Raw genomic sequence first — 140,172 nt, 5'->3', positions numbered from 1 at the left:
GTCAAAGAAGGGTTGCTCTCTCCACTTCATTGCACCGATACTCTGTATGTGATCAGACTTCATCGCAGGTCCAACGTTGTGACCGTGGCGTCTGTGATTATGATATGGCTTCCTTCCTGTCATAGCAAAGACAAAGGTGGAAGAAAGCACTTTTTAAATGCAACTCAATTGCACCATTCAATCACCAATACAGCCATTTAAACTGTACCGTATTTAACACTGAAATTCCTAGGGTTATGGTTCATATTTTTGAAGAGTATTCAAAAAGATAGTGAAACTCACAGCAAAGAGAGGAGGGTGTTTGGCGTGTGGATGGAAGCCCTTTTGTTTACAGGTAGATATCTCCTCCATTCCATGGTCTGTCAGCCTGAAGTATCCCGTCCTGCCAGAAAAGCAAGTCATGCAGTGTCAAGAGGAATACGTTGCTTTTACGTTGTGTGACATTTTTTTTATTAATTTACTTTTTAACCACAATGGCTTAGCTTGCTTTGAAGTGTTCTACTGTTCATCATGCCAAGGGACTGTGTTGTTGAGACTTACTCGTTGAACTTTGGGGAGCACACAATAGCGATGGCCTCTGGTAGCATGATTTGGTAGGAGCAGTGAGTGTGAAGATCGACGCTGGATAAGAATGCCGTCTGTGTAGGGTGCGTCTGCAACACATGAAATTCCAAAGTCATATTCAAAGCACCAATCAGGTTCTCTTCATTGATTTATTATAAGATACGTAAGCATCTAGATGGCACTAGGCGGTGTTGATTCTAGAACTTTAGAATGAAAGAAACTAAACTGCCTAAAAAAAAGAACATCTGTGTAATGCAACCCAAGCCACACCAGGCATTAAAATGAAGAGTCTGCTGCAACAATTAGGTTCCACATCCATGGAGCTGGCAACACCTGCCGTGATAACAGTGTACATTCAACAAATTTAAATCCGTCTCCTAAACCTATTTTTCCACTTCACAAACAGAAAATGTGCACTCCGGAAGTCCTTGGCCAAGAGTAAATTGGGTACCATTTTTGACTGTGCGTGCACTGCACATATCCACACACTCACATGAATCCAGCCCAGGGTGATGAGGTCATACTGGCCCTGGACCAGGAAGAGCTCCTCCTCATTCTCCGTGTCACAGTAGTCTGGGCCCCCACACTGCTTTGGCACTATCACATGGGTTATTGTGAAAGCGTTCCTGGTCTGGAGGGGGGGGGGGGGGGGAAACACAGTGTTGTATACATTTAAGTGTATTTTTAGGTCTTGATGAAGACGGTCACTGTGGAAGGACATACAACTGGAGACGAACTGGTAGAGTGACTGACAAAACCTAAGATGACAAATGCATGGTAAAAGCCAGAGGAGGCACATGACAGAAGGCAGAGAAGATTTCAGTGACTTACCAGTTTGCCACAGAGAATTCCACAGGTTTCCACCGATCTGATAGTGTTGGCATTGGCGGTTCTCAGGAACTGGCTACAAAGCTCTGCTGGCACAGTCAGTTGCCGTAGCCCATCGACCATCATATCTGTGCCACAGAAGAAATAACAGGATGGAAATTCACGGGCAAGAGATCAACAAAAATTCAGAACTTCATTGCTTCATAACTATTGCATATTGCATATCAATTCTAAACTCTTAAAGTAAGTTAGCAAGACAGTACTTCAGTGTAACATGGGTCTCAAGTATCCATGACTGGCATTCACTACTGACTTTACAAAGAAACCTAGGAAGCCACTTTAGAAAGAGATGTTTTACTGTTGCCAGATGAGATGAGAGATCCTGGCTTGAGAGACCGGTCAAAAGCAGGAGGCGATACAGGTGTCCGCGCAGGGTCACCGGAGTGGTTGGCGCTGGGGTACCCAGGACTCTGTGCCGGGGAGGGCGTGGACTGAACCGGGAGCGGAGGGCCCTGGATCCCAGGGAGGAGTGGGGTGTCAGTGGTGAGGGCGCCAGCGGTCGGTGCGTTGAACTCCTGGAGGACCCGCTTGCGCTCCTTCTCCAGCTCCTGGCGGTGGATCATCTCCTCGAAGGCACTGAACTGCTCCTGCTCGCGCTGCCTTCGCTGCATCTCCGCCACGCGCTGCCTCTCCGTGTCCAGCTCGCGCTGCCGCGACAGCTGCTGAGCCATGGCGGCCTCCTCCGCTTGCTGTGAAATGACCACACACACACCTCTATGTGTAAGCTTCAGAACAGACCACAGCAACAACACCCAACCATCACCACACCATCACACAGGGTATTTTTATTTGCTAGCATGAATGGTATGGCTAGCAACTTGTCATCCACTTTATTTCCTTTATTCACTTTATTTATTTATTATAACACCCACATCTAATAATAAGAGGAAATCAGAGAAAAAAATGAAGAATTGGTGTTAAACACATGGACTGGTATGAGAAATGTCTAGCTTGAAAGGAATAGCTAATATGGTGTTAGTTTTTTCTTCAAAGCACTCTCAACATGGGGAACACAAAGTGTTTAAAGCCAACTGCTGTTATGTTGTTTCGAGGACAGAGGCAGGAAAGGAGCTTACTTTTCTGACTATATAGTCAGCATACTCTCGCTCATATCTTCTGAGGATATGTTTCTTAAGCTCTTCTGCTTGAGGAAAGGCAATCTCCTTGAGTTTCTGTTTTGGTGGCAAAATGGATAAGAAAGCACACTGTTTTCATCAGACATGAAATATACATCAAACACACACATATATGATGAAAAATTGGTGTCATTACATTCAGGGTACATCTGTTGTGAGTGGTTGTGTGAATGAATAACATACACTCACCTTTAAAGTGTCTTTCTTCTCAGGAAAAACTGAATTCTTATACTCTGGATGTTTTGGCAGCCTTTCGATGAAAAGCCTGATGGAATAAAATTGACATTTCCATAAGTTCATATGCCACCTTTGACATGCATGTCGTGTAACTTGTGTCTCCCTCAAACACACCGACAGCCCCCAGCTCTTACGTGATGTATTTATTATAAAGGATGAAAGCGTGTTCTGTGTTCCCCTCCTCAGCGTAGGTGTGGGCCATCCGAATCATCTCCATGCCGGAGCGGAAGTATCGACGAGCGGGAACGTTCTCGTTGACGTCCACAGCGCTCCCCTTCTTGACTAAGGCACGCACCCGCTCCTCCGGCGGGAGACTTGGATCCGTGTGGTCCAACATGATCCTCTTCGATCAGAGGAGCTCTTACTTGGACACCTGAAATGCACAACTCCATCAATAGAGTGTCAGCCTCAATAAAGATCTAGGTACATTTTGTACACATTGGAATGAGTACATCAATAATTACTTGGTGTTGTGCAGATTGTAATCACTAAGGCAAACTGGCAAATAGGCACATGGCTGTAAGTCAGTGATTCACAAACTTTTTCTGTCATTCCCCACTTTGGAGGTGGGACATTTTCAGCTCCACTTGACCCCATCAACCCCGCAAAATGGTAACGTTCAAATCCTTTTTTTTTTTTTTTTTTTTTTGCATTTTGGATCAGTTACATTTCCCATCTCGGTCCTGCTCCTCGAGCCCCACCTGTCATGTCTCCATTCCCCTCTGGGGGCCGACCCACACTTGCTGTAAGTAACTCTCTTGATGTTCAAAGGTGACCTACACTTCGAAAACTGCTGTAAGACTTTCAAAGGTTAAGTATAAGCAGTTGTCCCCGTTTACTCCATATAGTATAGGTGTACATCACACTGTCATTGAACTGAAGTTTCTAGTTATTATCTGTCTAATCTGTAGTGCCAGTTGTGCAATAGGTTCAGTTGTAAACCCTTGTCAGGGAGCTCTTTTGGTCATAGAGGATTGCCTTTGATAAGTGATTAAATGCTGTTGCTCAATCCAACGAAAAAGGGGCATGTGTGTTCTCTGAGCATTCCACGACATGAACAGAAGGACAGGTAACACCAGCAGAGTCACACAGGATTCAAGGTAGCCTACTATCTATGTTAACAACACAACCAGTGTTGCACTGCATTCTCTCTTGTCATCTGGGAAATCCAGTTCCGTGCTTGAAACATGAAATAATTCAACGATATAAAGCCTGTTGTACACCACGGCCACTAACATCGGTCGATGAGCCAAAGGCTGAGTTTAACGTAACTCCATTTGTAGGCAAAATGTAAAGTTATTCTGTCAAATACAGCATGTCAACCAACTTAGCCAGCGCTACAACTATATATAGCTAACTTGTCACCAGGCTGGGTGACCAAATCTCAGCTCTCTCAACATACCTTATGCAAGTAAGACCTACAATTGAGATTCTAGGGTGATATCCCCCCCTGTCCTTAGTCATTTTAACTAACAATAACATTAAACGGTTTGATTTTAAACAATTTCCAAACAACCATGCTATCATGCTACTGATGTCGATTGCACAGAAATCACACTTACCTGGTTGTTGATAGATCACGATAGCCTACAGCGCACTAGATCTGGGAACGCTGAGTTCATTTCTCTGTGTAGGTAGAATTGTTTATCAATTAAAATAAATCCTGGTCATTTATTACTAAATCCCAAGAGATTGGTATAATATGCGTAGCGTTGTATGGACAGAGCAATGTTGAATGTGGTCGATTTTGGGCTGAACGCGGATGGACAACACCAGTTTACGCGGAAGAACGTCGAACCGGAAATACGCAATGCTCCCACGCTCGCCCATTCAAAATCTACAGCACCTCTCCAGTCCAGACTCCAACACTCCACTCACAATGAATCTAGTCCTCACAGTCGAACATCTTCAGCAATATTGCAAACAACTGTTCTCTGATATTAAGCATTTCTATAATAATCTATATTATCACAGAGTTAGACACGATTAGGCCTATGTGGAGGCACTCTGTAAAATAGGATAAACATTAGCTTCAGCCCTTATTAGACATTCTCTGGTTTCAGTGAGTTTCTATTTTACAGCATCATCAAGAATGGCTTGCCCCATCACTACAATCCAAATAATAACATATGAACAAAATTGTTTATTTTAAACCTGTACATCCGAGATTATTTCTAAAGCCTCCTTTAGATAGGATTTAGGCATATTCTACAGAAGGGTTAACTTTTTATGTTGGACAATAATTCATTTGCTCTGTAAGCAGCATTAGGCAATTAGGCACTCTTTTAATTTCACTGAGATACTCGTCTCAATGCGTTTATGTTTCCCTCAACCACCAGGATGGTGGGCCAATCAGTGACAAGAGTGTGGATTACATTAGCTGTGTAATGAAAAGTGTCTGTGGTGAAGCAACAGCAGCGCCTTAACACAAAAATGTAGGAGGATTGTGTAAATGTATATAGTAAAGGTAAATACACTGTTTCCTGACTGCCAATGTTATTTATTATCAATTTGTAGAGGTTAGGGGAAGTAGAAAGTAAAATACTGCTTGATTTTTTTTTTAAAGGTGTCTATAAAAATTCTTAATCATATTTTACAGTAAAAGCAACAAATACCTGAGCAAAGTGCATACATCTCTGATATGAGCCATAGGAGTGTAGAAATGTTTTCCCTTGAAAAACAATATCGCTGCTCTATCTCCCTGTTGCCGCACCACAGTCACATTGTCCTCCATCGCAGGACAGACACTTCAGGGCTGTGCTTCGGTAGGCTTTCCACACAGTGGGATCTTGGAGGCACACAGTTCCTCCACCTCTCTTCTCCTCTGCCTTATTGCGGTTGATGTCGCCCACACAGACCCAGCCACCTGCACTTCCAGACGCAGCCGTAGTGCTGACCGCCCACTTGGAGTGGTCGTCTGTAGCATCAAAGGTGAACCTCTGCCCAGGGGCAAGCTGCTGGACGTTCAGCACCTTCCAGCTACCGGAGCAGTTTGAGGGCTCAATCCCAGTGGAGCGCTGCCAGAACTGAACCAGCAGGTCGGACTGAAGAGTAGGCGCCACCCAAGAGTGATAGAGATCTTCATATGTGACAGGAAAACATGAATTAGACACATGCTCGACAGTATAGTATCAAAAAGTAGTGAATGTGTCAGTCCAACTGATCTTCAGCTAATTAATACGTTCACATAAGAGCTAAATGAAAATGTCTACATCTCTGGGGGTAGCCATTATGCATATATCTGTATTCAATACATGCCACCATCTATCTGTATATATGTTAAGCCTACATTGCAGTCACTGGTAATATTTACCGTTTGCAAAGGTTGCTCCTTTAGCAAAGTCGATGAATGTAGTCCCACCCAATGATGTGAGTGACACGCTGCGATTGGATACTTTGGGGACATCATGTGCAAGACTGGCATTCCATCTCTGTCCTTGGCTGAGCTTACACAGCTGGACCATGGATTGCACAGAAGAGGCGAGGGAATCGGGAATATGGCAGTCAAAGATGTGCGGATGATTAATCTGTAACTGTTCCCCTATAAGAAACAAAGCATACACTTTCATATTGACATGATTGGTGGGTCACAAACAGTTATGTGTATGCATAGACATCTTTTTCTAGATCTTCTAGATTCTCAGGGTTTGTATCTAAAAGTTTATTTTCTGTCAGTACACTGAACACATATGTGTTGACATAATGTTTTAGGCCAACTTTTCTCCAGAGGGCACGCACAATTACACTTTTATTGATACACATTATGCAGCTCACCTATTGTCTGGAAGCGATCCAGGGGGTAGGTGACACAGATGAAGTTCTGGCCATTCAAAACACCACTGTCTGGGTATGAAAACTGTCCGACTTTCTTGGGTGGGGGAAAACGTGGTGTGCTGTGGACCAACCAATAACCTTGCTTTTTGTCAAACAAGACAACACCTGAAAAAGGGAAATAAAGGAGAACTATTATAAAATATGGCAGTGAAACATAATGAGGTGTTGTGTGTGTGTGTGTGTGTGTGTGTGTGTGTGTGTGTGTGTGTATAATGAGGTATATTATAAAGTATAATGAGAGAACATGAAGCAGAACCATGACTCCACTTTGATCAACAAGAGCGATCCCCAGTTAACTAAACTAAACCACAGTGAGCTCAAACCATCATCTCTTGCTAGCTGATGTTTCTTAAGGCATCGGGAGCAAGGATTCAGGGAAAACTGATGCTGCGTCAACCAAAAGGAACTTCCTTTTTTTCTTACAAGGATATGAAAACAAGAACCAAAACCAAATACCAGTATTGCCAAAGAAAAACTGTCACATGATAAACTCAAATTCTTTAAACCTTTTGCTTTTTGGGGTAAGATTTCAACCTTACCTTTGGTATGACCTCCACCTCTACCAACATTTTCAGATGTTCCAATCCCAGGCTCTGGTGCAGGAGGCTGATCATTGTACAGTATGTAGCCCTGCTCAGTGCTCTATAAAAAAGGTGGTGTTATTATTGTTGCACTGAGCAAGAGTAGGAAACATTGAAAACACTGTTGTAGCCTATTAACTTCTTATTTTCTAATCATAAACTAGGATTGTCCATTGACTTATGTATTAATATGCAGTAGTGTATGTATTTGCTGACCGTGTATAGTTGTCCAAGAGTCCGTCCCAAGGCTCCTGCACTGTCATTCACCAGTCCTTGCCCATCAGCCCATCCCTCACTCCCTTGGCTCATGAAAAGATACTTCAGCCCCTCAAAACGGGTCTTATGGTGAGGGAGTTTGTAGAGATAAAACCTGCATTGGATATAGATATCATAATATGCTATTTGCATCATAAAACCCAGAATTATTTTCTTACCATTTGTTTTTATCATACTGACCAATCCACAGCTTTTCCCAAGTCATCGTAGCACGAAATAGGGTCTGCACTCCCCTCTAGCGTTTGGTAATGTAACAGCAACAGGGCGAGAGCAACAGAGAGCATGACCCACTAATAAGGAAGCAAAACATACGCAAGTAAAATAATTAATCTTCTGAAGAGTGCTAACATGACAGGGTACATTGCATTGTTACTGGGTGACAATTTATATATACTGTGTGAGTAATTCATTGTGGGTTGCACAAATTTCATCTGATCAAATCCAAAGCGACCGAAACAAATTGTGGTGTAGGCTAGTTTGCAGCTCGAGGAAATCACTGCCACACGAAGTTGTCCGATAATGTATGGCTCACCTTTTGAAGTTGAACCGGATCGGAAATTCGAAGAGTAAAAAGTCTTCAGAAGTTAGTTTGGAAGTCTGACCATATAACGCCCTGTTCATTTGTGCAGTCCATCCGACACATTGAAACTACTCACATCATTATTTTGAAGCTGTTTGACGTCATTCTTGGTCGAAGTCATGTGATCAGGTTGCTCACACGCATGTTGTTGCCCGGTTTTTAACATAAGGCCTATTCGGACGGGATTAGTTTTATGGGGTGACATCAGGTAAAGTAATAATTAGGGTGATATCAGCTAAATTGGGCCACTTTTTGGTAAATCGCTTGGGACAGTAATACAATGTTATCTATGCCTTTTCCAAGTGTTTTTATAATTAATAATGACTGTTTTTCATACTTTTGTGTTGAAAGTATGTAAAAAAATATAAGTATTTAGGCCCTACAGTTCTTGAAACATCAGCTGTGCCAACTTTTTTCGCATGAGCAGTTTCAGGTAAAATGGGCCAGCAGCTTCAGGTAAATTGGGCCAGTCTAATTTCAAAGGGAAATTATAGTTAATTATCCATTTTAATTTTTAAAATACAATTGCTAATACAGCCACATAACATTTAGACTGCATTAAACAAACATATTCATATGTGGCATTAATAAAAACACATCGTGGGTGCAAACCCATGAGCACTTAAAAAAGTCAATTTTGGAACCTGACTGATGCCAGTGGTGTGTGTGTGTGGGTGTGTGTGGGTGTGTGTGTGTTTAGAACAAATGTGTAAATTACAAAAATTCACATTCAAAATTGATAATCGATATATTCAAAATACTAATATTACTAACTAATATTACTAGTGCGTGTGTGTGTGTGATAAAAACATTTTTCCTTCTTGTTTGCCATACTGGTGGTGGGGGGAGGGGGGTCATGGTAAGTGTGTGTGTGTGTGTGTGTGTGTGTGTGTGTGAGAGAGAGACTGTGTGCGTGCACGTGTGTGTGTGTGTGTGTGTGTGTGTGTCAGTCGGTGTGTGGGTGCATGTGTGGGTGTGTGTGTGTACACACCTACATAGGCTACACACACACAGAGAGAGAGATACACCGTGACACACACACACACACACACACACACACACACACACTCTCACACACACACACACACACACACACACACACACACACACACACACACACACACACACACACACACACACACACACACACACACACACACACACACACACACACACACACACACACACACACACACACACTCACTCACTCACTCACACACATGTGTATGTGGCCCATTAGAATGGGCCCATAGGATGGCCCATTTTAGCTGAAACCATATGGCCCATTTTACCTGAATGGGTTAAGGTAAATTGGGCCGCCAAGAAAATCATGATTTTTCCAAAAAATATGTTCATATACCAAGCTAACAACATTACGTCTGATGGATGCCATCAAGACAGATATTTTGCATAGTTTTTTTATGGGCATGTTTGTTTTTTTATAGATTTATCATCCTTATAATAGTTTAGTCAGATTCGCTATGCCAGGCTACTTACCACGCAGTTTTCTGGTGCAGTCTTGATTAGCATTATTGCCCTGCCCACCATAGCAACCATAAACCAATCAAATCACTTGTTACTTGTCAAGCACAGTTATGACAACAGTTTAACATCCTTTGCAGTCATTGGCTCTAAATTCCAGAGGGGCTGGGACCCCCAAACCTTAAACGGCCCATTTTACCTGATGGCCCATTTTACCTGATATCACCCTACCAGGTAATGTAGTCCCGTCCGGACGCGCCATGTCAGTAAACATAACGGAGTATGTCGGTGACATTTACCGACACTTTTACCTTCCGTAAAACGGTCCGGAGAAACTAGGTGCGTTTGCGATGAACTGCGGCTGACTTAGGCTGACTTAGGCTGGCTTCATACGTCAACGAGAGCTGCAGAGTCTTAGCAGGAGGGGCGACTAGCACACGCAGCTCATCCCGGACAGTCTGACTGAGCTTACGTACCTGAAGTTACTCGCGAGAGACCTCGCTGGAGACATCGCGGTAGATATCGCGGTAGATATCGCGGGATTTTGTATTAAATACAGTAAAACTTTTATTCTTACTCATTAAAATGAGCATGGTGACTGATGAAATAAATTGATATGATGTGTTTAAATAAACCACTGTTGTCATACAGTTAAACAGGCCTGCATTGCAGCACATTAATTAAATATCAAGTGTTTTCCGTGTGTATATATTTAACCAACAGCATAAAATAGCAGAGTATCCTCACGTTTTCAGTAGGCTAGCCTACGGCTGTTCCAGAAATCATAAATAAGAAGGTATCCGTTCGATTTCTGTTCATTTTAGCAGATTCTAACGTAAGGAGCAAAGATTCTATAACAGAGCAAGATGGATCACAGGGATAAGCTCCAGCGTCATCCCAGACGTTGGTTTTAGTGCTGTTGAACTGATCCGTCTTGGTCCGCTCTAGTGTCTTGGGTAAGGAGGCAGAACGAGACACCTGTCATACTCGTCATGGGGAGATTCTTCCAAACGGCCCTATCACAACTTTGAACTGACGTCATTGGGGTGGGTTTTGGCCAGCGCAGTTGCTTAAAAACGAACTGCGCTGAACTGCGCTGGCTGAGCTAAGACGCAGTCTCCCGAGATCTTGTATGGACATGTGACATGATGTCACGGGGGTAACTCCCACCGCGACTGCAAGAAGTCGGACATGACTAGGTGCGTTTGCGATGAGCTGCGGCTGACTTAGGCTGACTTAGGCTGGCTTCATACGTCAACGAGAGCTGCAGAGTCTTAGCAGGAGGGGCGACTAGCACACGCAGCTCATCCCGGACAGTCTGACTGAGCTTACGTACCTGAAGTTACTCGCGAGAGACCTCGCTGGAGACTTCGCGGTAGATATCGCGGTAGATATCGCGGGATTTTGTATTAAATACAGTAAAACTTTTATTCTTACTCATTAAAATGAGCATGGTGACTGATGAAATAAATTGATATGATGTGTTTAAATAAACCACTGTTGTCATACAGTTAAACAGGCCTGCATTGCAGCACATTAATTAAATATCAAGTGTTTTCCGTGTGTATATATTTAACCAACAGCATAAAATAGCAGAGTATCCTCACGTTTTCAGTAGGCTAGCCTACCGCTGTTCCAGAAATCACAAATAAGAAGGTATCCGTTCGATTTCTGTTCATTTTAGCAGATTCTAACGTAAGGAGCAAAGATTCTACAACAGAGCAAGATGGATCACAGGGATAAGCTCCAGCGTCATCCCAGACGTTGGTTTTAGTGCAGTTGAACTGATCCGTCTTGGTCCGCTCTAGTGTCTTGGGTAAGGAGGCAGAACGAGACACCTGTCATACTCGTCATGGGGAGATTCTTCCAAACGGCCCTATCACAACTTTGAACTGACGTCATTGGGGTGGGTTTTGGCCAGCGCAGTAGGTGCACTCGACATGTAAAGTCGGCTGCAAACGCATGCAGTCGAAACGTAATTTGAGTCATATGCAGTGCATGCTGGTTAGACGTGTTGTTCGACTTGAAGAAAAGTTGTGATCATGTCACAAAAATGCGACCATGTCACGTCACTCAAAACTCGCGGGATGAAGACGTGAACAGTCACTTTGCGCAATAGACCTCTGAAGTTCGCCTACAAAAAAGCTACCATCTTTGCCCATATAAGGAGTTACGGTATCTGACGATTTTTCCTATGGGAAATTAACATGGGGATTTGGAATGATCACACCCGTTAAACTCTCGCGGGGATGACAAAATCCGAAATTCGGGTGTTTTCCTGAACACACTTTTGTCCTCTGCCTTCGAGAGGATACTGTGGTCTCCGGTGCGCGAAGGCGGCAGACTTTGATTTTTGCTACCCCAGAGCTAACTTGCTATGCAACTTGCCATTCAGTTAGTTAGCCAGTTAGCTCTGGGGTAGCAAAAATCAAAGTCTGCCGCCTTCGCGCACCGGAGATCACAGTATGCACAAGAAGGCAGAGGACAAAAGTGTGTTCAGGAAAACGTCTGCATTTAAGACTTTATCGTCCCCGCGAGAGTTTAACAGGTGCGATAATTCAAAATCCCCATGTTATTTTCCCATAGGAAAAATCGCCAGATACCGAATTTCAAAGATGGCAGCTTTTTTGTAGGCGAACTTCAGAGGTCTATTCTCCGCATCTAGTTTGAAACGCCTGCAACCGGCTGGATCCCACCCCATGACGTCAGTTCAAAGACGTGATAGGTCCGTTTGGAACAGGTTTGGAAGGAATCTCCCCATGACGATTATGACAGGGGTCTCGTTCTGCCTGCTTACCCAAGATTCTATAGCGGAGCAAGATGGATGCAGTTAACATTTTAGGACCAGCACAGCCAGCGTATGGGATGACACCTGAGCTTGTCAAAAGTGATCCATCTTGTTCTGTTGCAGAATCTTTGCCCCTTACGTTAGAATGTACTAAAATGAACAGATATGGAAGGGATACCTTCTTATTTGTGATTTCTGGAACAGCGGTAGGCTATCCTACTGAAAAGGTTTTGATATTTTGCTATTTTATGCTGTTGGTTACATGTAGGCCTACACTGAAAATCACACTTGATATTTAATTAATGTGCTACAATGCAGGCCTGTTAACTGTATGACAACAGTGGTTTATTTAAACTACTTCATATCAATTTATTTCGTCAGTCATCATGCTCATTTTAATGAGTAAGAATGAAAGTTAAATACTGTATTTAATGCACACAAATTCCGCGATATCTCCCGCGAGGTCTCACGCGAATCACGTCTGTCAAATTTGCAAAATCGTGTTCGGGACCATCTGCACCTAAAACTTTCGCCCCTCCCGGTGACACTCAAGCTCTCGTTGACGTATGCAGCCAGACGAAGTCAGCCGTTTCCGAACTCGAATGCACCTAGTTGCTTAAAAACGAACTGCGCTGAACTGCGCTGGCTGAGCTAAGACGCAGTCTCTCGAGATCTTGTATGGACATGTGACATGATGTCACGGGGGTAACTCCCACCGCGACTGCAAGAAGTCGGACATGATTTCTAACCAGTTTGCATTTCGTCTGTCCCAGTATGCACTCTGTTTAACCCAGCATGCATCACATCAAGTCAGATCTGCGCAGATTTTCGTCAAGTCAAACGCACCTATTTCTAACCAGTTTGCATTTCGTCTGTCCCAGTATGCACTCTGTTTAACCCAGCATGCATCACATCAAGTCAGATCTGCGCAGATTTTCGTCAAGTCAAACGCACCTATTACCTTAGGTAATAGGTGCGTTTGCGATGAGCTGCGGCTGACTTAGGCTGACTTAGGCTGGCTTCATACGTCAACGAGAGCTGCAGAGTCTTAGCAGGAGGGGCGACTAGCACACGCAGCTCATCCCGGACAGTCTGACTGAGCTTACGTACCTGAAGTTACTCGCGAGAGACCTCGCTGGAGACTTCGCGGTAGATATCGCGGTAGATATCGCGGGATTTTGTATTAAATACAGTAAAACTTTTATTCTTACTCATTAAAATGAGCATGGTGACTGACGAAATAAATTGATATGATGTGTTTAAATAAACCACTGTTGTCATACAGTTAAACAGGCCTGCATTGCAGCACATTAATTAAATATCAAGTGTTTTCCGTGTGTATATATTTAACCAACAGCATAAAATAGCAGAGTATCCTCACGTTTTCAGTAGGCTAGCCTACCGCTGTTCCAAAAATCACAAATAAGAAGGTATCCGTTCGATTTCTGTTCATTTTAGCAGATTCTAACGTAAGGAGCAAAGATTCTAGAACAGAGCAAGATGGATCACAGGGATAAGCTCCAGCGTCATCCCAGACGTTGGTTTTAGTGCAGTTGAACTGATCCGTCTTGGTCCGCTCTAGTGTCTTGGGTAAGGAGGCAGAACGAGACACCTGTCATACTCGTCATGGGGAGATTCTTCCAAACGGCCCTATCACAACTTTGAACTGACGTCATTGGGGAGGGTTTTGGCCAGCGCAGTTGCTTAAAAACGAACTGCGCTGAACTGCGCTGGCTGAGCTAAGACGCAGTCTCCCGAGATCTTGTAAGCACATGTGACATGATGTCACGGGGGTAACTCCCACCGCGACTGCAAGAAGTCGGACATGATTTCTAACCAGTTTGCATTTCGTCTGTCCCAGTATGCACTCTGTTTAACCCAGCATGCATCACATCAAGTCAGATCTGCGCAGATTTTCGTCAAGTCAAACGCACCTACTAGGTGCGTTTGCGATGAGCTGCGGCTGACTTAGGCTGACTTAGGCTGGCTTCATACGTCAACGAGAGCTGCAGAGTCTTAGCAGGAGGGGCGACTAGCACACGCAGCTCATCCCGGACAGTCTGACTGAGCTTACGTACCTGAAGTTACTCGCGAGAGACCTCGCTGGAGACTTCGCGGTAGATATCGCGGTAGATATCGCGGGATTTTGTATTAAATACAGTAAAACTTTTATTCTTAGGCTACTCATTAAAATGAGCATGGTGACTGACGAAATAAATTGATATGATGTGTTTAAATAAACCACTGTTGTCATACAGTTAAACAGGCCTGCATTGCAGCACATTAATTAAATATCAAGTGTTTTCCGTGTGTATATATTTAACCAACAGCATAAAATAGCAGAGTATCCTCACGTTTTCAGTAGGCTAGCCTACCGCTGTTCCAAAAATCACAAATAAGAAGGTATCCGTTCGATTTCTGTTCATTTTAGCAGATTCTAACGTAAGGAGCAAAGATTCTAGAACAGAGCAAGATGGATCACAGGGATAAGCTCCAGCGTCATCCCAGACGTTGGTTTTAGTGCAGTTGAACTGATCCGTCTTGGTCCGCTCTAGTGTCTTGGGTAAGGAGGCAGAACGAGACACCTGTCATACTCGTCATGGGGAGATTCTTCCAAACGGCCCTATCACAACTTTGAACTGACGTCATTGGGGAGGGTTTTGGCCAGCGCAGTTGCTTAAAAACGAACTGCGCTGAACTGCGCTGGCTGAGCTAAGACGCCTAATAGGTGCGTTTGACTTGACGAAAATCTGCGCAGATCTGACTTGATGTGATGCATGCTGGGTTAAACAGAGTGCATACTGGGACAGACGAAATGCAAACTGGTTAGAAATCATGTCCGACTTCTTGCAGTCGCGGTGGGAGTTACCCCCGTGACATCATGTCACATGTCCATACAAGATCTCGGGAGACTGCGTCTTAGCTCAGCCAGCGCAGTTCAGCGCAGTTCGTTTTTAAGCAACTGCGCTGGCCAAAACCCACCCAAATGACGTCAGTTCAAAGTTGTGATAGGGCCGTTTGGAAGAATCTCCCCATGACGAGTATGACAGGTGTCTCGTTCTGCCTCCTTACCCAAGACACTAGAGCGGACCAAGACGGATCAGTTCAACTGCACTAAAACCAACGTCTGGGATGACGCTGGAGCTTATCCCTGTGATCCATCTTGCTCTGTTCTAGAATCTTTGCTCCTTACGTTAGAATCTGCTAAAATGAACAGAAATCGAACGGATACCTTCTTATTTGTGATTTCTGGAACAGCGGTAGGCTAGCCTACTGAAAACGTGAGGATACTCTGCTATTTTATGCTGTTGGTTAAATATATACACACGGAAAACACTTGATATTTAATTAATGTGCTGCAATGCAGGCCTGTTAACTGTATGACAACAGTGGTTTATTTAAACACATCATATCAATTTATTTCGTCAGTCACCATGCTCATTTTAATGAGCAAGAATAAAAGTTTTACTGTATTTAATACGAAATCCCGCGATATCTACCGCGAGGTCTCCAGCCAGGTCTCTCGCGAGTAACTTCAGGTACGTAAGCTCAGTCAGACTGTCCGGGATGAGCTGCGTGTGCTAGTTGCCCCTCCTGCTAAGACTCTGCAGCTCTCGTTGACGTATGAAGCCAGCCTAAGCCAGCCTAAGTCAGCCGCAGTTCATCGCAAACGCACCTATTATTAATCCCGTGCGAACGCAACCCTCTGTAAAGATGTCTGTAATATTTCGTCACATCCTGATTTGAAAACAATTCCACCATAGTCTGAATGAAAACATAACATGCTGTGCAGCTCCTAATAGGATGTAGCTAGTTTGCCTAATAGCTTGATATTGTTAGCCATTTCAAACTACGTATGGCATAACATAAAGCTAATGTTTGCTAGTTTAACCAAGTTGTGTAGTCTTTCAAATCTGAAACTAGGTGCGTTTGCGATGAGCTGCGGCTGACTTTGGCTGACTTACGGGGCAGTCACACGCTTGCGTCCGCCAACGTATGCCTCATTTTGTCACATTTCCATAAACGCGAACTGATTGGTTTGTCAGTGTTCGAAAATGTGCATACACGGAATTTCATTGGCTGGCGCTTGCGCGATCCGTCAAAAGTTGAACATTTCTCAACTTTTTAGCGGAGGCAACGTATCTCAGGCAACGCATCGGACCCACAATTCAGTGCGGCATGAAATGAAGTCCAGCCAATAGGTGCGTTTGACTTGACGAAAATCTGCGCAGATCTGACTTGATGTGATGCATGCTGGGTTAAACAGAGTGCATACTGGGACAGACGAAATGCAAACTGGTTAGAAATCATGTCCGACTTCTTGCAGTCGCGGTGGGAGTTACCCCCGTGACATCATGTCACATGTCCTTACAAGATCTCGGGAGACTGCGTCTTAGCTCAGCCAGCGCAGTTCAGCGCAGTTCGTTTTTGAGCAACTGCGCTGGCAAAAACCCACCCCAATGACGTCAGTTCAAAGTTGTGATAGGGCCGTTTGGAAGAATCTCCCCATGACGAGTATGACAGGTGTCTCGTTCTGCCTCCTTACCCAAGACACTAGAGCGGACCAAGACGAATCAGTTCAACTGCACTAAAACCAACGTCTGGGATGACGCTAGAGCTTATCCCTGTGATCCATCTTGCTCTGTTCTAGAATCTTTGCTCCTTACGTTAGAATCTGCTAAAATGAACAGAAATCGAACGGATACCTTCTTATTTGTGATTTCTGGAACAGCGGTAGGCTAGCCTACTGAAAACGTGAGGATACTCTGCTATTTTATGCTGTTGGTTAAATATATACACACGGAAAACACTTGATATTTAATTAATGTGCTGCAATGCAGGCCTGTTAACTGTATGACAACAGTGGTTTATTTAAACACATCATATCAATTTATTTCGTCAGTCACCATGCTCATTTTAATGAGCAAGAATAAAAGTTTTACTGTATTTAATACAGAATCCCGCGATATCTACCGCGATATCTACCGCGAGGTCTCCAGCCAGGTCTCTCGCGAGTAACTTCAGGTACGTAAGCTCAGTCAGACTGTCCGGGATGAGCTGCGTGTGCTAGTCGCCCCTCCTGCTAAGACTCTGCAGCTCTCGTTGACGTATGAAGCCAGCCTAAGTCAGCCTAAGTCAGCCGCAGCTCATCGCAAACGCACCTAATAGGCGTGTTTCCACTATCGGAACTATCGGGCCGTTTTTCAGGGACTTCGCCGTGTGCGCGTGTCTCCACCGACCGGGCCGGTCCGAGAGGGCCGTCTTCAGGGCCATTTACAGGAACTAAAGGAGTACCTGATGGAGGGTATGTACTAAAAACGGCCCGGTAGAGTTGCTTTTAGGTCTATGGGCGGTACTAGTGGCTACCTCGCGCAGATTGGTTGTCGCAGTGACATCAGCAGATCACGACAAACAACCTCGAAATTTGAAGTGAGGATTTGCTAGAGGATTTTTTCACAACATGAGAAGCACAAGACGATCTACTTGACTCTACTCGTCAAAAGAACTCTTCTAGTCCTTCCAGTCTCCTAGTCAAAACAGAGCTTTTCGCTGTTGTCCTTGCTTGTGTGATGCCAATAAAACTCACTTTCCAACACGTAATACTTTTACACTTTGCCTAAACTGAGCTAGCTAGCACAGTACATATAGAAAGTTAATGGCAAGGGCTAGTGAGGTTTGCTAGCTAGGAAGCTAAGGACTGTGGTTAAACGTGTATGTTGTTACAAACTAACCTCATTGCTTGTGTGTGATACCAATAAGACACTTTCGGACACAATAAACCATTTAATTTAGCCTGTTAACCGACCTGGCAAGCTAACTTTTGCACCGTAGCCTAATGAGTGACGTTTGCTAGCTAGCTAGCTAGCTAGCGGTTTCGTACACGCAAGTTAAGCCTACAAGCTGGCTTTACATATTTTTGTAATAACAGAGCGATGTAAACCGCGTGGTAATAACCTTTATGTTGGGATAACTTGTGTTGTGCTCCTACTCACACAAGAGCTGGCAGTAAGTGTGATTGTCTACTAACTAACCAACTAGCTAACAGGCTAATAAACAAACCATGCTAGGCGAGTAACGTCGTGGAAGGGTGTCACGTCACTTGTAGTTGTAGTCCATTTATGAAATGAAACGAGCAATTACGTTTTTTTTTAATTAAGGGGAAATAGGGTCTGATATTTTCACAGTTGGTAGATTATTACAGTATGAAGACTGAAAAATATTTTTGGTGGATAAGATCACTGTTATTGCTTGTGTGTGATTGATACCAATAACACTTTCGGACACAATAAACCATTTAATTTAGCCTGTTAACGACCTGGCTAGGTAAGTTTTGCACCGTAGCCTAATGAGTGATGTTAGCTAGCGGTTTTGTACACGCAACCTAAGCCTACAAGCTGTTTACAGCTCCTCTAGTCATGGTAAAATTTCATGTTTGGTATATAGTTAATCTAGATACACTTATGATGTGGGTGCTTGCGTTTCTTTACGAATTTGCAGTCATAGTTGGTATAGAAATGACCTAAGTGACAGCTATATCAAACCGAGTAAACAGACGTGATTTGATGACGGTGTCGCGAGGTCCATAGCCTACAGGGCCATCACTGTAATGGAGACACAACGTCTGAGAGGACCAGGCCAGTCGCGGCCCGGTCAAAAGTACCTTCCCCCAAAAAAGTCCCAGAGCCAGGGTAAAGGAAACACGCCTAATGTAAAGTGAATGGGAAAACAACGGACGAACGTTGGCCGGCTGGCTTCATACGTCAACGAGAGCTGCAGAGTCTTAGCAGGAGGGGCAACTAGCACACGCAGCTCATCCCGGACAGTCTGACTGCTTACGTACCTGAAGTTACTCGCGAGAGACCTGGCTGGAGACCTCGCGGTAGATATCGCGGGATTTTGTATTAAATATAGTAAAACTTTTCTTCTTTCATTAAAATGAGCATGGTGACTGACGAAATAAATTGATATGATGTGTTTAAATAAACCACGTACTGTTGTCATACAGTTAACAGGCCTGCATTGCAGCACATTAATTAAATATCATGTGTTTTCCGTGTGTATATATTTAACCAACAGCATAAAATAGCAGAGTATCCTCACGTTTTCAGTAGGCTAGCCTACCGCTGTTCCAGAAATCACAAATAAGAAGGTATCCGTTCGATTTCTGTTCATTTTAGCAGATTCTAACGTAAGGAGCAAAGATTCTAGAACAGAGCAAGATGGATCACAGGGATAAGCTCCAGCGTCATCCCAGACGTTGGTTTTAGTGCAGTTGAACTGATCCGTCTTGGTCCGCTCTAGTGTCTTGGGTAAGGAGGCAGAACGAGACACCTGTCATACTCGTCATGGGGAGATTCTTCCAAACGGCCCTATCACAACTTTGAACTGACGTCATTGGGGTGGGTTTTGGCCAGCGCAGTTGCTCAAAAACGAACTGCGCTGAACTGCGCTGGCTGAGCTAAGACGCAGTCTCCCGAGATCTTGTATGGACATGTGACATGATGTCACGGGGGTAACTCCCACCGCGACTGCAAGAAGTCGGACATGATTTCTAACCAGTTTGCATTTCGTCTGTCCCAGTATGCACTCTGTTTAACCCAGCATGCATCACATCAAGTCAGATCTGCGCAGATTTTCGTCAAGTCAAACGCACCTACTGCTTCACGTACCTGACGCAAAGTATCACGTGCACGGCGACGAAGATGTGACGGCAGAACGTAAACGTAGTTACTCCTCCCATGTCAGGTAAAATGTCAGAGATGTCTAGTCCCGTCCGAATTGGACATTTTTATTACAGAGGTCATATGATAAACCTGCATTACTCTACGTCCCCCCATAAAACTAATCCCGTCCGAATAGGCCTATAGACAGGCTTTTACCAGCGTAAAGCCGAAACACACACACACCCCATAGAGAGTGATTCAACAATCTTCAATTATCTCTTGAAGATTGTTGAATCACTCTCTATGGGGGGTGTGTGTGTTTCGCAATTAATAGATAGATAGATAGATAGATAGATACTTTATATTGCATTGCATTGCATGGCTGTCATGACAATGTAATGAACAAAAACAACCTGTAGACAAATGTAATTAAAATACATTTTATTACTTTTTGAGTAGATCTCAGAAGTACATACAGTAGTATAGCTATAATATTTGGACTGTGAAAGTAATCCCCCTTATACAAAGATTTTTGTATTTATAGCATCAGAATGTTGAACACTGGCATATGATTTAGCAAACCACTAGTGAGGCTACAGTAAGAAGACGGCTTAATGAAACCCATACAAGGTGGTGGGTATCTGTGGTTATTTCAGGGACCAATCTGGATTCATCGCTGCTGGTAAACGATATGCGCACTGATGGTAAATATGCTCATTGCATAAATGTGATATTACGTTCCGAAAGAGAATGTCTTTATAAACCATGCATCGCACTTCAGTATTATTGCCTCTGGCTCAGTGAGACACTGATGATAAGCCGCCTGTTCATGGACATTGAACTTCTATTCTGAGCTAGCGTCTGGCACTATGCATATAATGCATACAGTCAATCTTATACAACTGCATTTCGAGTACATTTGTGCGTTGTGACGTGTGCCGTGCAAGGTGCACAGATTTTGTTACTCTCACTTCCAAGAGTCGTATTTAATTGTCACACAATAAATAATAAATAATTTGAAGCAAAGAGTAAGTAACACCATTTAGATCCTCTGTTGGGGGGAAAAAAACTTCAGAGTGGACTGCAGAAATGTAGCACTTGAAGACAATACATGTCTGCTACATCTCGAGGCCAGCCATGTCTTTCTAATCCGAGGCCTTACAAAATAACCCAGATGAAGACAATGACAAATACATTGGGTGCAGGTCACTGCTGTTGAAGAGACCAGCCTCTGAGGCCTTCATTGATCTATGTAGCAGGCCGAGACAGGGAGGAGGAAGGGGCGGAAAAACATGGCTGCTAAGGTGTGAGCGACAGGAATGTCTTTCATCATCATCGCCCGACAGAGTTCAGCCTTTGGCACCCTGCTCCACTTCTTCATCCTCGTCCTTCACCTGAGAGGAGAACAGAAAAAGACATTTTGGGTGAGGTAATTCAACCCGGTCATAAAGTGTATGGAAGAAGATTAAGACATCAGAGAAGCATTGATAACGATATGAACATTCTGTGATGCATTCAGCCCTCTTCACTCTCACATATGCATTTTCAAACTCTTCAAACTGCCAAAATGGCATATAACTGAATGAGTGATTTTACCACTCCTAGATTCACAAAGGAACCAGAATAAAACCGATTACAGCTCTAATCCGTATAGCACAAGGGTCATTGCAATAGTAACACAATATTCTACATCATCCAATGAATGGCCCAGCGTCAATTTCAAAACTTAAGATCAAAATCGTCACTGTAACAGATCAACTTTGGGATGAGAATGTGAACCAACATATGACAGAATGTACCTGCTCTACTCCCTCCACCTCTGGGACATAGAACTGAAGCATGTTCTGGATCCCACTCTTGAGGGTGACAATGGAACTGGGACAGCTGGTGCAGGATCCCTGTAGTTTGAGCTTCACAATGCCATCATCAAATCCTCTATACAACACATCACCACCATCCTCCTGCACTGTCGGCCTGTGGGATGAGAGACAGGAAGACTTAGTTTGGCCATCTTATCTAAACAAACACCGAGCATGGGTGGTTTAAAGCAGTTGCCTTGAGATGTTCAGATTCACACTCATGTCAGTGCATTGCGATGATAATATATTTTCAACTTACCTAATACGAGTGTCCAGAAGTTCTTTTATCATTGCAACTACCTCGTCGTCATCATCCGATGGAGCTGTTTGAGAGGGAACAGTGTAACTCCAACAGTGACATTTGTGCAAAATCTGTTTATTCAAGGTGTCCTTAGTCAATCCATTAGCTTTAATTATTTGGAATCTAACAAAGAAAAAAACAAAACAAACCTGTGTCTGCTTGTGGTGAGGCATCATCATTCAGCACTGGAAGTCCAGTGGTAAAGAAGTCCATGATTGTTGCAAAGACATCAGGCTTGATTACTTTCCACTCCATAGTCTCATCAGCCTAATGTATGGAAATGGTCAAATCGGTCATTCCAGTAGATCTAGGCCAAAGCTACTTATGCCAAAGTCTGTATTGCATTCAAGTATTTCACAGCATACAAGTTCATACCCTAGTAATTGTTATGAAATCTGGACCCAGGAAAACGCTTTTTACACCGTCAATTCTAAACAGATGCCTGTAAAATACAAATGTTATAGTTCATCACAATCAGTGATGAGTGCAATCACGCCTATAATGTATGTATGTATATAATATATGGCAATTCAATAGGCGACACAAACTAGACTGTAAAAAAATAATACAGAGGAGTTGAGCACCTGGCCAGGGGAGAGCAGTATGCATCACGAGGTCCAGCAAAATCAATCGTTCCCGACTCCAGCACCACGCGACCAGGTAGGAACTTCAGACTGTTTGGGTTTGGAGTGTCTTGGGTCTGTATGAACATGTTTCTCACTGGTTAAAAAGCAAACAAAGAAACGTTAAGTCTCAGTCGGGTGAGGCGTATTCATCTGATAGGACTGTGACAGAAAACAAGGAGAAAACTGCTCACCAAATACATGATTGGTGGGCCTAATTGATGCCAGTGGTAGTCCTCTCGTAATTGCCTTTTGACCTGAAGGTCTCTCCAGTATAGCGACATAATTACGAACGTGCCTGTAAAAATATTCATGATTCTGTTATGTTGAAACTTTCGCCTTGAGAGGGGAGATTAGAGTCAGCAACAACACAGCACCTGGCTCCAGCAACACAGAAAGAGACATTTAAACTAGCCAGTTAGCTAGCTAATCATAACATACAATCTTTACACAGCATGTATACAACGTATCGCATTTGCATATGACTAAACTGGCAATAGACTGTACTGAAAGTGCATTTCTAGTTATGGCACTAACATTAGCTGATTTTAAGAAAGTCAAAGTTGAGGACAAATCTGCGTCAGATCTTAGCTCACACCGAGGATTATGAAACGCGCAACCACGACCGAAGCAATAACGTATAACCATGAACAAACGGATTGCATGAATGACATTGCAAAGGCTTATTTTAAAAACAAGCCTCCGGACAATACTCCATTCAAATTCAACTCACGGTCTTGCTATTAACGCAGAAATATTCCACAACCTCCCGACACGACCGTAGGATGCCATGTTTACAAGGATTCTTCTTCGTCTAAATTGATCTCAATTTTAGTGAAGACTTATGTTGAGCCTGATCTGCACTGCCACCTTTCAGTCTGGATGTGAAAAACATGCTCTGTTTCATTTTTTGATAATTAAATTTACATTATATTATCATTCTTAACGAATATTCTTGTAACCTAACACATAAATAATCAAATAAGATGATACACTCAAAAATAATAATAAAATAAATGAAAATAAATAAATAAAAACTTCACAAGTCTGTAGACTTCTAGTAAACACTAGAGGCAGCAGTCTTCCGGGTGCGTGCGCTCTGCAGTAAACGGAGCACGAACCCAGGAAGAGAGAAAAAATGGTTGCTGATGTTGAGGAATGATGAAAAATCAGTCTCGAGGTCAAGATTAAAACTCATTGGAATGGACTCACGTTTTCTTACGTTAATGCTTTCCTGTGGTGCATTGCTGTAAGTAATAATCGGGCTAGAGACCTGAATCTTAATCTGTTTATTTGGTTTTGCTGTGAGATAACTAGCTAGCTAACGTTACAGCTGATTATAGAGTTCCTCTGTATAATTAGCATGCAAGAGTGTTCCTCCTTATAACATCACATGTCAATGGAAGCAGCATTGTTTCAAACCAAGTTGTTCTGCATGTTCATTTTGTCCATTGTTCCAGTGGGTAGTGAAGGTATGTTGTGCCATATGATTTCAGGCTACACTAGCTAACTGACAACTCATTCATATTCAGCCTGGTCAGGTCTGTCTGCTAATTAGTCAGGTGCTCTTGGACGTTATCTCAATAGCCTACTACACCAGAAAGGTAGTTTATTTTTTGTGCTTCTGTAGTTCTCTGTGAAAAATAGTATTGAAAACATTACACCGTTGTGAAGTGTTATTGAAAACATTGCACCGTTATTCATTGATTTGACTGGGCAATCTTTTGTGGTCTTCTTGCAGAGCATTGCCAATGAAAGCAGATACACAGACATGATTTGGAACGCAGAAAACAGTTTACTTCAAGTTCAATGATATGACCATCTACATGGCTTACATCCAAAACAAACATTACACTATGGAACACTACATTTTGTCACTCCCATTTTGCTGTGGGAAAATGTACTGACTCCAAATGTCTAACACAGTGACAGTCATTAGTTGAGAACCAGATCAAATCCATTTTCACAATACCAAAGTGTGGTTCAGTTAGTCCTCCATCAAAATGTTTTCTGCACTGAAGAAGTTGGTTGGCTCCGAGCCTGTGCCACCTAAAGACAAGAACATCCCTGCAGGTCTTCAGTCAATGAACCAAAGCTTACAAAGGCGCTTTGCAAAGGGTGTTCAATACAACAGTGAGTACCTCTGCTCTCCTGCTCCATTGTTGAAATGAGCATATGCATTTTGAATTTGTTAATCGTGCAGATTATCATGAATCTTCATAGTTAGCAGGAGGAAAAATCATATGGTAATTTCATGTATTTCATACCACCTTTTTGCTGTCCTCTCTTTCAAGTGAAAATTGTTATTCGTGGAGACCGAAACACAGGGAAGAGCACCTTGTGGCAACGACTTCAGGGACAGAAGTTTGTAGAGGAGTACATTCCTACTCAGGAGATCCAGGTCACTAGCATCCACTGGAGTTACAAAAGTAAGTGGGCCTGGTGGCTAGCACAGTCATGAAGTAGGCTGGTTAGGGTTTCATCCTGTTTGAATGCTGCTCTTTACATACGGGCTGATTAGACTTGGGTGTTTTATTGTAATTTTGTGTGTTTTCGTGTTACACATGTGAAAAAAATGGATGCATTTTGAATAGTAATTTCAGATATGCACAGGAGACATGTTTTATTCCATTTCCTATAAGTAGGGGATTTCTCAGTCACTTGGACTGACAAGCCTATAGAACATTACATAACTTGATGCAGGATATAATAACAATGCACAGTTGGCTGGCAGCAGTCTCAAAAAGTACCACATGTTGTACCCGGGATCCGTAAAGACCCTTCTTCACTGTACAACATGAGCTGGCAGTAGCCTGCATTCCCAACCAAAGTGTAGTTTGTCTGTGCTCTGTGTTTGTGGTATTTTTTTGTTGTTGTTGTCATCAGTTGTTTTGAAGTTGTTTAAATTTCCATTTTTATTTGAACCATGCCTTTCATTCATTTATCGAATTATATCCAATTTAGGTGCCAACCAAGGTAAAATAATTTCAACAAAACTATCACTAGTATGTTGGTGTCCTCTATAGAAATAGGACTGATTATAGATCTGTAATGGTACAAATGTAGGCTTTTGCTGAAAATATTGCTGACCTCTTATAGATATGACAAATATCTATAATGAATAAAAAAAAAAAAAAAGCTACACAAACCCTTCTTTCACAGTTCAGCAGTTTAGATCAAGTAGTCTAGTTGATTATCATTAGTATTTAATTTGGTTTAGTCAGTTGTGAATCCCTTTTCATTATAATTATACTGTTTCATTAGAAAAGCAAGTAGGCTGTTCTTTGTAGTTTTTTTCTGAGCTAATGTCATCCCCTAGTGCATGTGACTGTAGAATTAGTAGTCAAAAGAATCCATGGAATTCCAACTCCTTCGGGGGGAAACTAATACTGACAGATTCAATGCAGCACAATAACTTGTATAAAGATCATTTCATTTCTTTGATTGCCCCAATTTCCCCAATTCTCTGTTCCATAGCAACTGATGATGTGGTCAAGGTGGAAGTGTGGGATGTGGTGGATAAAGGTGAGTCAGTAATGCAATGTGTTGAGTGCCTCATGACTATGTTATTTACCTTTGACTCTTGATCTGAAGCTGTTGTGTAGATGTATAAGGATAATGTGTACTATTAACAATGGAGTTTTTCTCTTCCTTTGCCCAAACGCATAACTCATCAAGGCCAAAAATATCCTCTTCCTGAAGGTGTAGGTGAGAGTGATCGTAGCTTGTAGAGGTTTGAGTGTGAGCTAACTGTGTTCACTGCGGTGTGCCTTAATGCTAAGTGTTGCCTGTGCCGTCTCACTGCTACTATACCCTGGCCTGCTCACAGATGTGGCACAGCTAACGTTCAGACAGATTTTCTGTTTGAACTTTGTTTGAGCACAGTATAGTTTAGACAGCATCCACACAGTGCTCATCTGTTGGCTTTGACACTTGTCTTTGCTTTTCGCCTAATGTGTTGTCCTCAGATGGTCAAATTAGATTCACCATCTCTCTATTGAAATTCTTGTTGAATGTTTCATATTTTAGGAATTTTCACTGTGTCAGTGATATCCCTCATTGATGTTCCACTTCCAAAGCCACAGAGCATATGCTTTTCTAATACATATGAATGGCCGTGGTTATAATATCCAGTGTAATCCAATGCTGCATTGAAGCAGTAAACATGAATGGCTTAAGCACCTGTCTAATTGCACTTTATAATGCCACGAGTTTTACCAGTGCCAAATGAAAGGCATAACTATTTCGCTGTCCATTGTGTGAACAGAGAAATAGTTATATGTATTTTAATGTATAAGTGAAATTGCTCATCCATTGCAATTTGATGGCACTAACATGTTTTACGCCAATATACTTTATTCCTGTATTTCCTTAATACTCTTTAAACCTTAAGAAGTAATCAGTGAAATTAGTCTCTGACTGTTTCCCTGAAATGCAGGTTTGAAGTTCACATATTCTTGAAGTTATACTAAGGTTTCATAAAAGATTTGCCCCATATGTGTGTATTAACATACTAGAGATTTGGAATGACTTTTGCCATTTTGACCTGAGAACATATCTGTATTTTTATTTTGTTTTAAATATCACAGGAAAAGGAAAAAAGAAAGGTGATAACCTGAAATTAGAGAACGAACCTCAAGAGGCAAGTATTGGAAAATACTGAAGGATCACTTTCTTCGATATTCTTAACGCCATGTCAGTTGATGTCCTTTGATTGAGTTTAATTGTTCTGTCATCATTTCCATCACTGTAGCAATCGGACAAAGAAGTGGCTTTGGACGCAGAATTTCTGGATGTTTACAAGAACTGCAATGGTGTGATCATGATGTTTGACATCACCAAACAATGGTAATAACACCACACACACACACACACACACAGACACACTCTGTATTTGAACGCACACAAGTCCTGCCATTTGAACACACTGTGACAAGAATCACACCACATTGTGCCTTTATTCTCTGCAGGACGTACAACTACATTTTACGAGAGCTACCGAAGGTGCCTCACCACGTGCCGGTGTGCGTCCTCGGCAACCACCGTGACATGGGTGAACACCGCATCGTTCTGCCGGACGACATCCGCAATTTCATTGCGGACCTCAACAGGTAAGGAAGGGGTGTGGAGATTTTGGTGGCGAGGCTATAAGCTAACCAAAACGTGGAGCGTATGAGTAAGTTTTGTGCGTGTGCCCTTGTCTTTTCGTAGGCCACTAGGCTCATCTTACATCCACTACGCTGAATCCTCCATGAAGAATGGATTTGGCCTCAAATACCTACACAGATTTTTCAACATTCCTTTCTTACAACTACAGGTAAACCCTCTCAGCATCCCATTCCACATATGTGACAAGACTCATGCCTGAAGCTATTTTTTTAAAGTATTTTAGATTATATTTTTCAACGACATGTTTGTTGAACCCATACTCCATTACAGTCACATGAGCTGTGTCAGGAGCAGCGTTGTCTTAAGATGTCCTTCATTATTGATTTGGTTGGAGTGGAAAACAACACAGGTGATAGATTATCCTGCCGTAAGCCTAGAGCCAGTCAAGACTGTGTGTGTGTGTGTGTGTGTGTGTGTGTGTGTGTGTGTGTGTGTGTGTGTGTGTGTGTGTGTGTGTGTGTGTGTGTGTGTGTGTGTGTGTGTGTGTGTGTGTGTGTGTGTGTGTGTGTGTGTGGAACCACGTGCTGAGAAGATGAAACCACTAGCGAGTCTATCAGTGGCCTCCTTATGTGTCGGCTGGTTATTTAATATGCTAGTCTAGATCCGCCGGCTCTCTCTCTCTCTCTCTCTCGCGCGCGCGCTGGTAGCTGTTGACGGGGGCTGTGCAGTAGTGAGAGGCTGCCTCGGGGGCACAGTCACTTGATTGTTCTCACCGCCGCCCCTGCCGTGCTCTGGTCTGTGCAGAGGGAGACTTTGCTGCGGCAGCTCGAGACCAATCAGCTGGACATTGACGCTACGCTGGAGGAGCTGTGCGTGCAGCAGGAGACCGAGGACCAGAACTACGAGATGTAATGACCCACCTTTATGTGTTGTGCTGTTTGGGTTTTTTTTTTTTTTCCTTTTCTTTTCTCTGCTTCAGTTCATTATAGATAACGAGCTCTGCAATGCTTTGGTATTGAGAGAAATGATGTGAAATGTCCACATTTGAATGTATACAAGCTCAAGTAGAGTGGTTGTGTCTTATTACGGATGGCAACTTGTTGATGTTGTCTGTGCTGTGGATTGGCAGCTTCCTGGAGGTGATGGACTCTCGTGGTAAAGGGTACAGCTCCCCCGGCCGTGCCAATGGACAGAGCCCGTCCTCAGGGTCCCAGTCCCCCGTCCCCCCGCCCAGCAGGGACTCCACGGACAGCTCCAGCCCCGGCACTCCGCAGCCCCCCATCCCGGCCCAGGCGCAGCAGTCTCCGCCGACCTCCTCTCCGACCTCCTCGCCGCCCGAGCCCTCCAGCGCAGCGGCGTCGCCACCTCCTCCGGCCGACCTCCAGTCTCCCGAGCGCCCAGCGCCCGCCCCTTCCCCTTCCTCCTCCTCCTCCTCCGCACCAGCACCTGACGCGCCTGTGGCCGCGCCTCCCCAGAAGCGTGGCATCATATCCCGGCTGTTTGGGTCGTCCCCCGCCCCGGAACCCCCTGCTGCCAAGCCAGGTGAGCCAGATGACTGCCGTTCCCAGAAGTGGACATCCCAGGTTCAGAAATTAAAAGTCCTGCCAATGATTTGTTCCAACCATTTTGTAAACCAGCACAACTCCTCAGTCAAGTTGGTCAGCCAGTTGGTGAAATTACCAGTGTTAAGTGCACAGACAGAAGGAATACAAGACTTTCTTGAAGCCAGGGTGGTCCACCTCTGGCCATTCCTGATTAGTTCCCAAACTGCCAACAGTGTGAATGCACTTTGAAGAAATCACAAAAAAAAAACAGTCACTCACCACACACTGGAATACTTAACTGATTTATTTTATCAAGAGCAAAGTCAAGTTACAACACGTTTCTCTTGTTTGCCTCCTCGATTCCTCTCCCCGTGAAGACGTGTTGTTGGCTCTTGCTACAATAAGTGTTCCAGTGTGCGGTGACTACTTTGACTTTTTGATTCTCATGTTCCTGCACTCACCAGCACCTGGTAACCTGAGGTAGCAGTAAAAGGCAGCACACGCTGCACTTTGATGTAGCTTTGTTATACTTTGGTATCATTGTTAATGGGAGTCAGCCAAGTAGTTTTAGATTTTTGGTATTTGCAAGAAATGTAACGGGTCAAGTGTTGTGGATTGCAGTGTGTAAAATCGTGTATGCTCTGCTAGGGCGTGCAGAGGATTTGGTTCCCTTGCACAGACAGGCACAAAAACTTCAAAGTGCTAACAATAGTCTTCATGGTCCGCTTGGCAGCAATGTGGAACTTGCAGAGAGGGGGATAAGCTACTTGTAGTTCTGAGTCAGATGTTTTCACCCAGTGGAGGGTTGCCTTCTTTTTGCCTCAGAGAAATGCTGTCAGCAGACTCCCAATCAATGGAAGCCATTGTGCCGGCAATACATTAAAAGGAGAGGTTTGAGAAATGGCTCATGTTGAAATGCTTAGCTTCACAACTGGATGTGTCGTCTTTTCAGTCTAAAAATGTGGCCTACCCTTTTTAGTGCTTAATCCTACATTTCTACCCAGCAACCAAAATCCATGTCAGATTTAGGATTGCTTACCTAACTTTTCACACAGGTGAATTTGAACAATATGCCCTTAAAGTGTATACAATTTGATTGTGTGATATTTAACCTTTGTAATAAAACGTATGAGATGGGAATATACACCATAATCCAGGAGTGGAGGTTTTGTTCTTGGTGACTTTCACTGTAGATTTTGTGTGATTCCTGTCTTCAGAGCCTCCTGCTCCAGTGTGTCCAGAGAAGGTCCAGAATGTGGATGACTTTGTGCCAGACGAGGGGCTGGACCGGAGCTTCCTGGAGGAGAGCATTCCACCCAAAGCCAGCGTGGCTCCCACACCCGTGGCTCCAGTGGACAGTGACAGGTAGGAAGCACTGTGGATTCACTGGAGGTCTGATGAATGACTCCACTGCAGAATCTGACTAACTAAAAGTGCTCATTTAAATATATTCACCTTTGATATGGGTCTTTGGGGGAGGGGTTATTATTTCGACATTGAAACATGTCTTGACCGACATTCTTATTGTAATGATTTTGAGTGATGATAATGATAATGAGGTACTTTTGGGCTAATGTTTAGGCTAATGTTTATGGTTGATGATTCAGCAATCATTAGTGTCACTTCACTTTAGCAATTGGTAACTGCATAACACTTAGTAGTACTCAACATTTTACCGAATGTAGTTTTTTTGCTTGTGCATAGCTAAGAGCTGTGGCATATATTCAATTAGAAATATATGGGAACTTCCAGGTGGACCATGTAAATGCTGTTTTTTTTATTCATCATATGCTGTTGTTTTTATTCAAAGTGATGGAGAAGGAGGAAACCCAATGGTGGCGGAGTTTCAGGATGACCTCGACCTTGATGACAAGGAGGCTTCACTCCCACCCCCAATCGTTTCAATCCCTAGCAAAGACCTCACATTATCTAGTGACGAGGACGAATCGCAACCCAAAGTCACCGTGGCTCTGGATGAGGACCTGGAACCAGAGCTCCAAAATCCCCTGTAAGCGCCATAGTTTAAAAGCCAGAACTGCTCAAATGAATGAACTTGATCAGCATGTAGTTTGCTTTTTTTTCTTTAAATCATCATTGCTTCCATCTCAATTTTCAATTTCAAACCTTTAATTATACTCGTCAGGCCATTGAGGGTCTCCCTCATTTACAACGGCGACGAGTTTACAGGGAAAGGTTGTGCATTAATTAAAAAAAAAAAAAAAACAATAGAAGGGACAGACAAAAGCATTTCAATTTAAGAATATCATCCTCTACCATCTCCTTCCTAACAGAGAGGACTTGAGTTCGCTGAGTCTGCAGGGAGCTGAGAGCCAGAGCACAGCTCCGGAGGCGATGCCTGCCCTCGCCGCCCTCACCACCCACGCTGAGCAGATCAAGATGGATACTCAAGCCCCCGAGCCGGCCATCCTCGTGCCATCCTCTGCAGCAGCGCCGGCGCAGCCAGCCAATCAGAGCAAGCGGAGGGTGGAGAAAGCGGCCTGCGCTCTGGGCGAGTCCTCGGACTCGGACGGGGACGCTCCTGTGGCCAAACAGATGCTGTCCTACGTCATGGATGATCCGGACTTTGAAAGCGAGGAGTCTGACACGCAGAAAGTAGTGAAGGTGAGCTGAGATAAGAAATGGAGACTTAAGCAGCTCTGGCAATATGTTTGTGTTGGCAGCTCTGATCATATTTTAGCATTAGCAGATGTTCATGTGTAGATGTGTGAACTAGTCTTATTGGTGGCTTATTTCGTTTTTTAAGAAAGACAATACTGAAATGTACAACCATTAGCACTTTCTGCTGTTAATGATAACTTTGTTATTATTGTATCTGTATTGGGAAGAATTCAGCCAGGCTGGCACTTTAGATAAGTAATACAGTTTAGAGGTTTGTTTACAAAATAGTCATGATTTCTATGTTATATGTTGTGTGCTCAATATGACCTTGGGTCACAGGGAAGGCTGTGGTCATGTTTATTAACACATTGACATCTACCGGTACATAAATACTGCATGTGAACACAAGATGGAAGTGTGGCCCCAAGGCTAAGTTTGTCTCCTTTTTGCGTGCCATAAATTGTGAGTCAAAATACTGTGCTCAAAACAAATGTCCCCTAAACTCTTTTTTTTTTGTCCAACATTGTGCTTCTTCGCAGGAGTCATTTCCTGTCAGGAATGACCTCTCTGACCTTTCCGATGATGATTTAATTCCCTCTAAAATGCTCGAGCCCATGAAACCCACTCCGCTGTCTTTCAAAACCAAGAACGAGAATGACCTCTTTGGTTTAGGATTCGAGGAAAAAGTGACCAAAACCAAAGACAGCAGTGATGAGCAAGATGGCAAGTCCTCTTTTAACTTCTTACCCAATAATGACAGTGTCTGGTATTTTCTATACACGTTTCACTCGCCAGTTTATGTGTTCTCACTTCTGATGGTTTGATAATTTTTTTCAGTGAAAGAAAAAAAGCATTCCACCAAAGAGAAGAAGAAAAAGAAGAAGAAAAGCAAAGAGGTGAGTCACATTTACATGAAAAAGGCATCATTATCATAACTCAGCTTTTTGCATCACCTAGCTTAGTCATTAGTCTCAGATGTCGACGTTGACTTGTGTGTGTGTGTGTGTGTGTGTGTGTGTGTGTGTGTGTGTGTGTGTGTGTGTGTGTGTGTGTGTGTGTGTGTGTGTGTGTGTGTGTGTGTGTGTGTGTGTGTGTGTGTGTGTGGTTTCACTTTGTCAGTGTGTGTGTGTGTGTGTGTGTGTGTGTGTTCACGTTACCAGTCAGAGATTTCAGGCCGTGTTCTGGTTTTGTTTCAGGAGGAGGAGAAATCCAGCAAGAAGAAGCAGAAGCACAAGAAGAAAGAGAAAGACGAGGCCGGAACGGGAGACGAGAAGGACAAGAAGAAGAAAAAGTCTCGGCCCAAGAAAACTGGCGACTTGGACGACCTGGAGTCCTTCTTGGCAGGAGGCGAGGAGTCCGCGAAGAGAGATGAGGGCGACTATGAGGAGCTATAGAAGCCCATCCACTACGGTGAGATGATTAGGAGATTGCACCACGTTTGGGACATCCAATCCACGTCGGAGAGGGAGGGGGGGGGACTCACAAACGGGTGACTGCTTCCCCCCTCCACCTTCAGATCCGTGGCAGAGCACTGGTCTGTCTTGTATAGTGGCTCTACCAATGCCACTGAGCCACACGAAAGTGCAGAGGAGACTCCCAGCTCCCTACTCGGGTACAGATTGCAATAAGTACAGATGCTACTGAAAGATACTATGTTTTATCCTTGCTAACTAGCTTTTTTTATATACCAGAAACCGGAATCGCTGAGTTTTCTATGCTGGTACTCTTCCCACTTTAAGACACACCACTCCAACTCTAAGTTTGGTCTTGCTGTTGTAGGCTGCGCTGTAATGCATGCCTTTTTAAGTTGCTAATGGATAGCCTTCATCATTGTGTATTTTTTTGTTTAGCTGTTAGTGTAGATATGCATTTTGTAAGAATGTAAGAGTTGTCCAATTTTTTCCTGGCTATGTGTATATTTGTTGTGAAGCGATGATATGACTCCATATTGATTTTCCCCCCTCTGACATTAGATGGTAAACTGTAGTATGCAGCCTGTTTGAATAATGCCTTAAAGAAAATCACAGCAAAAAATGCATGTTCAGGCTTTCTCCATTTTGAAGTGGTCTTATTGTAATATATATTATCATGTAAAGTTAATGAATTGTAATTGTGTTATAGCAGTATTTCTCACGACACCTTGTGGTCTTAAGTCAGTCTGTTGAACAGCTTCATGAAATTTGGCGGCTTACATTTTTCAGTGAAAACTGATCCGATTTGTTAAATGCTATTGTACTTACTGGCCAATGGAAATTATGGGTATAGTACAATAATTAGGCTACTGAATTTACATGCAGACTTTTAAATTATAATTAGTGCAAAGACAATAAAGCAAGAATACAGTACATTTGAAAATTATTTTGTTTTTATTTTAAAGATCATTCCAATAGATTTGGCAGTCTACAGTAGCCTTCAGGTAAAGATTTGGTAGAAGTCAGCTTTGGTTGAAATACCACCACAGGGTATGTTGAGGATGGTTTCATTTTGTATACAAAGTTGTCCTTCAACTCCATAATAGTAGTTTGGGAATAGGGAAAGTGTGTTCCTTAACTCTAGCTAACTTCAACATAGTTTACCCTGACAAAAGCGCAAGTTAGATTTGTATCACATATTTTTGTCAGGTATTTCTGATATGTGCTTTCTTGTTGTGTCTCTTGCCAAGAGATTGGGTTTATGCAATCTATCACTACGGATCTCACTACCTGCAAGTAAGCTTTTGTGACTTACCTGTGTGGGCAGTGCAGTGCTGTATGTGTTTTGACTGCAAAGGAGCCGCAGGGGTTGTACCACTCAGACTCTTAAACTCAACGTTGGCCTCAAGGATCTCCATCTTGGTCAAACTGCTGTACAGATACTACATACCATATGAGAGTCTTTCGCCATGAAACCGCATCACCTGTGCCCGTGTGGCTGTGTAATCATGAACTGTCCGCTTGTCTCTGTCTTCTGCTGTTTTTTTTTTTTTTGTTTGTTTGTTTGTTTTTCTACTTGTGTTCTGTTCTGTGAGTGACTGAAATGTAGAGATTATTGGTGTTCCGAGTTCTCCAAAAAAATGGTGACTGTCGCATGCCTTGTTGTCATGTATGTCGTGTTGCTCCCAACAAATACAGTGATGAGAGGTCATGTGTTAACAGCAAGCACATGGCTGGCCTATGAAGAGAACCATCTCAGCTCTTTGCAATAGACCTCAACTCTTTTAGAACACCAACAGATGGCAAACGTTCTTTGCTCTCTTACTCTCTTGTTTCTATTATGAAGCTATGCATCAACCTAAATGGCAGTAAGCATTTGAATCATTTCCTCTGAACGCCACTAAATGTCCATTTGGAAGAATTAATGCACTATCCTCCTCCGTGGTGCATGAGTCTCATATTCACAACAGAGACCGAGCGAATCCTTGGAAGTTAAGCCTAAATTAACGTTTATTCAATATCAAGAACATTCTGTCATCAGTACATGTGTATGCACTTGTGAAATAAATGCCAGCACATTTTTTTTTACAGTCAAAACAGTGTTTGTGGTATATTGTGGTAGACTTAAAGAGGTAAATATTGCACACGCATTTTTGTGCCAGATTCTGAAAAGGCAAATAAGAAAACATTGAACACAAGTTAATGAAAGTAAAATTAAGTCATGGTAAATGTTATATTATATTTATAATTGGTATTACATTCTATAATTTTTAGCTGATGTGTCTAAACACCGTTAACAGTACAATTAACATAGTAGCACAAATCTCTGAACTAGAGATGCAACATTATGATAAGATGGAGATGCTCAACCGCCACTCTGCCTCAGCCATCACTCCTCTGCGACGGCGTTGCCAGCGTCACCATCTGCGCCTCTGGCACGCAAGGGGATTTCACTGTATGTGCCATCATCCACCTACAGTAAAAGAGAAGTTAAGAGCTGGTGATCCAAATGAAATGTGAGCAAATTGATTTTATGTTCTTTGCAGAGCATTCAACCAACATACCTTTTCAGGCTTGGCTGTTTCTAGAAGTGGGGAAATGAGAGTAAACATGACATGTGTTTTTATTGTTCTCCTGCTTTAGGTAGATATTACATATCACATGGTATACTTGGAAAATACGTACTGCGTGCAAGCATACATGTACTGAAGGATGACAATGGCAGAATAGGGAAGAGAATCCAGCGTGCAAAGCTCCACACGTACGACAAATAGTCTGTCAGAGAGGCAAGAGTAAAATGTCATGTTTGGAGACCAAGATTTGGGTCACAGTATTTGTTTATTTTTGTTATGTATTGAAAGGATACTGAAGCATATGATAACACATGTAAAGAAGTGTCAAACAGCTTGTCTACTCTTGGCCTCATTAGTATGAGGAAACCAAAACTTGTTGAGCTGAGCACAAGCAGTTCCTGTGTCAGTTTTTTTTTTTTTTTTTTCATGGGGTCTATAAATAACAGACAAGACAACAGGCTCTCACCATTTAGAAAGTATTTCTCTGCCAGCTTGATGATGGTTTGATTCTTAAACATCAGGCCACACCAGTACACTCCATCTCCTTGACTCAGTTTTTGCACGGTGACTGTGAAAGCACTCGCCATGTCGTCAGTTATTGCCACGCTTCCGTTGTCAATTAAGTTTATTTTCTTACCAAAAGCAAAGCCTGTACAGCACTTCTCAGAGTCTTTCTTGCACCAGACCCTGTCCAAGTGTGCATACTCTTGACCATAGTGACAGACTAAAGTCTGGCCCTCCTCTGTGTTACATATGTCAGACTCTGAGGGATGGGAAAATTGAATGAATGTTTTTATACTGTGATGATGAGATAACATGATAGTCCTTAAATTGCCTGAATCAGTCATTGAAATATAACTGTTTATCTTTGCACTATTTTACATTGTCTGAAATGCATACAGAAATATTTGAGGAGTTTGGTTCCAAAACGCGATATCCATTTTTAATTAATGTTCTTAAATTTTCATAATTTGTTTTCTGCGTAGTTTCAGTAGAAATGTTTTTGGATATTGTTATTTGATTTAACTTTACCCAATCAAACAACACAACTGCAATTTGATAGATATTTCCTGGAATACACAATGAAATAACATGTCTTTTTAATGTTGTTTTAAATTGGATAGCGTTTTGGAACCAAACTCTCCATTTAATTATATTTCCTTTAGACAAGTTGGTGGTACTATGTCACAACTTATCGAAAAAGCATATGGCAAAATATAATTAATTCACTTCAGAAGAACATTTATGATTTTTTTTTGTAGAGTTGATGTAGTCATATACGGATCAGCTATCAGTATGGATCAAATGTTGTAAAGAGCAACAGTACAAGTCAATTCTCTATCATAAGTCTTATCTTGTGTTAGAAAGATTGAGTTACTGAAAAAAAAAATGTGTAGCTCATACAAAATCTATTGATACCGATATACACATGAAATCAATGCAGTTGCCTTAATAGTTGTACAATTTGTATCACTCCCAATGTAATACCTCAGCACTAGCTACGTGTTCATTAGAAATATATATATATATATAGATAGATACTAGATAGATAGATAGATAGATAGATATGATGAATACATATATAGGCCTATATGTGAAATGCGGAGAACTTACCTGTCAAAATAAGCACAAATATGAGTACAAGATGATATAAGTGCATTCCACACATACTTTCGCTGACGCAAAGACCAGACACATCCTCTCACAGCTTCTTTAAGTTGTAGGAAGTTGAAGTGAGAGGAAATGGTAAGCCACTAATTTGAAAAAAAAATCATCAGCCCTTAAAAAGCTGTAGGCTAATTACCATTTCTTCTCTTTCTCCCACACACTGGTGTTTTATTGCAGAAATATTAGCCCTACAGCACGGAATACCTATCCTTTTTTAGACAGACAGAGGTGGAATGGGGGGGGGGGGGGGGGGGGGGGGGGGGGGTTGGAGGAGCTGGCCCCCATAATTGCCTGCAGCAAAGCTAGACCATTCAATGTAGTAAAGGAAAAGACACAATAATAAATGGCCAGATGATAAGCCAATCTGAGTTGCCAAATCAGTGTATCATCTGCAGCATAGTCAGGCCTAATGGGCAAAAATATGTAGGCCTAAAGGAATGTAGGAATTCTAAAAAAAAATATTATTTTGCATTTAGAAAAAATAAATACAATTCAAACATCATCACAAGCATCCACTCTAGAGGTAGGCCTATTGACAGCTTTTCACTGATTAACATTGTAACAAATATATTTCAACACACATTATCACATTAACTAAATAGCCTACACATAGGCTAGACAAGACATAAACACATCACATAATTTCATAAAATTGCTTTAAATAGGCTAGCTATTAATTAAATAGCCTAGTCTGCTGTTTATCCGAAATACTTACAGTCCCCTCTGCAGAAACTTTTCAATTATTAAGTAAATAGTCAAGTCAAGTCAAGTCAAATTTTATTTATATAGCACATTTAAAAGCAACAGCATTGCACCAAAGTGCTTTACATAGAACAAATAAATAACAATAATAATAATCATCAATAATAATAACAATAATAATAATAATAATAATACAATATTAGTAGGCAAAAGGATGGGCATTGTGATAATATTAATGAAACATAGAAACTAAAAATAAAAACAAATAAGAAATTAAAGAAAAGTTAAGAAGTTAACACAACAGTGGAGATAAACAAAAAGGAAACATTTGAGGGAGAGGTGGAGAGGTCAGGGAGTGTTAAAAGCTAGGGAGAAGAGGTAAGTCTTTAAGTTGGATTTAAAGCTAGTAATAGTGGGGCAAGATTTGACAGTATCAGGAAGGCTATTCCAGAGTTGGGGGGCATAGACAGAAAAAGCTCTGTCACCTTTGGATTTAAGTGAAGCAGAGGGAATAGAAAGAAGCCATTGTGAGGAAGAACGAAGAGGTCTAGGAGGACAGTAAGGAATTAAGAGATCACAGATGTATTGAGGTGCTAAGTCATGTAAGGCTTTATAAACAAAGAGCAGAATTTTAAAATTAATTCTTTGTTCAACAGGGAGCCAGTGAAGTTTAGCCAACACAGGTGTAATGTGGTCATGTTTCTTAGATCCATAAATAATGCACGAAAACCTTACACACGAGACCCTTGATTAAATTGCTATACCCGGAAATTGTGAAATTGTATGACTTTTCATTTGTTAAGAGCTAAGAGACTCTTATTTTGAATGTTTATACGGCTGGTTTCGTGTGCGCAATTTGATTGGCTGTTAGGGTTATCCAATGACCATCGCTGTTATTCAGTTGATGTGTATGCTGCACATGTGAAAAAGAGTAGGAAGACGACACAGTCCACGCCAAAATGGTAGGTTTCTTCATTAATAATTCTTATTTTTTTAGTTATCATAACATATAGCGTATCATGGGAAACACGGGAAGAAAACGGTCAAATAAATAACAGTTTAATGTATGTGCTAATTTACCTAGAAACCTTACCTTGTAGGTTAGCATGCTAGTTAGCTAACGTTAGCCACTGAATCAAATTCTACTCAGGTGCTGTTTGAGCAAAATAAACATATGCCTTTACATGCGAGGTAATGTCGGTATGTTTACATTGATATGTTTTATGATGTGGGAGACTATCCCCTGTGTTTCACAGGTACACATTAGCGTGAGCTAGCATAGTTAGAACAGTAACTCTGTGTCTTGTCTATGTGGAAGACAGTATGCATGGCATACATGTGTGTTGGAGTGTCATAGCGTTACTGTAAATGCAAACACATGAGTACTGTATTGTATAAGTATTGCGTTATTTCAGGTGGAGGCTCATAAACATGCTTTGCTAAGGTCTGGTGTAGACTTAATTGAAAGTACTTTCATCATCTGTTGTGTTCTGTTGTGATGGATATCCACATGCATGTGTGTAGCATCAGTGATTATAGAAACTGACATTTAAAATCATGACATTTACATTCAAAAAGGATCATAAAAACAAGAAACATGACACACTGAAACATTTCTTTACAATACTTTTATATTGTAATGCTGTCTGCAGCTGGATTGTTGGAATAGTAACCTCATGCATGTTGTTGTTCCATTCTAGTTGCGGAGAGAGGTAAGATTAAGACGGGAATATCTGTACAGGAAGGCGCAAGAGGACAGACTGCGCACCATTGAGGAGAAAAAACAGAAGCTTAAAACCTCTCTTGATGGTAAACACACCAATCAGATATTCTGTCATTTAGATTGGTTTATCCATGACAAGTAGTCAGTTCTGCTTCAAGAATATGTTTGCATATGATTGATCATATAGATAGATTTGTATTGTTATTGCTGATGTTGATGTTAAGTGATCAACACTATTTTCAGTAGGCTACAGTGAAAGATTCATTCAAGATCTTCTAATCACTGATTTTGTTAACTATTCCTGTCTTTTTGTTCTCAACAGAGAATAAATTAATTCCAAGCGAAGTGCGCAAGGAGGCCTTGAAGTTGCAGAAATTGTTGGAGTACGATGATGAGGGCGCTGAAGGTAAAGGAAATTGTGAAGTGTCTTTGTTTGCTATCTTTCCTTTAGGCCTTCTCCTTATTCTGTTGGTTCTGTTATGTTCACAGGTGTCAGTTCTCATATGGATGATGAGTACAAGTGGGCTGGTGTGGAGGACCCTAAGGTCATGATCACAACATCTAGAGATCCCAGTTCCAGGCTGAAGATGTTTGCTAAAGTGAGTCTCTATCTAGCCTACATGCTCACTGAATCGCCTTAGGTGAGTAACAGTGCCAGCTGCTGATTGTCCTGTAATGTGGTTTTGACTAAAGGAAGTGAAGCTGCTGTTTCCTGGTGCACAACGCATGAACAGAGGAAACCATGAAGTGAAGGCACTGGTCCATGCCTGCAAGGCCAACAGTGTCACTGACCTTGTCATAGTTCACGAGACCAGAGGACAGCCAGGTGAGTTGGAGTGCCATTTTTAGACAAAACCTTCTCAGAAGATGATGTTCATTTGAGCAAATGTGAATAATGATGTCTCCATTATGTACTTTGTAGACGGACTTGTAGTATGCCATCTTCCATTCGGACCAACAGCATACTTCACGTTATACAATGTGGTGATGAGACATGACGTCCCAGACATTGGCACAATGTCAGAGGCCTACCCGCATCTCATCTTTCACAACTTTACCTCACGACTTGGCAGAAGGGTGAGACATGTTGAATGTGCTCTCTGTATGGTCAAAAGAACTTGCCTGTTTAGTTACTTCAACCACAGAGTTTATGTTTTCGATCTGCTTACTGTAGTTTTTCTATTTGTCAGTAGGATTAGACATTAAACTATGAGACCATTTATATCATGGGCCAACAAAGAACCCATTAGCTGCAAACCCACTATCGAGCCAGGCCGAGATAAGGCAATATACCAGCTTACAGGTGATAATGGCCAGGTTTGACGCTGCCCAAATCGAAAAAACATTTGCTTCCCATTATCAGGCTGATAGTCCCTTCTAAGTCTCGCCCACAATGCAGTATAAACGTCATACCCAGATAAAACGAGGGAAGTTCAAGCATTGTATCAGAAGTCATTTGCCCAGTAGAATATTAAGCTAACGTACAAATAAAGCATTGTGCAAAGCAGGTAGGCTATATTCCTTTATACAATGTGGTGTTTTAGAAGTTAACTTAGCTGTACATTTCACAGACAGTCTGACGGCCTAAATGTAATATAAGACATATCTAATATCTAACTTGTTTTGGCCCTGAATTGTCTTTGTACCTGATTCGTTGCTTAATCCCACTTTTCAACTTGACACTACCTCAAGCACCAGTAAGCACAAATTGGCCAGATTGTAAAGGTGAGACCAGAAACCCGGTGACAGTAGGCCTGAGGAACCCCTGTGGTGGCACAATTAAGCACCAGACGTGATCATAGGGATGCGTTTAGCCTCCAAACACCTTAATTCGCCTGACTTTAGTCTAACAATGTAGAAGTGGCTTTGGCAGAGGGCTGCAGTACAAAATTCCTTCAAGCTACAAATGAATTCAGTGAAAGTAAAATGGGAAAGATTAATGTATTTTTATGACGTTTATCAGGTATCAAATATCCTCAAGTACCTGTTCCCAGTACCAAAAGATGACAGCAGACGTGTGATCACCTTTGCCAATGGTGATGACTATATCTCATTCAGGTGAGACAGTAATGGCAAAACAACAATGTTATTGGAATTTCATATGGTATATCAAAAAACATTTCATGTTTATTGAGCTTTATATTCTTATTTTCAGACACCATACATATAAGAAAACGGACCACAAGAATGTTGTGTTGTCAGAAGTGGGACCCAGATTTGAAATGAAGTGTAAGTTAAGTTATAGACATAGATCTCATTCTCTTCTCTGTATAGATTTTACTGGTTCAATCAAGTTATTACACTATGCAAACACGGTGTTGTAATTACATATGTTCTCCCATCAGTGTACATGATCAAGCTTGGCACCCTGGAGAACGAAGCTACAGCAGACATCGAGTGGCGTCACCATGCATATGTACGCACTGCCAAGAAGAGGAAGTTTTTAAGCGTGGAGTGATAAAGACTGTACATAAACAATGGACTCGTGTTCTGTAGTAATGAGACATACTCAAGATTCAAAATGAAGGGTGCTCTGTTCAAAGACTTGAACCTTGCAGACTTCTTGAACCGTGGAAAGGAGACAACTACTCCTAACGACAAAAAAATCCTAATACAGCGATCACAGGCTTGGACTTGTTGATTTTACAGAGTTTAATGGATGTCCCTATGTTGCGCTACATCTAATGTACAGATATTTCGGTTTGCCACGGTTTGTAAATCACATGTGAGGGGATTGGTCCTGCATATCTTAAAGCTACTTTGTTGTGTATGTCAACCGGACACATTACCCCTTCTGGAAACATCATTTTTGTATTTTTGTACAAATAATCATGTGTTTATTTGTACTGGAATGAACTACCCTACTAAACAATTAAACATTTTACATTCAGTTAGTGCAGTCAGAAGTCACATTTATGTCCTGTGAAATCAGCGTGGATTTGTATGAATCTATAGGGTTTGACATTGGGCTGGCAAGTTAAGTAACTATAGGATTTCAAGAGTCTTATGTTCTGATCATGTAAAATCAACCACACCTTGACATTTAGGAATTCATCCAAGAAGGCTTGCCAAGAAATTATCTGCACCAGTCCTTCCAAAGCCAACAGGTTCTGCCAAAATGTAATACTTGAATATTTGTGTGAAGTGTCTTGTACATCATTGTGTGTCCAAGTGTAATGAACTGATTTAACAGAGAATTTGCATGGGCTGTCAGGGCCACCTTCACGTTTCTGAAAGTATACACTTTCACAATCAGGACAAAATACAGCATCCGTTTTATGAAGTTATAGTACCCGCCCTTCATAAGTTGCTTGTGATGGACTAGGTTTGTGCAAAGGAATGGACCAATGAGGGTGCGTTCAGGAGGTGTTCCGCTTTCCCTGAAATTCTTTACTGATCCGACTTGTTAGAATTCAAGATGGCTGCTTCAGGTAAGTATTTATCTCACAAATCATACTGTTAAGTGTCGTTTGGTGTTAAGAACAAGATTCGATTGGTGCCACAGCTCCTGCGTGGGAAAGGCGTTTATGTTTATGGGAATTTTACGGAAGTTTGTGTTGGTTATCAATGTGAGAACTGTTGAGTAAATAGCTAGCTAACATTAGCACTGCTACTAGGGTTAGCTTCCTAACACTTGGCTAGCTGACCATCTAATCCCTTTCCGCCTCATGAAAATAGCATTCCCTCCTTTGAACGCACAAAAAACACCTGACGGGAATTAAGAAACTATAAATAACTCGAGAAACGTTCAGCGGGCCTTGGATTTTATCGAAATAATATACTGCACAGTCGATTAAGCAACGATCTACAGAGGTATTTGGCATCTACTGTAAATATTAATGAGCACTCAAATCCCCTTTAGCTGCACATCTTGCTAGCTAGCGTGCTAGGTTAACTATCTTGCCAAATCTCCGATACAACTTCGTGTTCATTTGGAAACTGGACATTGGCGTCTTGGATGCAATCAGAGATTGTATCGTATTGTCACCATACTGTATCGATGCCCTGGGTTACTGGCCAGAGTTTCATAAAGATTATAACTTAACTTAGTTAGCTTGCTCGCTACCTTATAAGTCATATATTTTAACCAGTAACGTTGGCTTGCTGGCTAACTGACATGAATAACAATAACGCTAGCTGTCAGTCATATCAACCATTACTTAAATGGGTGCCCACATGTCACTCCTGCGCTGGCTGAACTTGTACCCTCACGGAAAATGATAGAAAATGTCTTGAGACTTTCGAAGTTTGATCCAACTGAACTGACGTTGAGTTAGCTATCTCAGCGATAGCCAGGTTAATGTACATTACACGCCTCTCAGGTCTTAGGTCACTCAGGTAAAAAAGAAGCATGGTAGGTCACACGAAGGTTTGTTACAATGTAACAACAAAGCCTTTCTAATGCTACACCACTAATAGAATTGCAAGGACATTGGTAACTGGTCTGTTACATAAGTGCAAGTTTTTGATGTTCATGTTCATCAGTGGAGAGGATGAAATGACAGTGGACAACGTGCTGATGTCTTTGTTATGTCATGGTTATTCAAAATTATGCTTTGTCATTTTACACCAGTATGCATTGATTGTTGCCTTGTACTTTAAATTTGATATAAATAGAAGCAAAATCTAAACGAAATACATGTGAATACCAATGAGTCAAGGCCTGACCTGAATGGTTGGAATTTCATTGTGTCTAGTGTTAGTTTTTAAGATACTTTATGTACCACGGATTATAATTCAGCCTTTTAAATGGCAATCGTTAGGAGTATTGGATAGTATTCTGCTGTTACCATATTAAAGCATTCACTCTTGCACAGACTGGCCCAGTTATTTAACAAATAGCTTAGGTTACTACCTCGCATCACATTGTGTTCTCAAAGAAATAGGTCTCTGCAAAGACTGTTAGTGGTTATCAGACAATAATCCCATAGAAATTAAATGAAATGTCCGCATCAGAAAGACAGTAGATGGACCCACCCAGTGTGCGTGCGTGCGTGCGTGTGTGTGTGTAAGGGTGGGGGAGGTTAGCCTCATGCTCATGCTGAAATATAGGCCATACTGTTTCTGCTGAGTGTGTGCAGAGCATCTAACATGAGACTGCATGTGTACCAGGTTGTAGGTGAGGGCTCTTTCCTCCTGCGCCCCAGTGGATGAAGCTCTCTTGCGGCTGAAGTCTCTCACTGCTGCCTCCCCCCGTCTGCGTCTGTCGTTGCAACATGTCCTCCTCATCCTCCTGCTCTTCCTCGGGGGAGACCAGCCCCGAAGATGTACCTCGTGGTGGGGGCACCATCCGCGTCTACCTCCCCAACAAGCAGCGGACAGTGGTGAGGAATTCTTGCATCTGGTCCCAGTTTTTTTGCTGGTCTGTGTGCATTTATACATGCTGCTGGTCTTGTTACACATGGTTGTGATTTTAAAAAATAATTCTCTTGGCAAGCACGTTGAAAATGTTCCACAGACAGACACAGTGATTTTTGTGGAACAGGGAAAGAATATATCTGCCTTTGATGTGCGCCGTGTTTGGACAAGTATTCTATTGTATCGGCAGCTTCACTGCCCCCCACTGTTTTGATTGTAATGAGTGCTGCCCTGTGATGTGTGACCAGGTGAACGTCCGGCCGGGGCAGACCGTTTACGACAGCTTAGATAAGGCCCTGAAAGTGCGCGGCCTGAGCCAGGACTGCTGCGCTGTGTTTCGGCTCCTGGAGGGGTAAGTGCACCCATCACACACTCACAGCATGTCAGACAGCGCAGGCCACAATGCAGAGAGCTATGTGGTTTGTATGGTTTAGCAACTGAAAGCATGTGTATATTTTTAGTAGGTCTTCGAATAGGTAGTGCAAGTGTTATTTTTTGTTTTGTGTATTCTACTGTTTTCATTGGAGGTGTACGTGTAGACTTGAAATTTCAATTTCATTTTCAATTTAATTTCACTTATAGAGTGCCAAAACATTACACATCCCCTTTACAGAGTGTTAAACAAAGAGAGAGCCCATGAGTAACAGAGGCGAGGAAAAACTCCTAGAATTGTAGATACATATAGGAAGAAACCTCGGACAGATCCACGACTCAAGGGCCCATCCCTGCCTAGGGTCAGTTATAGTACAGTAAGGTCATTTTTAGTGTCAGAAAGTTCAAATAATCCAGTGTAGTGCATACATTTTCCATTGGGGTTAGGAATTGTTAGGAAAGTAATGGGTCGTTCGGATGCGTGGGCCAGGAATTCAGGCAAGGGGACAGCAACAGGCAATAGAAGGGCAGTCATAGGGATGGGACTTCAGGTGTGGTAAGGGCCAGGCACAAGGATGGCTGATGACTGGTAGTGGTTTACCTCACAGGTGAGGTGTGGAGGAAGAAAGGGAGATATAGAGTGTGTTAGTATTACTATAAGTCATGATGGTTAGTATTAATAAGTACATCAATGGTAATATATAATATACTATAGAGAGAAAGGTAGAGAGGGAGAGTTGAGAAATCATTATTCCTCTGATGTTAGGGTATATGACACTGTTCATAGGGTGTTAGTTAGTTAGTTAGACTTAGTAATCTGATTGATTCTCTGTTGTGCTCCAGTCGTAAGAGGCTGACTGAATGGAACACAGACATCACCCCACTGGTAGGGGAAGAACTGCTGGTGGAAGTGCTTGACGATGTCCCTCTCACCATGCACAACTATGTAAGTTAATCATGCTGCCTCTTCACCCATAACTCTTTTGAGTAACCGCCTCTGACTTACTTAACCAGAGCCTCCGACTTACTTGTTGTGTTGTCTTTGCAGGTCCGGAAAACATTCTTCAAGTTAGCATATTGTGACTTTTGTCACAAGTTTCTTTTCAACGGGTTCAGATGTCAGACGTGTGGCTACAAGTTTCACCAACACTGCAGCAGCAAAGTCCCGACAGTGTGTGTGGACATGGATACGATGACAAAACGGTAAGTCTCCTCAGCAGTATGGAGACGCGACATTTGGAGCTCACTCCACGCACTCTGACTGTGTTATCAAGCTTGAGTTGCTGATAGTATTATCGTAGAGAGTTCATGGTTCACTTGTGGTTCATATTAACAGATCAATCCCCACCAATTACACGGACAGCAATTACACAGACGACTGCCCTCAGATATCTATACTGATGATGCCAGACAGCTCCATGTCACAAAGTGATATAGCCTTAACACCTGACCCCACCGGGTAAGTCCCTTTATCCCCTGTGCGAATATTCAGTACCCAACACCAGCACAGTCCACTCTCTCCACTGTGACGCACCCTTAAGTCGATCCTTTCTAACGTACAGGCTGAGCCTCCTGTCCCCCACCTCGGCCTTCCGCTTCCCCCTCCCCGGGGCTGACGGCCAGTCCTTGCAGCGGCACCGCTCCACCTCCACGCCCAACGTCCACATGGTCAGCACGGTAGGACCCGCTGGCACCAGCATCATAGAGGTGAGAGGTCACTGCCATCATGACTGTCCGACATTACAAAGTCTACAGTCACTGTTCACTGTCTCCTCCCCCTCCCATTCATGTGTCATGTCCTCTACGTTCATGTTCTCAATGTTTTTTGCATTCCTGTGGAAGTTTGACTTTTTTTTGTGTGTGTGTGTGTGTCTACACTTGTCATGGGTTTGTGAGTCGTTGCCATTATTTTCATTTTTTATTTTCATTTTTGTGTTCTCATAGGAAGCAATAAAAAACAGCACAATGGGTGAGTTTTTGTTTTGATGACGACATCCATCACACTCATTTTAGTTAGTCATCAGTCTTCATATTTGTCAAACACATTTGACCCCAGAGTTGTCAAATATGTTTTCTCATAACAGTTTAACCACACGTGTAAGTCTTTGCTATTTGCCTTGTCGCACAACACAATCCTTACAGGTTCAAAGCAAACTAGAGCACTAAGCCTAAACCTACTAAATCTGCTTTGATTTCATACATTAGTAACTCAGTAATTTTGCTTAATCATCATAATGCTAACCCCTGGAACTGCCTTGAAACACAGAAACTTGAAATAGGGATGTTCTCACAGTTATCAAAAGTTCACGACTGTTTTTCGTTGTGAGCACGTAAGTATGTGGTTAGAATGTGTGTGGTCTGTATTCGCGTGAGACGTGTTCCCATGTGTGTGTCAGGACCAGAGACGTCCCCCAAGCCCTCCACCAGCCCCCCTTCCCTGGGCTCTCCTGGCCGACGACCCCCCAAATCCCCCTCAGAGCACAAGGAGCGCAAACCCTCCTCATCTGACGACAAAAAGAAAGTGGTCAGTAGCTTGCGTCTCTCACAATCGCAAGATCAGTAATTTCACTCCGCTAGCGCAACGCGGCTAAGTCATTTCCCAGAAGTTCCTCCGAGCTAGTCTTGATGCTAATCTCATTTCACTTGAATGGCCGCAGCATCGCGGAGGCTACAGGGACTCCAGCTACTACTGGGAGGTGCAGTCGCGGGAGGTGAACATCCAGAAGAGGATCGGAGCGGGCTCCTTCGGGACGGTCTTCAAGGGCAAGTGGCACGGCGACGTGGCCATCAAGATCCTCAAGGTGACGGAACCCACCCCCGAGCAACTGCAGGCCTTCAAGAACGAGATGCAGGTCTTACGGTGAGAGAACCATACTCTACGGTTAGAACCAGCCATCTGCCACCCTCACGGCCTGGTTATTATGAGACAAATAGCTTGAAGAGTGGACACTTTCACATACGAAGAAGCTAGCTTACAGTATCAGATGTAGAGGAGGAAGTAATCAAGTCAAGAGAACTTCAATGTTATCCTTTGGTCAATTGCCCTGTGACACTATGTAACTTATGCAATACATGCCTGCAGTGGTAACCAGGTTGAATAGACCTCTGAAGAACAAAAACGGCCATCTTTGCCCATGCAAGGAGATCTAGGTGTTAATTGAAGCTAACTACTTATGGCAAGTTGCATTACAAGTTAGTTCTTTGGTAACAAAAATCAAAATTTGTCGTCTTAATGTACCAAAGATATGCAAAGGATAAAAGTATGTTGAGCAAAACGTCTGCATTTCAGATTTGTTCATCCCTTTGAGAGTTTAACAAGTGCGATAATTCAAAATCTCCATGTTATTTTCCCAGAAGAAAAATGGCAAGATACCAAATGTCAAAGATGGCAGCTTTTTCGTAGGCGAACCTCAGTGGTCTATGGCATTTGTTATGATGAGCATCATTAGGGCCCACAGTGAAGTATGGAAAACAGTGGTTATGTTTTGATGGCCAGATAGTAGCATCAGTTCTTCCCAGCACTTAGTGTGCATACTGAAGGAAGCCTGACCTTTAGAAATATGGCCCTTGTTGAGTGAGTAACAGCATCTTTCTGTTTGTTTCCCTTTATTTCCTCCCTCTCTCTCTCTCTCTCTCTCTCTCTCTCTATCCCACTGTCTCTCCTTCTTGGCTGACCTTTACAGAAAGACGCGCCATGTCAACATCCTGCTGTTCATGGGCTTCATGACGAGGCCCCACTTCGCCATCATCACGCAGTGGTGCGAGGGCAGCAGCCTCTACCGCCACCTGCACGTCATCGAGACCAAGTTCGACACCATGCGCCGCATCGACGTGGCGCGCCAAACGGCACAGGGCATGGAGTAAGAGAGTGCAGCCTGTTTACTCGACCGGTTCGCTGACTCACACAGAGAGATAGCGATAGAGGACGAGTCATGAGAGTCAAGTTTGTTAGACGGTGGTGATGGTAACAAAAAGTAAAAAAAAAAAATGTTGGGCTGTGCCGCAAGTAGCTGCAGTGAGGATACCACATTCAGGTCCAAGTGCTCGTGTGGTCCCGGGTTAAAATCTGACTGGTGATCATTTCCTGATCCCAGCATATCTCTCTCGCCCACTCGTTTCCTTTCACTCTTTACTGTCCTATCTGATTAAAGAGGAAAAACTGAGATCTACATATAGATACATACTGTATATAGCATGAAGCACAGTCCTCAGAGTTTGTAGGCCCTGTTTATGTAATCATGTAGAAGAGTGGAGTAGCATTGATTCATGTCAGACATATATCGTTGTTTGAGCCATACAGCTGCTTGGATTTTAATGTTGTAATGTGACTTCCTTTTTCCCATCTAGTTATCTACATGCCAAGAATATAATTCATCGGGACCTGAAATCAAACAGTATCCTTTTATTTTTGTTTTGTTTAGATTGTTGTGTACTGTTGCTTTTGTTTGAGGAAATACTTGTTTAGCGCCTTTGGACTGATTTATGACTTCATGAATTAGGGAAGCCACTCTTGAGTAAGGGAAAGTATTGCTTTCCTGTGTGGACTTCATGTTCTACAAGTAGTTCCCCCTTCCCCCTCTGCTGTGCTGTCCTGTTCCTGACCTCCTGTACCAGACATCTTCCTGCACGAGGGCTGGACGGTGAAGATCGGCGACTTCGGCCTGGCCACAGTGAAGTCCCGCTGGACGGGATCGCAGCAGGTGGAGCAGCCCAGCGGCTCTATCCTGTGGATGGTGAGTCCTGCAGAACAGCAGGCCACGCAGGCCCTAATTTGGAAGAGCTGTATCACATAGTAACAGTCAATACTAACAGTTTTCGTTGTGATTTATCACAGACTATGTTCCTTTTAGCTTCAGAGTTGAAGTTGTTAGTCATCTTTTTTTTTTACCCCTCCGGGCATGTGTTTGTGTCCACAGGCTCCTGAGGTGATCCGGATGCAGGACACCAACCCCTACACCTTCCAGTCAGACGTTTATGGCTACGGTGTGGTATTGTTTGAGCTCATGTCCAGCACGCTGCCTTACTCCAACATCAACAATCGGGATCAGGTGAGCCACAGCTCGGGTTACTGCAGATGGAGCCCTGGCTTGGAACTTGTAGTGCTTAACTGGAGATTAAGATTGATTTTAAGATTGATGTGGATGTACACTACTCACAGAAAGTTAGGGATATTTGGCTTTTGGATTAAATGTTGAAACATTGAACTGTTGGACATGTGCATTCAAAAGTTTGCAGGGAAGGTCACATTAAGTTCACCTGTAAAGATTATAGTGGATTTTTTAGGTTCATCCTGAAATTTCACCCGAAAGCCGAATATCCCTAATTTATTGTTATTAGTGTAGTAGATGTGTTGCTGTGATTATGTAAATAGAAAAACAGGACATTTTTGAAGGAACGATTAAGTCAAAGGATAATGGTGCCACTTTTCACTTTTTCACTGCTACAGCGTCACTGGATCATGAAGTGTTTCTTAAATCTGAGAGTAATCCCACCCTAACATTTTGGCTATTTTGGGAGAATGCTCATTCAGAATGCTATTTTGTCTCAGACTGGACTTAATCCCCGTCTGGGAAGCTTGCCCTGCGAGCACTTGTGTTTATGTTTTCTTTTGCTGGCACCACACTGAGTATTCTTGAGCTCTTTCCAGTCCCATATCTGCTCCAAAACTCCCACATTTATAATGATCCCCTCTATTCAATCAATGATTTGAGCTCTTGGCATAGCTACCCTAGGAACTGAAGATGGTCTCATTTTTTTCTTTCTAAATCCTTCTTAAACCCTCTGAAATACCACTGCCAATGTTTGTTGTTTGTTGTTTTATCTGTCAAAAGTGTGATTGTGGGACCTACCTCACTTGTACGTCTGAGGACAGATGTCCTGTCTGATTTAAATATGGGAAACAGACAAACACTAGTACCTACTCGCCCTTTTAATGAAGACTGTTTTTTTGTTTGTTTTTTTTCCTCCACCCAGATCATCTTCATGGTGGGCCGAGGATACCTGTCGCCAGACCTCAGTAAACTCACAGCGAACTGCCCCAAGTCTATGAAGAGGCTCATCATCGACTGTCTCAAATTCAAGCGTGACGAGCGGCCCCTATTCCCACAGGTGAGTCACCTGCCCACATCACACGACTACCACAGACCGAGTTCAGTGAAGATTTCAGAGGGAGATAAAGCTATTATGTAGTGATGGTAGTGGGTGGGTGCTGTATTATGGGTAAACATACTGCTAAAGTGCTACTTAGAGAGATTATATGCTAATCTGCATGGTTTAGCCCCAAAACGGTTTACAGTTGTTCTCTGTCACCACTCTGAATTTCAAACGTTGTGAAAGCCTGTGGTTGAACTTGTAGGTTAACCTCCAGAATAGTTGACCCAAATTACTCTGAGGCATCTCAAGCTCAATCAAACGTAACATCTGTCTACTCTTGGTGTGTGTGTGTGTGTGTGTGTGTGTGTGTGTGTGTGTGTGTGTGTGTGTGTGTGTGTGTGTGTGTGTGTGTGTGTGTGTGTGTCTGTGTGTGTTGCCTACAGATCCTGGTGTCCATTGAGCAGGTCCAGGACCTGTTGCCAAAAATCGAGAGGAGTGCCTCGGAGCCTTCCCTGCACCGGGCCGTGCACGCCGAGGACCTGAACCCGCTGCTGTTCCACACCACCAGGCTCATGCCCTTGTGAGGGCACTATGCCACGTCATGGCCAGAGGGTGCCACAGAGAGAGAGAGGGAGAGAGAAAGAGAGATGGAGAGAGAGTGAGAGAAGCAGGGAGAAAGAGAACAAGCAACTTTCCAGCCCCTCTAGTTCCTTCTGGAGCCTGACTGCTGCTGCCCATACCCCCCTCCCCCTTTGAGCTGCACCAGGGTATTGGCCTCAAGAAACACAAACACACACACACACACACACACACACACACGCACATATGTTTGGGAATATACATGCACACAAAGCCCTTTGCGGTTCTCAAAGACACATCTGGCCGAACTCCATATGTTTTAGCGGGGGATTCCTAGGTGCTGCAGCACTACAGCAAGCAGGCTTCGACTGTGTAGTGCTGCAGATCAGAGAGTTGGGTTGGGTTGGCGAGAGGCGAGCGATCTTGTGGCGCTCCCTGGAATTTGATGGTGTTGTGCTGGCGTCATGCTGGCCAAGTTGTTTAAAGTCCCCCCCTCCCCTCCCTTTTCATCTGTTGTTTTGGAAAATACTTCTTGAGAGAAGACGGAAACATGTGTCCAGAAACCCCACTAAAAAACTTCAGGGACAACTCGAGTGTTTTCGTATGTGGTTTTTTCAGTGATTTCATTTCAGTTTCTGGCTGGCTTGCTGATTTCAGTTTGTTTGTTTTTTTTGTCCTTATTTTGTTACTTTTATACAGCAGAATGTAAATATATCAGTCAAGAGTTTTAATTAGTCCTTTAACATCAGCTAGCTTTTTAACATCAATCAGTTTTTACATAATCATGTCATTCTGAGCTGCCGTGTTCTCTTCTTTGCTCAAGTGCACATGTGTACGAATCCCTCCCCACTTTTTATTTTCGACCAGATGGAACAACAATGTTGTTTCTTAATTTTTTTTTTTTCTGTTTTCATTCCATTTCAAGACCAATTTTAATCCCCGTCACCATGAGCTGCTAATTTAGGAAAAGCCCTGTGGCTACACTTTGTCATTCAAAAGTAATTGTGAGTGAGAGCTGGTCTGGTGAGAGGACTGTTAATTGCACCCCTGGATCTTGGTGTGGGTGAGCAACCAAGCCGATGGCGATGGCTAATGCTCCTTTGTCGCTAGACAACCAGAAACACATAAATTGTGGGCTTAGGGTCTGTGAAGTCGAAACAGCCGCCATGCTGTCTTGATTTTAGAGCTGAACTGATAAACAGTTCAACATCATGTGTTTTTTGTGAGTGCCTCAATGAATTGAAAGTGCCCATTGCACAGAATACATCTGATTTGCTCAGAGTCAAGACAGCATTGCGGCACATAGTTTGGCGCAACAAGACTTGGTCCATGGAATGAATACGAATATTTAAATGCATTTTGTGCAAAGCAAATGTCTTGTTTACGTTTCATTTCCTCTGTTGTCTCACTTCAGCGGCGCTTGCAATTTCAAGCTTTTGTCCTTACGCTTTGTGCAATAAAAGTTTTGCTTTCGGTCAGAAACAATAAGGATGATCTATCCTTAGTTCTCTTTGTCATAAAGGCAAAAAACCCCCCTTTTTTTTCAATCTCCCTGGAAACCAGTAATAACCTGAATGGAGTATATTGGATCGTGTCAGATCTTAGTGTGCTGCTTGTCAGTTGTGGTGGGTTTTTTTTCTGTTTCCATTTTATGTCTAGCATTTACTATTTGAGACTGCACATGATGCAGACAAGATAAGAACTTGCATCTGACCAGAGCAATAACACTTTCTCGAGTGAACATTGGTGCAGAGAGACAACAGATAGGTAGGCACAACTGTTTGAAGATGGGCCTCACACAGAGTGGCTTTTTAAAGAAAAAAAGAAACAAAAGGCATTCCGTAAACCACACTGACGTCCATTCGTTTCAATCTCCTCGTGTGCGCGTCTTGTCGGAGGAAGCTCAGTTCTGAGGTCCTTGCAGAGCCGTAGAGATGAGGTCGGGGAGACGCGAAGAGACTCTAGGTGACCTAGAATGAGAGTAGAGTAGCAGCAGCAGCAGCAGCAGGACACCTTCTCGCCCTCTGACGCTCCCTCCCTCCCACCCTTCTCCACCAGCAGACACAGCTGCAGCGGCCGCGAGGCCTTGCAGAGACGCTGCTTGCAGTGGAGGTTCCATGGCTGCTGGTGCAGCTAAAAGCAGGCTGCATGGCTTGCAGCACTCAGCTGATTTTTGGTTGTGCGTCTTATTGCAATATCTGGTTGGCTGAATGTCATTTGGCTTTTCTTTCTTTTTCTTTCCGTTTTATTTATTTTATAAGTTACACAGTGTACTGGCACTTTGCATCACACACAGAGAAAAGACCACTTTCTGTAATACTGTAAGCACATTGCCGGCATAAAGAATGCACCATCACATAGAAATAGCCGTTTTGGCATGATCTGTCTAACAAAGTGACGTGGTTTTAATGATTGTTTTAAATTACTTCTCTTTAACTGTAAAATGGAAGTATGTCTTGTGGGTTTTGTGCTTGGTTTAAGGCTATGTGGGGTCTTGAGTTATTTGTTTAACGTGCTTTTGATTATTCCTTGTTTGGCTAATGGTTACAAGGTTGTGTCTGTTGACATTTCAGTGTCAGTGTGTGATGGAACAGTTTCTGTTCTCCTTTGTGTGGATAGGGCCTCCACTCCTTTGGCCTCCATCTTGTGCAGCAGCCTCAGTTTGGGCAAGCTTCTCAATGTCGACTCCTCAATCATCGTTTTTTATCAAGATGGCCAAGTTGGTCAGTGCAGTGGTTTCAGAGACCAAAACAGTACATCTTCAAAAAAAACCTGTTGTTTTTGTTGTTGTTGTTCAGGTAGTCGTAGCAACAGACCTGTTGCACAGAACTCGTGATCAAACTAGGAAATGCGTTTTGTCTTTCTTGATGTTGAAGAGGGAAGAAAAACTGAAAATGAATATGATTGCACTTGTCTACAACCACAATGTTGGTGTGCTACTATTTTTATCTGCAGTCCTAACTTCATATGAGGGGCAGCTGAAAACCACAAGGGGGCAATGTTCTGAGCAGGACTAAAGATATTGCGCTAGTTGGACCACATACGTGTGGATCACATATCTCATTCCTGTGTGGGTTTAACCACGCACTAGATGCAGATTCAGACGTTAGCAGAAGAGCAGAGGCTGTGGTGTTTGAGTGTTTCGACATGAGCCTCGCACGAGGGGAAGACAACTGAAATGGGTTTCTCTGTGCATAATTTATTGGCTAAAATGTTACAGAACAAACAACTGACACTCATTTTATTGTTGAAATGTAGGTTGTAGTCTATAGTTTTTTTTTTTGTATTTGAAATGGGGCTGGGTACCCCTCTATAAAATGCTTAATTTTAAGGAGATTGCTTCGGTCGACGATGAATAGCACACACTTTTTCCTGGGCATTAAGAGCATGTCCGCTGAAAAAAAGAGTGAATCCATTACTATTTATTACCTGCAGTCAGGCGATATATTATCTGTTGCATGATTTCTGTTGGCTGGGGACTAATAGGCACAAAGTCAATCTGAGCAGGCAGGATAAGGCTTTACTGACATGATGGTGTCTGGTGTGACACAAAAGATGCGTCAGTGCATGTCTCTTCATGTGTGTCCAAACAATAACAACCCCCCCCCCCACCCCACCCCCGCCCGCACACACACCTCCACCACCACCACCATTTTGTCCTCTGTCTATCATGCTAGGCTCTCTCTAGTGTCCTTTCCTCCATTTGGTAGTGTAGAATCTCCAAAGAATCCAAAATGGAATTCGTTGGTGGTTATGTGAGGGAGGGGGCAGCATTTTGCATGATGGTCCCAAATCAGGCTCTAGCTAGAAACAAATATGCACAAGATTGAACTCCTAATATCATGATAAGTCTTGCACATATAACTGTAGTGTACTGTATAGTGTTTTTCATATTTAATCATTCCGGTATGAGGCAGTAATTTGCTGGCCTACAGACCAGGTGGAATTTTGAGCCCCAGTAAAATAATGGTTAACAAACTTTTGTTAAAAAAAAATGATGGTGTTGACTCAAGAAAAAGCCATTCATCAAGTTATTTCTGATCATTGGTGAAGTGATGCATCACTTTGATTTTGACCATGTGACGTCAACACCAACTAAAGTGATTCTAAAGTGATTTGTAAAAAGCTTCCAAACTAATTAAATTCCTCTTTGAGATTCCTCCCCAGTCATGTACAACCCCAGGGTGAAGTGTCAGACTGTTTTCTTCCTTTTTTCCCCTTTTTGAGCAGAGAAGAGAATGGTTGTTTAATTAATGTGTTGACATAGTTCTGCGTACTTTTAGGCAAATTGCAGTAATTTTGTGTGTATAGTTTTAAAGGATTTTCTGGGGTGTTCCGTGTGGAAAAAAAGTTGTACTCTGCTGTGTACAGTTACATTTTTTTTTAATTATGAAATTGTACTTGTTTCTATTTTTTGTGTGATGGTTTAAAAAAGAACAAAATTATTTTAAAAAATGTAAAGGAAAATCTTAGTATTTTTTTAGTTTTCTTTTTTTTTTTTGGTCTTAAAATATGGAGGAGACAGGATTTTATTCTTGAAATAAAACCATGGACTGCTGATGTAGCTTGTATTTGCACTGTGTTTGTGTGTGTGTGTGTGTGTGTGTGTGTGTGTGTGTGTGTGTGTGTGTGTGTGTGTGTGTGTGTGTGTGTGTGTGTGTGTGTGTGTGTGTGTGTGTGTGTGTGTGTGTGTGTGTGTGTGTGTGTGTGTGTGTGTGTGTGTGTGTGTGTGTGTGTGTGTGTGTGTGTGTGTGTGTGTGTGTGTGTGTGTGTGTGTGTCCTATACCATGACTCTAGACTATACCAAACTAGTGTTCAAATGAACGGATCAGGGTTCCCCCAGTCATGTTAAACCTGGAGAAGTCATGGAATTGTTAGACCTCATTTTTCAGGCCTGGATAAATGGAATTTAGGAAATCTTTTGAAAGTTTTGGAAAAGGCATGACATTTCATTTTGTCATATACAATTTGATTGCTTCCTTCTTATAGAGAGAGAATGGTGGGGGAGAAAACACATTTTTATCCAATCTTGTCAGTTTTTTTTTTTTATTAGCCCCAACCTGTGGCAGTATAGTAAACTAGTAAGCTATTTTGTACTTGTAGGGTGGGGGAAGCCATGGAGCTTTTATTCAAGGTAATTTACAGCGCATGCAATGATAGTCAGTGCTGACCTTTACAGGTTGAGAGTTGAAATTAGAATTCAACAGAACATCTGTCTGGTGAGCTCATCTTCACTACCGTAATTTCCAGACTATTAGCCACGGCTTATACATTGATTTGGCAACATTTCTTCAGCTATGCTGTTAATACAGGGGGGCGGTTAATATGGTTTTGTTTCTTTTAACTTGCACAAAACACTGCCCTGCGGCTTATACACACAAAGTTTACTTTGAGAGTGTTATATCAGTATCTATGGATATGGGTAGGGACTTTTTTCAGACAAAACACCCCCACCCGTTTCGTTGAGTACAGTACTTCCTGTTGAAGCCACAGCCATTCTAAGAACCAAAACTATACTGAGCAGTAATACTAAAGAAGTGAGCGCCCCGCATGGGTGAAATGGCAGAATGTATGAAACAGGAAGTATTTAAGAGCCTTTATATGTGCAGTAGAGTTTTGGGCTCTTTGTGTTTTGAAGGCAAAAGATGTGTTATTGCAGTACAACAAAGTAGTGAGGATGAAGGCATCATGGCCAATTATAACGGAGATAGCAGTGTACAAGGCAATACAATGATTAAGGCATAGGAGACGAGACGTTTAATAACATAACTGGTGGAGGGCCAAATTCCTTGACTCCTCATTTCTACTTTCTATTATGCGCATGTGAAGAGGCCTACAAGAGATTGTGACTTGTGTGAGCAAAGAATATATGCTCAATATTAAAGTGCTTTAGCATATACATTGTGGGGTTTGCTGAGAAAGCCAACTATAGAATTCAAATATATAGCAAAAACTGGGCTATGTGTACTGCTATTTATGTAAAGGCAATTGTTTCAAACATGAACTTAATACACTCACATAACATCTCTGAATAGGCCTACTCACTGAATAAGGAACACTGAATATACTAGTATATAGCTAACTGTGAAATCATAATGATCAAGGCCATTACATGACTGAATTTGAAATTAAATTGATTAAATTGCCCTGCAGACGAACTAGTGGAAAGCAGTGAATTACCCTACAGGCTACTAAACATCAGTTACTATCAATGTTTACAAACAAACAGGTAGCATATAATGCTGACTGTATAGATCATAGAAGTGGGTATACTGCTGACTATAGAATAAAAGTGGAAATCCATCAATCTCAATGTGTTGAGTTAAACTCCAGGTGTTTCAGAGTGACTGCATTCCAACAGCATTTTGTCCTAAGAGCACACATTTATTCATAGTTCACACAAACCCTCGACTGCAGACAGGTGATCTCATCCATTTTGACCAGGTCTTCATATTTTATATCCCAGTCCGGAACGACTTATGTGGCAGAACAAAGTCATTGAGAAGCACATACCCAGGACCTAAACACAGAGATGCTGATGTGAGAAGCAAAACCATGCAGGCCAAAATAGAACACATCTGATTTCCGTTTTGGGTTAGTCTCATTTTCAAATTAAAACAGATACATTTTTGTCATAGCAGGAAATGTCAATAGGTTTCACTGAAAAGGCGAAGGAAGGAGTCCATAGCTATCTATAGTCTTATTTAAATACTGTTATTGTCAATCTGGATGTCTATTAAATAGTGTACATTACTGCTGTGAGAAGGAAAAAGATGTAACATATCATGATTGTGTCATCTGACTATAGCCTACCTCAATACTGCAGATGACAATCACACCAATACCAGTGTTGAGCAGGTTTTCTTCAAACCAGATCTTCATCTTATTGTAGCAACCCTGACATGAAACAAATGGAATGCTATTACAAACTCTGACAACACCACAATTACGTTATCTAACAACTATCATTACAATTGATCTAGTAATACAGGTGTTGATCATTTATAAGTGCTAACTATAGGTCAAGGTTTGTGAGATGAGAAAACTTTTAACAAAATCTCATGAGAATCTCAATAAGTTATTGAACATCAGTAAGAAGATGACTCCGATGACTCACACCATATTACTTTTCACTTTAAACCAAGAAAGGAGAAAACGCAGCTTATTCTAGCCAATGGTACCATACATCGTTCCAGTTGCTGCCGGTGCCATTCTTGCATGATGATGGTATCTGGCTCTCCCAGTCTGTCGCAGCCTCCACTCCACAGCATTTAAACTGTAAGCAAATAGGATCACATCAGCACTCTCTCTCTCTCTCACACACACACACACACTCCCATAAGTCTGAAAGAGAAGAGGGACACAGAGGTAAAAAAAAACCTCACTGTTTTCTGGAAGAGGTCCCAGTCATCACTGATCACTGTGACCGTGCCATTATGAGATTGTTTGGCAGTCTCCAGGCTTTTTTTGAGGTCAATCTTGATTCTGTCATCAATCTGTGAAGCAAAGGGCATGGCCGAATAGTTACAAGACATTCTCATCACTGTGGGCTGTTCTGGTTAAAGCGCTGGGGTTTCACTCTCCTAATCCCAGGAGGAAGTGTGCAGTAGCCAAGATACTATACATCCAGTCAGAGCATACAATGACATACAGGAACAAGAGAAACTGACCACTGCTGTCCATATTTTCATATGAATAAATAGTGTGTCCACTTTGGCTGTGGGAATACTTACATCTCTTTCATAAACAAGGAGGATACAGGCTCCAGCCAGCTCCATCAGCATCACAACAAATAACAAGATGAAGAACTAGGAGGCGAAAAGAATCAGCTGCGTGAGTCCTGTTCCATCATCATAAAGAACACATAGAATGATAATAATAATAGTGTGTGTGTGTGTGTGTGTGTGTGTGTGTGTGTGTGTGTGTGTGTGTGTGTGTGTGTGTGTGAGTGTGTGTGTGTGTGTGTGTGTGTGTGTGTGTGTGTGTGTGTGTGTGTGTGTCTGTCTGTCTGTCTGCCTGTCTGTCTCTGTCTGTCTGTCTGTCTGTCTGTGTTTTGGGGAGGAGGAGTGTCCTCTAATCACCGTGATCAGTAGGCAGCGGTTCTCCTTGTAGGCGCCCAGGAATCCCAGGAAGGACACGCAGGTGATGACGATCCCAGCAATGATGAGGATGTTGGTGACGCTCATGAACGGCAGGGAAGGGAGCAACGAGGAAAACTTGGTCTGCGTCATCATGAATATCCCAAAGCCAAGTATCGCTGCCCCACAAACCTGACAAAACAGGACGTAGACAGGGAGACATTACATACCAGACAGCCCCTCACAACATGTAACAACTCTAGTAACTAACTCTAGAGTATTATCTGCACTTAAAACATTAGTTTGCGTGTGTTACTTTTATAATTTCCCTGGTCACATTTCTGTTAGAGATGGAGTAGGCTGACACCATCATACCATGCTATTTTCAGAATTTAATTGCCTTTACAGAATTTAATTGACTGTTGCACAAGAAATTGTGTGTGTATACACACGCACACACACACACACACACACACACACACACACATACACACATACAGTATATATAATGAGTATTATTGTAATGAGAATAAGTTTAGGATACATACAAAGAATAAGAAGTTGGCCACACACATTGTGTATTTCAAACACTTGAGGCACGACATCTTGACTTGTTCTGTTCTGTAAGGTAAGGGGGAAAAGGCACATCAGATGTTGGCTAATAGTTCAGCACATCCTGCCATGACACGAGAATGATGTGTTTGTAGATACACACACACACACACACACACACACACGCACACACGCGCACGCACACACACACACACACACACACACACACACACACACACACGCACACACACACACACACACACACACACGCACACACACACACTGCATGCCCTGCATTGTTCAAAAATAAGTGTAAGATTTTAATGACTCAGACATTCAGTTTCCCCTTTCTCTTGAAAAATGGTCAAGCTTGTATAATTCTGTCTAGAGCCATCGCCCTGATGTTTCCTGAACAACACCTACAGTTCATGCGAATAGGTGCATCTATTTAAAGATTTCCTTATACATCTAAATTAACTCTCAAGTATGTAATAAAAAGATAAATAATTCCGTTAGTGTTTAAGACGACAGTGTCAGATCATATATTGAGTTTTTTCATTAATACAGTGTTTACTGTACGGAACTAACTGGGATTTCAGTAAAACTTAATTTCAAACAGGCCAAAATAAAAATCTACTTTACAATCTCTTTATCAGTAATCTCATGTGAAACATTATGCTGCCAGTGCGTTTTCCGTAACTTCATAACGCCATATCAGTGCACAAACAACAAATACACAGGTAGGATTACAAAATAGAAAAAAGAACACAACAATACACACAAATAAAGTTAAATAGTAAAGTATCACACATTCTTACCTCCTCAGATAAAGTTCTTTGTAAACCACACAAGCAGACAAAGAGGTTCAACTATTGTTAGGTGAACGGAAAATGTCTCCCTTCACTTTGCTGGTCACACTTGGTTTAGTCAATTTTCAGAGCGTCACCATGCATCATCAGTTGACATGACTTCCTCAACAAATCGACCGGATGTCGGTTGGGTAGAAAAAAGAAGACAAAGTCTTGCAAAGGTAACTGATAAGCAGACCTAGTGCTCGGTGATGGAGCCAGAAAAATGCTATGGCTATGGCCAAAGCTTTGTAGCTTTGAAATTGTGTAAGTTCCTCTTTCACAATAGGACTGGGATGTCATACAGAAAACAGGAAGAGAAAGAGTCTAAATGCAGTTGTTTGTAGGGCTTTTTTTATTTTTATTTTTTCCATCCACAAACGTTTTATAAAACCCCAAGAGGAATAATTTGGTGATCATTTGACAAATACATCAATGTACCAATGATTTGTACTTATCAGACATATAGACACAAAGCAGCAGTTTGATTTAAGCTCACAGATAAAGTGCATTTTAAATCTACTAAAAATATGAATGCTTCCTACAGAGAATTTCATCCAACTACTTAGACATACTATTTAACACTCTCTGACATCATTCCGGGTAACATGACATACTCAGTAACAGGAACAAGTCAAAGGAACAATACAGTAGTCTTCCTTAACTGTATGTATGTTGACATTGAACCATTTTCTTTTTTTAATCCAGCTAAATTAACTGTCTTGTCACATGAACATTTCTTTTTTGTTTGGTTACTCCTGTTCATCTTTACTCTGTTTTAACACAAATTTAACAAAAATGGCCATGTCTGTTGATATGGTAATTGAACAAATTCATGACTGATTTTCTTGTTCTTCATTCCGACACTCTCACATCAAACTGAAACAACGTGTTCAGAAAATAGTATAAGCATCCATTCAAACAAGCCATCTTGAGGGATTCCATCACATATATCCCCGTCCAGTCATCCGAAAGTTGCACATGATTATGCAAGAGAAGCATATGCAAAGTGCCTGTAATGAGGGGAAAACATCACATGTAACAGAGCACCTTTCTTCCTTAATCGCTATTCTGCTCTTTATTTCATCAAGTGTATTGGCACATACTTGTATAATGGCTTGAGACACAACTCCTGCACCTATGCTTAGAAAGTTCATTTTAAACCAGGATCTCAACGGCCCAAAACAGCCCTAGAATAGGGGGTGGGGGTAGGGGAAGAGGGTGGGTAAAAGACACAAGTCAAACATTCAATTTACATTGCATCACTCACTACACAGTGCATGAGTGCAACAGTAGAGAAGGGGAAATCCTGCCTAAATAAGCAAGACACTTGACCTTACACTTACTTATTTGACTCATCATGCTCTTATCCAAAGTGACTTCTACAGCTCTGGAAAAAATTGAAAGACCACTGCACTTGTTTCTGATGTAATCCTATGGTTGCTGAGTGACATGCGATTGTCATATTCAGTCATATTCAAAACAAAGAGACCACTGCCCATTTGAGTATGACCGTCAACTCATTCAAATGTTACTCAGCAAAAAAATTAGCAGTATTTTTTTCCAGAGCTGTATAATGTCTATTATTACAAGGGCCTGTCTCCCCGGAGCAACTCTGGGTTAAGTGCCTAACTAAAGGGCACAACAGTGGCATCCGGGAACTGAAGCCACAACTTTATTAGCTTCTGTAAGCGATGCAATCTGTACTACTACTAGGCCACCTACCTCTTCCCATGGGATGATAGGAAACATGTTACAGGGGTCTTCAATGCAACATGATATCTGAGGATGGCCATTCCAGTCTGATGGCCCATGGACCCCACAACATTTAAACTAGACAAAAAAAACAAAGAATGAAAAGGCACATTTATAGGGAATCACAAACGTATGGGGAATCACAAACACGTCGGGAGTGATCATGCATGATCATCGGTAGCCTCAACAGAGTCTTTAACTGGCTGGGTAGTGGGTTTACTGTAAGTGACTGGCAATATACACTTACTGTAGCCTGAATGTAGTGAAACTCCTCTTTCAGTGTCAGATTCCCCGTGTCGGACGACTGTCTGTAGGTGTCCAGAGCGCGTAAGAAATCATCCTCAAAGTACCTGTCGATCTGGGAAAGTGCAGGAAAAACATTGATTTCATGCCACACGAGAACACAGGAACACACAAAGGGTGCCTCTCATGCAGCGTTTATACGTCCTCCCTCGCTCCTCGATGCCTCGATCCTCACTGATCTACATAAAGAATGATGGGGGGGAAACAATGGGATAGTTATAGATCAGTGGGAACGCCCCTCGAGGATCGAGCATCGAGGATCGAGGAGGCATGTTGAAAGGCACCCATAGACTCGCTTCCTCTAAACATGGAATATAACGTGTGTGGCGTGATGAAATATAGCAGTCTCACCTCTCTGTCAACTACCAGGAAGATGCAGGCCATAGCCAACTCCACCAGCATCAAGAGGAACAGGACGATATAAAACTGTCATGGAACCAAATGTGACATTAATACATAAACACAATCAAAATCCATGTCTTACATACACTACATGTGCTTTAAAAATTAACGTTTTCTCACAATGGGTGAGCATATGCAGTGTGTAGCAAAGCATGTGCTGACTCAAAGACAACTGAAGAGATAGTGGGGTTTAAAATTCTAAAAGTGAATCAAACATGATGAAATGTGATCAGATTTAGAGAGCGCAACAGCATGTGTGGGTGTAAATGTGTCTAGTGAAAAAGAGCAAAAAGTGACTAAGAATGATTTGAGGTGATATGCAACACTTCAGACAAGCAACAGACGGCAACAGAGCAGGTGTGAGTTTCACTTTGCAGGCGTGTGTGAACACAAATGGAAGCCCCTTCACCCTAGACAACGTCAGTAAGTTAACGACACCAGTGACGTGATGGGCAGTGACGTGGCAGCTCTGCTTGTGAACGCATGCTGGAGCAGATGGCAGGCTTGTGATTGCAAATTTTAGAATTGGCTTTCATTCAATTCATGAATTGGAATTTAATTGAATTGGCTCCGCCCCACAGGAAGTTGAATTTGAATCGGAATTGGAATGACAGGAAGAGGAATTAAATTCATGGCAATTCGGCCCCAGTTGTGGCGCGACTGGCTGGGGCACTTGCACCGCACGCCGGCGACACGGGTTCGATTCCCGCCCCGTGGTCCTTTCCGGATCCCACCCCAGCTCTCTCTCCCACTCGCTTCCTGTCACTCTACACTGTCCTGTCACATTAAAAGCATAAAAGCCCAAAAAAATATACTTAAAAAAAAAAATTCAAATATAGGAGTCATTCTCAATTAAATTCTGAATTTTGCACAAGCCTGGTAGACGGGTCAGACACTCAGACTCACGGAGATGAGCATGCAGTGGTTCTCCCTCAGGGAACCCAGGATGCCCAGGTAGCACACGCAGCAGACGATGGCCCCGGTCACTATCAGGCAGTTGGAGGCGTAGTGCGGTTTGAAGGTGTTGATGATCGAGCCATACTGGGATTTAAACATCCCGAATATGCCAAAGGCCTGGACAAAAGCTCCACTGGTCTGTCATATACAAACATATATTGTAAGTGTTGTAAACAGCAAAATAAATAAATAAATAAAACTCAATCTATACCCCAATAATTAAATTAGCTTCTTTCTGTAATAGATATTTAGTTGTAAGCTTAATTCACAGAGGATCAATGAGGTCTGTGTTTCACTACGTTTAAGTCATTATCATCTTGCAAATCAACATCTCTACAACCAATTACATAACAAGAACATTAATAAAATGTTGAAAATATTGTCAGAGGCAAACCAGTTCAAAATGAGCATTTTCACAATGAACAGCTTTTTGAAAGATTAGGAGTGACCTACCCAGCAGAGTAAGTGCATAAAAACCATCCATCTCTTCAGAAAGGTAATACAGGAGCGATTCATATTTCCACACAGAGTACTTGTTTATTCCTGAAATTAAAAGTGTTTTCTTGTAAAATGGCCAAAAATCATCTTTCATGAAAGTCAATCTCCTGCTCATTTATTCGTCATATTGGCTTCGGGAGTGGTAGTATAGTGGTTAGCCCCAAGTTGCTCATGGGGACAATGTAATCCCTTGTAATATAGTTGACTAGGCACTTTGGACAACAGCGTCTATACTAAATTAATAAATGTACATTTTAGGAGATCAAACGTTTTTAAGTCTCTGAGGTAGCTGTTCCACTTAAAATGCCATCCAGTGATCCAACTTGTTTTATCTGAAAGGCCTGTTGACGCAGTGTCCCCTCTGTTGTGATGGCAGGGCTAGTGTTTAGCATACAGAGGAGTTTGATATGGAAACACAGGGCCTATGGTGGTGAAATGTGCAGTTAAATGGGATTCAGAAATGTCTATCTAAATAAATGGAATGATTCATTTCTGCTTGAATTATTTGTAATTATTTGAAGTATGGCCTGCTTGATACTTGTGACAGTCCATTCTTAACCAAAATAAATGTGAACTTGTAAATGTGACAGTAAATTCTTAACCAAAATAAATGTGAACTCTCACCAATAATTGACCAATAACTGTTTAAGCTATTTATAGTCAAATAGCTCAAATATTTGGGCACCACATTCAACATTTTTTAGACTAAAACACTAGACAGTTGAATTTAAACTGGCATAAATGGAAAATATGTAATTTACTTACTTTGTGTAGGCTTCTGCTTGTTCAGACTGTGCTGTCTGATGTCCTCCTACAGTATTCCTTCTCAGACTGAGGGAGTGTCCTCTCTCAATGTACTTGTCATTAACTGCAGACAGGCTCAGTCTGAATACAAAGCACACACACACATACACAAACAAACACACACTCCACCTTCTTTTCCATCTGCAAGCTACCTTTTGACAGTGAGGAGCTCTCTCTTATCACTTCCTCTAAAAGTAAATAAGGAACATGAAAACAAACTGTCCATTCATTTGCCCCTCTGAATCTCCCACCACACAGAGAGAGAATAGATCTACCTCATGGCAACACAAAGAGGCAATCCATTGGCCGGGTTTCCCAGAATTGTTAAGAAGCTCTTAAGTGCTAAGAACTTCTTAGGTGCGTTGTAAGAATGTTCTAAGAACCCTCCTAAGAAGTTCTTAGCACTTAAGAGCTTCTTAACAATTCTGGGAAACCCGGCCAATAGCAGTTAAATAAGGACTATGGGCACACAGAAGAATCACAAAATCTCACCGAAGGAATAGTTCATTTACATAAGAATAATTCATGTGGGTATCAAAGGTCTGATGTAGGTTCCTAGGACAACCTTTCAAAACACATAATGGTTTCTTCCAACATTTACATACAGATGGTTGTAAAGGACATCTCTGATAGCCTGGCAAGCCAAACTACACAGAAATATATGCTAACAACAGGAGTCTGAGGTATTTAATTGTGGAAAATCATCTTTAAAATTTTATTTAGAAGATTTGACAAAGGAGAGTGAGTGGATCCCAACCTCTTTTCATAGACAAATAACATTTGACAGAACAACATTTATTCAAAGATTCTCAGACATGTTTTTTGATGCTGTGGCTCCAACAAACTGAAGTTACCAAGACACATTTCTGCTTCTTCTTAAATGAGAACAATTCACCGTACAAATCACTGTTCTTGTTTTAAAATCCTGACGCTGTCAACAAATGAAGACAAAATGTTGGATATGACCGGTCAATGGATTTTTGACCACAAACATTATTTCAGCAGCAAAAAGACATCGCTGGAGGAGGTAAAAGATCTGGTGATGTCAAGAATCAAAAATGTCTCCACACTGCTCTCTCTTAAGGTGACAGAATGTAGAGTAACAATGTAAGGCATCTGACATTAAGGGCCATAGTGGTTCAGTAACATACAAATCATTAAAAAAATATATGTCAAAAGAAAATAAAATGAGATGTTCATATGTAATCTGATTACCAGTCATTTTGAGCAACTACAGCAATTACCCGGTTTGAATACAAAATAACAAAACAGCGCAAATCACAGGTTTGTTTTGGCCAAGATTGCATTGATTTGTAGAAGTGACTGAATATAAAGTTCTCACACTTTTTATGATGAATTCATTCTTTGCTTGATTTGAATGTAAACAATTATGTAGGACTAGGACAAGGACTTCAAAATCAGGTACAAAGACAAAGATCAGCATTCACAGACAGTCCAGTAAATAGGCCTTGTTCAGTACCTCAACTACCTAGACGTCTAATTCATACACACGCATGCACACAATTGTTGGGACACTAGCACACAACTGTACTACATTTGATTAATTGATAAATAAGACTTCAGTCCTCACCACGCACACATTATCTCTTCACATTTCAGTTGATTTCGTACAGTGAGCATACTGATGACCATGATGATGATGTTGGCAACGTGTCTTCATCACAACCACTTTCATTTGACATACACAGACACACAGACACACAGACACACACACACACAGACACAGACACAGACACAGACACAGACACAGACACAGACACAGACACAGACACAGACACAGACACAGACACAGACACAGACAAAACTCTGGAGGTGTAGAGCAACATACTGCCATAGGCAGCCCAGGACTGTGTTGAACTTTTTAGCAGAAAAGGCTGACGGATTAAAAAAAAAAAAAATGTTTTGGTGAGCATCTTCTTTTCACTCGTCTGGTCCTCTGCTGAATGTCAGTGCAGAAATCAATTCTGTGCCTCCCAGGGGGCCGCACTGAGCCCAAGTCCAGTGCATTAATACAGCATTCACCGGGCCGCTCGAAGGGGCAAACTTGGCAAAGTTCCAAAGATCGATCTGCATTTCGTCACAGTTCAATACTCTCACAAGCGGACTTGGGGAAGGCTCCGAACGGTGCGTTTATTTGATCAGCCAAGTCCTTTGTGACCAAATGGTGAGGCGCTCTCCCGGTGGCACGTTCAGCTGGCAGAGAGGATGAGGTACTGCGAAGACTTCAGGGCGGAGCATAGTTTTAGATGGGATGGGTGGTGGATGGGGTTGGCGTCGGTCTCAACAGCTAACTCACAGCGACCACTGATGCTTATTGTCGTCCTCCAACTCGGTCATACACACAGCTTCTCTCCCACACACACACACACACACACACACACACACACACACACACACACACACACACACACACACACACACAATGTCTCTCCCCCACACACACACACACACATTCTTTCTCCCACCTCTTTCTCTTTCTCGTTCTCCTTCACTCATTCACACACATATTCTCTTTCTCGATCAAACACATATTCTCTTTCTCTCTCTCTCACACACACACACACACACACAATTCTCTCTCTCTCTCTGCCTCTCTCTCGGTCTCTCTCTCTAGTAGAAGCGCTTGCGGCTTCTGTCCTTCCAGCGGCCGTGCAGCACAATGCCCACCACGACCAGCACACACAGGCCCAGCACGGAGATCAGGAAGGCAAAGAAGCGCGAGACGGCGCCCATACCCTCCGCCTCCTCAACATCCACTAAAGACAGGGGAGACACAACCACACATTATTAATCTGTGCTCTTTACAAGCCCACTGAACCCCTTACTGTGCGTTCAGACCAAGAGCGCCGGAAATCATTCATTTTCTATGGAGAGTCGGCGTTATCGGCGTCAAAAGCGTTCTGGGCGTGAGCGTGGCTTTTTGAGCTTCACGGCGTCAAAAAAAAGTTGAGCCTCAGTTAACTTTATGGTAATGAGCTATGACACGGTTCGGCGTCAACTAATCAGAATGTCAAACTCGCAGGATTGCTGCTTGTGGTTTGTTCGAATGTTTCACGTCATGGCTTTGACGCTTTCGGTGCTGAACTGGGTTGAGCGTCGAGCTATGAGCTCCACCAGCGACTTTGACGCTTTTGACGGTCTTGGTCTGAATGCACAGTTACGAGTCCTCTGTATTCTGACATGCACCATAACAATGTTAAACCAGAGAGAGAACTGAGGAGGGATGATCTAATCTAGCCTTTGGGCAGACTCCTCTGTCTTACCCTTGGGAAGGTCCATGTGGTCGACGCTGGGGATGAGCACTTCCTGCTGAGCCTCCTCCTCTTCCTGGGCGCTTCGCTCCACGGTCAACTGGTAGAGCTTCATGGAGATTAGGTCATGGTTATCTGCAGAGAATGGAGACTGGGTTGGTATGGTAACAAATAACAAGCAAATCAATAACAACAACAACAGAAAAAAAGATAGTTTATGGGTGACAAATCATAGGGACAATTTCTGGTCGTGTCAACACAGTCCAATGACTGTCATTCATCAGCTTGTCGGAGAGGACTGTGGTCAACTCTGTATCAGCGGTTAACCCAACGGACATGCACTACTAACAGTGACCTAAAAATGTGTGTTCCTACCACACTTCACAAGTGTGAAACATAAATCTACCCCAATAAGCGATTTCTCACACAACCAATTTATGTATTAGGGACATGATAGCCACTAATATACAAGTAATATGTATAACATATGCATGACATATGCATGACTAGGCCTATTGATTGTGTATTAATGGTTAACATGTCCCTTAGACTAAAGCGTTACCAATGTAAATCCATGTTCTACATAGGCCTACATAGAAAGCAAAGTTATATTTGGTCTCTTGTTGTTGCTGAACCGACAGAACAGTTATGAAGAGTTATGTTGGAGGCCTAGTTCTGCGTGATTGCACCCTTGCAACTCATTCATCTAAAGAAATGTCAGGGTTCGTTCAATTTGTCCTTAAATTTGTCCTTGTCCCCTCGGCCTCCACCAAAAATGCACATGAATTAATTTAACATGTTCCATACGTGCTTTTTACATGACATGAGCAAAATAAACTGATACCAGTCAAGGCTGAGGGATTTCTATTTGCCATGCACCAACTGATGTATTAAAGAGAAACTATGCAGGATTGGCGATTTCATGTTAAGTTTCGGTTTCGTTTTTCATTTTCGCTCGTTTTATGCTTATTATTTCTCTGCAGAGCTTCCCCGACAGCTTTAGCGTGTACATTTATACATATATAGGCTATATATAAATATATAAATTGCAAGCGTGGTTCTTCTTGTTCTTTATGCGTCTCAGCTTTCCAGATGTAAACAGGGAACGATCGTCTCCTGAACAAACTGCAAGGTCGCAATAGCGGATAGGGACACTGGGGACGGGAGGAAATATTACTGTTTTCGAGAAAACTGGTCAGTCAAGCAAAACAACGATTTCTAAGCGATTTTATGACTATGAAAAAGTTGCATAGGGTCTCTTTAAAGTAAATAAATAAAAGTAGGGGACGGAATCCTGAATGACTTGCAGGGTGGACTCTCTTCAAATCATGAAGCTATGGGGAGCTCCAGCAACAGACCGGAGGTGGCGTTGTGGGCAGAGGGTGTAGATGCATAGGCCTACTGCTCAAGCCACTATCAGGCCATAAGAGGATTACTTCCTTGAAAAAAAAAAAAAAACATAAAATATACTTTGACCCCTAAAAAGTCATCCTATTTCCTCAAAGTCTGGAGTGGGTGTTTTGGAAGCAGTGATCATATTAAGGGTTGTGTTGGGTTGAGTTCAGTACCTGACAAATCTCCTGTTGCTGAAGAGGCCCCGAAGTAGTACCCCACCGGCATATGCACCCCTGGTACATCCAGACACTCACGCCACTCGCGCTTCCCATCGATATCCATCATCAGCTGCAGACAGAGACACAACAGTGTTGTTATAACCAGCAGACACACAATCACAAGTATAGCAACTCTAGCACCACACTGTTGATTCAATTCTGAAAATGTTTTGGCAAGGGGCATGCCCTGAAATGGCAAGCTATATGCAGGTAAGACTGTATGACTCAAGTATCAAAGCAAGGGACCACATGGCACATATACCAAGAATATACTTTTTGCCTGATTAGGATTCTTTGGAAAGAGACATCTGTTAATGGAATGTGCATAAATGGCAAGAGTGAATATCAATTGGAGCCGTCCTGATGTCTTACTGTCAGTCTGTTCCTCATGTATCGGAGGAGGATGATTGTGTCGTGGTTGACGTTGCGCACAAGGGCTGTACATCCACCCAGTTCTGTGGGCCTGCCATCGCGGTCGTGATCATACGACAGAGTACCATTTCCCACCATCACTGAAATGTACGGATACACTCTCTGGAAGGGGGAAGGGTAGAGGGGGGGAGAGAGAGAGAGAGAGAGAGAGAGAGAGAGAGAGAGAGAGAGAGAGAGAGAGAGAGAGAGAGAGAGAGAGAGAGAGAGAGAGAGAGAGAGGGGGGGGGGGGGGCAGGGAAATTACATCAGTAATTAACCAATTCATTTCAATATACTAAAGTGCTAAATGATGCTACAAGCACATAGTTTGAGTTTGCAAGTACTAAAAGCTTAATAAAGCTTGTGCGGAAGCTACTTTAAAATGCACCCACAATGACAATTTATGAAGAAAAAAAAAGTGTGTGTAACGACTACAAGTTAACTGTTTGAATGATACAACTGATCAAACACCTCACATACTGTACTGAACATGTGCTAATTAACTACCTAAGTGCTGAACACACAGACGACCTAGTGCAACTAGGATGGGAGGATAACTGTGGGAGGGTGGGAGCAGACTGACTCTGAGATGACCTTCCTGTGTCCCAGGTGAGGCTATCTGTGCCTGTCTCCAGAGAAGGCGTAGGAAAGAACAGCACAAAAAAACATGAACAAGTGTGCCTCAGAGGGCTTCTGTGAAGGATTTGGACATTTTTATTCCAAAATATCAACTGTTCTTCTCAGACCTTCCAGGTATTCAAATACTGTGTTGGTTTTAATGGAACTAAAATATCCCTCCACTCTTATAGATCTAATAAAATATGGACATATCACACAGTATCAACCACCTTGTGCAAAAACGTTTTACACTAGCCAACTTTTTGAGTAACGTTGCTGGGCAATGATCTTCTGTATTGTTGTCCGGGCGTGTTTTTATTGATATTGGGCAACAATTCATTTTCTGATCATCTTTAATCATCAGTAGGCAAATTGTCATGATCATCCAATCAGAGCACATGAATCTGGTTATGTGGTTGCCCAGCAACATTGCTCAAAGTGCTGCCCCATGTATCACATCATCACCTTAACAGAATAAAGAAGAAAAAAAAAATCATAAAAAATAAAAAGAACCACATAAATAAACAAACAAAAACACCTTGCTTAAATGTTTATAGAATAACTTAATCTCAATGTGTCTAGACACAAATTTGTTGATTGGTCCTTCTTTCCTGAATTCACTCGCTTGGGGCTCTATACTTGGCTAAACAGCACTCTCCAGTGGTCTTTCATAAGTGTTCTCATACGGAGTCTCAAATGACAAGGTGTCAGTGGCTTATCCCTGTTCAAATCACTCTCTGTTCCTACTGGCGAGCGAGTGCAATCACCAGCACCGGGCCAACGGAGATGAGCTGGACATACCTCATGACTCTTGTCCTCGTTGGGGTAGGTGTCTATGAACATACCGAGCCCAGTGAAGTGGTTCATATTCCCAAAGACTGGACCTACAATAAAAAAGCACTCCGTAAGTATTCGTCATCTAATTAAATGTCCCATCATGAGTAAATATGAGGCAAAATAATCTAAATGTAATTTGTAATCAGCAATGCTATCTCTAGTTTGTCAATCATGAAAGTAATTGATCAATTATTACAAAAAACCCTCTGTTTTAAACAATCTTTCTGTTTTAGAAAACCAACGGTCTTTACTTTCAGATTAAAAAGATTAAACCCCAAATTCCTAAGAGCAATCATAAGTCATACGATAACTATAAAATCACTGAAAAGAAGAATAACTTAAAAAGAGTCATTCAGTGGTAGTCAGGGTGTAGGGTCCATCCATACCATGCTGCATTCTCTCTTTGGTTAGCCACAGAGCCATTCCATCACCATTCAGGTTTTTCTTGCCTTGGCCAGAAATTTTAAACTGCACATGTAGCTCCCAGTCACGTAAGAAAAAGGGCTGTGGAATCACCCAGGAATGAGTTTGCATCAAATAAGGTATTTGTTCATTACATCAGTTTCATTTGAACCAGGACACAAGTGCCCCCCCCCCCTCCCATGCTTACAAATAAATACAACATCAAAGACACAAAACATGATGTGGTGGTTAGCATACCAGCAAGTGTAAAATAATCTAGGCTTTCCACATCATTCAAACTTTTGTCACAAACTCAAGTTTGTGTCGTAAAATGTAGCAGCTATGTAAGAACTTCCTCTAAACTAGTGAAACAAGTTTTAAGATGACGCAGAGGCTGTAATACAAAAGTTGCAACATTTCGTCACACAGATGACAGTGCCACGGAGCTGATGATCTGGTTGGACTGACATTCTTTTGTGAGATGTGATATGAACATGCCACTATACTTTATATACTGTACATCTTGATTGTACAAAGACTATGTAATATTGCTACTCACGAGTCTGCCCCATACTGCTCCAACTCTGCTTTGAAGGTCCGGGGTGAGCCTCACATGATCAGGTGTTACCATTGCCGTGCCCATCAAGTCCCAGTGGGACGAACTGGAGGACCCCACACCTGTAAAGAACAGACATGTTCAAGGTTAAAACTAAGAATGAGTGGTTATCACATTGAAATGAGTTCAATTACAATGGCCAGACTGCCGTGATTGTAAAAAGCCGGTAACCACAATCAAATGTTCAGAGAAACACCATTTCGCTAAAACGAAAATAACAATGTATCCTACCGCTGAGATTATTTACTTTATAACAAGGGGCATTTCTTGCTCTGTTACCCTTGACTCTCGGAACAAGTCAGTTAGACAGCTAAGAAAGCAGTAGCAGCTACCTGCTTTCTGACAGCGCAACCTGTCAGTTTTAGACCTTAGCTAGCAATTTGGCTAATCTAGCTAGCAAAGATTTGTCCAGTTAGCTAACGTAGCTAGCTGAATTCATTTCATGGAGTGCGGCGTTTAACTATTTTACAGTATGCGAAACGACGAATTTATGAACGGCAATATGTTCGTTATCAACAAATGAATCTAAGCTGTGACATGCAACTGACATTGTATTTCACACAGATATGTCTCCGGCTTCTGGTTCAACAATAGCTAGAGGAGTTACGTTACATTTGTGATTTGCTAAAGTTAGCTAGCTGCTTAGTTAACTTACCTTGATAGGGTTTTGTCAGTGAATATTCCCTCTTGAGAAAGTCATCCGACTCATAGCCATCGTCACCCTGACACCGATTCGTCAGAAAGAGTAAAAACGTTAGTAGAAAAAGCTTCATAACGACATTCCTCATACTAAAAACTATATTTGGCAAGGGAAAACTATTCAGCTGAAACTTGTTCATTGAAGCCGCCATATTGCTCCTCCCACAAATCTTGGGTGTGTTCTCGAAGACCTGCACAGCGTTATTCGCGCAGACATCGACATAAATGTACATTTATGCAAATGAAACACACGTTGGATCCCGTGCCATGCCGATGCGCCATAAAACCAAAAGAGTACCGCGCCCTCAAACCAAAAGAGCACCGCGCCCTAATGCAACCTGCGTTTGCCTAACCAATTAGCCCGTAGTTCTTTAGAATAGTTCCTTAGACTTTGTGGCTATAAGGATACACAAATGCGCTCTAGTCTGATATGTTTGAGCCTTTGCTTATTAGATATAGCCTACTCTATTCTAGAACTGTAATTGAACATTTGCATGCATGGTTGGAAATACTAAGACCAGTAGGCCTAGCCCTAGACCACATCAAGAAGGTGTGCATGATTGTGAGATGAGCTGATGGATTGATAGGTGGACTAGGCCTAGCAGAGAGTCTGGAGGACAGTTTCGTTTTAAGGCTGGAAACACTTCCAGAGGGTGTGAGCAATGATGTTGAGCAAGTTATCAAGTCTGTCGTTCAGTTAGGAAGCAACAAGGTGCCTTCTGTCACAACAGAGTCCATCCCCCAAATAAGATAGAGCCAGTAATTATTTGCATAATTCTATGGATCATTTGAAGCCTAATGGATGACAACAGTCAGAACTGGGTAGAATTAATTGAGTAGCCAATATGTTGTGAATGTTGATATTAATTAATTAATTAATTAATTGATACTTCAACGTTCATATGAGGAAGTAGGCCTATAATGATCAAGAACAACCCTGTATGTTGCATGGATCCTGGAAGGCGCAACTGCTTTTAAGAAATTATTTGAGAAATACAGATTTTTTTCAGATACGCCAACTGGACACTTTAGGCGAGAAAACTCAGCAGTTGTTAATCTCGCCTTTCGTTTCAAATTATGGCAACTGGCTGAATTACCCTGGGCATTAGTGTAACTATCATGCTCCCCCGACAGCTCTGTGAAACTGTATACAGTGGCATGACACCTCAGAGCCTTAGACACTACGTCTGACTGCAGTGTGGCATTGATTTTGATGGGCTCTTTAGGGCGATAATGATGTTCATCTGTTCACGCCCAAGCTGTCACGGCTGATTATGCCGTAGACAATGAATCTATTCACACTAGTTCAAGTTACCTTTCTACCTCAGTTTTCACTTCTTTTTCCCACACTCTACGCAGTGTGTATCTGGCAAAGAATTCACCACAGATTTCTCCACTACACTCTTTATCATGGTGACATTTAACTGTAGACCATTGCTTTGTTTTTTTTTGTATTTTGTGTACAACTGTACACATGCACTACAGAAATAATGCTACAGATTAATGAGCCAACAAAGCAATGATTGCAAAGCTGATTGCAAAGCAAAGCCATACAGCCAACAAAGCAAGCACATTTTGTTTTTGCTATTTTCACATATTTGGGTTTACAGTATGATGTATTTTTGAGGTAATTTACACCCTCTTTAATTTGTTTTTATATCACAGCTCATATAGGGTGATAACAAATTACATAGATGTGCAGTTGTTTCTGCAAACACACTCTAGAGGGCATTGCAGTGGTGTGTTTTGATACTGGCAAACTTGAAGTTCAGAGCATGCTCTTCCTGTCATGTCTTCATGTAAAAAAAAAGTACATTTAAATGTTTACATAAGGTGTCATGGATAGACATTATTTGGCTAATATTTTTTTCATTTCAAACGTTGCCTCAGGTAAGAGGTCAGTGTGCACTTTCTACTGTGCTGGACGGTGAGTCAATACTGTAATAATCTCTAAATTGCCTTAGACTGCCTTGATAATAGCATATTCTAAACAATTAGGCTGACTATAATCATTATCATGCACAAGAACAAAGTCTAACAGTGAGTGAAAAAATAACAATTTGTCCTATAGTTTGTCCTATAGTGTTTTATGAATTATTAACTGAGCGCATTTGGCAGTGAAACATATTCTCCCTGATAAAACATTTCTTATAATTTATGGGACTGCTTATACAAATACCTCTAAGATCACAATAAAATAAAAACATAACACAAATCAAAAACAAAGTGCTTGGAGAACAATTCAATAGATGGCACATCTGAAGAGCCTTTCTGTATCTTCATCTTGCCACAGGTTGCATTAAAGGGACATGAATTGTGTGTAATTATTAAGACAGAACAAGACAAGCACTTCCTTCTCGATCCATACTCCTTCCTCCCCCTCTCTGCTGATGTCTAATTTCACAGAGAGGGTGACGCCAAACCGCCATGATAAATGAACGAAGCTATTGACTGATAATTGGCGCCACAGGCTTTCACAGATGGGCCTGAGAGGACTAACAACAAGTCCAGTTTACCCAGCCTGGGTGCTTATTGCTGTCCGTGGACGGCTGGCCGTGGAGGGGGCAGAGAAAGCTAAGGAGGTGCAAAGCCCCCTGTAGATCATGCGTTTTAGATGGGGCAAGTTTCGTTTTTTGTCACCAGCATTTCCGTTTGCCTGACAGATGTCCCGTGGGAGGAGATTACTTACACTGAGGAGGGGGGTTGAGGGAGGGAATGGGGTGGGTGTGAGTCAGGGACTTTGACAGGACAGCTGTAATTCGAAACACCTTGTACACTGCTGGGCACTCTGTCTGTGGTGCCAGTCCACCTCTGTGCCTTCCACCTTCTTCATTTACAGGAAAAGGAATCTGTTTAACCAGTGAGAAACTACAATTTGTTTAGCCAGTGAGAAAGTACAATTGTCTTCAACACTGTCTGCACCTGTTTTGCTGGTACATGCCAAATGTTGTAGTCCTGGGTCCTCACAGTAACTTACCATTTATGCTAATCTACATCTGTTTTATTCAAAATGCAGCATGACAAAATGTTCTAGCATTATATGTGAGTTATGGCAGCAGCAAGCCTAGTTTAAAGTTCCTTTACTTTCCATTAACCATATTTGTAGTTTAAAGAAAATATCTTTAAACTACAAATAGCCTATGGTTAATGGAAAGTAATGCATTTAAAACTCACTTATGAAGGATAAAAATGTTTTGATAAACACCCTCATTTTCATGATTGTACTTAATGAATTCAAGTTAAGCTCTTGCCTGAAGCTCTATAAAAGAAACACAACATATTTAATTAGCTGACACTACAAGTGTTGTGTTTTAATTTTGCACCTTTAGCAGTTTGCTGAAATGTGCTCTATAAAGAAAAGCATGTGTCAAGTCTGAGCGGCCTTAATTCACACACCTCGCATCTATCTATTATCCACCTGTAAATAATTAGATAATGAAGAGGCCCTAATGCTTTCCTTGGCAGATCAAGCCGCCTCAAATCCATAGCCTCTTACAGTGGCAATAACTGTCCTGTTTATCTTATGGGAGACAGCAGACATTAAGAGCCGAGAAACACCTTTGGACATAAATATTCACACCGTTTCCAATGGGAGGCATTGAGTGCGTGTGGCTGGGACAGTGAAGGAGAAGACAGATAAGCGGCTCTTTGTGTAACGGCATCCTTAATGTGTCTTACCCTTCCGTTCCCTTTGTGCTGACAAAATTGTGAGGGGGTGCAAAAAAAAAGCTCAGGAAAAGCACATCTTCTTAATTGAATCAGATACTTCTTAACCAATCTCTCTTAGTGCTGCTGTTATTTGAGCTCTCAAATCAATATTTCGCACCAGTACTTGTCCTTTACTAAATACATTCAATAGTGGTTTCTCCATTGCCAAACTTAATCTCTAAAGGCTTTTTGGGATTTTCTGCAGTGATTCCTTTATGTTTTTGCAACTGTCTAAGCAGTTGCAATTAACACCTTTCATGAATTCCTAAACTGGTTTCTATTTTCTTGTTTTCTCCGTTGGTTACGTTCTATAGAGCAAAGCATTTCTAGACCTACATCATGTACATGATTCAACTGCCATATTTGTCTTCACATAATGACATGAAAGATTACATTCACGATAGTATACAACAAAATGATTATGCTGACAGTATGTACAACGTACAACACCTTGTACATGTGAACAGGACAAGCCTTGAATGTAAGTCATGTACCCTCCACTGTCTCAGCATCATCCCTAATAGAAAAGAACAAAAAAAGGCCCTTATTCACTAACACCCTGATTTATTCTCCCCAAGGAAGCCTCCACTCACCCATTATCGGCCTGTCGATATTTACGGCTGCCTGCAATCAATAGGTCTCATTAACATTAAAGCTAACTTTGCTGGGTTTTGATTCTCTCTATGCAGATTATTTATTTGCTCCATTTCCATCAGTGAGACGGAGAGAGGGAGATGCTGAGTCTCTTGGCTGCTGTGACTGGGCCACAGTTTATTCTGTGGGGACCCACCTCTTTTCCACCTACAGCCAAACAGTAGAGTGAAATGGAGACTTCACCGCAGAAAACTGGCGTGTTTGTCAAGTGCTTAGGGGGGTTCAAATCAGAGTCAACACAACTTAAGATAAAGTTACAGTCTTTTGTATATAGCGTACTACGTGTAGCATTATTAGATTTCAGTATAAAAAAAGCAGAATTCAGATATTTTCAATACAACAAACAAATAAACATTGAGAAATTTGTGTTTTTATAAACACAATTTGTATCGAGTGCTTTGATTCGGATGTTAAATCACTATCTTTGCTACCCTGCCATCTCTACAACACTGCGGTCGTAACACATCCGCAAAGCTTCCTGGTGAGATATGACTCATCCAAGGAAATGTGAGTCTAAAGGTCTGTGCAAAAGTTACCAAATTTTTCACAACACAAGTTGAGAGGTAGGTAAGTCCCCTTTTGCAATGGCAGGAAAGTCCCCATGTGTTTTAAATTAGCCAACAAAACTAGTGAGTAATATCAATAGAAATGCGTGCGTGCTAACGAAAACAACCCATTACATTCAATATACATGTTAGTGTCTTCACATCAAAGATATCTAATGTCTGTATCATGGCACGCTCCTCAAGACTAAGTGTGAAGCATCAGTGAAAGAGGAGAGCTTGTCTGTAGCAGTTATCAATACCATGGAAGGGGTCCAAGCATTGATTTGCAGGCATGTTTATCTGTAAATCCACTCTCAAAATAGGAGTGTCTTGACAACTCTTGATTCCAGAAAGCCACGGCCCTGTGGACCTCCGCGGTGTGCCAAACAAAAAGGCAGAACAATCCCAGCATCAATTTTTCATTCTGTCTTGTAAGACATTAAATACCGCAAAGGATCTCACGTACAGTAAGGCGACACCCTGGGCCCGTGCAGCCTCAAGCATCTCCTCAGTGTTGACTGTTGCGGTGACCGCTCACACATCAGCTCTGAGAGGACAGCTCAGAGACACACAATCACTAATATGAGATCCTCTCCAAAATAACATCCGACTCAGAAAAGATCAGGAACAGATCTGGCCTAAATAGAACACTGGGACTTTGAAGGTCTAAAAGAATTCTGACAAAGCAGAGGCACACTGTGGAAATAGATTGCGACTGTTACACATACACATATTGAGGTCATTAGATTGAGGGTTCTTGATGAACTTGTACCATCCGAAGGTTTAAGAAAAAGGTTCAAGGGTTCACAGAACTGGCCACACCAGTCTCTGATCCAGAAAGACAATATCGATATTTGTGTGCAGTGAAAATGTACTCGTCTAGATTAGGAGCCATGAGTCAGGCTCAGTAAAGTGGGATGAAAAGCTCTGCAAGCACTCCTCTGAGTATTAAACAGGAATCAAGATAATGAAGCCATGGACTGAGGTAAATAAACCGGCTTTTGTTTAAATTAGGTGCGCTTATATAAAGAAAGTGTAAGTCATAGCACCACAGAATCTTTACACACCTCATATATTATTTTTTTTTGCTTTTGAGTGTTTTCCCTTTTTTTGATTGCCTGTGTGGTAGCTTAGAGGTTTGCCTGCTCTAGACTTGTGTATGGTTTTATTGTATGAAATATAATATGATATTTCTAAAATTATTGTTTCATACCATTGATATTACTGACACTATAAAGTCTTTCAGGTTTCATTGGCTGATTGCCTAATAACGAAGCACAGATCTGAGAAATATAAAATTCACTATTTTGCACATAGACCTTCTTCATCAACATCCTTATTTAAAAACTTGACTGACTATTAAATGTCTACATATTCGCAGCCCCAAATATAATCAGAAACAAATGTATAAACTTGAATAGACTGAACACCGGACCTGTTCTCCTTGACCTGCATGTGTAATCTGTCATGGATGTTTCAATAAGCTAATAGTTCTAATGTGTGAAAATTGATTTCTAGGAGTCCGTGGCCCTCCTCCTCTTCCCTCTTTTATTTGTTTTCTGTTTGCCCCCCCTTCCTCCTTGGGTCCTGTGTGATTTATGCTCATGTTGCTATTGATAAGCTGAAATTGATTTGGCTGTGTAATAAAGCCGGCCGTTTATTTAAGCCATGGGAGTCCCAGCACAACTGGACTGAGCCTCTGACTTACTGGACGTGGCATGACTATGAGCACACTGGGAGCACACGGGATGGGAACTCGGGCTAATGAAGTCATCCCGTGAATTCAACCATGACTGCATCCAGCACAGGGTACGATCCCAAATACCATGAGGAGATGGTTTGAGATGTTATCATTGATATAATGATATAATTATAATAATTACATCAACACAATTGCTATTAACATTATTATTTTCATAATTATTACTATTAAGCCTTCCACTGAAAAGGACTTGCCCTTTACAGAAAGAGAAGGGCCCTCCAGGGTGTGAGGGTAGCATTACAGTATGTCCTGTGGTGTACGCACATAATGGGGAAAAACTTTTTCACAGCCAGTTCTTCTCATAGCATTGGCAGTACTGGGAGTGGGGGTGGGTCTGTGTCAGCTTGGTCCTACTGACACCTTGCACGCACATACACACACTTACAGTACACACACACACACACACACAAAACGCACATACACACACATACAGTACACATACATACACACACACACACACACACACACACACACACACACACACACACACACACACACACACACAAATACGCACACACACACACAAATGAGAAGGAGACACATTACACAGCGTTCTGAATATCTCTATTCCAGTCCATCCACTGTAATGATTGAGAAAGGACACTAACCCTAAACAGAAATATTTACTCATCCCAAAAAACTGCCTATAATTGTCATATAAAGCTCTATCCAGAGAGAGGCTACAAACTAAAAATGGATCAGAGTTGTATCTGAGTTGTATCTATCACACAGGCAGAGACTCACCCAAATGACTATGGCACTGGCATGATTGGCAGCTTGGGAACCTGTACAGTTGTCATATCTACTTACTCTCTGTCACCACACGCGATTCTCTTCACAGTGGCTGGCACTGAAGTTTGTTGCCCCCTCTGCCTCTGATATTGATGCCAGGCTTAAGCTCGCCATGATCGTCATGACCACACTTTCACACATGCGCTGATGCAAGCATATGTAATAGCCGCAGAGCCGAGCAACAGATTAGTATCAACTTTTATCCGTGTTTTTTATTTGTCAGGTGTTGAAGGGAGTGAATTGTGTGGGTGTGTGTGTGCGTTTTTGTGTGTGTGTGTGTGTGTGTGTGTGTGTGTGTGTGTATGAGTGCGCGTCTGTATGTGTCTGTGTTTGTATTTGGTCCCTCGAAATGCTTTGGAGAAGATCACTGATGCTAGAATATTGCTGTCCAGTTGCCAGTGGATCTAAGGCTTGGGAAAATGTTTGGAATTTCTCATGTCTCTCCGTGAATGTGTTACCCAACCTGCAACTGCTTCCCAACACCCCATAACAGGATCAGTGCCAGGGTCGCCTCCTTAGCCCTACTTCATAAGGGTGGACAGAGGCACACAAAAATCTCTGGAAATATGAAACATCACTTTTGTCTAACAGGTTGAAAAGAGTTTGGCTAATTTTACATGTCTTCAATCAGTTATGTGGTATAGCTAATTGCTCCAGTTTGATACAGCTACTTAGAAATAGAACCCGCATTCGGGACAAACATGGTCTGAGCGTGATTATGAGAATGTCCTGCATCTTAAAGTACTGACCGTGTAAGAAACTGTAGGTGTGCTATATGGAATGAATCTCGACTCCAGGGCTCTCACCACCTTCACACCCTCTGACCACTGTTGTTTAACTACATTCCTCCCACCTCAAAAGTCCAAAGAGGTCCAGTCACACCACCCTGTAAGGGGAAAGCTATTCATCACTGCTCTACTGTCTAAACAAGGGAGGTGTCTGGGACATTGCACTGGCAACTTCTCTAACTACATTTTGAGGGCACTCCGGTGTTGTGTGGGATGAGACACATAAGACTGTAATCAAACTGTGAGGCTTGTTATTGACGGAGTTAGGAAAATAACAAACAAGCGGAGAGGTAGATGTGATGTAGATCACTCTGCCCATCATATTAGTCATTATGGAATAACCAACACTTACTCAGCACCTGTTGTACAGTCCAGCACACTGACCGTGTACAATCACAATAAATAAAACAAATATATTGGATCATCTAACTTGTGAATGATACGGTGTAAGGCTGCAAAATGTGAATATACTCAGGCTGGAATATTGTATGGAACATCAGACAACATTAAGCAGGTGCATTTCTTGTTTTCTTGTTTGTTTTTGAAGTGACAAGTATCAGCCCTTTGCCATTTATTTGGGAAGAGTGTAAGAAGTTGGGTAATTGTGGGGATACAATGATGATTATGCTATTAGGTTGTTGCCACATATCCTTGAACAGCGGCGCTCTGTTCCGTTTCTGTTTGCAGAGTGAGTATGCAAGGTAATACCCTTTCACACGGGCAGGAATCTTGCAGTGTAACACTAGCACGGTGAGGATGAGGGCAGCAACACCTCTGTGCCACGCTGCACCAGGTGACTTGTCAGGAGACACCAGCATCCTCACGGCCAAACACGTCCAAGGACAAGACGGACTAGTCCCCCCCCCCCCCCCCCCCCTTTCACAATGGTGACAGTAATCGCTGGAGTGGTGGCGCGGTTTAAATCCAAGCATTGATCTGCGGCGATAAGGCTCACACGTAACCTCACAAAACAACGGGCCCTTTCGCCTCCCCTCCTGTTGCGTCTGATGTCGGCCCGGTCCTTTGAAGTGGCTTTGATTGGCGGGCAGGGTTTCCCCTTGGCCCGTCCACCAGAATAAGACCGGGCCATCAGGAGTGGCACTCGCGGCATATCTGCTCTAAGCCTTTTGTATGAAGCTCTCTTTAAACAGGATTCCACTGGACAGACAGACAGCAGGCCACAAACCATAAATCTTTTTCCCCACAGGGTATTTTCAAGTTTCCCCAGGATAACTGTAAAGTTTCTAACATTTTTTATTTGCATTTTACAACAAAAATCCATCAATCCAAATAAAATACTGCATTACCTAGATTAAAGTCTGCACTGTTGCATCAAGCATACTGATGCCTTATACACTCAAATCAATCAGCGTTTGATGATAAACACAATGAAGGTCTTATCATGTGGCCACTTGAACAAAAGAACAAACCCAGTTGCAGGAATTTTCAGCTGTCGGAATTCCGTCGTTCAGATGAATGACAGTACCCAGAATAGTGTGTTACACTGCCATTCAACTGTGGCCATAACCTGTCAAACAAAAGCGTATGTGTTTATTAACAGGGGTCTTTTCCTGGGGGGGAGAGTGGGCGAAGGGAATGAGGCAACTGTGATGTAGTGTGCTGCGCTTTGACTGACGTGTTCAGTGGCAAATGTAACTGAACACTTCCACACCACTAACGCATTGTGTCTAGAAGGAGCCATACGCTGGCAGGCATTTTCAATTGTATTTCAGAAGGGGGTGGATAGGGTGCTTGGAATGGGCAAACAATGGTGACGCCAGAGTCATGAGAGCTTTTTGAAAAGGCAGGAATGCTGAGGATGTAGACTTTTACAGCACAGAGTTATTTCAATCAGTTTTTTCAACATGGTTAAGAATAGCCGACTTCTCTTAAACGACACATATTTTCGCAAATTCATGGAGTTGCTCCTCAATAAAATGTTCACACAATGCCCTGTGTCTGTAAATGGAAAGCAAACACTGTAGCTCGGACCAAACCTTACAGTTCCAGCCAATAAGGATGGATGTTGCTTCCAGAGTATGGAGGGGTGTGATATGACTGGCTGTTGAATTCAAATATCAACCTTTACTCAGAATGGGCGACTCTTACATATCTGGTCTGGTCTCTGTGATAAACTCTCTCTTTCATTTCAAAAGTTAAAACCGAGACTGAGATCGAGACCTTTTTTATGATTTTGGGGCAAAGCATCCTACAGTATCTGTTTGCCTCCCTGTTTGCACGCTGTAATGCAGTGGCACAGGTTGAAAGAGGAGGAGGAGTCTGATCACTCCAGAACCTGCTGCTCTCACTCACTGGAGCGGTTTTACGGTGACGTTCTCAGCCTGCCAGAGAGGGTCTGGGGCCAAACTCTGCATCAATAAAGGCCAGTAACTAAATACACAAGTTAATCCTGCCTGGACAACCGCTGGCCCGCCCCGACACTGTGTGGCACAGATGCCCCGCGACAGACAGTCGCCCGCGTCCGGCTCATGTCACAGGGACGTCACAGTGGGAGCCCTGGAACTGTGAGGTTTTATGTGAGAAGGGGAGGGGGGGCAGCGAGGGAGATAGGGGAAGAGTATTAGCAGCTATCCAGTGTAGGCCCCTCTCACACATGAAGCCCATGAAACATATCAGATAAACAATGGAGTGGATGATATATTGTCATTCCAACTCCTCCACAGTAAAGTCACAGGTGTTGTGTTTTCTCACCTGTCTGTATATTGCTGAACGTGTGTGAGACGTGTAAAACATATAAGACCGGATATGATAATTCACAAGGTGGTATTGTATATCCAGATTGTAGTGAATAACCCTAGCGGGGACATCTAGTTATCTTACAACAAAGCACCACTTGAGCTGCATCCCATCTAGTTTGAGAGTTGTCTCCCTGCTTCCCAACATTTGTTCTATTCCATTGCAATAGCTTGGCATTAGCAGTTACCACTGCATTATGCATTATCAGTTGTCACTGTCACTGCCAGTAAAATCGGCCACAACATCCTGGTTCCTATATGCATTGGAGTCATGGCATTATCAGTTGTCATTATCACTGCCAGTAAAATCAGCCGCAACATCCTGGTTCCTATATGCTTATTGGAGTCATAGCAGAAGATAATCAGTTATGCTACACTCTTAAAAAAAGGGTTCTCGGGGTGCTTTAAAGAACCATGATAGAGGTGCCATGAAGCATGCAATATAACCCTTTTTGGTTCTAGCACCTTTTTTTCTCAGAGCGGCTGCAAAGGTTTGAAGGTTTGACTTGATCGTCTTGCACCCTTTGTCACATTAAATCATTACTGCATAATCAATAAATACATTGATTTCAGTGGGAGTGGGAATGTGTCTGTGTGATACATAAGCCAAGTATGGCATCCCCAAATTACAGAGGGGTTTACTAGGGTAGGGTAGGGTAGCCTACTGTAGGTCCACTGCTACAACATAAATGTACTGTATTTGTGCTTTACAGTAAGACTAACCACATCACCAAATCTTGGTTGACAAAAGAGCAACAACTAAAAACAAAGTGTTCTTCATTTTCCCTTGGTCTTCCAGTAGGCTACATACAGACAAGGTCATAGCACTATAACTGCTGTAACATCTGTTTTAAATGATTTCATCTCTGCCTTAGACTCAAGGAAATCTTGCTGTGCCCTTTTTGTTGACTTATCCAAGGCATTTGATACAGTGGACCATAAAATACTGTTGCTTAGACTGAAGACAATAGGTTTCAGTGATTCAGTGCTACAATGGTTTTCTAATTATTTAGTAGGTAGGACTCAGTGTGTTTCTATAGAGAACTATCAGTCACCCCTACTTACCATAAAAGCAGGTGTCCCTCAAGGGTCAGTTCTTGGCCCAATCCTATTCTCTTTGTACATTAATGATTTAGATAAAGGCCTAAGTCCAGCCAAAGTACATCTGTATGCTGATGATACCATCTTATACACTATTGGTTCCTCTATGCAAGATGCTCTGGATTCTTTACAAACTGCCTTCATATCCATTCAGAATGCTTTGTTGCAGTTAAAGCTAGCATTAAACACAAAGAAAACAAAGTATATGATATTCACTCGCTCAAGATCATGTCCTGATGGTAATTTAACAACACTTGATGGTGCCTCCTTGGAGAGGGTTACGTCGTATAAATATCTTGGCATTTGGCTGGACCAAAAACTCACATTTGAAGTACACATAAACAATCTTTTAAGAAAGCTAAGACCTAAGGTCAGTTTTTATTTTCGTTTAAAAAGATGCTTTTCATTTCTAACAAGAAAAAGACTGGTCCAGAGTACTTTTGGTTATGGTTATGGTTATGGTTATGGTTATTTAGCAGACGCCTTTGTCCAAACACTTTTCTCTCAGTGTTGGATTATGGTGACACAATTTATATGCATGCACCTTTATATCTCCTCCAAAAGCTGGATGCAGTCTATCACTCTGCATTGCGGTTTGTAACAGGGGCCCCTGCAAGAACTCACCACTGTGAGCTGTACTCTAAAGTTCAATGGCCATCTTTGTATCTAAGGCGGAAATTGCACATGTTACTTTTCATTGCTAAAGCATTGTTGGGCAAACTCCCCCGCTATATCTGTGATCTTCTAACTTTTTGCACTCCATCATATAGCACACGTTCCTCACACAAGTTATTACTGCAGTCTGTCACCCCTCGTACTGAATTAGGGAAAACAAGTTTTTCTTTTTTTGCTCCACATCTGTGGAATGAGTTACAGAATACATGGAGTATGGACTCTTTGCCTCCATTTGATACTTTTAAGAGAAAAATGAATACTGTGTACACTGAGGAATGTCATTGCTTTTAGAGGTATTTCACAAAAACTCTTAGCTGCTACTGTGTTTTATGTAAATGTGTTTTATGTGTTTGTCTGTGTCTGGAACTATTTGTTTGGCTGCCATTTTGACCAGGACTCCCTGGCAGAAGAGACGCTCAGTCTCAATGGGACAATTCCTGGCTAAATAAAGGTTAAATAAAAAAAATAAAAAAAAATTAATAACGTGTAAAATATCATTTAAATTCACTCTGATGAGTTGCATCATTTGGACACTTTAGTTTTCACTGCAATCACATTAATGAGTTAGATATGATATTTTGGACTTGGCCCATCTGTAGTCACGTAGTTAGTAGTCATGTAATGTTACGTCATGTGAAACTCTAGCGTCAGCCCTCCTCATCTCTAAGGGGCTTTCCTTGGTTGAGCATGAGGTGATTGACAGGGGAGGGGATGCTGTGGTGACATGAATGAGAGGAGGAGAGAAGGGAGGAGAGAAGGAGGAGTAATTCCAGTTAAAGCTGGCACATAGCAGAACTGAAATTATTCACACAACATTAAAATGCCCTCAGCTTCCTTCATCTTTCCCCCATTGGCATAAATAAAGACCTTAGAGCACAATGAGTTTGCACTTTGCCCAAATAAATAAACTGAAGCCTGTGGCCATTATATTAACAATGGATCAAATCATGACAACCCAGGCAGACCTTTCTTAATTTCTGTGGCACATTACATAATAATGTACAGTATGCCCTTTCAACCAAAGTGTGAGAAAAGTATGCACATTACTCAGATTGTTGATGGCTACTTCCTTGCTCCTTTTAGAAGAAGATTCCGGTCAGGTTTGTGGCTTTTTGAAAACGCTGACAGCACTTAGGCTTTCCCTCCCCTTAGACCACGCCTAGGATGGTCCACAATTGGCCCGCACGCGTGAAACAGTCTATCAACCACCTTGCAACTTCAAGCCAACTGTCTCACGCCCACCAGTGCCAAGTTGTCCATCCACTGAAGCGCTACAAAGTATCTTTCAATGAAAGACGTCTTCTTCGATGGATCTTGGATTTATTATAATGAGCATTTTGTTTGGCAAGTGCGAAGATGAAGATGGTATAACAATTCGTTTCGCACCCAGATCAATATCAGTGCGCTCGGACTGAACCATCAAGTTAAGTTTTGTTAACTACAGTAAGGTCAACGGACACAGTTGCGCAATGGAGAAGCCAAACATATAAAGAAGGAGCGAAAGAATTTCGGTAAAAGCACTGTGAAATAAGTACCCTAACCTTACAGGCAACAATACTTTATCGGGTAACGTTCTTACATCAACACAGTAGTTGATGAATTTGAATACAAGGCGTACGTGTCTTCAGTTAAAAACAGATCGTTTTGGCGACAGAGTGGCTTGTGAAAAATACGCTAACTGTAACGAAGCATAGCGAGAGAATGACTTACCATACACTTCCAGACTTCTCTATGAATGCAATGCTGGGACAACGGTATCCATTCGTCCCAGTTGTTGGGTCTTTTCCGTGCGTACCGGTGAAACCCGCGGAGAACCAGATGGGCAACCCCGAGACCTGCATCCAGCCTGGCTTCAGGATAGAAAATGGTAAAGCTGCGCCGCTCGTGAAACTGAGAACACGTGAAGCAGAGACCGAGGTTGAGGATGACCCAGTGATTCACATTGAAGCTAAAGATTTGTGGGAGCAATTCCATACATTTGGAACTGAAATGGTGATCACAAAATCCGGAAGGTAGGCTACATATGATCTGTATAAACCATTATTTTAATCCTACAATTACATATTATCAAAAGTTGAAAGTAGCCTACACGTATATTTACGGCAGAGTTAAGGTCTTACAGTTCTATTATTTAGCGTAAACACAGTCAATATTTTTTTTTAGTTATGATGGTCATGGACGACAGGCCTAATGGAATATTATAAGATGTTCACTCTGATCTTTTTTACATTCTCACAGACGAATGTTCCCACCATTTAAAGTAAGATGCTCTGGCTTCGACAAGAAAGCAAGTTATATTTTATTAATGGACATTGTGGCATCAGACGACTGCAGATACAAATTCCATAACTCTCGCTGGATGGTGGCTGGGAAAGCGGACCCAGAGATGCCCAAGCGCATGTACATTCATCCGGATAGTCCATCCACAGGAGAACACTGGATGTCCAAAACAATCAGTTTTCATAAACTGAAGTTGACCAATAATATGTCTGACAAGCATGGATTTGTAAGTAGGCCATAGTATGCATGTTCCTGCTTGCAATAGTTACATAATGTTTAATTGAAATAAGTGGAAACGTGTATAACAAGAAGAAAAATATGAATCTATATTTAATACTATTGAACTATATTATTAAATAATTTACCTAGCTAAATTTGAGAAACATACCGTTACTTTGAATTCAATGGTAGCCTAGGCTACCCTTTTGTAGACCAATAAGCAATAAACAATACATATAAATCACATATTTGTGCAGAAAATAAATGCATATTATTTGTAATTTGTTGATTGATCATCAATTTCTTTTATTCGTCATGCATTCAACAGACGATTCTAAACTCCATGCACAAGTATCAGCCCAGGTTTCATGTTGTGCGGGCAAATGACATACTGAAACTTCCATATAGTACCTTCAGGACATATGTCTTTCCGGAAACAGAATTTATTGCTGTGACTGCATATCAAAATGACAAGGTATCCATTCTTTGCGCAACACATTAAATATTTACGGTTACATGAGCAAAACATGTAACACTGTACACTGAAATTATTCTGTAAGAAAGTGTTCTTTTGGAAGACTCTTAAATAGTTTTGATTCTGTTTATCAGATAACGCAACTGAAGATTGATAATAATCCATTTGCAAAAGGATTTCGTGACACTGGAAATGGAAGAAGAGAGAAAAGGTAGGCTATATCATGTCGCAGATTAGGCCCAGTTTCTGTACTCTTTCTTTTTATTGTCCATATCTGTATACGGCTTATGTGCACCTCTGCTCTCTCCATGTTCTTTCAGAAGTCTGGAGTGTGTTTAAAAGCTGTTTGTATTTCAGGAAACAATTATTTTTGAAGACAGCGCGCTCTAGTAACCTTGATTCCCCAAAAGACAACGACGTTTCCACTGCAGCGGATCGCACAATACCCACTTCTCCACAAACAAGACATGTGGTCACATCCACGTTAAAAGGTTTCAATATATAAATATTGTTTTTGATTGATTAACGGAAACCCAACATTTAGGCTGCCATTTTAAATGTATGACATTCTGCTTGACGAATAGGCTATGCAGTTTAAATAACTTGACAGCTCTTAATTGTAGAGATGGATTTGTAACTTTTCAGTAGCAAACTATTAGTTTGAATAACTATTTGTATATAATGTAATGTGCTTTATTCAATCAATTTTGTTTGAAAGAAAATAGTGACAGCGAAGCTGGTAGCGATGAAGATGAGAAGGGTCTTGCAGTCGAGGATGGTGTAGACCCATTTGAAGTATCCACAACCACAGAAACTCCACATTTAAATAACGAGCCAAATGCTAAGCACGACGTCAGCACCCAAAGACTTCCATCTGAGACAAAGTTTGAGAAACAGACAGAGAATCTTGACGGTGAACCCAAAGCGGAGAAGGATTGCCCCATTAACGAGGGGGAAGAATTCCAGAAAAATCACCGACAACAACCTCAAGTTGTTTTCACACCAGGGCCAATGGAACAACATTTTTTAAATTCTCTTAACAATACAAACAATTTTTTAATTCATCCAACGCCCTTTTACTTTGGACGGAACTTTTCCAGTTTGATGTCTGAGGGAATGAGCACCTTGGACACAGGTCGACCGTCCCCATCCCAGGGAAGAAATGTAACGCCAGGATTACCTTTTTACGTTCAACAATCGTCTTTGTCTTCACCACAGGTCAGTTCCGTCCACTGATATTATTGGTGTACAATCAGGCGTGCTGTATAGGATAATTTACAAAATGTAACAAGTGGTGCGTTTTTACGCACGACTGTTCTGCGATATTTATGTCACACACTGAGTGTCCGATGTCCAAACGTAATGTATGCACACTTAAATAATTTCACCTGTGTCCTCCAGGGTCTCGGACTTCCTCCCTGTGCAAGTTTTCTACCTTACCCCTATGTGACTACCGCAGCGGTGGCCTCATCCTGGGTACACCGACTTCACTTCATGAATACATGGGGGCATCGCCCGAGGAGCAAGCCCTATTCTCTCCCAATAAAAGTTCCCAGGAGCGCTACTCCTAATGGGATTTATAGAAAATCTGACCTGAACTTGGAAGACTACACAATGGGAAACATATTGTTCCCTACATCAGTGGAAGGAGATTCTGATGTTCAGACGGCACCTGCAGCGCAATCTCAAGACTATGTTTCAAAGTGAAACTTCAGAGCGGGACTGTAATGTTACTGCAGTAGTATGTGTAAAGTTTTACAAGAAGGCTTACCTGTAATCTGATCTGGTATCGACACATTTTAAACGTGATGCTCAGTTTCCTGAGATGTTTTGAATATGTGAGAAAATGAATTAAAACGAATAACATCAAAACTTCAGGAATGAAATGGAATGCCTCACGTGATGCAAGATAGGGTAGGCCTATCCTCAACATCTATTGAAGAACTCCAGATAGCCAGCACAGCTATGGCCTCTATACGTTTTTTTTGTTGGTTTTATTTCTCCTTTATTTTTTACTTTAGCCTACTTTACTTAAAATTCTCTTCAGGCTCGTTTTTGTGAATCTTAACACCGTCCGAAACCACTGCATATCCAATAATGTAGACCTATGCAACTTAAAAAGCAAATATTATATTACTGGCTATTGACTTATTGCGCAGTCCTCCAATTCTACAACATTTCTCCAATTCTTATTAGGCTATGTGTAGCTTATATTTCGTTCTTATCGGAGTTCACTAAGTTGCACTTAGTTAATGAAATGAGAATATAGGGAATAGGCTAGGCGTATTTACACTATGTTGCACCAGATTGCTGCTGTATGATGTCTGAATTTATACTTGTGGCGGGACTAGAAAAATATGCCTATTGGAGCCTAAGTCAAAACATATATTTGTTACTGATAATTCATCTTGGAAATGCAGCTTTAAAGCAAGAGTTAGTCCTAAAAAGTAAAAAGTTGGAGTCTCAATAAATTATTATTACACCGGTTCTCTGTATTTTGATTTTGAAAACATGATTGCTTATCTATCTAGTCTATCACCTATTTGTGTCAAAAAAGAGAAAATTGACAAAGTGTCCCTGAACAGCTGTGAATAATTTGTTAATTAGCCTATGTTCACATTGTAGATTTACAAGTGACAATATAGGCGCATGATGCCCGACTATATTAGATAGATAGATAGATAGATAGATAGATAGATAGATAGATAGATAGAGATAGATATAGATAGATAGATAGATAGATAGAAGAAAACAATTAGGCTATGCATATTGAGAAAGATACATATTTCTAAATATATAGAAACTAGGCTAGGCTACTGTAGTAAGTAGTGTGCCCTAACTAATCTCAGCCGGATAGCAATCAAGTAGAACAAATGCTGTCACTGCGCAGCCAAAAGCCACAGCAGTTGTTGGATACTCCCGAACTCGCCCCCTAGCATCTAATGCAACGTCACCTCCGTAAACTGGCGTCATGAGGAAGCGATCTTCTTGCTACGCTGTTGGCATCATACATCGTAGACTAATGTTACCTACCTTGTCATCACAATGAAGGTCTTAGTTCTTACTTTTGGAAACATGTGCTGAATTATGGTCATTGTCTGCAGTCAGTGCACCAATTTTCAGGAAGTAGCCTACTGACTCATAAAACAGATAGCTAGAGAGGCTGCTATTGTAAGGAGAACGTTAGCGTAGCTAGCTAGCAAGGAGGCAAGCCAGTTAGCTTTTTAACCCCGTAGGACTTATTTTTGTCAGCAGCATGTATCAGTGATCATAACAGAATGTTTCGGATATCTGTCAGCTACATTTTACTTTGCGGACAATTTCTATTGCTTATAACAGTCTTGCTGTTACAATGTCTGGACGGAATCCACTCTCAGAATTCATCTGACACTCCTGGAAATGGAGTTACATTATCAGCAACAACAGCGACATATGTCGACCAAACTGACAACGCTACCAATGTCACTGTAGTGGAGCCTCCGATCGAGTCGGAACCGTATGAATACAACGGGGATTCACCAGTTGTCCTCTGTCATTATTTGTAAGTAGCCTACAATCTTGGTTTGACCGATTGACAGTTAATGTTACAACAATGTGTTGAAATGCCTTGATGTGACTGACTGGGTAGCCTACCTTCTGAACAGTCTGCCTTTCCTTCCTTGCTAAAAGTATGTTTTTCTTTCAGACCCGACGAGTTTGTGTTTTGTCAAGACCCCGTTGATCACGCTGGTAACTCCACCGCATTACTGGAACTTGGACATGGATGCCTTAAGGTCAGTGATGTTCACTTCATTAGTTTTAATTGTCGTCATCATGGTTGCACACTAATTCAGGCCTAAAATGTTTCGGGATAAGATTTAGGCTGAACATCAGAGAAAACTAAACCGCTGTTTTCACTTTTCATACTGAAGTTCGGAGGCCAGGTGCACAAGGATGTCAATCATACTCGTGTGTGGTGCACCGCCTTGGATGACATCGAATGTGCGGGACCAAGAGAGTTTCTGAGAGGACACGAGCCATGCATCAAGTAAGGACAGCTGCTGATAAATCATAAGCTGTGACACATTCACGTTCGAATCCAACTACAGTATTTACCATGCCAAAGAAGAATGGCCACTGTTCAGTTGCTGCCATTTCGTGCTTCGAGTTTTAAATCAAAATGCATGTCCTTGGTGTAGTCCAACTATTATAGTAGGCTACTAAACGCATAACAGGGCAATAGTTAAAAAGAAAATTGTTTCAAAATCAAAGGACGTATGTGTCTCACACTACATACTTGGTTAATGAAGAAAACTATTTTATCCTCCATTCTCAGCATCCATTCCAGCGTTATGTGGAAGTAGATTAAAAAAAAATCAGAGTTATGTAACTCATAACAAAGATACAGTATGCTAATACACCATGCACATGCTGTAGGCCTAAATGAATATCTACTGTCCAAAACACTTATCATTATGGATGGTTTATGAAACAACAACCTATACCACTTTCTGTAGATTTGAAAACTAACCTAATAAATGTGGCTATCGCTGTTTGAAAGGCACAACAATCTTGTGCCATGCCAGATCAGGGCCTTATACAGGCCATTGATACATATATGTTCCAATGCTTAGATAGATATAGATATACATACAGATAGATAGATAGATACTTTATTGATCCCCAAGGGTAAATTCAAGATAATTTACAATAGGAATTCAATATAGCCTATGTTATTATATTTATTTATTTTGTAAATCCGACAATAATCTCAATCCCCATGCCCCCCTGTGCAGTTACGCAAGTGGCAACCTTGAATCGTAGTGTATTCTTCCGATCCAACTTTCTAGCTGATTTATAATAATAATAATAATAATAATAATAATAATACATTTTATTTGTATTGCACTTTACACCAAATCAATGACCTCAAAGTGCTACAATGCACATACACACCCAAAAAAACAGGATAAAATTAACAAAAGAATTAAAACAAGGAGATAAAATTAAGCTAAAACCAGCATATAAAAACAAGCTAAAAACGATCATATAAAATTAAACTAAAAACCAGCATATAAAAGCAGATGAGAGTATTTTAGTTAAAAGCTTTTCTAAAAAGATGCGTCTTCAGGCCTTTTTTAAAAGAGTCCACAGTCTGTGGTGCCCTTAGATGGTCAGGGAGGGCATTCCACAGACTGGGTGCAGCAGAGCTGAAAGCTCGGTCACCCATAGTTTTTAGCTTTGTTCTTTTGTGTTGGATGAGGTTTGACTGTCCAGACCGGAGATGACGTGAGGAGGAGTGGGGGGGGATGAGTTCTTTGAGGTAAAGGGGGGCAGAGCCATGGAGACACTGGTGTGACAGAAGGGAAATTTTGTATTCAATCCTGAGCTGAACCGGAAGCCAATGGAGGGATTTGAGGATGGGTGTAATGTGCTGGAATTTCCGCACCCTCATCAGGATCCTGGCAGCGCAGTTTTGGATATACTGCAGCTGCTGGATGTTCTTGCTGGGGATCCCGATGAGGAGTGCGTTGCAGTAGTCCAGCCTGGAGGAGATGAAGGCGTGGACAAGTTTCTCGGCGTCGGGGAGAGTGAGTGAAGGGCGGAGTTTGGCAATGTTTCTGAGGTGGAAGAAGGAGGTTTTGCACAGATGTTTGATGTGTGCCTCAAAAGTCAGGTGAGGGTCCATTTTGACACCCAGATTTGTGACTGAGGGAGAGAGGTGGATGTCATGACCGGGGAGGGGGATGCTGGTGATAGTGGATGCCCGGATCTGGTGTGGAGTGCCAACAAGGATAGCTTCTGTTTTAGAACTGTTGAGTTGTAGGAAGTTTGCCGTCATCCACGCCTTTATCTCCTCCAGGCAGGTGGAAACTGTGGATAGGGCTGCAGAGGGTGTTTGGTTAGTTTTTATGTAGAGTTGGGTGTCATCAGCATAGCAATGGAAAGACATTCCATGCCGGCTGATGACATCACCAAGGGGGAGCATGTACAGAGTGAAGAGGGTGGGGCCTAGGACTGAACCTTGAGGGACCCCACAGGTGACGGAGTGTGTGGCTGAATTTGCACCTGCCAGGGATACATATTCTGTTCTGTCCGTGAGATATGATGTGAACCAAGCCAGGGTGGAGCCAGAAAGTCCGATGGAGGAGTGGAGGCGTTGTAGAAGGATGTGGTGGTCAACTGTGTCGAATGCTGCAGTGAGGTCAAGGAGGATGAGAAGTGATGGAGAGCCAGTATCGGCTGTCAGCAGCAGGTCATTTGTGACCCTGACCAGGGCAGTTTCCGTACTGTGGCCAGGGCGAAAACCAGACTGAAACTTCTCATATAAGTTGTTTGTGGTGAGGTGTTTATGGAGTTGAGCAGAGACCACCTTTTCCAACACTTTCGAAAGGAAAGGAAGATTGGAGATGGGGCGGTAGTTGGCAGGTGGTTCTGGGTCAAGAGTGGGCTTTTTGAGAAGTGGCTTGATGACAGCAGTTTTCAAGGATGTGGGGACATGGCCGGACTGGAGGGACTGATTGATGATATTGGTGATCAAGGGACTTATTGCAGAAGAGTGATCTTTTATGAGAGTAGAGGGAAATGGGTCCAGGGCACAGGTGGAGGGCTTCATCTGTCTCAGGATGTTTTCAGTATCATGCTGTGTGATGTTGGTGAAGCAGCAGAGAAGCTGAGAGGACTGAAGGCCTGCCGAATCGCCTGGAGATGCAGGGGGGGCAGAGGGAGGGGGGGACATGGAGGTAGAGGGGCCGGAGAGAGTGGAGCGGATGTTGTCTACCTTTGTTTTGAAGAAGGAGATGAAGCTGTTGCACCGCTCCTGCGTATTAACGGAGTGTAGGGGGGTCTGGGGATTGAGGAGATGATTTATGGTTGAGAAAAGTTTCTTGGAGTTACCAGGGCTATTTTTGATGAGGTTGGAGTAGAACTGTGAGCGTGCATCGCTGAGGGACTTGCTGTAGGCCCTCTGATGTTCCCGGTAAGCTAGCTTGTGGGCCGCAAGCCCAGAGTCCTTGAAGCGGCGTTCAAGGACACGGCCAGTTCTTTTGAGCAAGCGTAGCTCACCAGTGTACCAGGGGGCTGAGCGTGCAAAGGTGACAGTTCTAGGCTTGAGTGGGGCGTGATGGTCCAGAAGAGTGGCGAGTGATGAGTTGTAGAGATCCACAGACTCAGTGACTGAAGAGGGGTTGGCAGCGGAGAGATGTTGGAGATCAGCAGTCAGGATGCCTGTGTTGATGTTTTTAAGGTTCCTGAAATGGATTTGTCTGCTGAGCTTGTTGAGAGGGGACAGGGTGGGTAGCTCCATTGAGATGGCCTTGTGGTCGGAAACACCCAGATCGTGCACAGAGAGATTGCTGATGGAGGTGCAATTTGTGATCACTAAATCAAGGGTGTGGCCTTTGGAGTGTGTTGGGACATTGACGTGTTGGGTGAGGTTGAGACTGTCAATGAGATTGAGGAGTTCAGCTACAGAATAGGATGGAGTATTGTTTACATGAATGTTGAAATCACCAAGTATGATGATTTTCCCTGGGCTTGTGCAGAGTGTTGTGAGGAGGTCATGTATTTCAGGGATGAAGGCTGGGTTTGGTTTGGGGGGGCGGTAAATCAGGAGAACTGTGAGGGAATGTGGCGGCTTGCATTTAAACGCTAGGCATTCAAATGATAGATGAACAGGTAGGGATAGAGTGGACAGTTCAAAGTCTTCCCGGTGCACTACGGCAAGGCCACCACCACGGCCTGTGGTGCGCGCCTTGCTGAGATAGGTGTAGCCAGGGGGGCAAGCTTTGAGCTGTTTACTCAAAAAGTCACAGGAAGGTGATGGAATATTGCATCTTTTCATAACAGGTGTATAAAGAATGTAATTACAATATCTACATTGTAATGGTACATTGTTATAATGTACATTTTCTTGGGAAAGAATTTTGACCTTTCAACTGCCCATACTCTAACATCTTCCCTTTGCTCCGATACCAACCTGTCCTTAACTGTCTTGTAACCTTGGGATCACACATTAAAAGCATTAAAAATAGCGTTAGCAGTTCTGGAATAGATTGATGATATTTGAACTGAGAAAAAAAAAAAGGTTTCCTTCAGTGCCCTAATAGGTCCGCTGATGCAAAATAACACTGCTTGTTTCTGATTGGCTACAATAGTGTTTGTGTGAGTTACAACTGTTTTTGGTGTGTGCAGCCAGTTTTTGACAGTTTTTTTAAATGGATAATTCCCATAGCGGCGGGATTCCTAGGCATTTCATTTGTTGTGACCAACCATTACACAGGATTCCTACGGTCATGGAAAAGTAAAATCCCATTTTCTAGACATGGAGAAATTATGGAATTCAGTAAAATCATTGAAAGCCTGCCTTTCTTTTATGTTTTATGTTATTTAATGTTTTTAATTAATTTAATCTAATTAGCCACAGAATTAGATCGTTTCCTTACCCTACCTCTTTATTAAGCAGTGTGGTAACCATATAACGGTGGGAACAGTTCTAACAACAATGGGAGAAAAAACATTTATATTTTATAATTTGTGAAATTGATTAACAAATATTTACCATGTATTGCATAATAAACCATAGTGAATGGAAATAAATAATGCATAAAAAGAAATGGTATAGTTTAGTAGTGCAAATGGATGATAATTAATCAAAGGTGGTACCACAAGGTGGCAGTGTATACCCATCTTGGAAGAAATGTGTTGCTTCTTAATTACATATGGGCCCAAACCAGCAGTAGTACAGTTGAAGATGATCGGCCACTTATGTGATAATAAAGCACTTAAATGTTGTACTGTTGTACTTAAATGTTGTATTTGTTAGTGTTTAATGTTTTACATTTTTACTTCAACAAAATGGTCTTTTATCTTGCTTGTACCTGTGTTATATTCTTACTGTTCTGTTTTTTTTTAAAATTCTTTTATGTTTTATTTGTTTGAGTGTTGTACTTTGAGAGCAAAGATGGAGTCAAATTCCTTGTTTGTTTACGCAAACCTGGCCAATAAAGCTGATTCGGGTGGAAAACAAACGGCGTAGAATAGATATTAAATTGCTGCTCGTTTCTGCTTGTTGAATTGTATTGAACCCTTTTCCTCTGATGTGTGATCAGGTATACAGGACACTACTTCATCACCACGCTGCTCTACTCCTTCTTCCTGGGCTGTTTCGGGGTCGACCGATTCTGCCTCGGTCACACCGGCACAGCGGTCGGCAAGCTGCTCACCTTGGGCGGCCTTGGCATCTGGTGGTTCGTCGACCTGATTCTGCTGATCACGGGAAGTCTGATGCCAAGTGATGGCAGCAACTGGTGCACCTTCTACTGACATTGGGAAAGTGACCCAACCCCACGGTGGGATTAGAAGGCAGAGCAGAGGCACTGTACAAAGGGCAGCCACAGCTTGAGTTGCACCGAATGTTGAAACATGTTTCTGTAGTCATTGGGTTGCATCAAGGGTAATTGTATGGTTCCTTTTTTTTTCATCTGCATGCATTAAAGCTGCTTTAGGAGGTGTCGTTTTTGGTCACGGTTTTTGAAAGACTGAAGAGAAGACACACTGATGTTTCAAAATATTTTTTGAGATATGATTGATGGTGGCCTCTTAAGTACTTACTTGTCCTTGGTCTTATGTAATGCACATTGTATGTCTGCCAAGCTCTCTATTGATATTGCATTTTGTATTGTATGTTTTGTTTTTTTTTCCCATTTCTGTGTTTGCTGCCAATTTGGTTGTCAATCCCCCTTCATTGCTTTTAAACCTGTGACACATTTTCAATCAGCCTTGGCTTTTGGGTATTGTCACCCTTCAATGGCGTTGCATCTGAATAGATAGATTCTCCTCAGGTATTTGTTTAAAATTCTCTCACCAAATAGGATGAAAGTATTTGCATGAAATGCTGGAAGGCCTCCAGAGTAAACATCGGCCTCCCCCAGCGGAACCGTTGTGTTTTCCATGAAGGACGAACGGAGCGTTCAGAAAATACAGCTGGATAACTACCAACTCTCTGCAACTAGAAAAAAAACAGTACAGTTTGACTGTGCTTTGTCTTTGGGGCTTAATGGAGTATTTGCAGGTCACAGTGTTTTAGGAGGAGGACTATCTAATTATTTCACTGACTCAATTCTACGAGAACAAGTTTGTTGTTAGCTAACCTTGGAAAACATCCCCATTGACAAATGTACTAGTTCTGTCAATCAAAGTCTTTTGAGGTTACCAAACAAGTCATGGCAAGAGTACCTCTGAATGAAGGGTTTAAATGGTGTCAAGAATGAACTGTATTTATTACTTTTTGTTTTGTTTGTCTTGTTTTTGTTGATGAGAGAAATGGCTTGGCCTCATGACTTCATTTTGTTGTATTGTTTAACTCTGAAATATTAAATTGATCTTGTCTTTCACGGAATTCTGTCAATATCAATGATAATGGTGACCTTGAATATGACTTCTGTTCAGTCATAGAATATGATATATTCTCAAGGGATGCTCAGACACCAATTTTTCCTCAAATTCCAGGTAACTTGTTTTTACCTCTGTTGCCTAAACACGGGCCAACATGTTAGAGTTAACTCAGTAAACCAGTGAAAGCCAGATTTAGACTTGGACAATCCCAGACAGACCCCTATTGACACCATTTGTGCTAATAACTATAGTGTGTGTCAGTACACTGTCAGTTAAGGTGTAAATAATTCATGAATGGGTGTCATTGGGAATTGATGGACAGATACTTTTGCACTGTGATGGTTTTGGCAGAAGTCTCACCTACTGTTGTTTTGCTCAGAGTTATGTCTTGACTGTTAAATGCCGTTTTCTAAAGTATGTCTTTCAAATATTGCTAAAGTGCCAAAAAACCCCATCTCCACAGCTGTTAACTGTCTCTATTTGATTGAGGCAAATAAATACCCAGCCCAGCTCACATGAGGGGATTTGATCACAATTTGTTGGTTGTGTAGTGACAAGCCTTTGATGTGCTGTGATTCTGCGACAATGATAGGATGTGCAGTGGCTTAAAGGCCTATAAAATGGTGCATATATTCAAACTCACCACTCACTATCATAATGTCAATACTACATTAACCAGTTATATCATGTCACCGTTTTAATCTAAAGAACAGCAAATCTAGAGTGTTGTGTCATGATAAGGAGATGGATTTCTGTTTTGTTCTTCACCCAAGCAGTAGAGACATTATGATACGTTTGCAAGCTTTTTAGATCATTTCATAATAGACTAGTTTTCTTACCACTTCTTTAAAACAAGGCCAACATCCCATGCACGAGGCTGCATAGCCCAACCCCTGTAAACTGTAAACCATGTTTAAACATCGGACATGATTCTTTACGGTGTTAGGCACTGTTCTTGTACCTGTTCTTACATACTGTATATGAAGAGAAGGACAGAAATACATTGAGGTCAAGGCCAAAGGTAGCTGCATACCACTGTGATGGAGAGAAGGTCGTTGGAGAGATTCTGAAGCAGAGTGGCATTTCCGTACTGACACACACATGTTCTCACACACACACACACAAGCACACGCACACACATTCACACACACACACACACACACACACACACACACACACACGTGCACTCAAATCCACACACACACACGCGTGCACGCACACACGCGCACACACGCACACACACTCTCTCACACACACACACACACACACACACACACACACACACACACACACACACACACACACACACTACATGGTGTGTCAGGAGAGGTGAGGGTGGAGATGGCGTGACCTCAATTTTTCTTTTGATACCTCATTTACATATTACTTCCACATCTTTGCTCTATCGCACCCGAACACTGCACGAGCACACCCAGTTTAATGCCTTGAGCAAGCCACAAGCATTTTGACCTGACTTTGCTTATGACTTTGTCATGAAAATAGTGTTTGGTGGTCCTTGTGCTTACACTTTGCCACAGACTTAAAACTGCCTTTAAAATGTGGGTCCAAGTGTTTGGACTGCATCCCGGTGCAATTCGCTGGACTGAGAACGTGATTCTTTTATCCAAGTAGCTCATGCATTTCTGGAATTGGCATTTTCAATACTAATGGTTCAAAAATAAATGATAAATTCTTCCCATCTGACATGATTCGATAAGACACTTGGCAACATATCACTCAACTGAATCAATTCCCCGCCACACCACCACATCTAGCATTCAAGTAGACTACCCACTGAGTGTGTGTCTGATGCAAGACAAACGGCCAAAGTATTGTAATGTCTTCTTTCTGGTTAATAATAAATGCCCATACAATCCACATAGTTCATACACTAAAAAATGCACCACCACATCCAGTCACCACCAATATAAAGAACAGTATCTTTGTAAACAAACCTAGACATTCGGTAAAATTATGTCAGGCAACCATACAAAAATGCTGTAGGGTTATGTCTTAAGAGTACACTGAATGCCAAATATGCCTGGAAAGAAACGTTTGGGCGATAAATTATGCTATATGTAGGAATTTTAGTTTAAAACACTAAAAATGTAATGTGAAGTTAGCCACATAATGTTAATGTGCTCCGTGTTGCCCAGAAATTTGCAAACCAACTCCACGCTCCATTCTGGCACTAATGAGTCATTGTAGCATAACAAGGCAAAGCAAAGCAAAGCAGGATTGCTGTTGTGGACATAATTGTGCGTTTTGAGAAAACTCAGATCCTAAATACAGCAACTTTAAGGACATATCTTAGTGATATAACCAATGCTACAGTACATAACACATACTCTCATCACACTAACATAACTTTTCAAATACACACCCATGTGGACTAACAGTACTGGCACACATGTGTGATGCAATCTAGGAAAACCCTTCACATGGTGCACTCAAAAATCCTTGATTATTGTTGTTTCAACCCTCTATGGTGAAATTTCACCTACTTGAGATTCTGATTTCATCTTACATGTAGCAACATTCTGAACACTGTCCGCTAGCAAAATCCTGGATACCATCCTCCCAAAATCTTGGATGTTGCTAGGATGCCGTCAGAATCATAAGTTGGTAAAATTGCACCATGTGAAGGGTTTTCCCAGATCGCGTCGCACATACAAAAGTCGAACACATACATACATACTGTACAGTATATCCCACACAGCTGCTGGTGACTAATGGAGTGGCATTTATTCTACTTCCTCAGGTACTACAGTTAGGACGACATCTCTGTTTTCCCGACGCACCACCATGGACAGAGGCTGCCCTGACTGCACGGCGTCACTCACATCGTCCGTGCTGTGTACAGGCTGATCGTTGATGGTGGTGATCACATCGTGGGTCTGGAGGCCAGCACTAAGAAAAGAACACGATGACGTTTAGTCAGAATGGGGCTAGAAGGTGGTTATGAGACTGCATGATTTACTGAACTCTTTTGACCGACCCTGGTGATTGTGGCAACTCTGGAATTCTTCTGCAAAAGGTGACTGTGCATTATTAGTGAGTATAACCCCTCTGTTACAATTCAGAATTAGTGTTTGCATTGTGATCGTCTCTCAAAGGATCAATGCCTGTTTCACCAGAAACATAAGTGAATGTTTGCAGTAAGATACAGCAAGATAATGCAGTATTTTACATCTATAACACTGGCACTTAAAGGGATCATAAAGAGTTAATCCCGAACAGAGACAATAACAGTCTCCCTTGACCCCCTGTTGTATGATCGATTTTCAAATCCATCAGTGCGTAGTGTGCGTCGGTAGATGCATGAAACATAAACCTTAGTTATCAGAGAAGATCATTTCACTGGTCTGTAGTAGGATTTCAGAATGCAGCTGAACCCTCGGCAGAACAAGTTGTTTGGGGGGGGGGGGAGGAGTGAAAGCTCCACTGGCTGTGGGTGGATTGAGCACTGCAGACACCAGCGTCCATGATGGCCTTCAGAACCCGTAGGGTGTTGTGGTCCAGTCCCTTTGAAAGTGTCTGGTTGCATCCAGAGCCCCTTTTCGCTCAGTGCAGCGGCTGCCAATCCATTTGGCAGGCAGGGGGGGATCTCTTCAGGGGAGGCCTCCCACGGTGTAACCAGATGTGTCTCAGGTTTGGTCTCCTGGAGGCTTTTATCTTTTGCCTGATGTAAGCATTTGCCTTGACTAGCTCTGCCCCATACAAAGCTGGGATCCTTTATGAATTTCAGGCATGTTGGATCCACTGACTCTGAACTATGATTTCCATTTTAATTGGATTTAATCTGGATGCGTATTCTGAGGCATGTGGATGTCTCCAGTCTCAGCATAGTTGGTGTTTCGCCTTGATTGCACATGCCGTTGCCATCAACTCATCAATAAATCCAACAGTCCATGCGTATTTCTTTATGTTTTTCAGCGAAGTAAATGAAACTGAAAATACTTTTCTTTCACACTTGATTGACTAATCCAAAAATAAATGACAAAAATGCTTTATCCAAAAACATGAACAAATAAAACAGATAATAATCATCATAACACAAACAACTATCACTGCATCTTTTAATAATAATGACAACAATGAAAACTGAATCCTTTACCTGTCAGCAGCTGTCCCTGGGATGACCTCGTAGACATAGACCCCAGATGTCACATCTTGGAAATCTTTATCACGCTCCTTCAGTTCCCTGATCAAACTGCCAGATGAGAGGCAATTTAGATTTTATCCAGACGCACTCATCTGGCATGTTGTGACAATTCTTATCGCAATCACTGACTAAGAGCGACGCCGTCATATCATTTATTATAATCGATGTCAGAAAAGCCAATGATTTGCAATGCCTTATCGGTTGTATCTGAGACTCATTCAGTGGTGATTAGGTAAAAAGGGAGCATTTAATGCTTTATGAATCGAATATAAACAATGTCTGAAAAGATGGCAGCAGGTATACAGCATAGTAATACAGTCTCACCGAAGGATGAATATGACTTACGAAGGTGATAACTGTAGCATCCGCACTCCCATATATCTCTTCTTTGGCATTGTCTTTCCTGAAATTGAAAGCTAGGTTTAGATATTTTTTTGGGCTTTTGTGGTAATAAAGTGTGAATGCATTTAGAAGTAAGTTTTTCTGTGCAGCACTGGTGCCAAATGTGTTGTGTATGATCAAACTACCGAACATGATTCTCTGAGCACACTGAGGAGGGTGCTAAGCTGAAACGTGTCTGTGCAATAAACACGTTTGCATGCAAAGTGCAGGCTTTTTCTTCCTTGATGCTACCTAACATGATCACATTTGTAACTTCTCATCTGCAGCGAGGGCAACAGCAAATGTTCAGCAGTGTCATTTGAATGCGCTCATCGTGCATGATAGATGTTCAATTTCAGTCAAATGTTACGGATTAAAACAATGATATCTTAAATGAGCCATGTCTGTGGGTCTGCTTTGATGCCAGGCTTGGTATGAATTTGCAGTGGGCACCATGCATGATGTGATCAGCTCTGAAGCACATCTGCTCTTGGCACGCACTCAAATGGACCAGAAATGATCAAAGTATTTATGACAACAGACAAGCACTGGCTGCTGCCTAGAGTGCTGGTATGAGATATGTCCGTCGGTATACCTCTTCTTTGCCTGTCATACGACTCCGTAAGGAACTGTCGTATTCTATCGGAGGGGATAGCAAATGAAATTCCAGCGGTGACCTTTAGAGTGTTTATGCCGATGACATCGCCATCCTGAAAAAAAAAGTGGAAAAAAAGTGCTCTGGAGATCTGTCATGTAACTCAAAGCCGTATCACAAACAAAGATAAAGCCATTAAGGGACATAATTGGAGCATAATTGCAAGAAACATAACTAGAAACAAACACTGCTTCTCTCTCTCTTATTGCCTCGTGCATCTGCAGCACATTATAAATGGTAATTTTCTAATTTTGGCACAAAGCAGAAACAATTACGCATTGAAAGGGATGACCTTAAAAGGGGAATTTGAATGAATAATACCAGAAATATAACAGCCATCAAACAGCATTTCATTAAATCAGCAGAGAGCTTTTAAGGAGCCAGCCAGAAGATGCATGTATCATCTAACAGTATAATGGCCTTTCCAAAGAGCACAGTAGGGGTTTGTACATATTCTTTTTTCTTACTTCCATATCCTTCCTCCAATAAAGTGCTTTTGTTATGGATGGAAATAATCAGATACAAGGGTGGAAGTTTTTCAAGGGCGAGGGTTGCATTTTTCCTTTTCAAGATCAATAGTGGGAATAATAGAGGTTGCAGATCATCTGTTTTAGGGGGGGTGGTATGTTTCCACACATAGGCAGATGTAAAACCTCAGAGACCACAGAAAAAAAGAAGTAAAATCCAAAGCAAAAGCCTTGCGCTCAAAAGAGAGTAGGCTAAATGGAATAGCAACCCACCTCTCCATGCCTCTTAAGGATATAAAAGGGAAATCATTGTATGCAGTGTCTATGGTTTGATGGGAATGTTTTCAGAATGACAAGTATGAGAGGCATACTTACTAGGTTAACAAGTGGTCCTCCAGAGTTGCCGTACTGCAAAAAGAAAGAATAGTTGAAATATGTAATGGTTTACAATACCAAATAAGGCACGTACATGTAGAGATAAAAACCCATTGGCTATAAACAGGGCTAAAATTTGCATAAAGGTACATTGATAATAGCGTCGGTCTGAATGTATTCCATGTCGGAGTCCTTGAGGCCAAGTTCATGTCCGCCGCGCTGTGTGGTGCTGATGATGCCGGTGGTCACGGTGTTTTGCAGTGAGAACGGGCTGCCCACGGCCACCACAAACTCCCCCGGTCGAATGTCCGATGAGCGGCCCAACATAAGCACGGGCAGAGGGCTCTATACGACCGAACACAAATGGCAACATAAGTTAAAACATTGCCTCGAGGACCCATCCACCCTTGCCACTGCCACCATCACCTTCAACCTCCAGATCCCCCCTCCTCACACACACACACATAAATTACTTATCTCACTCCTGTGGATGAAACCTTAAACTCAGCAATTTCTTTCTCTTGGCCTTGTTCATAAAGAATAATCCCTGGCGGTCCTTTGTGACTGACTCACTGGAGAAGCCCGCCGCTCCAACAAGAGGGCCCCCGCGATCGATCACGTCTCAACCTGTCACGGCCTGTTTCCCCCTACCTGCCCGCCCAAGGTAGGGCGCACTTTTATTGCATGTTTTATTGCCAGCCCTTCAAGGGCACGGAGCTGACTCCCATTAAAGAAAGGAGTCGGCGTGCAACAACTGGGGCCTGATAGTCTGCACAGCGTGTAGGACTCCCATTTGCTGTCACCGATCATTTCACTTTGCATTATCCGCTAAAGGTTTTTTTGTACCAAAAAAGACAGTCTTTGCTTGAATTAATGTGATTACTAGTCACAAAAAATATGTTACATCTCTGGACAGACAGGGCCTGCAGCAGTTTTCTTAGAAATCCCCCAATAATAATACACACAGGCCCTGTTTACCAACGGGTGCTGTCACAGCTGTAACAGATGTGTTTGTCTTGGTGGTGTTTTTTGCGAATGCTGAGACAAACTGGAATTTTGAATTTATATGACCAGAACCAATTGCCCCAGAGAAAAAAGCAAATGACAAATTGACTGTGTCAAGAAGTGGAATCTAATTTTGGTCAGCAAAAGCCCTTCCTGCCATTCCCCAGGAACATCTGCTGGACTGTGTCCTGAGGTCTAATTCATTCACTGCCACTTTGACGTTAGTCACTGATGACAAGCCAACAGCGCATGGGGCACAAGCATAAATTTGAGCGATACATTGGGGAAATAGGCCCGTAGAGGTCTTTTAGCATTTAGCTTTTAGCCAAGAAACTCACCTCGGACTCTATCTTAATAAGGGCAATGTCTATTTTTGGGTCCACATCCTTAACCGTTGCATCATACTGGGCGCCATTTTGGAGCTCCACCTTAATGCGCTGTTTGTTTGACAACACGTGGGCGTTGGTGACAATCCATCCATCTTCGGAAACCATGAACCCAGAGCCACTTGACACAGGCACCTCCTGATTTGAGTATGGCATCCTAAGAGGGAAAAAAAACTTTCATACTAATTGAAACTTGATTGAACACTAATACTAATTGAACACCTAATAAATTGCTTATGAATGTGTAGTAGACCTTGACGTGAAATATCATCACCTGGGGGTTTCAGTATTTTACAAGGCAAATAAAATGGAGCATTGTCAAGGGTATTTGTTGGACTGTGTAAATTTTCATCTCACCATAAAATAGGTTGTGGTATCATTACTTGCTCTTTGGCCCTTCATAGCTGAGTTCAGCTCATCAATTTTGGCATAAGCATGAAGTAGCACATGACCTTTTCTTGGCCTCTATCTGTAATTTATATCCATGCCCATATGGCGGGTCCGTTTTTTTTTATTTGCCCAGGTGTGAAGTTCTGAGGCTTAACCAGCATGCGGTTAATAGAAGTGAGGCTTCCTCCTAACAGTCATCAGCTTGACTTACTTTAGGACAAAACAGCCCCTTAGAGTATTGTTCAGCTGATCTTCTACACACAGGATTAAACACTCATGAATACAGCATGTGATGTGTGCTATTGCTGCCTATTTTGCTCCAGAAGTCCCAATCAACTGACTGATGATCACATAGCAAAATGTGTGATCCGGAAGGCAATTAATTTATCGCAACTGAATGTGGAATCTAGCAAAAGTGTAAAATATGTAGATCAATTCATACAAAATGCACATAATTTAAAAGCTATTTTCAGCAACCTGGAGACATTAGGGTGTGTTTCAATTCTCCCCAGTTACTGCTGATCTCTCTGCATATCAAGATGACTACCATCCCATGACCCTAAAATGTGTGTTCAGTAGGTAAGTGGACCCCTGTGGATCCTCATTTTACCTGCGGAAAAGCTCGAGATGGACCACTGCAGGGGCAATCTTATCCACCACATCTGCAATGAAGTTGAACTTGTAGCGCATGCTGCTTGGATTCTGGGAACCTGGAGGTAGAGGTATACAGACTGCTTGATTAGTAAAATATTCAGTATGCCTGCCGGGGAGTTAAAGATGAAGGGAATCAATCCTCAGAATTAAAATGTTCTGACATCATATGATGCGAAGGGTAAGGTATGGCTTGTTTCCATTCCAAGTAAACATTCAAATGTACAGCATGTTCAGATACGTTCTGTTAAGAACAAAATGTTTTCACAATAAAAAAATGCTGCAACGTTTCATCAGATATGATAGTGTGTATTGTGGATATGTGTTGTTTCTGGGGCGACCATCTTGTGCCAATTATATGTTTGTGTTGCTAAGGGACAGACTAACAATATTTTTCTCTCTCTCCTGTACATTTACGTGAGGTGCTTATCACCCATGCAGGTAGTGCCGGCTGCAAGCAGGCTTGTTCCTCCAGGTAATCTGGACCTGGATACCAAAAGCTTTACCTTCCCTAAGGTGAGCTGCAGTAGCTAACCTCAGCAGCATAATTCCTCTCCATACTGCTCCAGGGGTAATTCCCCTAGAACTCTGCACAAATACGTCTCTGAAGTATTTCAGTGCTAGCTCCGGGAGTTGTATTGCAACATTGCTACAAGCCGCATTTAGTGACAGGTATAGGCCATCCTCCCTAGAAAGACATGCCCTTCCTTTCATGGGCTTTGCATGTGCAAAAGTGACTGGCAGATGAAGCTGTTATCGTAATCTCCTAAATATTAGCCACGGTTTCTACATTGATTTTGCTAAATGTCTTCAGCTATGAGTTTAATACATGGGTCCATTTTTGTTTAACTTAAAATACTGTGTGTTTTTGAAGGTTTAAAATGACCAAGCCCTGAAAATAAAGGCCTTTTAACTATTTTGAAAGAGAGAGTGCCTTAGAACTTGTTCTTCTTAAGGTGCAAATCTAGTTCTGTCAGCAGACAATAACTTGAAAGTAAAAATGTCACTGATGTGTGATAACAGAGTACCGAATCCAGAGAATGCGTTTTGCATATAAGCCGCATGAATGGCCACCCGTGCTTTGGTTTCGCTCAAATCCCAAATACATGCTCTAGCAGATTGCTACTGAAGAATGTTTTGGATACAAACCAACAATCGTTTTCACTAGACTCCCTCTTGACAAATCCTGAAACCATTTCTTTAAACTCTGCATGTGAACATGATGAGACCCATGGAAGCACATTCATTCCTATAACACCTAAATTACATATAACCTTCTGTATGCAAAGCAGTGCTTTAGCTATGAAGACAGGCAAGGAAGAAACGTGAGCCTGTTGGGATCTCGGATCAGCATGGAATAGGTTGTGGTATATGCTGTTTTGCTTCCTTTCAGGGATAGTATCCCCTACGGCACACCTGTCAGGACCAGATGGATGTGCACAGCTTGGAAAGTAGCCAAAATACTGGAATCAGGGAGCACTGAAAGACAGGGGACTTACAGACAAGCCATGGAATGCTCCAGTGTATAAAATCCCTATTTCCAGGATAAGACATGGTTTACTGTATGCTGATTGCAGTGAATGTCAGTCATTTTCATAATTTTGTGTGGCTGGGTAACGAATACTGTAATAGTTAGCTTAGTCTAGCATGCATTAGCCTGAGAAATGGGAAATTACTGGCCTGGGTTGCTTTTCAGACTGTTTTTTTTTGGTCAGATTTTGACATGCTTCAACAAGCTTTCTAATCAAGGAGCGATGATTAATATGTGTTCCTGTGGTGACAGTCGCAGCATTTTTCTCTCGCGCTGGCAATTTCAGAATTTGGAAGACTCTGGCGTCACTGTGAAGTAATGAAATACAATCCCATGTAGAGATGTCCTGCCATGCACTGCAAATTCTCTCTTCTAATTACACGCTCTCCTCACCCAGTGAGCTACTCACTATGTGAGCTAAACTTCAGGACTCGAGTGATTAATCTTTCTAATCACCTCATTCTTTTATTGGTGTGCTACCCTTCCAGCGACAGCATGCAGAGTTTTGAGCGAAACGCATGAGGAGGGAACACAGCCATGTTAGGGCCTGCTTGCTTTTTAAAGATAAGGGTGGATTTCCCCCCGCAGATATATATGGTTCTATCAGCTGCAGTGATAGTATTGCATTTTAAGCATTGCTGTGAACATATTATGTAATGCATGCTCAATTTCAGGTTTGGTCAGTGGTAATAGCTCTCAAATATTTCATTTTGCATATTTTTTTTCTTTCTTAAAATAATGATGCTGCTGCTGCTACTACTATGCCCACTACTACTACTAGGCTACTACTACTACTGTACTATAATAATAATAATAATAATAATAATTATAGCAACATTCTTCTTCTTCTTCTTCATATTAGCCTATTATTAGAAAATTCTAACATCAATTTTGTGATGAAAACAGTCCTCCAGCACTGGGATTCTGCACATGTTGACATGTACAGTATGTTCCATGTTTAACTTGACAGTGAAACAATAAGATAAGGTGTTATTGTGTTATTTTCCTCAATGCCTCAGGTCATATATTCTTGTCATATAAGAATATATATAACGTGTCTTTCTCACATGTGTGAAGTGAAACTCATCAGAGAGTGGGTATCCATGAGTTCCAATCATTTCCAGAAATAGGTGATATCACTGCATGCATTTAACATCCTCAACACAGACATTTAGGCTTTGTGTAAATCCCATCTTCACTCTCACTGTTTAACCTAGGCTACTTGTTTGAATAGGCCTAATCAATGCTTAGTCTTAGGCTACATTGAAGAGGTCAAGATCAGCTGCAATCAAATGCACTAGGGATAAATAATGATGCAAGGAATTTGCACACACCTGTTTCACAAGGCCCCTTCTGAACTAAAATCACTGACGGGGTATCCTTGAGATCAGCACGTCGGTTTTCAGCTCTTAAACTGCAGAGGCTTGGATAAGTTCTCCCATCGCTACCGCACACTGACCCCGAGCTGCTGCACACGCAGAAACCACGAGATTTGCGCTTGCCAGGTGAGTGTTCACAAGTCATTCCATCGCCGCAAATGCCATGGCCTCCATCCCCGCAGATGTCTCCTTCTCCAGCACCGCACACTGTGCAGCAACCGCAATAATCCTTCACGGCACCGTAGTAACATGACCCTGGTAACGGGGGACAGCGGGAAGCATCGCACACTTCTGGACATAAAGTTTGTCTCTTCTTCAAAGACCGAGAATGTGCCACGGCGGCCAGGTAAATCCATATGACAACTTTCAACATCGCTAATTTATGACGATACATTTGAATGAAGTGAGGGAATCCAAGAATACGTGTTTTTTCCCCTATAGCAAACGGTAACGTTAGGTATTCAAATCACTTCGCATGCTCTTACAGCATTTCAACGTGCAAAATACAAAAATCAGAAAGGAAAAAGAGTTATCAAATAGGCTACCTCTGTTGGTTCATTCAAGATGACTCTCGACGCCTGAGGAAAAATAAGCATATTTCCCCAAATGTCATTTTTAATGAGTTAGGCTACAATCTTCACGCGCTGTTGTGGTGTAGAACTATACAGGCTGCAACTCGGTAGTAGCCTAAAGTTGCGACATCAGAGCAGTGTTTAAGAGGGGCACAACCTACCCCTTCAGGCTTCAGTTAAAGTTAGCCTACAGCACATTTAGTTTGCGTGACTGCTCTCACTGTCTGTTATAGGCTATTACATCAGCTACTGTTAGTCTGCTTTATATTTTGAACGAATTGATAGTGAAATATTATGAAGTAGGCCTACGTATCATGGATTTCAACCACGCTGCATTTCTACTTATGTATTATGTTACAACATGTAATAAGTATAATAAGTATTGCTGGCAGTAATCAGCATGTCAGTGACTCTACTAGATCCACATATTTCTGGTCATATTATACATGCCTTCCTATTTTTTTTTCTCCCACTAACATGTGGTCTTGGACTAATTTGCTATGGTCTGTGGAGTTGGTTTGTGGAGACTTCAGACTTCCCACTCCTTGGATCTGTCTCATCTTGCTCCTGTAGCTTATTGACAGGGTTTAGGAAATGGGCAGCATGTGTAACATGACATGGGCCTGCTCTTTAAACGGAAAATATTTGCACAGTAGTTTTTCATGAATATATTGACAGACAGCACAGCGTATTAAATCAACTCCACTTGATTTCTGCAGTCTTTTCACATCAGTGAGTAACAGTTGGCATTATTATGATAACAAGTTTGACTTAGATAACAAGATTTTTGTATTTTATTTCGCCACAGTTGTATACTTATTAATTGGAGGCAGCAGAGAAGAGGTTAAAGCAAAGTGAAATCCAACTGCTGCACACCGAGCATGTAATTAGCGAAACAGATGGACAGGGAAAACAGGCATGTTTTTAAAGGACTTTTTAATAAGCGTGGACTATGAAAGTCGCATTGACTTCATGGCTGTTAATGAGAAATACAGAATAGACACACACACACACACACACACACACACACACACACACACACACACACACACACACACACACACACACACACACACACACACACACACACACACACACACACACACACACACACACACACACACACACACACACACACACACACACACACACACACACACATTTTCCTGTGTGGAATCTCCTTGCTGGTATACTCAGAGGCCTAGTTTATGGAACACCTCTAGTTTTGACATACTTACTTATATTTCTTTTCAGCAACCACGTGCCGTTCTGAAGCACTTTCTGATGCAGGCAGCAATTATATGCAGTTTGTGTTTGTAGTCAGTCAGCACAGCAGACTCTAGCTGCAGATTAGGCACATCATGTCAACCTAATTCAGCAGTCAGAGTTGTTTTGAAATCATGGAAATAAAGTTGATTACACATTGGATTTATGATTTATGGAAAAAGACTGAGAGATGTATTTGTGGGCTGAAATATAGTCAAAATGTATCCCTGTTGAATAGGTTTCATTTTTGTTCTATTTTAAGAAATCAAGAGTTGCATAACTTGATACATAGCAAATATCAGTTTCAGACATTTGGGTCTAGTCTCTAGCCACCAGTGAAGTTTTGTTTTTTTTAATAAAAAACGTAATCCAATACAGTCTAAATGGGAGTATATTATATCATGCACGGAACAAGGTCATCAGTTTAATATTTCCCTATCCTTAAAGTAGGCAGGAGACAGAAATTAGTTTATGTAGGACCACAGTTGATGTGGGAAGGGGGAAATGTACTTGCTGTTTGTCATCCATGCTGGGTCTGTTTTCCATCCGTCCTAACAGCTGCGTGAATTACTTGAAATCCTGTGCGAATGATCCAGCAGGGAACAGGGCAGCTGAGATGGGGTTGTTTACTGGGGTGTGATGTTTTTTCCATCTCCATTAATCACAATGCAAGCAGGCTGAATGTAGGCATACATGAAAAGACATCTGAGGCACGCATTTCATTCAAATGCTGTGACTTATCGGCCCGAATGCATATACATCACTTATATAGCTTTTCGCTGCTCAGTTGAGTTGCAGGACAGATTAGATGAGAGGACTTAAGCTCTACAGTAATTAATGGCTTAAGATCTAAAGAAGATGTGTTTGAATTCAGACTTAGCAAGTTTATTTAGATACAAATATGTGCCATGCAGAGCATTGCAAAGGCATCCTATATGAAGGGCGGTGGAAAAGTCGGTCATGGTTTTTCAGCTCGGTGAGGGGCATGGATCATGGTCCAGGTACGGGCCCCATGAGTCAAATCCTTGCCGTGGCAATCCTCTCGACGATGTGGCAGAATTTTTAGGAGACACAGAAATACATTTTTCTTCAGATTTTCAGCTCCATTTATGGGCATTACTTTGAGCTGTGTCGGTCTTGTGTGGAGCAGGGGGACTGTAAGCTCGGTACGTTTACACACTAGCAGTTACACACACTGCTCACTGGTCTGCCACCGGTGCTGATGCTGCTGGTGGTGCTGGTGCTGAATTATTTATTTATTTATTTTAAATCACATCCCGGCTTTCTGCCACCTCTTATGTGGGTGACCAATGCAGACTTTACAAAAGTCCTGGAATCTGTGAAATTGCTCTTGTTGTAGTGTTTTGTGGAAGTCTCCCAAGAACAACAAATGCTTGAGTATGACAAAGGATGCATGGCACAGCAGGCCGTTAAAAGGACATTTTCTAACATGCATATTAAAGGCATTTTTTTTTGCTACAGGGCTCCCCCCATAGTTGTGAAGTGTTTTCATTTTACACAGCTGTTTTAAATACCACTCATGGCTTGCCCACTTCCCCTTGAATATGGTGCATGTGGATTTGTTTACAAGCCGCAGGATTCTCCTTATCGCAAATTAGTTAACTATCAAAATGACTTCAAAGCTGGTATAGTAGGTTTAAACCTGGCATAGGATTCCTTAAAGACAGAATTGAGGTGATCTGATCAGACCATGCGGTCTGTACTCCGTGCTACTGAACGTTAACTGAGTAGCGATGCCAGGTAGTGATGATTCAGGCATCTGTTGTATACCTTCCACAAAAATAGTGAAATAGAGTCACTGAAACCAAACCTAGCCCAAGGCAGCTTTTGAATGGAATGGCCAGTGACTGCGAAAAAATGCTTGCTTGCAGCTGGCTTTTCCCTGTTTCAGCTTGCCTCAGCATTCACCTGGCGACCTACAGCTTGGTCTCCTAATGGACCACTTGAACTGTACAGGTAACACATTCATAGAGCAAAACAACTCATTATCACTCACAAAGGCCCCTGCAGTAGACACAGAGAGAAACCAAGACAAATCTCATCTTAGGGGAATCCTGCGACCTCAAAACAGAAATCAGAAATAAGTGCAGCTGGCAGGAAGGCGTACAGGATATGACTGAGATCATTTTCTAGACCTCTATCAGGGTAGCGGTATGTAACGTGACAAAGGACAAATCTAGATGATTGAAGCCCACTAATCTTGCAGTGCTCTTGCAGATACAAAGTGCACGCCTCTTGGACTTGAAAGAGGACTTTAATGTCATATAATTTATAAAGGACGGACCAAAAAAAGGAAAGAGCCACGTGACGCACACGTGAAGGTGAACTTCTGCTACATAACTGCATACTTTTCGACTTTACCGTCAGTTCTCATTCTACTTCAATTCCATTATACCGCCTCTGAGTACTCATAATTCATAAGCTCACCATAAAGTCGGTGAAATAATAAGCTCTAAGCCGCCTTGGTGCAATTTTCTGATCAGAGGTGCCCTACTTCTCAAAGTCCGGAGCAGTTTCAAATGAACTTTCCCTTCTGAAGTTATTGCACCACGCATTCTTCCGGAGAAAATGAGTAGGTTCCCCCAACAGTCAGCGAACAGAGGAACTTGGTAGGGGAGAGGGTCTTCACAGAAAACTCAATACTAATACAATGTGGCCACGCATCACCTCACTCTGTGAGCTTCAGGATCTGAAGCTGATTTACATGCAATTAATGGACTCCAGGAGTGAGGCATCTGACCCTAGAACAAGCTATATAAAAGAATATTATATATATTCTTAGAAATGTATTTATAATTTATCATTATTATTCCATCAACAGAATTGGCCACCTATTGTCCCAGACCCTGCGGGCCTTTTTTTTGCACAAGGCATCAGTTTTTTATGAAACAAAGCTGAGGTGGATGTGATGTTGCTGGGGAAATCAGTCGTGCGAATAGGCAATATCACACAGTTATGTGCGTTTTCCAATAAAAATTCAATGTATTTCATCAGAATACCTATGCAATGGCAGAGCAATCATTTCGAAGATGGAAGCATCTTGACCCCCCTTCCCCCATACCCCATTCTGACCGTCTGTGCTGACCTGCGCAGTAATGGACAACTGAGATTCCAGAGTGTCCAAGCACTGTTTCAACACTGACAGTGAAATGACACATGGTAGCATTTTAATGGGTCATTTCAATGCTACGATTTTAACAGTCACTTATTTCTATTTAATGTTTTTTCCCCCCTCAGAGGTTTGATTTAGAAGTGACTGGAACAACTGCCAGTGAATCTGGCAAATTAGGATCTGTAATATCATGGTGTCAGAGCTGATGCATCGAGGAAGTGTTACTTTCAGCACTTCCTGTCACATTAACTGTCAGACACCTTACGATGGAAGAGTTGGTAACAAGAAAAGGCCACACTTCTCACGTCCTTGAGTCGTGATTCTTTGCTGAATCTTTGCATGATTCAGCCTTTGCCCCCCAACCCCCCAAGAACACCAAAACTGCTGCATGTATACATTTAGCACATGACACTATTCAAACAGGAAGGAACATACTGTACCCAAGGATGGCATTCTGCTTGTCTTTATGTTCACTGGGAATTTGATTCAGTTGATTCAATATGATTCATTGGCCATGACCTGGTCAGTGCTAGCTCTGTATGGTGAGCGGGTTGAGCTTGTCAGAGTGAATTTCCAACCGAGCCATTGTATAAGCCATTATCGCCAAAGCTTTTAAACTCCTCTCTGCTTTGTGTGCACTCTTTGGCTCTTTCACTCTAAAAACTTTTACATTTCCCAACTTAGACTCCATACACAGTATAGCTGATCATGCACCATAGAAGAGCCATATAACCTGCCTGCTATTACCGATGAAAGGACTCGCATCTGGTGAGTGCTGTCTACTCAGACACATCTCATTTCTGTCGTGTGCCCAGGGGTATTACCTTTCTGTATGATTATCCTCTGCTTTTAGAGAATGGCACAATATGACACCGCCCGTGTAATTGAGGCCTGCCCGCCGTACTATGGATCGACTCTGCAGCCTCTGATGACTTTTCAAGGTGAGACCCTTTCTGCTGCCCTGCCAGATAGCTTTCACAGTACATATCTTTCATCTTTAAGGGTAGATTCTTCAGATACCTTTTCGCTATGGATTTCCTCCATGCTTTGTTATACATATTACACTCCTAGCTGGAAATGCACTCGCCAAGAGGATGAAATTGTGGCATCATCCTCTGTTGTGAACCACCAGGCTAATAATGAACCAGTAGGGGGCATTGGTATTCCATGTTGTTTTCCTTTTTTTTTTTCTGGGCCACGCACGCAAGAGCGTGTGGAGCTCCAGGCACCGACCAAAACACGTGTGCCTCGACTAGAGCAGGCTGCACCTGTGCAAACAAATACCCCTTAAAGAGAGGGACGCCGCGGCCCCCCCTCTCCCCCGGGATCCTCTCCCTCTCTCTTATTTGATGCCAGTGATGAGGGCCCCCGTCGCCAGATTGGTGCTGCGACACCCACAAAGCAAAACCTGTGGACGTAATTAGAAATGACAGCTCACTATTGCCGCCTTCACTCCGCGGAGGCTTCTGTAGGGGTGGGACTTCATATTTGCAAATCCCCCCAAATCAACATGGAAATCCAGCAGATATGAGGCCGGAGTCAGGTTTCTGTATCACACTATGTGCCTTCCCCAAGGACTTTATCTGGGGCTTTATGTGAGGAGGAGAGGGTGTGGTGGAAGCATCACTTGCCTCTCAAGGCTGTTTAAAAAATGGCATTGATTTCTTGTGTTGATGTTTTCTTGTGCTGTGCATCTCTCCCATATATTTTCATTTGCACGCCTGCAGTGCATCTCACTTGCACGCCTGCACTGTTATTGTTACTGGGTGAACTAACTAAGGTAGCATGGAAACAACATCACAGACGGACAGAAAAACAGTGGAAGTTTCAACAACATTCCACATACATATATGTGTGTGTGTGTGTGTGTGTATGCGTTAGTGTCATCTTGCTCTAAGATATGTGTGGCCTGGCTGACAGACACACGATATGAGAGGAAAACAACATGAGGAAGTGAATATTTGCAAGTCTAGGCTTTAATTGAAATCCTTGTAATCAGATATAAATGGCGTCGTTTAACAGCTTTTTGACAAGCCATGGCTCTTGATTCATATTACTTGCAGTTCATGAGATTTAATTTCATTACCTGTGAAAAGGTTGTGCGACAGTGATGAGCCGCGTCTTCCTCCAGGACATTGGTTAGCAGATTCAAATAGCACAATGTTGATTGCCATTAAACATTGAGATGCGTCACTGTAAGCTGTTGAAGGTTAAAGGCATCACACTTCATTGTAAGTACCTGACATGAAGGTGTCACAAAATCTTTTACAAAATGTGGAATCGTTATGAATGAAGAGGTGGTTGAATTCACATTCATGCCATTTAAAGCAACATTGAAGCACTATTCCTCTGTCACACAAACACTATTTGTTTATCCAGCAAATAACGATGTCCACAGACAAGGTAGAGTATATTGCGTGCAGTTTCTTATGTCTCATTCCATCGTAGGCTACTACAGAACCGCTACCTGATCTAGTAAACTTACATAGCACGGTTATAGCCGATTAGGGCCGCGAAGCGAATGAAGAAGTGCCGTTCACACTGTTATGAGTTGAAGAACCACTGAAATTCTTTTTGGAACATTATTTTAAGGTTCTGTTTGCAATTGCAACCTGTTTTTGTCCTCTTCGTACTCAGTCCTGTCTCTTTGAACTGGAATCAAACAAAATGGAGCAAGCCTGTCCTCCAAACATAACAAAACCGTTTCAGCCAGTCACCGAAAAGTGGGTACGGGAGTTTGGGGAAATGGAAGGGGAGTTTGGGTAGGGTATTGGTGAGTTCACTCTCTGGTGTTTTGTTGGTGTATGGTTCAAACATCAGCAAACGTGACATCATCAACATTCACCAACGCCATCTTTAAGTGGCAATATTGAGCATTTGAACCGTTTCATTCTGGGCTCCTGGACAGACATACAGTAGGCACCTTTATAAAGGGTTAATTGGCTATGAAAAACTCATTAAAACTTTTTACACATAGATTGAACTCCATCCCCTTCTTTTATTATAATTGCTCTGCATTTCTACTTGACAGCTCATCCATATTAATGAGCATGTAAACAGGAATATTTACAAAAAATAAAGTGTTTCTAGCGTATGTGCAACATCTGCAGGAGTCAGGGGAGGAAGCTGCTGTCACTGCAGGTCTGGTACAGGAGTCTGGGCGATCGTCTGCATATCTGTTATTTCACTCTGACCCCCACATGGGCGCTCCAATCTGGCTGTTTTCCTCCGTCTGTTCTGTCAAGCGTCTGTGGGTTTTAATTCGCTCGCCGCATTCATGACGAGGGGGCGGGGAGGGCAGAGGGTGCTGGTGATTTTTTTTCTTCCCTTCTTCCTCCTTTTTTTCCCATCCAAGCCGTAGCCTCATCCAAATAGTTCCTTTGTGTGTGTGTGTGTGTGCGTGTGTGTGTGTGTGTGTGTGTGTGTGTGTGTGTGTGTGTGTGTGTGTGTGTGTGTGTCTGTGAACCAGAATGCCTGTGTGTGTGTATGTGTGTATGTGTATGTGTGTGTGTGTGTGTGTGTCTGCGAGCGTGCGTGTGTGTCTATGTGTGTCTGTGTGTGCATGGAGGCAAAATGCCTGTTTAAAATGTGAAGAGCGACCAGTTGGGGGAAATCAAGGAGAAGACTGAATCTCCCAGGGCTTTCTGATAGCGAGTCCCAGGGACGCCAGCATGCTACTTAAACCAAAGCACAACAGGCTGCTCCAGACCGGGCACAGGCAGTTCCGTATGCACGCCCATGAATATTTCATGGCTCTCCAGCGAGTGACAGGTCTCAGTTGGTGAGACCTGTTACCTCTCTCAGCAAAGCTATATTGGGGCCAGGCTAAGTGTAGGTGTAATGTGGAGAGTCTCCTTGGTGTCTGAGGAAGTGAGCATGCAGGAAGAAGGCCTTTATTTTTTTACTGCTCATATCTATTTTGGTTTTGGGTTTCTATGTTGGGTGTGCTGTCTACCTCCAGCCTTAGTAAAGGGGTACAATGAAAAGTCTTATTTAACTCAGGGAATTTCAAAACACTTTATTTATCCCCAAAGAGAAGTTTACAGTCACGTTGGAGTATAGGCATGGCACACAGATATACAGTATGTAAAATATACATAGATATTTAAAATGCTGTGGAAAAATGGGTATATGTAAAAACATGGAGTTATAAAGTGCCCCTTGCCTCGCATAAAGTCACTATGTGCCTGTGGCATTGGGTAAAGTGGTCACGAAGGTAGTCTGAGTGTGAGAAATAGTACCGGTGTAGATAACAAGGGTGGTTAATGGTGAAAGGTCATTTGGAGTTGAAGACTTTGACAGCCGTAGGCGCAAAAGTTGCTTGGCTCCTCTTCACACTGCAGCATTAGGCTGCGGAGTCGCCGTCCAGAGAGGAGCTATACTCAAAGGAAGGGGCAGGGCATGTGAGGGGCCATATCCAATCCTGCCAGCCAGCCTGATCATTTGTCGCTTGTACAGAGACGAAAGGCTTCTCAGGGAAGTCCTACAATTTTGAAGCACACATGCCAGAGTTTTTTTTTTTTTTTTTTTCCAGGAACCTACAAGGCAGTCAGTCATATTTGGAAATGACAACATTCTAACCAAGTGCAACAATAGAAAGCAACCCACTGAGCAAAAACTGGTCCAAAATATGTCCAGAAGACGTGGTCGCCGAACTCCAGAAGACCTCTTCAGACTAGCCAGAATGAAAGTTTTTAAGACGTATTTCCTGGACGTTGAATAGATGTGTTGTTCTGGGTGTGATATAGGCGTCGCTTGAAGACGTCTGAAAGACTTAATTAGACATCCAGAAGACGTCCTCAGAGTAGCCAGAATGGCAGAACGTCTATTTGCAACTAATTTTGGCTGTCTATAGACGTCCCGAATGGGGTCAGGCTGGACTGTTGTCCCAATGTCATTTATTAACTGATTCTGGCTGTCAAATAGACGTCCAGATTACGACCTCGCAGAACGATTATTTGCAACTAATGTTGGTTGTCTATAGACGTCCTGAACCGGGTCAGGCTGGACTATTGTCCCAGTGTCATTTATCAACTCATTTTGACTGTAAAATAGACGTCCAGATCACAGCCGGGACAGACCACTGTTTTTTGGACGTCCATAGACGTTGCTTGCTCAGTGGGAAATCCTTTTTTTTTTTCTTGCAAGAGATTGTATTTCTCATCATAACAACAGTCCATCTTCAAAATGTAGTGCTCTTGTTTGTATGCATTAGCATTACCTCACCAGATCATTTCTAAAGTCATCCCTGGGTACACACTTAAAGGGATATTCCGCCATTTTTGGAAATACGCTCATTTTCCACCTTCCCTCGAGCAAAACAATCGATATTTACCTTGTTCCCGTTCATCCAGCCATTCTGTGAGTCTGGCGATACAACTTTTAGCTTCAGCCTAGCATAGATCATTGAATCGGATTAGACCATTAGCTTCTCGCCTGCTAGCTTCATGTTTAAAAGTGACTAAGATTTCTGGTAATTTTCCCATTTAAAACGTGTCTCCTCTCAAGTTAGAAAGTGCAATAAGACCAACTGAAAATGAAACCTGGCGTTTTTCTAGGCTGATTTGACATGGAACTACACTCTTATCTGGCGTAATAATCAAGGCAACTTGCAGCTACTGGCACTACTACTGCTTGTTGTCTATGGGGACTGTTTTCAGATGCTGCGTAAGATATCACTGCGCCTATGGTACGTTTGCAAGTTGCCTTGATTATTACGCCAGATGAGAGTGTAGTTCCATGTCAAATCAGCCTAGAAAAACGCCAGGTTTCATTTTCAGTTGGTCTTATTGCACTTTCTAACTTGAGAGGAGACACGTTTTAAATGGGAAAATTACCAGAAATCTTAGTCACTTTTAAACATGAAGCTAGCAGGCGAGAAGCTAATGGTCTAATCCGATTCAATGATCTATGCTAGGCTGAAGCTAAAAGTTGTATCGCCAGACTCACAGAATGGCTGGATGAACGGGAACAAGGTAAATATCGATTGTTTTGCTCGAGGGGAGGTGGAAAATGAGCGTATTTCCAAAAATGGCGGAATATCCCTTTAAATGTGCCCATTTCTCATAGAGAAATGTGAAGGAAATCATTGCATTATTACACACATTTAAATTGTATAGCCTACAGTGGCAAAACATATCGGAAAACATATCGAAGTTGAGTACAGGTTTTTGAATATTCTGACCTTTGAGAAAATATGCAAAGGTCAGGCATAACTGAAGCTCTTAAAAACGAGAGGTTTGCTTAAGCGTTCCAGCTAGCTGGACCATGTAGCTCCTGTGGTGTCTGGAGCTCCTGTACAGGAGAGGTCTGCCTCACCTGAGCTCAACTCCCAGACCCAGCACCACAGTTTTCTGAGGGAGCAGACCCAGGGTTAGGGTCAGGCTCCTAGTGTTCCTAGACACTGATGGAAGGACTGTCCCAGAGGCTAAATGCAATTGAGAGCAGTGGTTGAGCGGTATGGCAAGGAACCAGGCAAATAGTTCTAAGTTCTAAGTCAAAAGGTCCTGATTTTTGGTCGCTTCCTCCGAAAGCTTTCCTGGTGGGTCATTTAGGTCGCCTCTGTGTGACTTCAGCCAATTATAGCAGACTGCCCACTGTCTTGGGTCAGTTATTCCACAGAGCACTCCAGGTGTTCAGTCTTTTTCCCTTCTCGTCATGACCTTCAAGAGAACCTTCCACCTTGGAGCCAGTTTATTCATTCTTTTAGCCGAATTATCAAGCAGCACCAAGTCTCCTACACTGTGTGGATGAAACACTGACTTTCTGTCATGGCGCTGTTTCTGCTGAAATTTTAACAAGGTGGACTGTTGATTAGCTGAAGCCCAGGCATGAGCTAGCTGAGCTGTCAGACCATTCGTATGCTGCTTGTGTAGCTGGGCTGGTAGTCTTGTGTGCTGAGCTATAGCTATAGAGTAAGACAAAAGCAATGATTCAAATGATTGAATTATCTGTAGAAAACGTTAAAAAATAAAACCCTACTGGATTCAAAGCTCAGGCTACAGTATCAAACAAAAGAAAATCAAACTGAAATAATGTACATGTGTTATGAATATATATAATACAAAAAGAGTCACGTGCCAGCAAAGAATGCCACACAATTGAGTTCATCGTACCTACAACCGTCTATGTGTTACAGGTCATACAGGCCATACTTTTACGGGCAAAAAATATAAAATAAAATAAAAACCTAAATATGAATAAATTAAAAAATAGATAAATAAAACATAAATGCAAGAAATGTCATCTTTGGTTTTGTTTGCACCATCCAGATCTGCCCTCCAGAAACAAGAAAACAGGTGGGTGTATATTGCCCCCAGCAAGATTAATCAGGTAGTTTGTGATGGTAGTGTCCTTGTGTGAAGGCTGAGCAACTCCTAGTTTTCTTGCATGTGAATTACACAAAGGTCAAGTACGGTAGGTGGTGGTTGCGTAATGAACAAATTGCCTGGGCAGGCCCTTACACTCCCAGAATGGGAAGAAAAGGGTGAAGGGCTGACAATTTAACCCTTGTTAAAAAAAAAAAAAACTATTTAACACATGGGGTTAAATTATTAATTTAAGTAGGATATTTTTATTAATAGCCTAGCCTGTAGTTGCTTTTGATACAAGCAAGTTTGTTTTTTATAGTATAGCTATCTAACAAATATGCATGCTGACCTTATCAGCCTAATTATCATGCTTCATTCTCTTAAGACTATGTTGATGCTAGGTAATGCCCTTGTTACTTATTCATACAGGATACAGCAATTAATGGGAAAACTGTAATATATTCGTGCATAAAATGACTAATAAATGCATTCATTCTGCACACAACTACCTACTGTATACTGTATTCACATTAGCAATTTGCTAATTTAACAACATCCAAACACACACAAAACAAGGAGAAACGGCACAAAGGGTCCACACTCTGCCCAGGGCTTGGTAATATCGCCTGTCATGTATGGCCAATAACTGCCTCACTGAGCTCAATGCATGGTCCTTTCAGCTCCCAAATGCCCACTCAACTCCATGTGGCAGGGACCTGCCCATACAAGTAAGGGTCATGCTTCCACAGGGCAGCTATAGGGTGTGCTTCAGTGTTCTGACTAGGGGGTCTCTTCCTACCATGTTCCATGCATGACATGACAGTCCCGGTGCATGGGGTTAGTGTTCTGCTTCAGTCGCAGATTGTCGAAGTCAACTGCTACTGTGTTCCATGTGTCGGTGAAATCACTGGCTGTTCTGAGTCCTGTCTGAGCTGGTGTAGGACTGGTTAGCAAACACTGCACTCCTCTGCTACTCACTGGGGATCCTGGTGTCCTTGACTGCTTGACGTGGCATGGAAATGTCCATCTTGATGTATAATGTTGAAATCATACATGTACCTCAAGAAACAACTGGTCCCTCCTGTCTGTTGCATTGGCATCTGTAGGTGCCATTTTGAGGATTTAAGTACTGGTATATTAGTTGGATTTAGGGCCCTTTATTGTGTAGGTACTTTTAGTTTGATAGGCTGTGAGAAGGCTTTGAAGGTGTACCTAACCATTTACTTTAACTTGTACAGCCTACAGTACCTTCAGGATTGTTTGTGAAAGAAAATCTTTATGGCAGATGTCGCTGGAGGCAAACATAGAATACTGGCGATTTGTTCTGGAAGCTCTTCTACAGGTGCAGCAAAGATGCTCTCGTGCCAGACACAACTTCTGTCCAGGAGATGTTGTACTAGTAGTTGATGGCACAGCATCACAAGGAGCATGGATATTGGCCAGAGTCAATAGAAGAAGCCGTCCTTGACTCCGAAGGCTTGGTTAGCAGTGTACTGTATGGCTTCAAACAAAAACAAGCCAGAGAGACCTGTCAGCAAGATCTGTTTGCTGGTACAAGGCCAGCAACCTAAAGCTGACTAGATCGGCATGAACTTGTGCAAATTTACACGCTCTCATAAAGATGCATTGATTCTTTGCACTCAGTTAGTCAGAAGATATTTAGACAACACAGAGCATAGGCATTTTTGACACTACGCCAAATCAGTTATTTCTTCACATTCTGTAGCTATTTGTAGGTATTTTTTGGACCGTTTTAAACAAACAAACAAAAAAACTCCACGCAGCACCTATTAAGTGTCTCACTGACCAAACAGTGGCCCATAGCTCTCAACTGCAGGTGGCCAATTGTCACTCAGTGTGAGATTGGGTGACTGGCATATGCTATTACACGCTCCTGCTGCTCCTCTTGCCTGAGCAAGCACAGATCCATTGGCAGCCTGAGAAGCATCTGTGTACAAAAAAAGAAGAGCTTGTTGAACACTGGTTGGGCAATCACTGCACTGGACGATTGATGAGGGCTTGCTTCGTCTCACTGAATGCCTCTTCACAGTCATCAAGGCAACCTTTCAATGTCAGAGTGTCAGTGTCAGTGTCACAGGGTTTAGGAATCTCCAATAGTTCGACTTCCAAGCCCAAGAAGGCAGGTGGGGTTACACGGTAAAGACTGGTCCTTGACTTTAATCAAGATCTTGACATCAGGTGGGCCCTGTCTGGAGACAGTGTGGGAAACCTGACTGTGGTCGTGGTGAAACTGGCTGCTGGCTGAGTTTAAATATCAAACCAATAGTGTGGGTAAATGGGAAAACACTTTTTCTTGGCTGTGTAGAGATGTACTGGAAATGTATGGTTGAACACTAAACATCATTAATATAGATGAGAGACTTTCTAAAGGAGACTTACTATAACAAGCTCCAACCTTGTTAAGCAGGTCTTTGAGAGGAAAAGAGAGCATTTATGGGCCCCAGTAGCATGACTTTAAAGTTTATAGTGGTGATGAAGGATGTTATCTTTCTCATTCATTTCAATGGTATTCATGAAGGGAGACAGTGCAGAAGGAAGCTGCAGCTCATGTTCCAGGTCCTTGTTCGATGCTCTGTATTTAAGTAACAGAAACTCAGTATGCTATTACAGACAACCTCAACAAATTTCCTCCAACTATACAAACCATATTGTTACAGGATGTACTTTACAGAGAATAAAGTGTGCCTTTTTTTGTACACATTAGTGGGTAAGACTCTCTACTGAGACCCTAATTAGCTTCTGGAACCTGCACTCTTGACTTTCAGAGCAACGAGGAACTGTGAACAGTGGTCATGCTGGCTGTGTCTATCAGATCCAGATTGAGCAGGCTGGAGTGAGTGAGTGAGGCTGGGGCTGGGGTTGGGGGAGGGCGCGCGGGTCATCGCCCGCTTCTCGGCTTCCGCTGGCTCCAGCGACCGGAATAGCTTCTTCTGTGACAGTTACATTAAATCTGCCCGCGCACAGCCCTGTAATCCTCTTCACCGTAGCAATGCTTTTCCATGGATGCACGCAGCCAAGAACCTCCAGAACAAAAGCGAAAAACCCCAGAGACGGCGTGTAGGCAGTGACAGACATGCACAGCACAAAAGCAACCGGGAAACGTCTGCTTCCTGAGCTTTTTTTATTTATTTTTTTTTAAAAGAAGGGGTCTTGTCACACTGTCACGCCGGTGATTAAGCATATTGTGTGCACAGATTATATTTGGTTGAGCATTGACAGCTATAACGCAGAAGGGAGGGGTGGGGAGTGATGGAGAGGGAGACATTCATGCATCAGATTGATGGGTGGCATGTCTTTGGTGGTGAGTGGAGGGAGGAGGGGAGGCAATGGCTCTTTCATAGCTCCAACAGATGGGGAGTGATTTGGAGATTGTGCCTCGTCCAAGATAGGTTAATTACACTGATAAGCAAAAAATGTGTTCGATCCGATGCTGTGATGCCAATCGCTTTAACGCCGCCTTTTGTGACAGTCACCATGCATCTCCTTCAACCTTGGGATTATTTTGAATTTTTTGTTGTTGTGGCCCTTTCAAATCCGTGGCAGCACCTTGCTAATGTGGTGCATGCTGTGTCTGTGTGAAAGAAATCGGGTCTTTAACACAGCGAGGGGAGCAGAGGGTAGGGGCAAGGGGAAGGGGGGGACATGGGGAGGGGGCGGTGATGATGACATGTCGACAGATTTGACAAAATGGGAGAGTTTTGATATTTTTACGCGGCGGGAAATCAGTGTGTTAGTGACGGATGAACAGCAATTACACGCTGGAGATTTATGCGTCAGGCCCCGGTGGTAGCATAAAGGTGCTTACCCCCCTCCCCACCACCATCACCACCACCACCATCTCTACCATGAGGTGACTTTCATGGCCCATAAATGGTCCTATTCTTCTAAATCTTCCAGATCCAGAAACACAGAAATGGTTCCACTCGGATAACAACCAGAAAGCGTGCGCACACTCACAGAGAATATTTTGCAAACGCTGGTATGGTTGTGTTTTGGAAATTATCTAAAATGCAGGTATTTAGTGTAAGTGATCTCTTCCTTCTGTGTTTGTATGTTTAGACATGTGAAACCTTGCAAAAGACGGAACACCAACAACAGCACAATTTCACAAAAGCCTGCTTAGCGTGGCAGCGTGGTAGCTGGTGTTTTTCGGTGATATCATTTGTGGTATTGTGTTGTGAGAAAACATCTCATTTTTACATTTTTTTGGAACACAGAGCACGGTTGACTATTATGAATATCGGATGTTTCCCTACTGTATGTCCTTAATTCACATGATCTTTTACCAGCAAAATGAACTTGATGATACCAAAACAAGTAGCAATAGTACAAATGTTAGCTTCTGCATACTATTTTATTTCATCATTTCATTTAATCAAGCAAATGGAAAAGTGGTGAGAGCAAGCGAACTTCAGGGACGCTATCCCAGACTTAGCATGTATTGATTTACTTGGCTCAATGCTGGACTAATTCTGTCTCCCCCTGTTCTTTTCTCCCTGCATTACTCTACCTTGCAAGGCCTGTCTATGGATACTCCTGCTTGTACATAAAGCATGCTAGTTTCAGATGTCAAACAGTTTCACGTCATATTCAGTTTAGACCAGCATGACAGCTCTCATAGGCATCAAACATGTTTAAAACACAACAAAACCCTTCATGTGCTACACTGGAGTACTGGTCTCCCAACAAAAACAAGACTTAATCCAACAAAACAGAGCTCCTAGCTGCCATAAAATGTTAGCTTGTGATGTGTCATATTAGCAATGTCTATGAAATGGATTCTGTGGCAGACTGGTTCAGAAACTGTATGGGTGGAAGGCATACCGTTAGACTGCAGAGTGATCTATGTTGTTGAGGGCAGGATTTGGGAAGTTATGGAGTCAAGTGGTCTGCTAAATACATGGTAAAATACTTGGGGCTTAGTTAAGTGAGGAACTAATCACCATGAGTTTCACAAGATGTGTTTGTTGTTGGGCCAGACAGCTAGGGCATGAATTAAAACATGTATGCAGAAGATTTTCATTTTCACAATTCCTACATTTCCCAAAAACACTATTTTGCTGTCATCTTGCAGCTTGGAACATCATAATAATGAACTACAAACAGACAAAAGAGTTAGGAAATGGCAGGCTGTGAAAGACAAACAGTCATATGTTTACTTTATTTGGTATGAAACAGACTGTAATGTTACAGTGAAGAGGCTAGCAGCGAGCACTGTCATCTTTAGCAAAGTGGATTGAGTTGTTTGTGGATGACTGTGCACTCTTGATAAGAACGCTAACCCATTTGCTCATTGCTTTACTTGTGCTTAGCGAGTCAGATGAATGTTAAGTGTAAAGCTGCAGAGTGGAAACGCGGTGTAAGAATGAAATATTAACTACATTTACAATTACAGTTAACTACAGCTGTCATTAAAAATCAGGCACCAAAGTAGGTCAGTCGATTTGCATTGGACTCTTTTTTTTATGAATACGAGTTAAGATAACTTTAATAATAGGCATTAATCTGCGCTAGAAGACACACAGATTGTATAAGGTTGACACAAAATCCATTGTATTTTCTCCCAGTGTTTAGCACTTTTAGAGGATGTAAATGTAGCCTATATTCAATAAAGGAAAAAAGTGACGATCCTTTCTATTCGACCTGTAGGCAATGAAGACTGTTTCAGAGCAGAGATAAAATGTGACAGACGAGGATGATGTCAGTAAATCTGTCCTCTACGATCATACAGCCTACTCTATCAAGGGTGCTCAAGCTGTTAGAGTCCGTGGCAATTAAAAGTAGACTGTGATGGGTCAGAGGAACATACCCTTGAACACAGAGCTTTTAAATGTGAACTTTGGTCATTTTGGTCAATAATCAAAAGATTATTTTGATTATTTTAAGTCTACCTGGCGAGTAGTGATTAGTGTGATAGTCTAATAAAAAGTCTCTGTACTACTCCACACTATTTCAAATAAATCACCTGACCATTCATTTCCTTCTCAGGAATGAATACAGTACATTCGATTACTTTATCATCCATGTTCCATGTTGTCATCATCAAATGCCTGCCTCCAGCCTTCTCCAGCTTTGGGGAGTTAGACACACTGAGTCATGCATGCTCATGCATTTCTGATGACTACTTGGACTCTGCTTTGCTCTCTCCAGTGTACCCCCCACATGCTACTACCTGGTTAATCATGTGTACAAGGAAGCTTATACCCACAGCTCCCTGGTTTTTATTTCATTGTATGGACTTTCCGTCACTTATCTAATTCAAAAACCTCCCACTCATCAACTAAAATGCAGTCACCCAGCCAATGTTGTACCCCTGCATCTGTTCACCATTCCCGTATGCATGCATCTTAACCACTGAAGTCAGATAATCACTCCTGTCAAAGATGTCAGCTACTCTCACAAAGAAGCGGTCCAGTAGAATTCTCAGGAACTGGCGAGCTGTTGTCAAATCGTTAGAGAGGAAATATAGTGATTGATGATTTCACGTCCATGCATGTGCATATAAGTTGTTATTGAGCATTGTTGACATGCTACTTTTTGTCCTCGGAACCTAAACTGACAGTGGCTCAAGTTTGGAAGGTAGCGTCGCTATTGGTAAGATAAAAGTAATGACTGTAATCCACTGTTGCATCTGGAGTGTATAGGCTACAGTGTGAAACATGTTAGATATGTAACCACTGATCATGAAATGGCCTTTCACACAGCATTACAAATAACATACAGTAGCCTAGCAAGATCAAGTGGGCTAGACAGTTAAAACAAGTGAGTTAACCCTTCCCCTTAATCTTCATCGGCCTGAAAAAAACTGCAGTGTTTTAAAAGCTAGATTTGTGCAGGTACGTATGGTCAGTATTTTCTTACTGTAAAGTGAACGGTTATTTGACAGTGCAGCGATGTGAACAAAATGTTTGGGTGCAGACAGTCGAAGGAGTAATTTTGAGAGCCAAGAACTTGCAGAGTTTGTTGCCTCTATAGGTGGAGATCCCCTTCATGCTGCTTTAGGTTTACACAATTATACCATGCTGCAACTGTTTTGGTGGAAAACATGGAAGAGAGGAACAGTGGAGAAGGCAAGAAGTTGGACATTTTGTAACCTTCCACAGGTTTTCAAAAATGCATTTGAGAAGTATGGAAGAGAATAAACACATGGGTTGAGAATGGTGATGCGTGTGCACGCCCAAAGATTTGGGGGTTGCATGGACGGTTACAGTGTCTATAAAGAGTGTTCACTCCCCTTCATATTTCCACTTTTACTGCTTTTAGAAATGGAATCATTTTTTTTACAGTAATTTACAAAAATCTCTTTGATATCAAAAAGAAAGCAGATTACTACAAAGTAATGGTAATTAATTAAACATATTTAATGCAAAATAAGCAGTTGCATAAATATTCGCCCCCTTATAGCAGTCCAGCCAGTTGGTGCTAGTCGCACAAGTTGTGAAACGGAGATCTCCTGAGTGCAGTGAGTGTGTACAGTAATATAAAGACATCTGTGTTTGGAAGGTCCAGGCTACAATTCCACCATGAAGACAAAGTAACACTCCAAACAACTCAAATAAAATGTTATTGGCAAGCATAAGTGAGGGGATGGGTAAACAAATAAATTAAAAAAAAAGAAAATCTAGTCACTTAGCATCCTCTGGAGTTCAGGGAAATACATCATTAAAGGGACACTTCACCGATTAGCATTAAGCTTTGTATCTTTAGAAAACCAGTCATGTTTTTGAATGGTCGTGCATCATTTCCTCAGTTTGCCTTGAGATGGGAGAAATACGGATTTCAATGACACCCAGGACTTCCTGCTTTCAATGATGTAAAATGATGATTTTTACATCATTGAAAGCAGGAAGTCCAACATTGTTTCAAGGCAAACTGAGGGAATGATGCACGACCATTCAAAAACATGACTGGTTTTCTAAAGATACAAAGCTTAATGCTAATCGGTGAAGTGTCCCTTTAAGGAATGTGAGGAATATGGCAAATGTGCAAATCTGCCAAGAGCAGGCACCACACACCGAGTTACTATACCATTCAAGAAGAGTAATGGTGGTGGAGGTCACCAAGGCACCTACTGTATGACAACTCTGAAGACGTTAAAAGCTTCAGCCGCTGAGATGAGAGAAACTATGCATACAACAACTTTTGTCCGATTTCTTCATCAGTCAAAGCTCTATGGGTGAGTGGCAAAGCTCTATTTAATGTCAACTAAAGTTCACCTGAAGACGTGGTAGACTTCAAGGTCAAGTGGAAAATGGTCCGTTGGTCTGCAAGAGACTTGGGAGAAGATTTACTCTCCAGCAACACAATGAACTGAAACTTACAGTGAAAACTACACAGAAATGGTTTAAAAACAACAAGGTTGAACATTCTTAGACTTAGAAAGGCCTGTTGACAACCAATCCTTTGGAACCTGGAGAGTTTGAGCAGTTTTGCAAAGAATGGAGTATCCATTTGCAAGTATAATTGAGACCCATCCATGCAGACTCCATGCTTAAATTTGTGGCCAAAGTGTATCTGCTGCCTCGAAGAGTGTATCTGCTGCCTCGAAGGGGTGAATATTTATGCAATCACATATTTTGCATTATATATATTTAATTAAGTTTGTTTTGTAGACATCTGCTTTCACTTTGAGATTAAAGATGGAATGTTTGTAAATTATTGTACAAAAGGCCAAGTTAAATTGATCAAGATTCCATTTATAAAAGCAGTGAAAGTGAACATTTCCAAGGGGGTGAATAGTTTTTATAGGCACTGTATTTCATCAAGGCGGACAACAGATTCACGGAATCTTTTGCTGTACTTAAGACCATAATCATTCATATTTTGCATTTGTTGTGATGTATTTTATCTTCTGTTTGGCAATTGCAGGTGCACATCCAAGAAAACACATTCCCCAAAGCTGTTGGAACTCTCAATCAATAGACCACAGGGACATACTGTTGAAGTTGTAGCCATTTTTCTCAACTGGGGAAATGTTTTCAGAATCGAAGGAGTACAGTTGCAGTCCCTCACAACTAGGCCTATGATTGAGACATCAAGGATGGGAGATCTGTTTCTTTGTATACTCAGAGTTTATATCCAATGTTACATGAATTCCTTTAATGGAGTTTTAAAACTGACCAATTTGGTTTATCCTTACCAAACGCTGTTTTTCTTTCTCTAGAAATTATGTTAATACCCAACAACTTATCTACCTGAGGCCACCAACAAGGCCTGCAGCTTACTTCTGAAGGATGCTGACATGAACTGGGGTATGCAAATGAGCAGTGACAACAAGCCCAAGCTAATATTTTAGCTGGGTCAGTGTTTTTATTCACTGATTGAACTGCATGTGCAAAAACACACACATACAGCAAGCACATATACACACACACACACACACACATACAGATACACACATACACACACACTCACAAACACAAACATGCACACATACGCAAATATTTACATTTAGGCACAAACACGCACACACACACACACAAACATGTACACTTAGACAGAGACACACGCATGCACCCTTCCGTAGATTTTAAGGCAAGTTTTGCTGATATGTCCCCTCTGCAGAGGGGTTAAGCTGGGATGGGGGTTATCTCCAGGTCAGACGCCATGGAGCAATATCCCCCAAGTCTCTCCGTTGTTTGGGATTAAGAATGGGAGGTCACCCATGTTATTTCTCAGCAAGTCGATGCTTGACGGCATTAGTGCTTGTAATGAGGGCTAACAGGCCAGTGTCTTAATCCTTGAGAGGACCCTTAGCATCCTTATCCAAGTGCACTTAAGTGATGACTTATCAGCGCTGGAGAGGGTTTCCTCTCACTTTGTCCTTGACGTGCAATAGTTCCAATACTTCACGTGGCAGCAAATACATTGACCTTCTGATAAACAACAAGCGGTAATAGGACACATAGCATTTGTGCCTTGTTGAACTTTAAGGTCCACTTGGTTGTCATAGTAGCCTAATGGCTGATCATGTCAAAAGACATTAGGGCTGGCAATGTTTCTGTACAGACAGATTTAGTAGCAAGCATATTCAATGCGGTTCAATACCTTTTGCTGTGCATACGTTCAAAGTTTATTTTCACAAGTCGGTACATTGTCAAATGTGGAGCATATATTCATTATTAAACATGCTTAACAGAAATGGATGATGTGATCTTCCTTTCCATATCAACAATCAGCTTTTTACCTTAAGATTTGAAGCCTTGCATACACACTCGTATAAAACTGTGTTGTCAAACGCTTGCTCCTTTTTTTTTTATCCTCGAGGGGGGAGAGACACATACACTTTGAATAATAATTGGTGGATCCGATACATTATTGATGCAGTTGAATTTATTACTTTGTGGTGCTCGCTCAGCTGTCAGACATATGGCACTGATTTCCTTCATATTCCCCAGCCAGTCTTGGCTTGTAGAAAGTATCAGATGTTTCCGTCTCTATCACATGCTGTTTACTGGTTTATGAGTTCGCTTGGCTCCGTAGTTTCACTGAGAAGCCACCAGGACACGAGAGCATCAGGCAGCTTTCTAACAGCAGCGCTCGCTGTTATCATTGTCAGTCAAAAGTAAATCTAAAACGACGTGTGAAAAGATTTCCCCAACCCCTTCATGATTTTAATCGATTGACACACTTGAGTTGCACGCAGATGCAAAATTGTATTTTGACAAAACAACTGTGTGTGTCATATTTTACATTTAATTTTCCCCACACAGTTGAATACATTAAAGGTCTTTCTGTTTGGATAGTCATTAATTAACACAGGAAGCCGGAGGACTTTCTTGCCATTGTTCTATAACATCAGCCAGTGTGGACTCAAAGCCCAAGGACAGGCTTCTACCTCATAATTTAATTTTTTACTCATTTGCATATTTTTCATTCTGCGGGCAAAGTAAGCACACATGCTTTAGTTCTCGTCTCCCTTCTGCTTTGTTCCCGACCGCTCACAGAGAAATGGCTTAATTGTTTGTGATTTGCAATCTGAGATGATTTTGCCTCTGTTTCTGCACTCAGACATCGTCATGGGGACTAATTGAAAATGAAGAGGAGTGTTCTGCACAATATCACCCACCTTAACTGGTGGAGACACAGCCTCCTCTTCAAAGGCAGAGATTGTATTGCTGTATTTTTAAGAGAAGCTATGCCTGAAATACCGCAACTCTCCCCACTCTCTCTCTCTCTCTCTCTCACACACACACACACACACACACCAAACAAAAAAGTAAACATAGAGGGGCCACAGTATTTCATCAAGTCATGTTGTCTGAAACAAATCCCAGCAGTTCTTCCAAGTGCATCCAAATGTCCTGTTTTCTGCCTTCCTTCCTTCCTTACCTTTCCCCCTTTCTTTTTCGTTGTTTAGTTTGTCTAATCAAAATGTTCCCCCCGTCCTCCTGCTAGGTGGACGGGCTTCCTCCTCGTTGTCCTGCTGTCTCCTGATGGAGCGAATGATATTCTTGGGCACAAGCCCAGACTCCGGATCAATACGGGCAGCCAGTGAATCTTCTCAGGTGAATCAGCCTCGCTTACGGATGTATTACCCGACGCAGCATGGCGACCGCCGCCTCTCCTGAAAGTGTCGCCCCGCGTATAGGGCGTAGGAAGTGCTCTTTTTTTTTGCTGGAGACCACGGCACGACTGATGGGCTTCTCCAGGTAAAGCAGTTGTGTCATAGGCGCGTTGGTCTACACCGTGAGTTATGGACCACGCAGGCACGTGACGTCTGTATTCTGGGGTCAAGAAGAGCAATCATCACACATTTCATCTGTATGATTTGCAACTTAAAAGGCATCACAGGCATGAAAATGGCAGGCAATATTTCAGATACTCCGAGTAATAGGATTTTCTTCAATGGTAATCTTATATATCTGAACCCTCATTAATCAGTATGGTGCACATTCAATTATGTGCATAAACCATCCATGCATATGAGACTCAAAGAAATGAATGTTTTGCTTTTTTAAATTATTGTGCACTTAACCATATATTTGCCTGCCTGTGTATGCAAAGGACAGAGGAAAAATTTGCTGTATGCACAGTATGAAATCGACTGTCTGTATGCATAGAGTGTTTGACTACATATAGTGATTTCAGATTAATTAGTGTTTGTATAGTCCCAAGTGCATAACAAGATGAAGCAACAGAAAGCAATGGGGAAGGATACTTGCATCATTCCTGGATTCAATCTCTTCTTTTTTCTAGCTTAGTTTTGTGGGTTAGCATGTCATTAATTTATTTGTCATTTTTGAGGATAGACAAAGATAAAAGAGTTTGCTTTTCTTTAATAACTTGTTTATCTTCTGGTATATGAAAGCTGTTGAAATTACCAAATGTCATGAATTTGACACCAGCAGAACGCTCAGCCACAAAACCAAGTTCTTCCTCTTGATGTTGAAGACATCTGCTGACTCTGCTTGATCTGCCTCACAAAGACTGTGATTAAGCACCACAAATAGCACGCTTCATTAGTGTTATTAAATGTCTCAAATAGCTTGTCTTGCCAGTGTTAAAATGCCACAAATAGCTTCTCTTTGCAGTTCCAAAATGTCGGGCTTCTTGAAGGCCCACAGATTAGGCTTTCAAAGCTGCCCCCTTTCTCCTCAATATTTCCAGTTGGTGGACAGCTTAATAGTAGGCGAGGGGAAAAAAAATCCCTCCGAGTATCTGAATTGCCTTAGATGAGGCATTCTCTTTTTACCCCCGTCCCGCAACAAAATCTTACGAGCTTCACCATGCTGTCACACCCTTTGAATTAAATAGCTCTTACCCTGGCCTTGACAGCAGGCATCAAAAAGTAGCGCCCGTTTTCGCGGTGACTACAATCCGGATATAGTAAACAACGTGTAACATCATTTTCTTACTCAGACGTATCGGCCCACAGTGGCTGCGCTCCACTAAACCAGAATGAACCGGGGGCTGAGCGGCGTCCGCCAGATTTCACTCTCTCAAGTTCACGAGCGCCTCCATCTCATTACAAATGCTCAACAAAACCTCAAATTGAGCCCTGGTGTCTAAAGCCAGCTACTTAATCCTACTGCAGATCATTCTCAATCCCATCCGTTTGCAGAGTGTTGACAGATATTCCCTGGTTATGCTGTATTGATTGCTGTTTTAACATCTAAAGGACTGACTTCTCTCCCCTGTCCTGCACGCTCAATATTTTGTTTCTGGCTTACAATTCACATTTAATTAACCTGCTCACCCCAGACATAAATCAATATGTAAATGGGGGGAAACTGATCGTGTTCGGCAGAGGACAAGGAAAACACCCTACAACAGGTCTAATTTTAAAAAGGTTAAGTTGACATAGCTACATTTAAGATTGGACCGAGACTCATTAGAATAAATCTGCAGCCTTCTGCTCAAATGCAGCTTCATGGTGCTATTCCCTTTCATGACTTTTTAAAATGCATTTTAGATTAACGTTGTACATATGCTTCACACATAAGAGCTTGTCAAAGCACAATACAGTGATGTACGCTTTGACCCCTCTCTTCTCTTACAGAAAAAAAAAAAAAAAAAATCCCTTAGTATGTATTTAGGGAGAGTACAGATTATAGAGACGTAACTGAGAGGGAAAAAGAAATGAGGTATGCAAAGCATTGGCCTCGTCCCCTGGCACCTCCAGGACAGATATGTACTATAGCAACCTAGAATGTTGATGAAATCTAGAGGTGTCATTAAGAACAGGGGTTATGTAAAGGATGATGGTTGCTCATTATAGTTTGGCCAAGATTATTATTGCTGTTGTGATTGAGCATGGCTCTCTTTCCACATTGACAGGCGACCTATTTACCTGAGGTCTTTAACTCTGGTAATAAAAAGCCTTTTATGGGAGGGCAGTTGGCCTAAAAACAGAATGGAGGGGACTGGCTTTAACCCATATAGGTTTTTTTGTTTGTTTTTGTAGTGGCAGTGAGCCATTGTTGATGCTTTTTAAAACTCTTCTGCACATTCAGTGAGATCTGGAACCAGCGGAGTTGAATGAATTCAGATAAATTGCCTGTAAAAAATCACAGACCCTCCCCCTGCAGTCGCTGATAGATGATCTGTCTTCCAGTGTGAGATCCTTACAAACCAACAGATGCCTTAGAAATGGGACTACAATACAAAATATTTGTACCTAAACATCCCAGTGTTCAAGTGTTAGTTCAATCACATTCTATCTATAAATAGAAATGCATCATGCACAACAAGCAGAAAACCATTGTACTATTCTTTCAGTATGACTACACTTGCATTGGAGTCTTTTGGATTCACTGCTGTGTGTTATCTCTGGGTTTTTTTTTGTTCTATGTTGTGCATATTTTGTAGACTCTTCCTTTTTTTACATTTTTAATACATGATTTAGTGGCCAGAATGTGATCCATATCAATTAAGCTCTCTTAAATTTGTGCCATCCGTTGATGTCCAATCACCTCCAAAATATTTCTACATAAATATTTCAGATGGCAAACTGATGGTGTTGTCAGCACTAATGCCAGTATTTATCTCTGACAGTCTTATCAAAGTAGACATTTCTTGAGTCAAGGCTTTGAGCACCATATCTCTAATGAAGTGGATTCATTCATGTCACATCCAACCTTGGACACTGATTCAACAAGACAAAATCCAGCAGAAGGAAACATTGCGGGTGGTCATGGTCCAAAGCCACTCTTCTCACGTGCCATCATCAGGCAAATACGGATCATAATCTAATCTTGTTTCCGAGAAGTTCCTTCGACCTTGTGCCCAGGCCCAGGGTTTGTTCTTCCTACCGCAGTGGCGGTGGTGGTGTCCATTACGATACACCTGGCTAGTAGCTTCAGGTCTTCAGGCTCGAGCATTTGGGGTTCTAAAGACAGTGAAAAGGAAGATGTGTTGTTGCTCATTTGAAAGGCTTTCATATCACTTAAAAGAGCATTAAGCTCTGCTCCGCCAACTTAGTGTTTTATTCATCAAAGAAGCAAACCTAGGTCCATCCTTGAAGTGCTATGTTGAAGACATATTTTCTAAGTTTTACTTTTTTTAGAGGGTGCCAAACACTTGGGGAGATGTTATCACTGCGAGCCCAAAGGCATTGCCGTAAAGGGTGAGAGGATCTTGGTCAGCAGAAATGATAAAGTTCATCATCAGCATAAAGAACTAGTA

At 42.1% G+C, this 140,172-nt stretch overlaps 13 protein-coding genes across 15 annotated transcripts in view; 5 read left to right on the top strand and 8 right to left on the bottom strand.

The window, feature by feature from the left end:
* Positions 1–4,672, bottom strand: part of stambpb (STAM binding protein b) — a 5,042-nt gene extending 370 nt beyond the window's left edge. The window contains exons 1-10 of the mRNA XM_062543189.1: positions 4,388–4,672; positions 2,960–3,198; positions 2,778–2,853; positions 2,529–2,624; positions 1,751–2,141; positions 1,396–1,520; positions 1,058–1,195; positions 541–653; positions 283–382; positions 1–116 (exon numbers count right to left, since the gene is read on the bottom strand). The exon at positions 1–116 is cut by the window's left edge and continues 370 nt beyond it. Of these exons, the coding sequence (XP_062399173.1) occupies positions 60–116; positions 283–382; positions 541–653; positions 1,058–1,195; positions 1,396–1,520; positions 1,751–2,141; positions 2,529–2,624; positions 2,778–2,853; positions 2,960–3,162 (1,299 nt within the window). The 5' untranslated portion in view covers positions 3,163–3,198; positions 4,388–4,672 and the 3' untranslated portion in view covers positions 1–59. The remainder of the gene's footprint in view (positions 117–282; positions 383–540; positions 654–1,057; positions 1,196–1,395; positions 1,521–1,750; positions 2,142–2,528; positions 2,625–2,777; positions 2,854–2,959; positions 3,199–4,387) is intronic.
* Positions 4,673–5,041: 369 nt separating this feature from the next.
* LOC134088958 (deoxyribonuclease-2-alpha-like) lies at positions 5,042–8,209 on the bottom strand. The gene is made up of 7 exons (XM_062543190.1): positions 8,049–8,209; positions 7,697–7,806; positions 7,457–7,610; positions 7,199–7,301; positions 6,600–6,764; positions 6,139–6,366; positions 5,042–5,904 (listed from the first exon to the last, which is right to left on the bottom strand). The coding sequence occupies exons 2-7, from the start codon at positions 7,798–7,800 to the stop codon at positions 5,519–5,521; spliced, it is 1,140 nt and encodes a 379-aa protein (XP_062399174.1). The 5' UTR covers positions 7,801–7,806; positions 8,049–8,209; the 3' UTR covers positions 5,042–5,518.
* A 12,247-nt stretch (positions 8,210–20,456) lies between these two features.
* Positions 20,457–23,627, bottom strand: nfu1 (NFU1 iron-sulfur cluster scaffold homolog (S. cerevisiae)). The gene is made up of 8 exons (XM_062543181.1): positions 23,547–23,627; positions 23,008–23,111; positions 22,775–22,910; positions 22,566–22,632; positions 22,340–22,457; positions 22,149–22,212; positions 21,830–22,004; positions 20,457–21,424 (listed from the first exon to the last, which is right to left on the bottom strand). Exons 1-8 carry the CDS (start codon positions 23,603–23,605, stop codon positions 21,380–21,382), a joined length of 768 nt encoding a protein of 255 aa, XP_062399165.1. The 5' UTR covers positions 23,606–23,627; the 3' UTR covers positions 20,457–21,379.
* A 306-nt stretch (positions 23,628–23,933) lies between these two features.
* On the top strand, positions 23,934–34,440 carry rabl6b (RAB, member RAS oncogene family-like 6b). Of its 2 annotated transcripts, XM_062543178.1 has the most exons (17): positions 23,934–24,062; positions 24,555–24,946; positions 25,108–25,242; positions 26,291–26,338; positions 26,492–26,521; positions 27,403–27,455; positions 27,567–27,661; positions 27,784–27,924; positions 28,025–28,130; positions 28,727–28,830; positions 29,052–29,464; positions 30,684–30,831; positions 31,277–31,474; positions 31,758–32,088; positions 32,625–32,808; positions 32,923–32,981; positions 33,282–34,440. In XM_062543178.1, exons 2-17 carry the CDS (start codon positions 24,817–24,819, stop codon positions 33,477–33,479), a joined length of 2,373 nt encoding a protein of 790 aa, XP_062399162.1. In that variant the 5' UTR covers positions 23,934–24,062; positions 24,555–24,816; the 3' UTR covers positions 33,480–34,440. The 2 variants fall into 2 exon arrangements, with proteins under 2 accessions (XP_062399162.1, XP_062399163.1); XM_062543179.1 differs by lacking the exon at positions 26,492–26,521.
* Positions 34,441–35,321: 881 nt separating this feature from the next.
* si:ch211-102c2.4 (uncharacterized protein LOC568178 homolog) lies at positions 35,322–37,772 on the bottom strand. The gene is made up of 5 exons (XM_062543180.1): positions 37,685–37,772; positions 36,537–36,833; positions 36,183–36,272; positions 36,062–36,081; positions 35,322–35,970 (listed from the first exon to the last, which is right to left on the bottom strand). Exons 1-5 carry the CDS (start codon positions 37,737–37,739, stop codon positions 35,887–35,889), a joined length of 546 nt encoding a protein of 181 aa, XP_062399164.1. The 5' UTR covers positions 37,740–37,772; the 3' UTR covers positions 35,322–35,886.
* A 1,542-nt stretch (positions 37,773–39,314) lies between these two features.
* imp4 (IMP U3 small nucleolar ribonucleoprotein 4) lies at positions 39,315–43,047 on the top strand. The gene is made up of 9 exons (XM_062544040.1): positions 39,315–39,402; positions 40,141–40,249; positions 40,486–40,569; positions 40,653–40,762; positions 40,857–40,989; positions 41,086–41,240; positions 42,127–42,221; positions 42,319–42,392; positions 42,509–43,047. The coding sequence occupies exons 1-9, from the start codon at positions 39,400–39,402 to the stop codon at positions 42,619–42,621; spliced, it is 876 nt and encodes a 291-aa protein (XP_062400024.1). The 5' UTR covers positions 39,315–39,399; the 3' UTR covers positions 42,622–43,047.
* Positions 43,048–43,511: 464 nt separating this feature from the next.
* On the top strand, positions 43,512–57,136 carry araf (A-Raf proto-oncogene, serine/threonine kinase). Its single transcript, XM_062543175.1, has 16 exons — positions 43,512–43,594; positions 45,276–45,487; positions 45,770–45,873; positions 46,737–46,839; positions 46,942–47,096; positions 47,230–47,352; positions 47,456–47,600; positions 47,838–47,862; positions 48,290–48,417; positions 48,551–48,753; positions 49,577–49,753; positions 50,241–50,287; positions 50,508–50,626; positions 50,810–50,941; positions 51,867–52,001; positions 52,430–57,136. The coding sequence occupies exons 2-16, from the start codon at positions 45,380–45,382 to the stop codon at positions 52,568–52,570; spliced, it is 1,845 nt and encodes a 614-aa protein (XP_062399159.1). The 5' UTR covers positions 43,512–43,594; positions 45,276–45,379; the 3' UTR covers positions 52,571–57,136.
* A 1,171-nt stretch (positions 57,137–58,307) lies between these two features.
* On the bottom strand, positions 58,308–62,257 carry LOC134088950 (leukocyte surface antigen CD53-like). The gene is made up of 8 exons (XM_062543177.1): positions 62,014–62,257; positions 61,192–61,264; positions 60,647–60,835; positions 60,299–60,373; positions 59,951–60,061; positions 59,752–59,841; positions 59,379–59,462; positions 58,308–59,085 (listed from the first exon to the last, which is right to left on the bottom strand). Exons 2-8 carry the CDS (start codon positions 61,246–61,248, stop codon positions 59,014–59,016), a joined length of 678 nt encoding a protein of 225 aa, XP_062399161.1. The 5' UTR covers positions 61,249–61,264; positions 62,014–62,257; the 3' UTR covers positions 58,308–59,013.
* A 123-nt stretch (positions 62,258–62,380) lies between these two features.
* On the bottom strand, positions 62,381–66,844 carry LOC134088949 (leukocyte surface antigen CD53-like). Its single transcript, XM_062543176.1, has 8 exons — positions 66,724–66,844; positions 65,914–66,003; positions 65,410–65,598; positions 64,453–64,527; positions 64,046–64,156; positions 63,769–63,876; positions 63,150–63,233; positions 62,381–63,056 (listed from the first exon to the last, which is right to left on the bottom strand). Exons 2-8 carry the CDS (start codon positions 65,974–65,976, stop codon positions 62,988–62,990), a joined length of 699 nt encoding a protein of 232 aa, XP_062399160.1. The 5' UTR covers positions 65,977–66,003; positions 66,724–66,844; the 3' UTR covers positions 62,381–62,987.
* A 697-nt stretch (positions 66,845–67,541) lies between these two features.
* Positions 67,542–75,388, bottom strand: lman2lb (lectin, mannose-binding 2-like b). Its single transcript, XM_062543174.1, has 8 exons — positions 75,187–75,388; positions 74,475–74,593; positions 73,900–74,017; positions 73,478–73,560; positions 72,020–72,181; positions 71,603–71,717; positions 70,047–70,169; positions 67,542–69,539 (listed from the first exon to the last, which is right to left on the bottom strand). Exons 1-8 carry the CDS (start codon positions 75,380–75,382, stop codon positions 69,394–69,396), a joined length of 1,062 nt encoding a protein of 353 aa, XP_062399158.1. The 5' UTR covers positions 75,383–75,388; the 3' UTR covers positions 67,542–69,393.
* A 14,332-nt stretch (positions 75,389–89,720) lies between these two features.
* On the top strand, positions 89,721–92,556 carry tbx3b (T-box transcription factor 3b). Its single transcript, XM_062544141.1, has 7 exons — positions 89,721–90,023; positions 90,250–90,517; positions 90,839–90,985; positions 91,120–91,196; positions 91,343–91,476; positions 91,704–91,898; positions 92,387–92,556. The coding sequence occupies exons 1-7, from the start codon at positions 89,743–89,745 to the stop codon at positions 92,554–92,556; spliced, it is 1,272 nt and encodes a 423-aa protein (XP_062400125.1). The 5' UTR covers positions 89,721–89,742.
* Positions 92,557–93,966: 1,410 nt separating this feature from the next.
* Positions 93,967–101,358, top strand: tm2d2 (TM2 domain containing 2). Its single transcript, XM_062543172.1, has 4 exons — positions 93,967–94,526; positions 94,671–94,758; positions 94,897–95,012; positions 100,075–101,358. The coding sequence occupies exons 1-4, from the start codon at positions 94,264–94,266 to the stop codon at positions 100,286–100,288; spliced, it is 681 nt and encodes a 226-aa protein (XP_062399156.1). The 5' UTR covers positions 93,967–94,263; the 3' UTR covers positions 100,289–101,358.
* Positions 101,359–103,197: 1,839 nt separating this feature from the next.
* Positions 103,198–113,425, bottom strand: htra4 (HtrA serine peptidase 4). 2 transcript variants are annotated; one of them, XM_062544039.1, is made up of 9 exons: positions 113,290–113,425; positions 109,794–109,893; positions 108,746–108,950; positions 107,553–107,747; positions 107,403–107,435; positions 106,501–106,615; positions 105,870–105,927; positions 105,477–105,572; positions 103,198–104,269 (listed from the first exon to the last, which is right to left on the bottom strand). In XM_062544039.1, exons 2-9 carry the CDS (start codon positions 109,871–109,873, stop codon positions 104,104–104,106), a joined length of 948 nt encoding a protein of 315 aa, XP_062400023.1. In that variant the 5' UTR covers positions 109,874–109,893; positions 113,290–113,425; the 3' UTR covers positions 103,198–104,103. The 2 variants fall into 2 exon arrangements, with proteins under 2 accessions (XP_062400023.1, XP_062400022.1); XM_062544038.1 differs by having other exon boundaries at positions 112,700–113,418.
* Between the last annotated feature and the right edge of the window lie 26,747 nt (positions 113,426–140,172).

This window comes from Sardina pilchardus, chromosome 8 (genome assembly GCF_963854185.1).
Source record: "Sardina pilchardus chromosome 8, fSarPil1.1, whole genome shotgun sequence".
Lineage (NCBI taxonomy): Eukaryota > Metazoa > Chordata > Actinopteri > Clupeiformes > Clupeidae > Sardina > Sardina pilchardus.
Note: the sequence above shows the minus strand (reverse complement) of the source record. Positions and strands in the feature narration are given on the sequence as shown.

Excerpts from the sequence above, each read along its gene's own strand:
- LOC134088958 (XM_062543190.1), bottom strand. The coding sequence starts at position 7,800 with ATGCTCTCTGTTGCTCTCGCCCTGTTGCTGTTACATTACCAAACGCTA. Across the intron at positions 7,611-7,696 it reads TTGGGAAAAGCTGTGGATTG|GTTTTATCTCTACAAACTCC; the intron begins GTCAGTATGATA and ends TATCCAATGCAG. Across the intron at positions 6,367-6,599 it reads GGATCGCTTCCAGACAATAG|GGGAACAGTTACAGATTAAT; the intron begins GTGAGCTGCATA and ends TGTTTCTTATAG.
- nfu1 (XM_062543181.1), bottom strand. The coding sequence starts at position 23,605 with ATGGCATCCTACGGTCGTGTCGGGAGGTTGTGGAATATTTCTGCGTTA. Across the intron at positions 22,005-22,148 it reads CTTCTGGACACTCGTATTAG|GCCGACAGTGCAGGAGGATG; the intron begins GTAAGTTGAAAA and ends CTCATCCCACAG. Across the intron at positions 21,425-21,829 it reads AGGTGGAGGGAGTAGAGCAG|GTGAAGGACGAGGATGAAGA; the intron begins GTACATTCTGTC and ends TTCTCCTCTCAG.
- rabl6b (XM_062543178.1), top strand. The coding sequence starts at position 24,817 with ATGTTTTCTGCACTGAAGAAGTTGGTTGGCTCCGAGCCTGTGCCACCT. Across the intron at positions 29,465-30,683 it reads ACCCCCTGCTGCCAAGCCAG|AGCCTCCTGCTCCAGTGTGT; the intron begins GTGAGCCAGATG and ends TCCTGTCTTCAG. Across the intron at positions 32,089-32,624 it reads ACACGCAGAAAGTAGTGAAG|GAGTCATTTCCTGTCAGGAA; the intron begins GTGAGCTGAGAT and ends GCTTCTTCGCAG.
- si:ch211-102c2.4 (XM_062543180.1), bottom strand. The coding sequence starts at position 37,739 with ATGTGTGGAATGCACTTATATCATCTTGTACTCATATTTGTGCTTATT. Across the intron at positions 36,273-36,536 it reads AGAGAAATACTTTCTAAATG|ACTATTTGTCGTACGTGTGG; the intron begins GTGAGAGCCTGT and ends CCTCTCTGACAG. Across the intron at positions 35,971-36,061 it reads AAACAGCCAAGCCTGAAAAG|GTGGATGATGGCACATACAG; the intron begins GTATGTTGGTTG and ends CTTTTACTGTAG.
- imp4 (XM_062544040.1), top strand. Across the intron at positions 41,241-42,126 it reads CCTCACGACTTGGCAGAAGG|GTATCAAATATCCTCAAGTA; the intron begins GTGAGACATGTT and ends GACGTTTATCAG. Across the intron at positions 42,393-42,508 it reads ACCCAGATTTGAAATGAAGT|TGTACATGATCAAGCTTGGC; the intron begins GTAAGTTAAGTT and ends TTCTCCCATCAG.
- araf (XM_062543175.1), top strand. The coding sequence starts at position 45,380 with ATGTCCTCCTCATCCTCCTGCTCTTCCTCGGGGGAGACCAGCCCCGAA. Across the intron at positions 46,840-46,941 it reads CTCTCACCATGCACAACTAT|GTCCGGAAAACATTCTTCAA; the intron begins GTAAGTTAATCA and ends TTGTCTTTGCAG. Across the intron at positions 48,418-48,550 it reads CTGACGACAAAAAGAAAGTG|CATCGCGGAGGCTACAGGGA; the intron begins GTCAGTAGCTTG and ends GAATGGCCGCAG.
- LOC134088950 (XM_062543177.1), bottom strand. The coding sequence starts at position 61,248 with ATGTCGTGCCTCAAGTGTTTGAAATACACAATGTGTGTGGCCAACTTC. Across the intron at positions 60,836-61,191 it reads TGGCCAACTTCTTATTCTTT|GTTTGTGGGGCAGCGATACT; the intron begins GTATGTATCCTA and ends CTGTTTTGTCAG. Across the intron at positions 59,842-59,950 it reads GGGACCTCTTCCAGAAAACA|TTTAAATGCTGTGGAGTGGA; the intron begins GTGAGGTTTTTT and ends ATTTGCTTACAG.
- LOC134088949 (XM_062543176.1), bottom strand. The coding sequence starts at position 65,976 with ATGAATCGCTCCTGTATTACCTTTCTGAAGAGATGGATGGTTTTTATG. Across the intron at positions 64,157-64,452 it reads TCCTGGTAGTTGACAGAGAG|ATCGACAGGTACTTTGAGGA; the intron begins GTGAGACTGCTA and ends GCACTTTCCCAG. Across the intron at positions 63,877-64,045 it reads TTCACTACATTCAGGCTACA|TTTAAATGTTGTGGGGTCCA; the intron begins GTAAGTGTATAT and ends TTTTTTGTCTAG.
- lman2lb (XM_062543174.1), bottom strand. The coding sequence starts at position 75,382 with ATGGCGGCTTCAATGAACAAGTTTCAGCTGAATAGTTTTCCCTTGCCA. Across the intron at positions 72,182-73,477 it reads ACGAGGACAAGAGTCATGAG|AGAGTGTATCCGTACATTTC; the intron begins GTATGTCCAGCT and ends TCCCCCTTCCAG. Across the intron at positions 69,540-70,046 it reads CCACATGGACCTTCCCAAGG|TGGATGTTGAGGAGGCGGAG; the intron begins GTAAGACAGAGG and ends CCCTGTCTTTAG.
- tbx3b (XM_062544141.1), top strand. The coding sequence starts at position 89,743 with ATGAATGCAATGCTGGGACAACGGTATCCATTCGTCCCAGTTGTTGGG. Across the intron at positions 91,197-91,342 it reads AATGGAAGAAGAGAGAAAAG|GAAACAATTATTTTTGAAGA; the intron begins GTAGGCTATATC and ends TTTGTATTTCAG. Across the intron at positions 91,899-92,386 it reads ACAGACAGAGAATCTTGACG|GGTCTCGGACTTCCTCCCTG; the intron begins GTGAACCCAAAG and ends TGTGTCCTCCAG.
- tm2d2 (XM_062543172.1), top strand. The coding sequence starts at position 94,264 with ATGTTTCGGATATCTGTCAGCTACATTTTACTTTGCGGACAATTTCTA. Across the intron at positions 94,759-94,896 it reads TTGGACATGGATGCCTTAAG|TTCGGAGGCCAGGTGCACAA; the intron begins GTCAGTGATGTT and ends TTCATACTGAAG. Across the intron at positions 95,013-100,074 it reads GGACACGAGCCATGCATCAA|GTATACAGGACACTACTTCA; the intron begins GTAAGGACAGCT and ends ATGTGTGATCAG.
- htra4 (XM_062544038.1), bottom strand. The coding sequence starts at position 113,138 with ATGTATCGTCATAAATTAGCGATGTTGAAAGTTGTCATATGGATTTAC. Across the intron at positions 108,951-109,793 it reads CATCTCGAGCTTTTCCGCAG|GATGCCATACTCAAATCAGG; the intron begins GTAAAATGAGGA and ends TTTCCCTCTTAG. Across the intron at positions 105,928-106,500 it reads GTATGACAGGCAAAGAAGAG|GAAAGACAATGCCAAAGAAG; the intron begins GTATACCGACGG and ends TTTCAATTTCAG.